This window comes from Marmota flaviventris, chromosome 19 (assembly GCF_047511675.1).
Source record: "Marmota flaviventris isolate mMarFla1 chromosome 19, mMarFla1.hap1, whole genome shotgun sequence".
NCBI lineage: Eukaryota > Metazoa > Chordata > Mammalia > Rodentia > Sciuridae > Marmota > Marmota flaviventris.
In genome coordinates, this window is record NC_092516.1 from 36,623,630 (window position 1) to 36,737,296 (window position 113,667).

Consider the following 113,667-nt stretch of genomic DNA (forward strand, 5'->3'; position numbering starts at 1 on the left):
TATATGCCACCTTCATAGATTATAGCATTAAATATATAAAACACAGGACCTTGATCTTCTACCTCAGGGCATATTTGAATTCAGTGCTTTAACATTTGGGGATGACTGAGGAAAGAAGAGAACCAGAAAGAACCCAGGTTTATCATCTTCTCCATGTGGATAGTGTATCTACTCCTGGCTCCCAGAATTACAATATGGTGTCTATGCATCTCCTTCTAAAAGAGTTGGGGTTCTTCTGGATTATTTGTACAAAAGGCTTCTCTCTTCCTTCCTCATTGTTAGAGTCTGTAAACAAGTCAGGATGGTGCCTGGCAAATGTTAGAGTCTATAAACAAGTCTGGATGGCGCCTGGCATTTTGCCAGAGGGAGTGGTTTGTGAAGTAACTCCAGCAAGCCATTAAGTGTGGAGATTCCTTATTGGTTGACTGCTGTATCTAGTTTATGTTAATGCCATTAAGTGTGGAGATTCCTTATTGGTTGACTGCTGTATCTAGTTTATGTTAATGCCATTAAGTGTGGAGATTCCTTATTGGTTGACTGCTGTATCTAGTTTATGTTAATTAGATAAGCTGTGTGGAATGTATAAATACCGCTCCTGTCCTACTCCTGCTGTATCAACGTACACAAGTTGTTCATCACCCCCCGGTTATTCTACTGCAGCCAGACTTCGGCACTCGTGATTCTCTGGGTCCCCATAGACATCTTGCTGAAAATGTCTCTCCCCGTTACCCAGTGCTCTGGAAGGAAGAAGAAAGATGGTAGACTTCATGGACACAGTTCTGTAGATGTGAAGATGAGTTACACCCTGAGTCATCCTAACTAGAGCTTAGACCAACTTACAGTCCCAACTTTATCTGACCCTTTATTCCTTTTATTTTTATTTGTTCTTTTTAATTATACTCTCCATATAGTCTATTTTGATGTATTTATACAAACATGGAGTATATCTTATTCTAATTAGAACCCCAGTTTTGTGAATGGTCACAATGTTGAGATTCACTGTGGTGTATTCATATATGTATGTAAGAAGTTATGTCAGAATCATTTCATTGTCTTTCCTATTCCCCAACCTAAAGCGCAAGAAGTAAAATCAAGACTCAATAAATGGGATGGTATCAAACTAAAAACTTCTTCACAGAAAAGGAAACAATCAAGAGCGTGAAGAGAGAGCCTACAGAATGGGAGAAAATCTTTGCCACCTGCACCTCAGATAAGGCATTGATTTCCAGGATATACAAAGAACTCAAAAAGCTTCACACACACACACACACGCACACACACACAAATTAAGTTGTGAACATTGAGCTGCTGTTCTTCAACTTACCTTGACATGCATACTTTACTAACCCTGACTTCAAAAATAATTTCACAAGCCTATGGTCAGGCCCAGAGTTCGGGTTTAAAGCAAGAACTTGAGGTGATACTGCTAGTAGAGCGTATGGAGAATGGGACCTTGGACTTAATACGCACTATAGTCCTTGTCATTTACTTCACATCTGAACTAATGTGACAAACATCACTACCATATCACCATAATGAACCAGGAGACAAGATGCCTGATACTTACCCTGTCCCCTCATATTTCCCATAATGCCTGCTCCTAACTTGGCTGCTTCCCCAAGGTTTAAACCAAATCTTGGCTTCATCCTCTGCCCAAGTCCATAAGTCTAACGTGAGCCTTGTAAGAAGCTGCCATGAAGCTAGTATTTCTTAACCTCCTATGGTTCTGACAAATCTCTTTGACCATGAACCTGAGGGGGAAAGTGTCATTGTACAAGAAGAGAGCTTCATTCACCAGCAGGGAGTCAGTGGACAGAGGACACGCAGGAGTGAGTTCTGGTTGTGAACCATTTGTTTGAGAGCAAACTGGGAGGAAAATACAGTTAAGGATAATCATCTTTGTTGTTAAATATGTGAATCATTGCACGGGATATTCTACTGTACCTTCACTCTGTTATAAACAAATCTCCATACTTGGTATCCTTAAGGGATGAATGGCCCAAAATGAATTAAAAGGAGAGGATAAAAAGACAGTGTACAGGGGGAGACATATTCATAACTAAAGGATGTTCCCTTTGGACAGAGATCAACTTTTCTTCCCTGCTGATATTGGGCCTTGTTGCTTTGGGTTAAGCCTTTCTAGCACATCTGTACCTCTGTGACAGCTGTTTTTCCTGAGGTCTGGCTGAGTGACTTCGTGGCACTCAGCACATCTCTGGGAAGTCTTGTCTGTGGTTATGGTTTTGAGGCTGTGAAGCTCACTGGGAGAGTTCAGCAGTGTGTGCGTGGCTGTGCTCTTTCGTGGTGTGCGAAGGCAGGCTGTGGGTGGGAGATGGATGGGGATGGTTCAAGCAGTTGGGCCCCAAATCATCCTGCCTGCAGGTCAGAGATGCAGAATTTCATACCCTACCTCGAGCCGATGATCTCAGGCCTCCATGATCCCCAGGACTTCTAGGGAATGGGGGTGCAATCTCGGCCCCCCACCCACAGCTCCAGATTGTAAGCTTGAGTAAGGAAAGAAAAGGAGTCCCTTCAAAAGCTGAAGGCTACCCAGGAAGACTCTCCCCACCTGTGCAACCTCCAGAGCTTTCTCATTCTCCTCCCTACATCCCATCTACAACCACCCACCTTCCTATTCAGCCCATCCCCCTCTTTCTCCAAGCCCCCTCCTCAGGCTCCTCCTGGAAATCCCAGTGTTCCAGCCCATTGAGCAGATGTATTAGTAGCGCAGTTTGTGGAACAAGAGATGCTGGGCATAGCTCTTGCCAAAGAGGAAAATAAAGATGTCTTGTTTAGGAGCTTGGGTGTCCTCTTCCATGTTATTGGCCAGGTAGCTGGGGAAAGAAATCAGGTTGCTCCTCAGGGACACTACCAAGAAGGCTCTCCCGCTAGGGTCAGATTCCCAAGAAGGAGGTTAGATGGACCATCTTCAGAGAGGACTGAACCACCCTATCCAAAGTTGCAGAGGACCAGCCCTTGGTCTGGAGGCTTCTGCTGGAGAGACACCCTGATGCTGAAGAAAAATCCCTCTGGAATGCCACCCTTACCCTGTGCAGTTGACATAACTGTTTCCCATCTCCGTTCTTACCCCTTTCTTCTCAACTTCTTCTGTGTGCTCACACCTATGTCCCCCACCACATGGTCAATATCCAGAGGGTAGGGCCTGACCCTGACCTGAGAAAGGCAGAGAGAAGGGCATTTTGGAGGAGTGGTGGAGAAAGGACAAAATGGTAGAATATAAAGGAGTTTAGCGGTGGGCAGATGGTAGGAGGGCTGAATTTCACCTGAAAACTTCAGCCATGGTCTAGAAAGCAATGAACAACACAGTTGCTGAGGAGGCCTGAGGGGTGTTGTATGGGTTTGGGAGGATTTTCAGAGAACACATAGAAAGACACGGGCTTGGGGAGACACCTATAAGAAAGACCAGCAGGGAGCATTTTACAGCAGACCTGTGCCATGTAGGGAGCACCTGATTGAGCATCTGTCTTGGAAATCCAGTGACAGAAGGCAAAATGAGGTTTGTATAGATCAGAAAGAAAGAGACTGAGCAGATCAGTGCAGCTGCACCTCCAGTCTCTACCAGAGATAAGATGTGCCCCTGCTTTCCCTCTCTCCTTTCAAATGGGATTTCTGTTTCCATTTGTTGTCTCTATTTAAAGAAACAAAACTGGCCTTAAAGAATCTTGTGTGTGTGTTTTTACTAGGAGATATGTGAAAAAAACTACACTGTAATTCTATGGTTTCTTCTGCCCAGAGTAATCAAGACAAAGAAGTTAAAAGGCAGAGGTCAGCCAGGCGCAGTGGTACATGCCTGTAATCCCAGCAACTGGGGAGGCTGAGGCAGGAGGATCTCATGTTCAAAGTCAGCCTCAGCAAAAGTGAGGTGCTAAGCACTTCAGTGAGACCCTGTCTCTAAATAAAATACAAAATAGGGCTGGGGATGTGGTTCAGTATTTGAGTGACCCTGAGTTCAATCCCCAGTACCTCCTCCCAAAAAATAAAAGGTAAAGGACAGATTAGAGCCGCATGGGTCCATTCAGACCCTTCCAGGATGAAGCCAAATTCTCACAGAGCCAGAAAAAAAGTGGATCTGTTCGTACTGAGAAGACAGCCTGGCTAAAATAAGCTATGACCATAGACAGGAGGTACTGATGCTGAGAGAAGAAAAAGTACCCAGAGAGGTCAGACCCAGGAAAGAGCAGACAGAGGAACGGGAGGCTGGGCCTGAGAGTGAAACTTAGGCAGCCATGCAGATCTAATTATTTGGGGAAGGACAGGGCAATCTGAGGTCAATAGTCCAGGAGAGGGGTGGCCTAGATGTGCACAGGATGACCAGCTCTGTGGGGCTGTTTTGAGGAGGACATTTAGGTCAGCTGGGTGAGGAGAATCTTTGGTAAGCTGGAGAAAGGGAGGTCCCAAGAGAGGGTTAAGAGGGGAGGGTCCAGCACTCTCAAATAGCAACAGGCAAAGAGGGGACAGCCATGCAAGCCTCTGGCCTCGGGCTCGGAACACACAGCACCCTAGGCAGAGTCAAGGTCCACCTGTCCTCTCTCCGAGAAGCTGCTAGGCCCTAAGGGAGATGGTGACAGTCACCAAGGGGCCAGGACCTGGGGATCAGCACATTGGAGTAGGTGGAAGTACAGAGAAGGACTGTGGGGGTGAGCAAGCCCCTCCTTCCCCACTCCATCCTGCTGGAACAGTGCCCAGTGGAGAACAACCTCGCTTTGTCAGACCCCCTCAGATGCTTGTCCCAGGCCAGGGGTCTTTTGAACAGAGCACAGGCATTATGTTGGAACCATCCCAGGCTTTGATGGGACCAAGGTAGCAGGGTGGAAAACCATGGCCTCTCTTGGAGAAGATTCAGGGTTGGAGCCCAGGGTTAGGTGGATGGGAAGATGACAGGAACATTCACTAGACAAGGGACAGTGACTTTGAGCTGAGACTCCACAGAGAAGCGACAGAGGGAGGGGTTGGGAAAATAATCAAATCTCTCTCTCTCTCTCTGGTGCCAGGGATCGAACCCAAGGCCTTGTGTATGCAAGACAAGCACTCTACCAACCAAGCTATATCCCCAGCCCTAAATATCTCTCTTTTTAAGAACTTTGAATAACCCACGAGAGCCCAGCATTATTCATGAATGCACCAACTCAGAATCAAGAGAGTTACTCAGGTCATTTTCTCATTTGATAGTCACACTGGAGTGTAAACTGGGCTCCATTACCCATCCCTCTGGGAGGAGGACATTTGGAGCCAGTGTCTTCAAAAGCTTAGTTTTCAAGGGAATGGTTAGAACCAAGCTTGGGTGATCTCAAGTTGGGATTTTGTTCAAGTATAGCATAAGTCTCTATCATCTAAGAATCTCTGCGGGGAGATGGGTCCTGAGTCCTCCAGAAACAGGGAGCTTCAGGCTAGAAGGGGCATCTTTTCTATTGGAAAGGTGCGGTGACTAGGAGTTTCTTCTCTGGGTAAGTAATGTGACCGGAGGGCACTAACTGGGGTGTCTCCCTACTGAGCAGCCTGGCAAAGACCTCACTGTGCACTGTTGCCCAGGTACACACACTGTCTCTTCTGTTTCATCTCGAGCCCACACCGTGTCTCCACATCTCACAGGTGCTTAGGCTCAGGGTCTAGATCCTTCAGCTCCTCTTCAGAGTCAAATGAGCCTTCCCTCTTCTTCTGACTGGAGCATTGAGATGGGAGGATGGATTCTACCCACATGGTTGAGTAAAGAAACTGGAGTAATGCTTCTATTTTGGGGATTCAGCCTTTCAATATCTAAGCCCCATCACTTCCCACACCCCAAACCTTCAACCATTGCCTTCTTCTGAGCTAGTGTTTCATCTCTCCCATTCACAGATATCCGTCTGCCCCTGACTCTCTTTAACATTGTCCCATCTTCCTGTTCCCCCCAAACCCTTCCTCATTATGGACACTTTCTCCCGTGAGGGGAGTGACCCTCCTGGTATCCCTTCCACCCCTCTCCTCTGTTTGGATTACATTTTCTAACCTAATTCCTTTCTCTGAAGGTTTTTCTATCCACGTGGACTTCCTTGTCCCATGTCCTTTTCTCTCCTTCTCCAAGATCAGTTTCCTGAGTTCATCTTTCCTGACTTTCCTACTTCTTCCTCCTCCTTACCAATCACTGTCTCAAATCACTTCTCACTCCAGAGCTCCCTCCCCTGATGGTCCTAGAACTTCATCATCCGCCTCCACCTCCAGGCAGCACTCTGACATGCTAAGGGGAGAATTCTGGTCCTCAGACTGGGAGAATGATTGACAAACGGGCATAGTTCTGCCGATCTCTGTAGGCGACAGGAATCCTAAAGAAATTGAAGTCACAGGTAAATGGATGGAGTTAGAGAAGATAATGCTAAGTGAAGTTAGCCAATCCCCAAAAAACAAAAGCTGAATGTTTTCTCTGATATAAGGAGGCTGAAGAACATGATGGCATCAGTCATTCCAACCTGGCAACCAGTTTGAAGGAAAACACCTGTAACTGCCAGGCTGTTTTATGTACATATTGCATTCTCCTCCCTCTGAACATTCCCATTTCAGAGCTCAGTGTGGTGGGAGAGGAAGGAGAATGGCAAGAAAGAGTAGGGAGGGCAGAAATGACAAGACCTCCAAGAGAGAACTAAGGACGTACCAAAGATCTCATGTACACTGAAAAATACATGATGGCATTGTCTAGTGACATAGGTGACGTCATATCTACTGTAAGTACATCCTATGACTTCTTACAACGACAGATTTCCTAATGGCACTTTTTTTCAGAGCTCATCATTGTCATTAAGGGCTGCATGATTATGTGAGAGATCATTATTTTGTCCCAACTAAAATTTTTCTGCTGGACCATGAAAATTATTTTGGCTTGAATTCAGGTCTAGTTTGCATATTCCTGTCTCTTGGTAGACTGTCTCTAGTGCCACCTGCTCAAGACAGGCTACAATTACACAGTGCCTTAAGATCTGTGGGTACCTTGCCCAAAAATGGAGTAACAAGCCCAGGGTTTTGTGCTATGTACTTCACCTCTCCACTTCTCTTTTCCCCCTATGGATGCAGTCGGATGCAATAATGATGAGAGTCATACCGGAGTGATATCAGCATGGAACAGAAATGTTTTCCAAATACCAGCCTTTCAGCATAAGGTCACATGGAGGAACACTACAGAACAGGTTCTTGGGTCTAGCCTTATCAATTCTGTTTAAATGGGAATGAGAACATTTTCACTTTTGTATTTTCAGATTGGATATTTCTGTTTGGAGAAGGCGACCGGAATCCTAAAGAAATTGAAGTCGCAGGTAAATGAATAGGCTATGAATCAGCCTCCTTATATCAGAGAAAACATTCAGCGTTTATTTTGGGGGGGATTAGCTAACTTCACTTAGCATTATCTTCTCCAACTCCATCCATTTACCTGCGACTTCAATTTCTTTAGGATTCCTGTCTCCTACAGTGGGGTAGAAAGGGGGAGCAGGGGGGAACAGATGAACTCTAGATAGGGCAGAGGGGTGGGAGGGGAAGAGAGGGGACAGGGGGTTAGAAATGATGGTGGAATGTGATGAACATCATTATTCAAAGTACATGTATGAAGACACGAATTGGTGTGAATATACTTTATATACAACCAGAGATATAAAAAATTGTGCTCTATATGTATAATATAAATTGTAATGCATTTCACTGTTATATATTAAAAAATCAATAAAAAGAAAAAAGACATTGAAGTCACCTTGGGAGGAAATAAAGAGGAAACATTTTGGTAGGAGGCAAGGTATGATTAGGGCTTGACAGGGCAGCATTGTCACATGCCATGAGTTCTCCATTGAGTGGGACCCTCTGAACCAGGCTTTAGTCCTCCTGGAAGGTGACAGACCCTCATTCAGCCCTGGGATCCATGTGAATAGGAGCCTTTACAGGAAGTTCTGCCTGCCTCCTTCCCAGCAGATTCTCCACACCTTCCTGAGCAGATTCTCCACACCTTCCCTTTTCCTCTGATAAGTCAGTGTCTCTGGACCTTGAAGAGAACTACCCCTTCTATGACCCATAGAACCAGTAATCCTGGAGGAAACAGAGAATGAGTGCCAAAGGTAGACTTTTGTCACTTATGCTCAACATGGATGCACAAAGTCCAGATTCACTGTCCCAGATGAAACAAGTTTAAAAAGAGGACAAAATATTTGACACATCCGTCTTTAGATATTTAGATCATTGAGAAAGAGGCCAGCCCAGCTCATTTCCCAGATGGGGAGTTTCCAATCTACAGAGCTGGGGACATGGGGGATCCAGCATTGTCCCAGTGTAGACAGGACAGAGTCAGATATATAAGGAGACATGGCAGCTTGAGGTCATCGTGCAGAGAACTAGAGAGTGGCAATGTGCAGAGCCCCCCCCCCCCCCGTCTTGGGCTGAGAAGGGTGGGTGCACAGTAGGAAGTGAGAACTGGGGTTCAGGCAAATTCTGACTCTGCCCCTCTTCATCACATGGCTTCCTAGACATCCAAGAATGCTTCTATCATCCACCTGATGCAGAGAAACACATAGAGAAATGTTTCCTGGAGGTTGGACGTGTGGTCTCTCAGTCACCAATTGTCACTTTCACTCCCTCAACAAGGATTCAGATCATTCAGATGGTGATGGCACACAGTGTCAGAGTGCACAGCTGAATTATCCGTGTGGTTGTCTACAAAGGGCAGCTGTTAAATCCAAGGCTTTGGTACTGGATTTTTAAAATATATATATTTATTTATTTGTAGATGGACACAATCCCTTTATTTTATTTATTTATTTTTATGTGGTGCCGAGGATCGAGCCCAGTACCTCATACATGCTAGGGAAGCGCTCTACCACTGAGCCACAACCGCAGCCCCTGATTTTTAGTATAGGGAGGAGTTCGTGGGAGAATTCAAGGACTGACATAACAGCATATATAAAGACATGGGGTGGTATATGGAAGAAAATACTTAAATTCTCCACCCAAGCATGCTCTATGCCTCTGCTAAAACAGTGTATATTTTCCAGCTGTAGATATGAATACATTGATAGCCAATATCACCTTCATGAACTTTAACACAGAATAATCCATTTCCAGTGTGAGATGTGGAGAAAGCCCTCTTCTCTCTCTGGTGCAACAACCACCTAGGTTGGAGATGGTGGCCATTTCATTAGCCCGTGTTTCTCAAGGACCCAATGACAAACTGTCTGCACGTCTACTGAGGACATAGGGTACACACAGTATACTTTTCTTGTTTGAAGGCATTAAGATTTCTGAGATGTTGTCATTGCACAATCTAGTGCATTGTTACATGTGACAAAATACCTGAAATAATCCACTTTAAAAAAGGAAAAGTTTATTTTGATTCACGGTCTTGGAGGTTTCAATCCACCCTTGCTCAGTCCTGTTGCTTAGGGCATCATGGCTGCAGCATGTGGCATAGAGGTTCTATTTACCTCATGGCAGCCAGGGAGGAAAGAGAGAGAAACAGGAAGGGACCAGTGTCCCAATATGCCCTCAACAGCATGCTAACTCTTAAATAAATTAGGCCCCATGTCCTACAGTTCCCACCACCTCCTACTAGCATGACAAGTTGGAGACCAAGCCTTCAATGATGGGCCTTTTAGGGACACTGCAGATCCAAACCACTATACCTAGTGCATCATGATTTTAGATCTCTATCAGAAATTCAAAAGGTTTTTATATGCAAAATTTCTGGGTTTTAATTTAAAGTGTTGACTGTCATTCAGCACAAATTAATTTTCTGAGATTGGCTAGAACATATCTGTTCTTGAGGAGGGATTCATGAAAAACAATACTGTACTATGCAGATGGCCAAAATGAGCCATGTTAGAAATGGTTCTGTTTTCACCTTGTATTCTTAGTGGGGTGAGTTGCTAGGACCTCGTGTCTACGACCGTGCCTGTGTGTTGTCTCTCTCATTCAGGATGAGTTTTTCCAGGTGTGGAAATATTTTGTTTAGTCTAACAAGTGACTTGTCACTTCTCTTGAGTCCAGCTTTTTAAAAAGCTTATAGATGGAGTGGTAGAATTATATTTTCGGTTCCTCTTTGGAAAGTGGTGAGAGAGCTATGGTTAGGAAAAGCAGATGACTTCAGGAAAATAAATTCTGCAGAGGTAATAGATTATAACCCATCCAATTCCCCCTTGTTTGATCTTTACTTAAACCTCAATAAATATTGTCTTTTCCCCCCATGAGGCAATTCCAATCAAGTTTTGAATTCAGGTTTAAGAGTCTGAATAACAGAAACTTGGATACATTTCACAAATTCATGTGAAGTCATTTGGATAAATACTAGTTTTGATCAAGAGGTACAGACTTACGATACACCATTATGATCTTATTAGTGGTTTCCTTTGAAGGGAATTTGGCAAAGTATGAAAGATTATCTGAAATATAAATACTAACAGTATTTATCTTTAAATGTGGAGGCATATCAAAGATGGATGCTGACAGATATTAGGTGATAGAAATAAATTTTAAAAAGCTATGAATAACCATAAATAAAGGTGCTAGTCCATTAATCTCTCACCAACAGAACTGTGCATGTTTATGTCACAAGATAGAGTTCAAGCCTGTGAACTGAAAGAGACTATTTACCAACTTGCTTGGAAAAATAGATTTTATGTTAGAAAAAATTAAAATTAATAAAAGTTAGTGTAAAAACAATAGGGAATTGATTCAGTATCTCAGAGTGGACAACTTCTTTGCGAGGAAGGGACAAAATCAATGCAGGATACAAACTAAAAGCACCATGAGAAGCCATATCACACATACAAGATGGCTAAAACAAAAGAAATGATATCAAATGCTGACAAGGATGTGAAGAAACTGGAACTCCCTTAACACTGTGGTGAGAATGTAAAATAGTATATAGTATAATAGGAAATAGTTTCCTGGCTCCTGGACACAACTCTCCCTGTGATCCAGCAATTCCACTCCTGCATACATACCCCAGGGTACTCCAACAAGGATCTGTACACACACGGTCATAGCTGCATGATTCACCACAGCCAAAGAGGGGAGACTACACCAATTTCCATCAGTGGGTGAATGTGTAAACAAAATATGTTTTATTCACATGAAGGAATATTTTTGGTCTAAAGAAGAAATGAAGTTCTGGATGTGCTGATGCATAGATATACATTCCTTATGCTTTTATTGCCTCTCACTTGCCAATTCACTCTCTTTGCTTGCTCTGTGAGAGTTGGTGCTTATAAGTTTTCTCTGCTTTGTCAATCCTAGCTCTGTTAAATCTTGGGTTGAAGGGATACTGGGAGAGATATGGAGTTTGATTTCAAACTTAGTTCCCCTCTTTTTAGACAAGGGAACTGGGCTCAGAATGTTGCCCAAGTCACACACACACAGCAATAAGTCACGGCTGGAGCTGAAGCTTGGGTCTGCTGCTGGGGTCCCCAAATTCATCTGCTAAGCAGCTCCCTTCCATGTGGCCCCTCCCCACTTCCTCTTAGGTGAGAGCACACATCTGGAAACCATCATTCCAGAGCTTGGTTTTCTTTTCTGGTTCCTCACCCTGATCTCTCACTCCATCTTGGTTCCCAACTGGCTTATCCCATCCAGGTCCTTTTTCCAGCTCCTGGCAAGGATTTTTGTTTCCATGGCATCTGACACACCTGCATTGGTGTGCAGAGGGCAGGTGAGCTCTCTTGGCTCAAGCAGGCACTGGAGTGGGGTCAGAGGTTTGACCCACCCATCCAGCTACTGAGCCTGGAGAGGTTGACACCAGTCATAACCTACCAACAACCTACAACTGTGAGTCTCTAATGTCAAACAAGGAAAGTAAATCACAGAAAAAAGCCTCCCTGGTTTGCCCAACACCATACAGACAAAAAACTTGCTGGTCTTGGGGTGGGGGGGTATTTTTTGTCCTATCTTAAGAGCATGTCCCTTTCAGTGTGCTTGCTAATATTATTTCACATTTTAATTTTCTTCTAAAACCCCTTTGGAGCAGAAGTGATTATCATATAAATTCTTCTCTTCTCTAGGTTTTTCATGAGAATGTATTTTTATATTAAAATACAGTGTGACATTATCCTGTGTGCGTTATTGTTGGTTAGTTCAGTTACTTGACCATTTTCTTGGATATTGTTAATTTCTTATTTATATATTTTTTAGATATAGATTAACACAATACCTTTATTTTATTTTACTTATTTTTAAGTGGTGCTGAGGATCGAACCCAGTGCCTCACACATGCGAGGCAAGTGCTCTACCACTGAGCTACAGCCCCAGCCCAGATATTGTTAATTTCATTGAATTAAAAAAAAATGATTGGGCTGGGGGCGTGTGCTCACTGGTGGAGTGCTGGTCCAGCTGGGTTTCATCTGAAGCACTAAAAATCAGGAAATTATTTACTAAATAATGAATGAAAGATTAAATATAGCATGTTGCCAATAGGTAGAGACCTTTTCTTCTCTCCATTTTTTTACAGCATTTCCTTGAGAAAACCAGTGATTGAAATATTTCTTTGTCCCTGAAAAGCGAAATAAGCTTCTTGCCTGCATTCCAGCTGGTAATGTGCTTCTGAAAGCCCTGAGGGTCATCTCTCTGAAATGGGTTGTCTCCCTCAAAGTCCTCCCTGTTTCTGCTTCTAGTTTCTAGTTTAGGGTTTGCCACCTTATCTGTTGTTTTCCTGTATGAAAAGCAACTGAGGATTCATTTTCAGAGTTAAGAAATTTGGTTAATTAACAAGAACCCCGTTAATCAACAGTGTCATTTGACAGCAAAGAAGCAGTCCAGACTGACATGATCACATGCATCACGAAGGTGAGAAGGTGTTTATCTTATGTTAAGTTTCCCCAAGAACGTGCTGTGCTGTGCTCTTCAAAATCATGAAGCACATGTGTTCTCCTAAAATACACACCCTCTTTAAAATGAAGGACAAGTGTGTCAAGGCATGTTGAAAAAGGACAGTTCATTGTTCACAACTAAATAATGAAGACTAAACATCAAATGAAACTTTATATGTACAGCAATTCCGGGTACTACAACTGAACTAAAATATAATAGATATATAAATGAAAAAGATAACAAGAGGAAAATCTCTATTAAAAAGTGAAAATACTTGGGTACATATAACAGATAAAACACCCATCATATAACTGATTAGGAACAATATGTTTTCAAAGCAATAACTATCTTAAAATTATTTAAAATCAATAGAGTAATAATTCAGTAGCCAACGTATTCAAAATAAACCAATAAAATGCGAAATATGTAGCAAAAGTATAACAATACTATGGTTCTAATTTCTTGTTTAAAAGTAATTCCCTCTCCACCAGAACCCCTGCATGCCATCTTCAAATGGTCCTAGACTGTAGTAACTGTATATAAAAAGTAGGACTCTGACATTTTACCTCAAGGATGATTTGTATTCAACACTCTAAAATGTAGGGAGTGATTCAGGAAACCATGGAACCAGAAGAAACCAGTTTCTCATCATTCCCAGGGGAAGTATCCCCCCTACCCCCAGCTCCCAGGATTACAATTCTAGCAAACATGCAGCTGTTCTAGAAGAGTCTTGGTTCTTCTGGACTATCTATACAGAGGTTCTTCTCTTCCTTTCTCATGACTCCCTGTGTCCCCATAGACATTCTGCTGAAAATGTGTCTCCCCCAGTGATCTGGAAGGAAGAAGGAGTTGTTAGACTTCATGGACCCAGTTCTCTAGACGTGAAGGTGAGTTACACACTGAGCCAGCCCTAACTAGAGCTTAGACCAACTTACAAACCTTTATCTCTGATCCTCCATTCTTGACACCAGCTCTGAACCATCTTTTTAATTTTGGTTCTCATACTTTACTGACCCCAACTCTAAAAGGTGTTTCATATGGTCAGGCCCAGAGTTCTGCTTCATTGCAAAGACTTGAGTTGATTCTGCTGGTGGATTAGAGCACACTAACGGAGACTTGGCCATAAGTCACATCCTGGTCCTTGCCAATGACTTCACATCTGAACTGAAAATCAATAACATATCAACATCGAGGACCAGGGTACCAGTTGACTGATCCCTATCTAATCCCTAACAATTCCAGATAATGTCTGCTCCTAACTTGACTGCTTGCACATGATTTAAACCAAATCTTTGCTTTATGCTTTACCCAAATTTGTAACTCTGATGTATTGCTTGTAAGAAGATGCCCTGATATTTCTTAACCTGATGTGGTTCTGACAAACTTCCTTGACCATGAACTTGAGGGGGAATGATATCTTTGTGGGAGAGGAGAGTTTCATCCCCCAAGCAGTGAATCAGTGGACAGAATACCTTCAGGAGTTAGTTCTGTCTGTAAGCCATTTGTTTGAAAGCAAACTGGGATGAAAATAGAGTTAATGAAAATTATCTTCATTGTTGAATATGTGAATAGTTGCATGGAATATCCTAACGGGGCACATTCACATTGTTCTAAATTAATCTTCATACTTGGGGGCTGGGGTTGTGGCTCAGCGGTAGAGCACTCGCCTCGCACGTGCGGGATCCTGGTTCGATCCTATGCACCACATAAAAATAAATAAATAAAGTAAAGATATTGTGTCTAACTAGAACTAAAAAAAAAACTCCATACTTGGTATCCTTAAGGGATGAATGGTCCAAAATGAATTAAAAAGAGAGGGTAAAAAGGCAATTAATTTAGGGCTAGGAATATAATATAGATAGCTCAATTGGTAGAGTGCTTGCCTTGCATGCACAAGGCCCTGGGTTTGATCCCCAGCACACACATACACACAAAAAGGCAATTAATTTATAGGGGGAGAGGGGAACTCGTGGCTATTTCATGGGATATTATTCACGTTAGACAGAGACATTTCATCAAAGCTGGCATTTGGGCCCAACTGGTTTGGGTTAAGGATTGTTAGCACATGTGTGCCTCTGTAACAATTGTTTTTTCCTGAGGTCTGGCTGAGCAGCCTTATAGCACCCACTAGTACATCTGTAGTTTGTGGCTTTGAGGCTGTGAAGCTGACCGGGAGATTCAGATTGTGTGTGCATGTTTGTGCTGTTGCATGGTGTGTAGAGGGTGGCTGTGGGTGGGAGGTGACAGGAGTAGGTCAGCAGTTGGGTTCCTTGGATCTTACTCTTTTTTTTTAATACTTTTTTTTTAAGAGAGAGAGAGAGAGAGAGAGAGAGAGAGAGAGAGAATTTTAATATTTATTTTTTAGTTTTCGGCGGACACAACATCTTTGTTTGTATGTGGTGCTGAGGATCGAACCCGGGCGGCACACATGCCAGGCTAGCACGCTACCGCTTGAGCCACATCCCCAGCCCATTGGATCTTACTCTTATCATAGACAATAAATGTCCCTGTCATCGGGCCATGGAAACAGAATTTCATACCTCCTCTCAGGCCAATGACCTCAGGCCTCCATGGACCTATGACTTCTAGGGATTGAGGGTACGATCTCGGCCCCACACCCAGAGTTCCGGATTGTAAGTTTGAATCTGGAAAGAAAAAGAACCCCAACAAAAACTGAAGGCTGCCCACTCCTTCCCTGTGCAGCCTGCAGAGTTTTCTCTGCAGATCCCACCTGCAAACCCCACCTTTCCGTGTCTCTCCTATCAGCCCATCCCTCTCCCCCCACAAGCACACACAGCACCACCCACCTCCTCACACTCCTCCCTGGAAACCCAAGTGTTCCAGCCCATGGAACGGATGAACTGATAGCGTAGCTTGTGGAACAAGGGACGCTGGGCGTGGCTCTTCCCGTAGAGGAAATGAAAGATGCCTTGTTTAGGAGCCTGGTTGTCCTCTTCCATATCATTGGCCAGGTAGCTGGGGAAAAAAAATCAGGTTGCTCCTCAGGGATACAACCAGGAAGGACCTCCTCCTGAGGTCAGATTCCCCCAAACGAGGCCAGGCTGACCATCTTTAGACAAGACCGCACCATCCCTATCCAGTGTTATGGATGATCATCCCTTGGTCCAGAGGCCCCTGATAGAAGGGGGGGCCTCTCTCACACCCTGAGGCTGAAGATAAACCTGATGCTGGAGCACCTGAGGCTCCTTCCTGCCACCCACACCCAGTGCAGTTGACACCAGTTTGCACATCTCTATCTTCATCCCCCTCCCTTCAGTTTCTTCCATGTGCTCATATCTATGTCCCCTACCACAGCGGGGTGCCCCTCTGCTTTCCTCCCACCATCCCTGATAATGAATCCTGACTGGCTAAGAAGCTAGGAGTGTGAGTGAGCACACCATACCCAGGTAGTATCCAGGCTTGTTCCTGACTCTGGATAATTTCTCTAGTCATTCCTTTCCTACCAATTGGCTAGCAGAGGGTCTGGTTCATATGTTTTTTTAATTCAACAAGACATTATTATCTCTCTCTTCCCAAGGTCCCTCTTCCTGGCCACAGAGAATACACTTCATAATGTTCTGTTGAACAGACGAATGAATGAAATCTTTATCTATAATAAATGCCATAATGACCACTTCATAGACTCAATGCTATAAAATAAATTCTTGCAAGATCAAGATCAAGATAATTGAGCTGAGTGTCTTAACAATGTATGAATATTTTGATAGGACCCTGCCTTCCTAAGGTGTTCCATCCAATGGCATTAGGGCAAGGAACAGGGGAGATAAGAAAGTGTAAACTGAAATAAAATATTATGGCCTTAATCACTTCCAGGGTGCAGTAGCTTACTGATCAGGAAGCACAGCACAGACTGTGGTGTTTTCTTTTGTTTTTTTTCAGACAGAATCTCTCTCTCTGTTGTCAGGCTGCTGTCCTAGGCTCCAGTTTCCTCCCACCTGTGCTTTCTAAGAAGCTAGGAGTGTGAGTGAGCAAGACCATACCCAGGTAGGTTTCAGTGTTTTAGTTGATTTGAAGGATAGTTCATTTTCTTTAGGTACAAATGTGTGGAGTCAGCTCGACAGGAAACACAAGGTGATGGGAGAGAAGAGGGAATTTGGAAGGAACAGTGAAAGAAAGTCAGAAGGAATTTAATGGTAAAAGGATTTAATGATGGAGAGATTATAGAGAAGGCTAAATGCCACACGAGGACTCCAGTTTTGTTCTAGAAAGCCATGAGCAACACAGTTGCTGAGGAGGACTAAGAGGGGGTTGCACCCAGGTTTGGAAAGATTTTCAGGGAATACATAGAAAACTATGAGCTGAGGGATATCCACAGGGAGAATTTTACAGTGGACCAGTGCTGTGCAGACAAGACCTAAATTTGGCATCTTTCTTGGAAATTCAGAGGCAGAAGATAAATGTTGGTGTAGATGTAGGAAGAAAGACAGAGAGTAGTCAGATCACCATCCCTCCCGACTCTCTACAGGATGTGCTGTCCTTTTCACCTCCTCCCAGGTGAGCTTTATGTTTCCCTTGATTTCATTTACTCTTTTAAACCTGCCTTAAGGTGGTTTGAGTGTTTGTTTTTAGTTGGAGAATTGTAAGAAAACTATATTATTATAATGCTATTTTTTTTTACCCAGAGCAAAAACAATAGAGGTTAAAAGGTTCAGGTCAGGTTAGTGCCCCTCTGCTTTCCTGCCCCTCTGCTTTCCTCCCACCATCCCTGAAAATGAATCCTGACTGACAGGATGAGGCCAAATACTCACAGAGCCAGAAAGAAGTGGATTCGTTGGTACTGCCAGGAGAAGAGGCCAGCCCGGCTAAAATAAGCTATGACCATAGACAGGAGGTACTGATGCAGAGAGAGAAAAAAAAACATATGTAGAGATCACACCCTGTAAGGGAAGGAATGTGGGGACAGAGGAATGGGAGGCTGGGGAAGACAGTGCCACTATTCAGAGAATGGTGCCTTGTAGGGTGACCAGCTTATCCAGGGAATGGTACGGGGAGACAATGTCAGTCGATGGCAAGTCAGAGAAGTCAGGAGGAGGGGTGGCCTAGATGTGCACTGGATGGCCATCTCTGAGGGGCCCTTCTGAGGTAGGACATTTAGGTCAGCTGTGTCAGGGGGGTCTTTGGTAAGCTGGAGAAAAGAGGGTCCCAGAGAGAGCTGAGAGGAGAGGATCCAGGAACCTCAGGTTGCAAGCAAAGAAGGGTCAGCCATGCAAGACTCTGGCCTCAGGCTCAGAACACAAAGCACCCAAGCAGAGGCAAGGTCCACCTGTCCTCTCTTCAAGAAGCTTCTAGGCTTTGAAGGGAGATGTTGATAAGTCACAAAGGGGCCAGGACCTGGGAGCATAGGAACTACGAGAAAGCATAGAGGACCAAGGGGTTAGAAAGCCCTCCCCATCCAGGCTGTGCTGGAGCAGGATCACTGCCCAGTGGAGAACAACCTCACCTTGTCAGACACCCTCAGCTTCTTGTCCCAGGCCAGGAATCTTTTGACAGCAGGATCCTCTGTGAACAGAGCTCATGTGTTAGTCTGGAAACCAGAATGGGCTTGAGTGGGAGTGAGATAGAGGGGAGGGAATCAGGCCTTCTTGGAGAATATATATTTAGGGTTGGGGCCCATGTTTAAGGTGGATGAGAAGAGGGCAGGAACATTCACCTGCAAGGGACCGTGGCTTAGACCTGAGACTCCACAGAGAAGCAACTTAGTGAGGGTTTGGGTAACAGCCAGGTATCAATATGATTAAGAACTTAAACCTTGAGGGCCCAGGATTACCTCTGACTGCACCACCTCCGAATTAGAGACTTATTCAGGTCATTTTCTCATTTGATAGTCACATCAGAGTGGGAACTTGGCTTCATTTCCCACCTCTCAGGGATGAGGATATTTGGGGCCAGAATGTCAGCAAAAGTTCACTTTCAGGGGGACAATTGGAATCAAACTCTGTGATTCCAAGCAGGGACCTTTTTCAAAGATAGAATAACCTCTGTCATCTAAGGATCTCTGAGGGAAGATGGGTCCTGAGTCCTCCAGGCATGGGGAGTTCAGGGCTAGCATGACATCTTTTCCACTGGAATAGTGCAGTGACTATGTGTCATCTTGGCAACTCAGGAGGCTGAGGCAGGAGGATCACAAGTTCAAAGCCAGCCTCAGAAATGCAATGAGGCCCAAAGCAGAGACTCTCTCTCAAAATAAAAAATAAAAAGGGCTGGGGATGTGACTTAGTGGTTACATGCCCCTGAGTTCAATATTTAGTACAAAAAAAAAGTACAGTGAGTGGAAATTTCCTTCTTGTGTAAAGAACTGGACCGGAGGGCGCTAATTGGGGTATCTCCCTACCTAGCAGCCTGGCAAAGACTTCATGGTGCTCTGGTTGCACCAGGTACACACGCTGTCTCTTTAACGTCATCTCGAGCCCACACAGTGTCTCCACATCCCAGGGGTGCTTAGGCTCAGGATCCAGATCCTCTAGTTCCTCCTGTGAATCAGATGAGCACTCCCTCTTCCTCTTTTGGCCAGAGAACCCACTCTGGAGGCCAGGTTCTACCCTGGGGTTTGAGTCCAAAAAGCCAGGCAGATCCTCCTCCAGCTCTTCCCCAGAATCTGATGACCATTCTGTCTTCCTCTTCTGGCTGGAGGACTGAGGTAGGAGGCTGGGTTCTACTGTTGGGGCTGAGCAAAGAAAGCCAAGTAAAGCTTCTGTTTTGGGAATTCAGCCTTTTATCATGTACATCCAATCCACCTCCCATCAGAAACCCTAACCTCTTCAACTATTGTTTTCTCCTTTGCTCATGACCATCTGTCCCTGATTCTCCTTGCCATCATCCCATCTCCCTGTTCCTCAAAAACTCTTGCTCATTATGGACACTTTCTCCCATAAAGAGGAGTGATCCTTCCTATGTTCCCTCCACCAGCTTCCTCTGCTTGAATCTCATCTCCTAACCCAGGTTGGATTTTCCTCCCCTTTGAGAGTTCCTTTTCAGAGCTCAGTCTGGCAGGAAAGGAAGAAGAATATCAAGGAAATTTGGGGAGAGAAGAAATTATAAGACCTCCCAAGAGGGAGCTAAATAGGTACAAAAGATCACAGGTACACTGAAGAGTGGGCTGGATATGAAGACTAGGTCAGGCAAAGTTCTTCTGCTGAATGTTTATTGGCCTTCACTGTGTTCAGTAATCTGTGCTGGGAGCACATCCTGTACCCTTAGGCATCCTTGATACCTGGAGACATGTTGAGGATCTAAAATCATAGAATATTCTATACCTGCTCACCCTCTCTTCAAATAGTATTTACAATGTCATGGTGCCTGTGGATTACCTGTAGTCTGCTTCTCAATTCCAATTATTCTCTAGTCTACCTTGCTAATTTTGGTATACCAGTATTGCTCTTGACCTAGAAATTTTACTACCACTTATTTGCCCTAAAGAACACATCACATGTATAAAGAGACTAATGGAAAAATCTCCCATGAAAGACAGTATTTTTTTCCTGAAAAGCCAGGGAGAGTGCATGGGATGTGACACAGCACCCAATGGGACTGGGGAACTCTTTCTGAACTTCCTACTCAGTCTTCTGCTTTCCTGCTGGATAGTCGAATCATGCTTTATGCTTCTGACCAAAACAGTGTAGTTAAATATATACAAAATGTACTATTTTAACCACTGTAAAGTGTAGAGTTCAGTGGCATTAGGTATAGCCATGTATTGCTCAATGATTGGGGTATGTTCTGAGAAATGTGCTGTTAGTTGATTTCATAGTTGTGCAAACATGATAGAATACTCAACTGAGATGGCTGTGACATCACTGTGGGATATCATGTAATGGAACCAATTTGTGTAACTCCCCACTTCTGCTCCCACAGCTCCTGCTGACCACCATTCAACTTTCTGTCTCTGTAAATTTGACAACTCTCTGTACCACATCTGTCTTGCATACTGTGGACTCATACAGTATTTGCCCTGTGTAATTATCCCCTGATTATTTAACTTTGTGCACTATTCTAAGACCCTACGTTGCTGGAGGGTGGGTCAGAATTCTTTCTTAAGGTTGAATAATAGTCCCACGCATGCTAGACTACATCTTTTGTACATCTATTTATCCCTCAGTGGACGTCGGGTTGTTTCCACATTTGGATTCTAAGTCTTTCTTTTGCCAGTGTTGGACCATATTGACAAGAAGTACATCTGTTATTCGTGCTGTGCTGGAAGTTTCATTTTGTATTTTAATGTCTTGCATGATGCTAATGAACCCAGGCCAAACAGGAGTAAAGTCAAGTTAGTTCATGGAACATGCTGGGAATGAGCATCCACCTTGTTTGGCTGTCATGGATGTTTGGCGTTGGATGAGGTCCCAGAGATCTTCCACATGACATGCAAGTTCCCTGGCAGCTCCCTCACAGGCCTGTGCTGCCCACTGAATTTCTCCCTGATGGGAAAAATACTGTGCGTCAGGAAGCAGGTCCTTCTACTGTAGAAGACAAATTGTCTGGCTGCTCTGTTTATACAATTTCCATTAATGATGCCTTCAACCCTCAGAACTGATTGGGTCCTCCCATAGCAAATTAGAAGTTCACACACTCCTTTTTTACTAGAAAGTTTTCAAGTACAGTCATGTGCCACGTGACAATGTTTTGGTCAATGATGGACCACATATATAATGATGGTCCCACAATATAAGATATTGCCTAGCAACTTAGGAGACATCATAGCCTCTGTAAGTACATTCTGTGACTTCCCACGTGATATATGGACTCATGGCACATTTTCACTCTTTATCCTCCTCGTTAAGTGATGAATGACTATTGGATCAATATTCTGTTATCACTAAAATTTCTTTTCTGGACCATGAAGATCCTGATTATTTTTTACCAGGATTCCAGTTGTAGTTTGCATATTCCTGTCTCTGCTGGCCACCTGGTCTAGACATGCTACAATTAAGCAGTTCCCATTCTTAAAAAATGTGGGTACTTTGGCCAAAAATTAAGTAAACTGCCCAGATACTGTTGGATATGGACCATTGCCGCTCCACTTCTGTTTTCCTCCTATGGATGCAGTCTGATACAACAATGACTATCATTGCACTGGAGAGATAAGAGCATAAGGTAACAGGGAGGAATACTACACTACAGAGGCTGCTGGCACCTAGCCTTAAATATTCTTATTGATGGACTGAGACACCACCCAACTTAACATTTTCACTGTTATAATTTCAGATTTCAAATCTCTGGTTTGAGAAGGCCACAGAACTCCTCTAAAGAAATCAAAATCAATACAGAAGGAAATGACCAGGAAACATTTTTGTGGATAGGTGAGGTATGAACAGGGCTCTTCAGGGTAAGACTCTGACAGGCCTTGGATCCTCCCCTGATTGGACCCTCTGAACCAGCCTGCAGTCTTCTTATTGGGTGACAGCCCCCTTGCTTGACCCTGGAGTCCATGTGAATAGGAAAATTTCAGGGAAACTTTGCCCACCTCCTCCCCAGCAGGTTCTCCAAGCCTTGCTGAGTCTGCTCCTCTCACCTTCCCTTAATCTTTGGTGACTCAAGGTCTCTGGACTTTGAGGAGAACTACCCCTTCTGTCCTAAAACTAGTGAAATCCTTGGGAAAAAAGAGAATGAATGCCAAAGGCAGACTTTTGCTTCTTCTGCTCAACATGGATTCGCAGGATCCCAGCTAAAACACATTTTAAAAGAGGGAAAATATATGGAATAGCAGTCTTTAGGAAGTTAGATCCCTGAGAGGTAATTCCATCTCATTATTTAGATAAACAGTTTCCAATCCACAGAGCAGGAGGGGCTGTGGGGGAGCCAGCATTTTCCCCGAGCAGAAAGGACAATGGGTAGAGTTGGGTATCTAGGGAGACATGGCACCTGGAGGTCACAGTGCAGAGAATCAGAGAAGTATGGTTCAGAGGCTCCCATGCTTGATATTTGTGAAGTGGGTACACAGTTTGAGGTAAGAACTGAGGCCTTGGCTGATTCCAGTTCCAGTTCTCTTCCCCATGTGGTTTCCTAGATGTAAAAGTGTGGCTTCCATTCTCTACATGATGCCAAGAAGCACCCAGAGAAATGTCCCCTGGAAGTTGGACTTACAGTCTCTGTGTCAGCATTGTCAACTTCATTCCTTAGTTAGGACTTAGACCCAGGTCATGCTCAGCAGCAGCAAAGGCTGGCCAAGAGGCTCCCAGCACCCCCAATCCCTTCTAGACTGCAGAACTGGACAAGCTCACATTTGTGCAGGGTGAGTTGAATGCTATAGAAGAGCTGCGGGCACGAAGATATCAAGATGGGTTATGTGCCCACTCATTTGGATGAGCCAGTACTTACTATTGAGGTAGTAGGATTTAGATGGCATGACACACAATGGCAGACTGCACAGCCTAATGATCGATGTGGTTACCTGCAAAGGGATGGCTATTTAATACAAGGTTTTGTCACTAAAGCATAGGAAAGTCATGGGGAATTCAATGACTGACATGATAACACTCTATAAAGGCATGGGATAGCATATGGAGGAAAATGCCCAAATTCTTAACCTGAGCATGCTCTATGACTTTGTGTGCTGCTATAATAATATATAGTTTCCTGCTGTGGATATGGACGAGTTGAGAGCAAATGTCAAGTTGTATAAAGCATAAACTTGATGAGGATTTTTATACACTTTGGACCATTGATTATTAATAGAATAATCTTAATAATCAGAAGGGGATACATGGAGTAGTCACAGGAACTTTTATAACAAGCAAACATTAAGTTTATTGGCCATTCCATACCAGATACACCAGCCTCTGGTCTGTTTTCTCCTTGGGCTGAAATGGTCCTGCTGACAGTTTTTATAAGGTCCTGAGGCTCACCTCCCGTGAACTGTCTCTATCCTCCACTCTTTAGCATAAGTAGTAATCCATCAGATCCCAGCATGGAGGTGGGAAAGGAGGATGGAGAATTAAATTTTTCAGCTAATAATCTTTTTTTAGAGAGAGAGAGAGAGAGAGAGAGAGAGAGAGAGAGAATTTTAATATTTATTTTTTAGTTTTCGGTGGACACAACATCTTTGTTTGTATGTGGTGCTGAGGATCGAACCCGGGCCGCACGCACGCCAGGCGAGCGGGCTACCGCTTGAGCCACATCCCCAGCCCAATTTTTCAGCTAATCTTGAATGAGAATATTTATACATGGAAGGACCTAGGGACCTTTATTGATTAAGTTTGTATCTGGAAGATCATCTGAAGACTCACGTGTTAAAGCCTTGTTCCCCACCATGGTACTTGTATGAAGTCATGGGACCTCTATAAGGTAGAGCCTAGTGGAAGGAAATAAGTCACTGGGCTGAGCTGAGCCCTAGCATGGGATTGCTGGATCCCAACTCTTTCTTTTCTTTGCTCTTCTACACAATGCCCACCATGCTGTGCTCCTCACAGCCCCAAAAGCAATGAGTCAACCTATCCTTTTTTAAAGTCGATTATTTGAGGTATTTTGTACCATGAACAGAAAGATGACTAAATAATTAAAAATTATTTTTTCAGGGAACCTGTACAGAGACAGAATTCACAGATATTTGACCAAGAAGAGAAGGACTCAATTGTGTGTGTGTGTGTGTGTGTAGTGCTGGTGATTGAACCCGTGCTATATCCCGAGCCCCAGAGAAGAACTCAATTTTAAGGAAGACTCCATTATAAATGTTGGATGTTTAACTCAGATTCTGAATGAAAATTGCTATTTCCTTCATGAGAGTGATTCTCACCATATTTGATTGATTGTGTCAAAGCTAGAGCAGAGAAAGGAAGGATTAAATTAATTGAACTGCCAAAATGTGACTTGGCAAATACCAAGTTTTTGAAAGACTCCCTGTTCAGAATTTTGCATGTCCATGGTCAGAGCTTTGATTTTTTTTTCAGACCTTGATTTTTTCCATCTTTAAAATAGGGACCACAACAGTATCTACCCCAAGGACTTCTGTGAGGAGCCAGTGGGTTACAACATTTAAGGCATAAGAAGACCACCTAGAGACTATGTGGTTCCTATTGGGGATTTTCTATTTGTGGTGGGGGTATTGCCAAAATTTTTAATTCACTTCCTTTCTAATTTTAGGGTAGAGCTTCACTTCATGGATCCCTTGTACTTGGGTGAAACTAAGTGACTAATTCCTGCCAGAGAGTTGAGAATTCAAATCATGAGCTTAGCTTTCAGGGGAGAGTAATCCATTTCTGGTACTACAGGTGGAAAAAGCCCTGTTCTCTCTCTCTGGCACACCAGGATTTGAGATGGTGGCCATTTCATCAGGCTGTGTCCCTCAAGCATCCAAAGATTGACTGCCTGAACATCCACTATTGACACACAGCGTGCCCAAGGACTACACATTTGTTGTTAGAAGCCACACATTTATTCAAACACATGAACATGCTCACATGCATACACCAAATCACTTACATACAAACATGAACACATTCCCATATAAACACAACCTGCTCCTAAGCTCACAAGCATACTCAAATTAACATACTCACACATGAATACATCATTCATACTTAACATTATTTTCATAACCTAGTGTGGTTAGTCCATTTTTGCTACATATGACAAAATACCTGAGATAATTATCTTAAAAGAAGGAAAGGGTTTTTTGTTGTTTGTTTGGTTCATGGTCTAAGAGGTTTCAGTCCATGTCACTTGATCCTGTTGCTTTGGGCCTGTGGGTGTCCAGTATATATATTATGGCAGGTGGCATAGGAAGTCTGTTTACCTCTTGGCAACCAGGAAGCAAAGAAACAGGAAGGGGCCAGGGTCCAAATATCCCTTCAAAGGCATCCATAAACTTAAGTATCTCCAAAAGCAAGGCCTTATCTCCTAATATAGCTACTACATCCCAATAGCACCTCAGGTTGGGGAGGAAGGTCCTGCAGGGGCTCAGACCCTAGGACACAGATTCAGGATCCTGGCAGTGGAAGAAGATGTGAGATGCAGTTGGGACAGTAGACATGTTTTATCCAGAGATGGAAGCATCCTCGCCCCAAGTCTTTCCATAGACCTTTTTTATATGCAGGCCAAAGAAGGCGCAGTGCCAACAGGTTACATAGGTGAATGCATACAGCAGATATTTATGACCTTGAGTCCATATGCTGAATCAGGGTCATAAAAGATACTCATGACCTTGACTACATACTAAAACAGCTGGCTGAAAGTCTCAGTGAGGGAGCCTAATTATAGCCACCTTGGGTCTTCCATACACAAGCCTTCAATACGTGGGCCGTTGAGGAACACTCCAGACAGAAACCATTGCACTTTGTCCATTCTGATTTTAAATCATTACAGAAACTCAAAGTTTTTCAAATTGAGAACTGCTGGATTTTTCAGGTGATATCTGTCAATCAGCCCAAGTTACCTTATGGAGATTGGCTAGAAGACATCTGCTCTAAAAGGGGATTACAGGGAAAACAGTATTGTATGACACAAGTGCCATCAATAGTAAAGTTCCACTGGCTCTTAGCAAGGTGAGCCTCTGGAGCCGCAAGTCTGCGACTGTGCGTGTATGGTGTCTCTCTCATTCAGCATGAGTTTTTCCATGTGTGGAAATGTTTTTCAGCCTAAAAAATCAAATGTCGTTTCTCTTGATTCCTCCTTTACCAAGAATATAGATGGAGTGTTGGACTTCTGTTTGCTGTTTCTCTTTGGAAAGTGTTGAGAGTGTTGTGGTTAAGAGAAGCAGATGAGTAAAGAGAAATAAAACAAAATTCAGAAGTAATAGATTATAATCAGTCTCATTTTCAATTGTTTGATCTTTACTTAAACCTAACTACATCTCATCTTTTTTCTCCACAAAGCAAATCTAGTCAGGTTTTGAATCCAGGTTTGGGAGGTTTGATAGCAGAAGCTCAGAAACTTGGATCCATTTCACAAATCTCTGTGAAATCAGGTGAACAAAGACAATCATTGTTCAACAGATACAGAATGCAGCATTACGATCTTATCAGTGGAATCGTTTGGAGGGAATTTGGCAAAAAATATGAAATATTATCTGAAATATAAAAACTAACAGTGAAAAAGGAGAAATTATCAGAGACTTATGCTGACATATTATTTGGGTGACATATAAAACTAAGAATTATGAACAAACATAAACATAAGTGGCAGTGAATTAATAGAACAAGCGCAACAAACAAAGAGATGTATGTTATGTCATAAGATAAAGTTCAAGAATGTGAGTAAAAGAAACTTTACCAACTTGTTTGGGAAATGGGTTATGTTAGAAAGTATGAAAAGTTAATAATAGTTAATATAAAAATAATAATGATTGATTTGTATCCCAGAGTGGATCCAAACAGGGATCCAAACCAAAACCACCATAAGAAATCATTTCACTGAGGATGGCTATGTTAACATTACTCAAAATGGAAAACAACACATTTTGGAAATGATGCGGAGAAACTGAAACTCCCTTAACATTGCTGGTGGAAATTCGAATGGAACAGCTTGGTGGTTATTCAACAAGAACCACCATGTGATCCAGAAATTCCACTCCTGTGTATATACCCCAAAGAATTGAAAACAGGTACTTAAAACAAAGATCTGTACACATATGTTCACAGCAGCATGATTCACCATAGCTAAAGAGAGGAAACTAAACAAATATCCATCAGCAGATGAATGCAGAAACAAAACGAGTGTTATCTACATGACAGAATATTGTCAGCCTCAAGATGCTGGTATGCACTGATGTACAGAAATAGAAATAAAGATAGATATTGTATGTATTTATTGTCTCTCAGCTACAAATTCACCTTCTTTGCTTGCTCTGTGATCATGGAGTTGGTCCTTGTAAATCTCTCTCCTTTTACAACAACAATGCTAAACCTTGTCTGGAGGGAATGCTGGGGGAAATAAGGAATCTGATTCATTATCAGAAATTATTTCCTTTTGTTAGGCAAGGAAACTGCACTCAGAAAGTTGTGTGAGTCCCACAGCAATAAGTGACAACTGGAGCTGAATTGTGTGTCTATTGCTGGGGTTTCCCTCTTCACCTGCTCTGCATCTTCCTTCCAAGGTGGCCCCTCTCTACTCTCTCCCAGATGAGAGCACACATCTGGAAATCCTCATTTCAGAGCCTGGTTTTCTTTCCCATTCCTCACCCTGACCTGTTGCCCCATCTTGGTTCCCTGCTGGCTCATCCCAAGTGGATCTCTATTCCAGCTCCTGAACAAGGACTTATGTTTCTATAGCATCTGACACACCTGCATTGGCGTGCTGAGTGTAGGTGTGCTCTCTTGGCTCAAGAAGGCACTGGAGTGGGGTCAAAGGTTTAACCCACTTATCCAGATGGCCAGTGGCAACTCTGAGTATGGAGAATGTGACACCAATCATCGCCTACTTAATAACCTACAACTGTAAGTTTCTAAGGTAAAAAAGGAAAGCAAATCACAGAAAGGTTCCTGACTTACCCAACACCATAAAGACATTCTCTAATAAAAACCTAGTGGGGTATGTGGGATTTGATTTTTTTGCCCCATCTAAAGAGCATGTAATATTACTTTATGTTGTAATATTTTTTAAAACCTCTTCTGGAGTAGTTTGTAATTATGACATAAATGGATTTATTATTTAGATATTCTTGTGAAAGTGCATCTTTATATTAAAATATATTGTGTTGGTTATCCTGAGTATGTTATTATTTTTATTAACACCTTTAATTTTACCATATTCTTGGACATTGTTATTAGCATCTTATGGGTTTTTTTTGGGTTTTTTTTTAAGATGGGACTGGGGGCGTGGCTCAGTGGTAGAGTGCTGGCTGAGCTGGGTTCCATCCTCAGCATTGTAAATAAAGAACTTAATAAATAAGAAATAAAAGATTACATTGTGCTTGTTGACAAAAAGTAGAGATTGTCTCTCTCCTCCCTTTGCAGAGGTTCTCCTTTAGAGAACTAGTCCTAGAAATATTTCCTGTCTCCCTTTGATTCACATCTAAATCTTTAAAAAAGTGGTATAAGCTGCTTGCCAGCATTCCAGCCAGGAATGCATTTCTAAGCCTGAGTCATCTCTCTAAGATGTAAACCTTGAGGAAGACAGCGTCTCTATGTCCCTGTCACCTTGGGAGTTTGGTGCAGGCACCCTACTCTGAGCTATATCTACCTGCTTGTCATAGAGATGTGAGAAGTTTTGCTTTTCGTTGGGATAAAGGCAAGAGCTCGGACGACCACCTCGATTACCAGATGAACTCAGGATGAGTCCTGTGAGAATGGCGAGCCCACGGTGCGTCAAGTGCTTTCACCCAGGACCAGCTGCAGTTTATCCTGAGCCCGGGTGCGCGGGCTGGAGGGTCCCTGCTTGGTATTAGAAAGGCGAGGCGTCCTCCTGCAGTCTCCTTAGTGGTTCGCCTAGGATGCGCATCACAGTCTGGCTCAATGCTTCCTCGGGATAAAAACGGTTGTCTTCACTTTCTGCATTTGTGCAGAGGAGTTTCTGGGTTGGCAGATTTTGTTTTTACTATTTCCCCCACCAGCTTTTAAGAACCAATTAGGCCAGAGAACTGTTGCATTATTTCAGCCCAAAATAGTGAGAACCCATTGTGCTTATGGTCTCCTTTTCGAGGATGGACATTTGTCCCTAACTCTAAACGTGATCTTCTCGGACAGGCACAGTCACAGGTGGTTCCTTTCAGTTGGTGTGCGCTGTCTTTTTGCAGTTTGGGCACATTACTTGTGCGATCTGGAAAAGCTACGGTTTCTGTCTTCTTTCCCTTCCTTGGAGAGCATCGCTGGACAACTGCTGTAGCCTAGCCTTTGAGAAACTTCTGCAGGACACACCCTTCTTCGGTTTGTCAGAACATTGGTCCCAACCGAAGGCTCTGAGGAAGAGAGAACCTGGGCTCCCGGGACCAACCACACAACCGGCTGCTAGAAGCCGAAAGGGACCGGAGAAAAATGCGAAACCGAGCGCGGGGTTTGCAGCGGCCAGGGCTCTTAGCACAGCACCTCTTAACAGCAGGACGAGGCAGAGACCTTTGCATCATTCCCTAAGTCCGGCGGCGCGCAGACTTTTGGGAAATAGAGTCCGAGCAGGGATTCCGCAGGCTTCCGGCAGCGTCCTGCGCATGTGCAGTTCTCCCTGCGTGCGTGTTCACGCATGCGCCTCGCCGCGGCATCGCCCTGGCTTCCTGTCCGTCCAGGTGACCGCCGCCCTGGTTTTCTGTCTGGGGCCTCTGGTGACCAGGACCGCGGAGTCTGTGGGGTGATCGCCGAAGGGCGCAGGCTGTGTGTCCCGGAGTCCCCCCTGGCTTGACCGCTACCTCGAGGACCGAGCTCGCGGCGGAGGGCCCGAGGATCAAGCAGCAGCAGTGGCGGCAGAGGGGCTGCGCGACCCGGGCCGGCGCTCCGCGGCACGGTGAGTCCTAAGGGGCGGATCTGGGTCCAGGAGGGAGGCGCGGCCCGAGGTTGTGCGTTAGGTCCAGCCCCGACTCCTTAGTAGCAGAAAGGCCTGGCGAGGGCGAGGGCGGACATCCCGGAGCTGCAGAGACCCACGGGAACCGCCCGCGCCTGGGGTCGATGCTGTGCAGCTCTAGGAGGGACAAGACGCTCGGTGGGTGGGTCTTTGAGGACAGTGTACCTGAGGAGGAGTGGACACCGGCCTCATCTGGGATTTCTGGCTGCAGTCCTTTCTCCACCCCGACTCCCTTTCCTCCTCCTCCTCGTAGTGCTCCAGATGTCTCTAAAGGTCCATCAGCAACGCTGTTCCTTACCGTTTGCCTCTTAGTTCTGCCTTTGTCGAGTCATGCAGTGTGGATCCAGGAAAGCCTTTTACTGCCTCGTTTGATAGAGGAGGACATGGTGGATGATTTGACAAAGGTTACCCAGGTGTTTTTAGGCACTTCTAGGCCTGGTTCCTTCTACTGTATTACATATAAGTTACTACATTTCTTAATAGGATATCTTTTTGAGCAGGCCACTCACATTTGTATGATTAAAGTCCCAACCATGGTGACTGTAAGTCAGAGAATTTCATGAATTTTCTGATCTTCAGTAGTTTGAAAAGTAAGAAAGTAAATGAGTTTTCTGTAGCAGAATTCCTTTTTTTTTTAGCTTACATTTAAGGATAACACATTATTTCAATTAAATTTGACGTTAATTCACACTTATTCACCTCTAATTATGTGTGGGTTGCGAACATATAGGTAGGCACCATCCTGAGTATTTTCCAATTTTCCAATCCCTTCTGAAAAGGCCTAATGAGACAGTCTTCCATATTGTGTCCTCAGAACTTTCTGGGTAGGTTTTTATGCAGGAGATTCCTGCTGTGACAGGTCAGATAACTTATAATGACGCTGCTTGCATTTTTCTTTCCCAGATCCGCCTCTGCTTTCACAATTCTCCATATTTTTCCGAGAGCAGCAGAACATGAGTAAATCCCTGGTGAGTTTTTCTGTTCATGTGTTTATTCTGTCCTGAGGCAATAAGAGTTCCAACTTCAAAACATGAAAATAGAAAGAGTCAAGATATAATCAAAATGGTAGCAATCAGCACTCAGCAGATTTTCTATATTCATATGTATAAATAGCATGATCCCTAAAGAGTTCTTAAAACCATAGTACATGTATGTCTCCTATTTTTGGCAAAAAAGTATAAATATCGTACATTCCTTGACTTACATTGACCATAAATGATATGTTTCCTTTCTCGTGGATTTTAAACATTTCTTTGATGTAATTGTGAATAGCCTTCCCAAATAATAACCTGTAAGCTGCTGCCACTGATACCTTACTTTTCTGTCATGTGAGCAGACAGCATAGTGCCCAGGAAGGACTCAGCACACACGATCTTTCTGGTGACTAAAACTTTGCCATATGGACATTTTGCTCCATGCAGGGATAAAGCCTGGATTAGCTGGAGGAATGGCTTCACCCTTAAGTGAGTCTAAGCAGTTCTTTCTGCAGGTTGGTCTGGGTTGCACAGCAGACAATGCAGTAGAAATCCCTGGCAGAGGTGTCCTCATTTCCCATTCCCATTTTATCCTGCCTCCCACGGTCTCCATTCTGTGCCTGACACTTCCCTCATCCTGTTCTGGTGAAGGTTGCCAGTGACCTAATGTACACTGGGTATTTCTAACATGCACACCCAGGGCTAATAGCCCATCGTTGTCTTAGACACTCTGCAGTCTCCCCTGTTATTTTTTATTCCATTTCTTTTGTTGCCCTCTTTTTGAATCTGAGGAGTTCTCCTGCTCTCTTCACATATTTTTCTTTTGCCTATAGCTCATGACTCTCCTTACTCCTGTCTAATCTCACCGTCCAGTGCTTTAACCTTGAGTCCATGTTGCTTCCCCAAGGGGATCAGATGCCTCTGTCCAGTTGCCTTTAGAGAATCTCCAAGGGGTGTGTCCAGAGGGTACCTCAAGCTTATAGATGCAGTGGATCCCCAAATCATCAATTTTGCCCCCTGCCCACCTATGTCTCCTATTCTTGCCCCTACTTATTCATTGAGGCATTGTCCAATCTGTGACCCTGTCCAGAAAAAAATGGGATCCTTTAAATTTCTCCATCTCTGTTGCCATGTGCAGTTGTTCCAGCATGTTAATTTCATATTCTAAGATTTTTATCCTTTCCCCTTACTCTCTCCCTGCCACCGTTGTTATCACATTTTGCGGGAGGATGTTTTTGTACTCTTGGAGAAACTCCCTTTCTCTGCTTCTACTTCTTTCCTTCACTAGCTCAAATGCACTTTCTGCCTTGAGAATTTCTCCTGAAACTTTAATTTGATCAGGCTGTGTGCATGTGGAAAGCTCTTCAGAGGCTCCCTGAGTGACTAGGAAAACAAGGTTTCTGTTAAATTGGAAATGGAGAGATGGTGGGAAAATCAGGTTTGAGAAAATTAGGTTTTAGCCATTTTTAATTGGTTCTGTTAACATGAGGTAAAGTGGTGATAGCAAGAGTGCAGGACATGTGTTGGGACTTTAGGAGACAGACTGGACTGGGAATCAGCATGGAAAACTGTGTTGGGAGGTAGACAAGGGGGTGAGTCCAGGACTCTCCCACATGCAAAGTCTGCTACCGAAGGAGGGACTGGGTGGGGCAAGAGTGAGAACTGGGAGCACGAGGTTTCAGAAACCAAGGAAATGAAAGGTTTGAGTGTGGAGGAGCAACTATGTCAAATGCTATTCATAGTTAAGCCTAAAGACAGAACTGGCCATGGGATTCAATTCTGGGGAGATCCTCTGACTCCTTGAGGATTTGTTTAGCTAGATCTGATTTGATTTAAGAGAGAGTGGTAGATTTGGTATATTCCTGGTTTTTGTTTGTTTGTTTGTTTTTTGTTTTGTTTTGTTTTTTGAGTGGGGAATTTGGACCCAAAATTTTGGGGGGAAAAGAGAAATTGGCCAGTAACTAGAGTAGGAGTTGAGGTCAAAATAGGATTTTTGTTTTGTTTTGATGGGAGGAATAAAAAAGGGTATGATCCACTAAAAAAGGAAAACCTTTGATGCATGTAGGAGAGGGGTGCACGGCTGGATGGTGGGGGGTCCTTGAGTCAGTGAGAGGGGACACGTTGCAGGCTTGGGCTGCAGATGTTCTGGGTGTTGTTCAGTGGTGGGGGTAGGATGTGACATTCCTGTGTGCTTCTTTCTGTCTTCTAGGAATTAGCTCATGAGGCTAAGGTTTAGGGGGAGAGCAGTCCCAGACTGAGGGAGCACACAGGGTCAGCCATCTGACTTCCTGGTATCTTCCTTCCTTTGCCGGAAAAGTCATTTCATTTCTTACAGTGTGGATGTAGTGTGGTCTTTGGGTGCTCCTGTCATTGCCTGATGCTTCTCAGCTGGATGCTGTGGAGACCAGTCCTGCCCCCACAGACACTTTTCTCTCCTCTGTTTCCTGAAGGATTTCCAAAGGCAGCTTCCTGCTTACTTAGGCTTGCTTTTCTGGCCCTTTTCCTCATCTAGTATTTTGTCTCTTGACTTCAGCTTTGGGGATGGGGTTATAAGAGGCACTTCTTAGCCTTGAGGAGCCCAGATGCTCCTTTGAGGAACAATCCATAGAGTAACTGGTAGCAGTAAAAGGGGTCTGTACTCAATGCCTGGGAAACTGAAGTGATGGCAAAGCAGAAGTCATGTTTATTGTGTTGTCAAGGTGCCATTTCTGTTATTCACTGAGGGGAAAGGCTCAGGGGATGAGGAGGAATTTCTGTGGTGGTAGTGTGATCGGCTTGAGGAGTCATAGAGGTCAGTCAAGGGGTTTAGGAGACTGCATGGGTGCCCTGAGCAAGGCTTCCAGAGGACCAGTAACAAGTTTCACTTCCAGAGCCAAGAATGAAGGTAAATACTGAGACTGACGAAAGATCTAACAGTGCTGTACCAGGTTTGGGTTTCATCCTTCATAGAATTTGAAACCTTTTAATTGGGAAAGTGAGTCGTCTGATAAAAGGATGTAACAAATAGGCTGAAATGTGTAAAGGATGCCATGAGGGGGTTCTGGGGGCGCTGCACAAGGGGGCTCGGGTTTCCAACTAAAGTGCCAGATGGGGAATGTGACGGTGTTTCCATGACCCGGACCCAGGTATGTCAGTCTGCTGATGTTTTTCTTAATCATGAATGGGGTTATACATTTGTTATAGCTGATGATTTAGTATCAATACTTTATTATTTCCTAAAATGAGCCAGGTGCAGTGCTGTGGTGCAGGCCTGTAGTCCCAGTTATCCCAGAGGCTTCTGGTTCAGATTTTGACAAAATGTATAATGTGGTATCCACTGACTACCGTCAGGTTCATGCAGAGCAGTTACAGTGTCCTAAAATCCTATGCCCCATGTTGTCTCTTGCTTAGTCCTACCGTCAACTCCTGTTAACCACTTATCTTTTTACTGTTTCTATGTTGTTGTCCCTTCTGGACTGTCAAATCATGGAACTGTACAGGAGCCTTTTCAGACTTGCCCATTTATGTAAAATGCCTACTCATAACATCCATGCAGATCTTTCTATTATGAAATTACTTTATTTTGCTTTTTTCTTGTTTACTGAGTACTCTTGAGCATTTTTAAATTTTTCTAGTTTGGTCATGTTGGTAAACATTTTCTTCCAAGTTGATCGTCTTTATATTTCATTTTCCAGCATTACCATATATTCTGAAATATTTTCATTTTGAGAAATGGAGTATTTCACCTTTTTTAACATTTCTCAGAATGAGAAAGCTTGCATGGATGGGCTTCCCAGATCCAGAGCATCCTATCCTTCAGTGTTCCAGTGCAGGATCTTAAACAGGTGACATTAGTGGTGGGAGTGGGAGGGGTTTGTCCTCTGGTTCTCATTTCTGGGAATCTTGACCTTCCCTCCCTTTCAGTGCTGCATGTGACATGTTCCTTGGTTGGGGTGTAGGTGCATACTGATGGACTCACTCTTGAGTCTGTAAAACTGAGAATGTTTGGCATGATGTACAAGAGCACTCTTGTTGGTTGGGCAGACCCCAGTTTGCAGTCCTTTGGCCTTGGGAGGGTTTAGCTGTTCTCTCCTCATCTGGTTCCCAGTGATGCACATGAGATCACTGACCTTTAGAGGCAACCAAGCTAACAGGCCATTTGTTGAATTCCTCTTGGTCTTTTTCATTTTATGGTCTTGAGGAATATGCATTTTCTCTCATTGTTTACTTAATGGAGTTCCAGTGCTTTACCTTGAACTCCTATCCTCCCCAGCCACTCCCAGAAAGAGTCTCAGAGAGGTAAGGAGAAGGCTCCTTCCCTGCAGCAGTGGAGGACAGCATTGCCTGCACCGAAATCCAACTCTGAGGAAGTTGTCCATTGAGAAGTTCACAAAATTATCCTCACCCTCAGGCCCATTGCTTTGGCTTTGGTGAAAACATAATTCGGTCCTGAGTTTTATTATTACAAAACTATTTCTGGAATAATATATCTAATAAGCACTTTTTCTTTGAGATGGGGTCTCATGGTCTTTCCTAGGCTGATGAAGAGTTCCTAGACTCAAGGGAGCCTCCTGCTCAGCCTCCCAAGTGGCTGGACAACAGGCATTCCTACCTGGCTAAGCAGACATTACATTGTACCCTTGTCCTATAAAACTGACCTAAAGCCCTTAAATGCTACAGTTCTGATTGTTTCTAACAATAGTTTATCTAGGTTTATTGAAACCCATTTATCAAAGTTATTCATTGTAAAACTTTTTGTTTTATGCCAGAGTAGGAACAGTGAAATTTTTTCTTTTGTGGATAAAATTTCTCCTTTTGTGGATAAAAGTGAACTCAGGCAAATGATTGAAAGCCATCATCAAATAAAAAACTCAGTTTGGAACATTCATGAGAATGCTGTTTTCCAGCAGCATGTTGTGGGCATTAAAAACAACTCTAATTTTTTCATCATATACTGTTTATTTCCCTCATAAGGCAAAGTTATAAGCAATTTTTTAAAAAAGCAAATTGAGAGTTAAAATAAGGTGCATTAACATTTGACTGTTTCTTCATGCCCTGTTCCCTCAGTCTCTTGCATTTGGTGATGACTTTTAATATACAAGGCCCATTTAACTTTTTTGACCCCAGAATAGCCTTCCTTACCTCAGTTAGTATTCCTTATTAATTAAGTAATCACTAATTTATTCATTCATAAATGTAAGTACTCTCCTAAATACTGGGCTTCTGAAAATAATGAAATATTCCTTCTTAAACTCACTTTAAGACTCCCTTAGTGGGAAAGACTCAAATAAGCTCTATAGAGGAGACGTGTAAATGAAATGGTGTGTTTGTTTATTTACTGGGGATTGACCCTAGTGGTGCTTTACCATTGAGCTATATCCCAGTCCTTTTTAGTTTTTATTTTGAGATGGAGTCTTATTAAGTTGCTAAGGCTGGCCTCGGACTTGAGATCCTCTTGCTGCAATCTCCCTAGTTGCTAGCGTTACAGGCATTACCACCACATCCAGTTTAGTATGTTTATTTTAAGTGTGTTTTTGATAAAGTGCATGTCCCTAGGACATTTTTACCACAAGCACTGTTCTGGTTTAGAAAAGAGATTCTATGAGTTCACTTCGTTATAGTCATAGGTATGTATGGTCTTATTACATGTACTTTGTATTTATAAGACTCTTTCCTTACCTGAATTTTCCTGAATTGATGACTTCTCCACATTGCCCCCTCTTCTCCTTAAGAGTGATTTGAAGGCATTGTGCTGGTGATATGCCTATTGTTATCCAATCCACATGACTGTATTGGTAAATATCAGGTGGATAATTAAACATGGACCCATCGCCAGAGTAAATGAAACCAGTCTTATTTTTCTAAAAAATAAGTAAGTTATTATTGCTAGGTCCACTTAGTGAGGCAAAGTGATGCAGTGTACAAACTATGGGCCCTGTGGGTCCTCACCATGGTAGCCCCAAGTCAAGTCTTCAGATGCCTGCATGGAGTATGGGCAGAGCTTCTGGAAGCCATGCTCTACTTTCTATCACCTGCTGGGCAGGCATGTTATAGGTCATTCTGGCTGAGGGAGGTCCATTTCTGTCTCCATGTGTCCCATCTGCAGTTGGGCTTTCTCTGCCCTGACCACCTTTAGCCCTTCCAGACCCCTGAGCCTGGTCCCTGGACACCTAGCAAATAGAACTGAAAGACAACACAGTATCTCCTACCAGCAGGACCCTTCCTGTCCTTGTGGATGGTTTCACATGGAGAAGCCAAAACATTCAGAAATATCAGAAATTTATCAGTGTCCCACATGGCCCCTGAACATGATGGAGTCTTTCTTTTCCCATTTAGATGAAATCAACTGGAACTATTGTTTTTACCTGTTTCATAATCCTTTCTTGGCAAGTGTATAAAACTTAATAGCCACCTAAAAGTGGTAAGATAGGCAGTAGACATCATTGCTAGGTCCACATCATGTCCACAAAGCTGCATCAAGTATATTCTATGGAGTTCCTGTTTCCTGCTGATGTTTCAGTATGTGATCGGGACCATGTTATATTATCTTATCGCAGAGGTGATGATTCTAAAGGAAACCGTTTTAGTGCTGGTGTGTTTTTGTGAGTGGGACAGTTTTTTCAAAGGATGCACATTTAAATTTCTTGGTAGGCTGTTTGTCCATTCTCAGAAATGTGCTTCTCCTCTCCTAGAATGTGTAAATAGAAAGAAAGGAAATTCTCGGTTCCCAGCTGGGAATTAGAGAAACCAAGTCATGCTATTACTGATACTTCTGTAGCAGGCTGTGGACTTTCCTATAGTGAAAGAGAAAACTAGAACATAAGCCAGAGTATTTGGTGATTGTGGCAAATACTGGCTTGCTTATTGCTTTGGTGATTGTGGCAAATACTGCAGAGTGGTTCAGAAGGTTAGAGAAGGTACAGGCTTGATCAGGAATAGCAATTGAATTTCAGGTGTGGTGAGTATGTATTTCAGGTATGGGACATATGTATCTGTGTGGAGTTTAGAATAGAGGCCTGAACTGGTCATGTAAGTTTGAGAAGTGTCATTGTATAGATGGCAATTAAATTAGCCAAGAAGCTAGGCAGACTCACCATCAAAGCAGCAAGCACAGATAAAAAGAGTAAAAGACCAAAGACTGAGCCCTGGGGCCCTCCAACTTTATGATTACTTGAAGGAGAGAGGAACCAGCAGAAGAGATTGAAAAGGAAAATGGCCAGAAAGGTTAAGGGAGAACTAACGTTTTGTTCTGGAGGCAAAATGAAGAGTATTCAATTCACTCACCCGCCCGTGGACACTTGAGGTGTGTCCACCTTTGGCTGTTGTGACTAGTATGGCTGTGAACATGGGTATGCAAACATCTGTTCAAGTTCCTCCTTTCATTTCAATCTTGGGGTTGGTACCTCGGAGCGCAGTTGCTGGGTTGTGTGGTGATCCTGTGTTTGAAGGTGAGGAAGCACAAGTGAGCTCCACAGTGGCTGCGGCATTTTACATTTTCTCTGCATCCTTGTCAGCACTTATTATTTGCAGGCTTTGATGATAGCTGTCCTGGGGGGTGTGAAGCGGCATCTCACTGTAGTTTTGGTTGGCATTTCCCTGATGACTCATGATGTTTGCAGAGCAGTTTGTTAACATTTAGGGAAAGTTGGGATGACTTACTTCCAAAGGTCAGAGGAAGGCAAGGACTTGACTTGCTTTTATATCCTTGGTATGAACAGGTGCTACTTCTGTAGTCATCACTTTAAAATCGACGAGTATGAGTGTGAGTGTGGGCTGTGCACTGAACCCGGGCCTCAAGCGGGCTGGGCAAGCACTCTGCCCCGGGCCTCAAGCGGGCTGGGCAAGCACTCTGCCCCGGAGCGACACTCCCAGTGGGAATTTTTTCTTTAACCTTTAGCTGTCCTTTTGTACATCAATTCACAAAAGACTGCAGTTTAACTGTTATTGTGTGTGTAAAGAACTTTGAACACCTCAGGGAGCCCAGGAGGCCTTCAGAACTCATGGGCTCTTTTCAGAGAAAGGCTTTCTGTGACCCCAAGCAGAGGCCTCTGCCTCACACCAGTTGCCATCTCCAGTATAGTTCGTATTCCGGCTGGGGCGCCGCTGCCCCAGGCCTACTCTCTGCTTTTGGCCCTGCCGCTGTCCTCAGTGGTCAGAGCCCAGCCCCGTGCCTCTGGGAGCCATCTCGGCATTCCCTTGTTACCACGTGCCAGGGATGCTCACCCGCAGCCACCGTGGGCCACGGTCTCTTTGGCTCTGTGTGCAGAACTGGCCAAGGGTAGGAACCTGATAAACAGTGCCTAGAGGGAACCATGTGGCAGTCTGGAGTTGGGGTCAGGAAACCCTGTCTGAAAGGGCACAGAGTGTCAGAGCTTCCAATTGATCTATCCTGTGTGGTGTTCTGCTTGCAGAATTAGCACATTACGCAATCGTATTTGCAGCTGTTGTAGAGATGATCACAATCAGTCTCCCATCTTATAACAGATCCCCTTCCCTCCTCCTCATAGACTGTGAGCCACACAAGGACAGGGCAAGGCCCTCTTGTCTGGGGCCTGGCAGAGAAACTGTCCACAAGTGGACTGGCCAGCGGGGTTGTCTCCTCTGTTGGGACTGCATAATTCAAGGAGCCTCTGATGTAAAATAGCTAAATAGCTGTATTTGTTAGAAAGTTTTAAAATTTATTCTTTGAAGTTAAGCCCAAACCTGAACTTCCTAGAACTCACTTTTGACGAACTTTTTTTTTTTTGGCCTTTGTGGAGCCAGGGAATACTCAGTGTCATTGGTTAAGGACTGTATTGTAGCTAGACATGACACACCTGTGATCCCAGTGACTCAGAAGGCTGAGACCCAGTCTCAGCCTGCCTCAGCAGCTTAGCAAGACCCTATCTCAAAATAAAAAATAAAAAGGACTGGGGATGTGGCTCAGTGGTTAAGCATCCCTGGGTTCAATCCCCAGTACCAAAAATAAAACTAAAAAATAACTGTATTGTAAGCTTTAACATTGTTCAGAAGTGGTCAGTCATTTATGATCAAAATCTGACCGACCACAGGAACTTGGCTGAAGTAAACTGCAGCAGATCCGCACAGCAAAGCACCAGGCAGCCACAGTGGAAGCTGCAGAAGTATATGTGCAGGCGTGGGAGGGTGCTCCTGGGTGCTGGTTTCTGTTCTCGTGACTAGAAGGCTCAGGGGTCACTCCAGTTGGACTGGGCTAACTGGGCTGCGCAAAATAACCACACAAGAGACACAAATACCTTTTTCTTTGGGGTCGCTGTGATGGCTCCTCTGATCTTAAAGGTCCGCAGAAAGAGAGAGAGAGCAAGAGCACTCGCTGAGGAGAAGCTATTCAAATGAGGCAAGGGGTCAGGTTTCAGGGGGCTGAGTCTATCTTCATGATGTCCACTGTCAGCAGGTTGACTGACATCTGGGTAGGCCATACCCAAAGGTACAATAAGAGAAGGGGACACACACACAAGGCACTTCCATGGAAGATTCTATCCTAAACAGGGCAAGGGGTCGGGGCTGGGGATGTGGCTCAAGCAGTAGTGCGCTCGCCTGGCATGCGTGCAGCCCGGGTTCGATCCTCAATACCACATACAAACAAAGATGTTGTGTCCGCCGAAAACTAAAAAATAAATATTAAAAAAATTCTCTCTCTCTCTCTCTCTCTAAAAAAAAAAAAAAAAAAAACACAGGGCAAGGGGTTGTATTACAAAGGAACAGGTGAGCGTAGCTTCACTCATGGGGCTGTAGCAAGACACACCCAGGCACAAGACACCGACCCTCAGACCCAAGAAGGGTGGGGAAAGCTCTGCCACATTTCTGTGACTGAGCACCTCAGCACCCAGCCGGGGAGTGTGACTCAGTCACGTGTAAGGTTGGCCTCCCACACCTGGGGCGTCCTGATTATTTTTTTAATTCATTTTATAATAGACTATGTGTGTAGTGAGTACCTGTTTCATGCCAGGGTCTGGCCCAGGTGCCAGGAAGGCAGCAGAGAACAGTAGGGCCCCTGACCACTGGGTCGGGTCCCGTTGGGGAGGTCATTAGGGAGTCAGCAGTGAGTGCACACTGTGGGGTCCTGTGTGTGAGCCGTGCTGACCTGCTTGTCTGTTTCAGGGCATTGCTCAGGCTGCCAGATACATTTACCGACGACTCATCAATGATGGGATTCTGAGCCAAGCATTCAGCATCGCTCCCGTGAGATCCTGTTTCGTTCTTTCCTTCCCCTGTCATTAGCCGTGTGTTGTTGTTCGCAGTTACTCACTCTGCTCTTCGTCCTCCAGGAATACCGGCTGGTTGTGGTGGGGCACAGCCTGGGCGCAGGAGCAGCTGCCCTGTTGGCCATCATGCTCCGGAGCTCCTACCCCCAAGTCCGGGCCTATGCCTTCTCCCCGCCCCGAGGGCTGTTAAGGTAATGCCATGCTGTCCAGCGCTTAACAGGGGCTGCCCACAAGCTGTCTGGTCCACTTATCTTTTTGGGGAACCAGGGATTGAACCCAGAGGTGCTTAACCACTGAGTCACATCCCCAGCCCTTTTTTGAGACAGGGTCTTACTACGTTGCTTAGGGCCTCACTAAATTGCTGAGGCTAACTTTGAACTTGATCCTCCCGCTTTAGCCTCCTGAGCTGAAATGATGTAAATCCAAGATTCATTTTATAATAGACTATTTTTTAGAGCAGATTTGGGTTCACAGCTGAATTGAGCAAAGGTACAGAAAGTCCCTGTCTCCCCCACACTTGCAAGCCTCCCCCATTGTCAGCACCCCCAGCTGTCACCTGTCACCTCTGATAAACCTACATTGTCACATCTCTGTCACCTAGTATCCGTAGTTTGTGTTAGGGAGTCTCTAGGACGTGTACATTCTATGGATCTGGATAAATAATGACATTCTTATGAATTTGCAAAGTATTTTTCTTTGCTGATTCATTATTCTGATTGGACTGTCCTCTGTAACCTTTCACCCTGATTATTTTTTTTAATTGTACCACAGTTAAAAAAAAAAAAGACAAATTAAGAATAAAAAATAAGAGAATAAAAAAGGGCCTTGTGCCTAATTATAGAAAATTGGGAAAATATAGAAAAGTGAAGAGATAAAAGATCCTTTATTTTCCCCCCCTCCCAGTGCTAGGGATGGAACCCAGGGCCTAGATGTAGTAGGCAAGTGCTCTACCACTGAGCTACACTCCAGCCCCTACAATTTTTTAAATAAAATTAAAAACTCAGAGTAGGGAGCATAGCTGGTGCAGTGGTATGTGCCTGTTGTCCCAGCTACCACGAGGCTGAGGCAAGTGGGAGTTTAAGGTGGGCCTGAAACCTCATCCCAAAAATTGATGTAGAGAGAGTTCATTGTGTGAGCTTCTATTTAATTAGCTTCAGTACAATAATCTATCAACATATGGCTCATCTTTTTATGTACCTTCACCCTACTTCCCACGTCCCCCACAGCTGAGTTAACTTGGAAGCAAATCTGAGAGAGCATATCATTTTATCTGTAAATAACCCTAATATAAGTAAAAGATAAAGGGGTTAGGGGCTGAGAAAAGGGGGATCACAAACTGAAACTGATTTCCATGTAACTGTAAAACTCTAAAAAAGAAAAGAAAAGAAAGAAGAAAAGATAAAGGGCTTGGTAATTTTGTTTTGTTTTGGGGGGTGAACTGGGGATTGAACCAGGGGCACTCTACTACTGAGCTACATCCCCAGCCCTTTTTATTTTTTGAGATGGGGTCTCACCAAGTTGACCAGGCTGGTCTCAGACTTGTGATCCTACAAGTAAAATAAAGGCATTCTGTCCATCTACAACTACAATAAATAAATACATACATACATACACTTTGCAGAATACATTGTGTTATTCATCAGCCAAAACCTTTAGGACACTTTGTGCAGCCCCATGCAGATTGAGATGAACGGGGCTGGGCTTTGCACTGCTCTGGTTTCCACATGTTGGAAGGGAAACCCAACCCTTGAACCACAGGAGCAAAGGCCTCTGTGTGAACCTCCACTTGCTTTGAATTTCCCCTCACCTGTGAGCCCCCAGTTCTGCTCTGACAGTTTCCATCTCCATTAGGGAAGAGTCCACATGGCTGGGCCTCAGATGCTGAATGTTGGTAAAGTTTGGCATTTCGAGGCCGCTCCCCCACCCAGATTTTCTCTTTGAGAAACTGCCTTCTCTTCCCTGGTGTGTGACATCTAATCACTTCTCCATCAGCTACCTGAAGTCCCTGAAGTCCCCTTTGTGACCCAGAGCCTGGTAGGGGATTGGGGGTACCCAATGCTGAATACAAGAGAGTCTCTGCTGGCCTGCAGGGAACATCTCACCCACTGACTCATCACTGCCAGGAAACACCTTTCACTGGTCCCCTGCTCTAGACTCTCCCACTGCCTGTGTGCTCTGGTTGGAAGTCAACAGCACACAGTCGCCCCAGCCTAAGACACTGTGCTGGGGAGTTCTGCTGTGCCCCTTCCCTTCTAAAACTCGCCTCTCTCTAGTTCTCTCTAGTTCTCTGCACTAGAGACCTCTAATTGCCTTAGATATTCTGTCCTTTCTGCTCAGGGACACTGCTGACCCCATGTCCCCTCCTTCTCTGTGGATTGAACACTCCCTATCTGGCCAGGGAGCTGGGCTGTCTCTGGGCTGGCCTCTCAGGAATCTAAATTCCTAAACATGAACTTTCCATATATATTTCCTGCCTTTTAAATTCATTTCAGCTGGGACAGCAAACTGGACCCTTAAATCCATGTTGGGCAGAAGCCACCAAAGTCCACCATTGACGCTCATTCTGTTTTTCCCAAGGATGTCACTGGATCTGTGGTCACAGAGGGGAAACACTCTTGGAGGTGCAGAGACCTTGACTCACCAGAGGACGGAGGATGTTGAGAAGAGAGGACAAGGTGTGGAGAACCTGCTGGGGAGGAGGTGAGTGGAGTTTGCTTAGAAGCTTCCTATTCACGGGGACCCCCAAGTTAGGACACTAATTGGAACCAGCCCCCAAAGAGACACATGACATGAGGTGTGGGAGGGGCCCTAGTGAAAGCATTTGTGTCCTCAGGACATTGATGTGCTCAGTGCTTCACCAACCAGGGAAGCTCACCTTGGTTTCAGTGGCCTGAGTTTTTACTGGAATTCATTAGGGAGGCATGATAGTTTCAGTTGTCTTGCAGTAGAACCCAATCTCTAGCCTTCCTCTGCTTCCTGGAGCACTGGCTGACATGTAGCCCAAAGTTTCACACCCTCCCCTCATCATGTGGTGACATTTCTAGTGTGGCTGGCTCTCCCCAATTGGAATTGGCTTGTTATCATAAGTTCAGTGTTGGTCCCAGTGCCCCACTCTAAATTATAGCCCCTCCCTGTTACCCATAAAACTTCAAATACTGGGTAATGCAGATAGCAAATCCATCCAAGCCAAGGAGTCACAGGAAATGGAACAGTCAGAGGAAGACAGCTTACTGAAACTAGATATGTGCCTCCCAGTGGTTCAAATGCCTGAAGCTTGTTCCCCAGTGTGGCAGTATTGAGGTGGTGGAACCTTTTATATGTGGTGCCAAATTGAAGGTAATTAGATCATGGGGACACTCACCTCAGAAGGCATTAATGCAGGTTTCACATACTGAGTTATGAGAACAGGTTGTTATTTAGGGAGTCTACACCATGCATATGACTCCTTTTGCACTTGGCCTGCTCCCTTTCTACTTCTGCACCACATTGTGATGTCTGGGGAGCTGGAGGAATTGCTAGTATTCCAGAACCATGCTCTTGGACTTACAGAACTGTGAGCTCAATTTTCTTCATGGAGACTAGGGGTATAACTCAGTAGTACATGAATTGCTAGCATGCATGTAGCCCTGGTTTCCATCCCTGGCAGTTAAAAAATAAGTAAATAAATGGCTATTCTAAATAAGATATAAAGCCTCATGCCCATTTAATTATCACCAAAATAATGATAGAGATGTTTCTGTGACTTTTTCCAGAAGGACCAACCCAGCCCTTCCCTCTAGGAATCTGCCAGGCTGCTATAGATAAGAGCAGTCTTTCCCAAAGATCCATAAAATGAGAGTTAAACAGTGCTCTCCAAGCTCTGTAATTTTTAGTCAAGATAAATGCTTGTTTAGAATTTTTTGCTTTTTTATATCAAAATACAGTTTCAAGGAACCTTGTAATGACAGAATACACAGGTTCAATGTACCATTCATGCATTATACCCCAATGCATGTGCATGAGAAGACTGTACATTAGGAAATTGTCATCTATGCAAGAAGTCTGTAGGTATTTTACCATTTTACCACATGTATAGATGTGTGTAACCTAAACTGAATCAAGACTCAATCAGGAAAAACACCACACCAAGAAAATGCATTCTAGACATTCCCTTGATCTAAGGAGAAACCAGGGAAGAAATGCGGGAGGCCTGTAGGGAGCCAGTGCTCACAGCATATCTCCTCTGAACTGTTATACGAAGCAGGCATGTTCCAGATAGTCCCTAAGTGGGAGTGACCAGGTGCATAGCCTCTTGGGAAGTAAAATCAAGTACTTGCCTTCAGACCTGCTGTGAGCCCAGGAACATGGATTTCTGGTGAGCTGTGCAAGTGGACTTCTGGTGTGGCCAGGAACTCAGTCTTGCAGTGGGAATAGGAAGGCCAAATCGGTGGGGTCAGAAAGGAAGCCTTCCGGTGGGCCCCAAAGTCAGAGTTTAGTGCTTGCCCGCCCAGCATTACCCAAGACAGGCCTTTCCTCAAGAAGGCTTTGCTGGTCAGGGTCTTCTGAAGGGCACTTCGCACATGGGGATCAGGGAAAAAAAAAACAAAACAGTCTGGAGACCCTAATGCTGCCTGATGCCACACTCCCGCTACATAGTTTACATTGTGATTCCCCCATCTCTATCCATACCACCTGGACACTAACCTGTCTCCCACACTCTATGGTAAGTACCCAGAGAGCAGCACTTGAACCTAGTTTATTGCTCTGCTCATCCAACTCATGCCAAATGCTTAGTTAAATTCCTGTAAAAACTCAGCTGAAACCAAGGTCAGCTTCCCTGGTAGGTCATATACATCCATGTCCTCTGAAGATGTTGCATCCAGAGGACATGACAGCCTTCATTCAGACGCTCCTAGACCTCAAGCCATGTGCCTCTTATGTTAGCTGGTCCCAATTTGTGTCCTATTTTACATGACAAATCAGTAATTATAGGATTGTGCTCTTCTAACCTCAGTGAGATATTATAGAGAATTATACAGTAGGATATTATAGAGAATTATACAGTAGTATATATTTGGGAATCCCCAAATATATACCAGTGGTGAGAAGTGTGAATGGCCTGGGAAACCTGGAGCTTACAGCTGGTTTCTGAAGACAGGGCAGTGTAGAGGGGGCTTGCAGCCTCAATCTGTAGCAAGTGACCTCCATGCAATTGATCAGCATCAGAATTGCATTACACAGTGCCAGTCTTTAGTGACTTCTTCCTTCAAGGAACTTATACCTCTTCACTTGCTCAACTCACCCAACCACCATCCCTCTTTTAACACATTCAACCAACCTTAAACTTGTTCCATGTTGGTCCTTTCTAACCTCTTCACATCATCTCCACTTGCCTCTTTAACCCCACATCACATCTCATCACTGGCTCTGTTGCCACCTCTCTTTAACTTTGTTTTAACTTCTTGCTGATACTTTTCTTCACCTGCTACTTTCCACAGCTGCTTCTATATTCTCTCCCATCTCCCAAGATGCTTGTGTGCAGTCATTCAGTGCCCACACTCTTAGTTCTTTCCTCTCTGTGCCTATCTATTTAGCAACCTTAGCACTTCCTATCATCTCATTCTTCTCCCAACCTGCTCTAGTACCTTATTTTCCTTCATGAGTTTCTATTTCAACAATACCCTTTGGATTTCCTTCACTTATGTAAAACTAGAAACATACATAGGTTGCGGAAAAGACTCCCATTGTGACTCAAGTAGCAAAGTCTTCCATTCCCTGGGTGTCCCTGTCTTTGGACTTTTACCAGGAAGTTTTACTTTTACCTTGGCTTTGGAATTCCTCCAGAATTTTCTTTTATTCTTCCTGTGTTCTCTCTCGCAACGTCCTCCCTGTGTTTCCTGTTTCCAGTCTCTAGTTTAAGTTCTACAACCTTCTCTGTTGTTCTGCTACATGAAAAATAATTGAGGTGGTTTTCTCCCCCACAGGTTACAAATTTGGTCAATTAAAAACAACACTTTAAACAGCAGTATCATTTGACAGCAAACAACCAATCTGGAATGACATGATCATATGTATCATTAAGGTAAGGAGATTTTCAACTTTATTCAGTTTTTCACAAATGCACTGTGCTGTGCTCTTCACAAGCACATAACACATGTGCTCTCGAATGATACATATTTTAAAATGACAGAAAACATATCAAGGCAAATTAAATACTGGCAGCTCAGTAGTCACAATAATGGTGATTGAACATCAAATAAAAACTATATTTATAAGACTATGGGATAATACTACTGAGGTATAAAAGTAATAGATAAAAAGATTAAAATCTTGAGAGAAATAATTATGTACACAAACGTGTTATAACATTAATCACAAAACCAATAAAAAACAACAATTTTCTGAACAACATCTATCTCAAAACTATTTAAAATAAACATAGTTCAAAATAAACAACATTTATCATATGTACTAAAACTGTGAAAATCCTGTAAATAAATCATCTCCATGCTTGGTATCCTTAAAGGATAAGTGACCCAAGATGAATTAAGGAGAGGTAAAAAGAAATTTTCAGGAGGAGAGAGATATTCATGGCTAAAGGATATTCACTTTAGACCAAGATCAACCATTCATCGGAGCTGACATGTGGGCCCAATTGCTGTGGGTTAAGGATTTCTAGCACATTCTGAATGATAAACGGTTCTCTCTCAGGTCTGGCTGAGTAGCCTCAGAGCACCCAGCACACCTCTAGGAAGTCATCTGTGTGGTTGGTGTTTGAGACCATGAAGCTGACTTGGAGATTCAGGCTATTTCACCATCTTCAGAGGGTGGCTGTGGGTGGAGGTGGACAGGACTGGATCAAGAAGTTAGATCCTCGAGCATCCTGAATAGACAATCACTGACTCTGTCATCAAGCCAGGGATACAGAGTTTTGTCCCTCCCCTCAGGTCTCCATAGTTCCAGGACTTCTAGGCAATGAGGGTGCGATCTCGGCCCCACACCCAGAGCTCCGGATCATAAGCTTGAATCTGGAAAGGAAAAGAGCCCCCACCAAAGCTGATGACTTTACCGGATATTGAGGGGTTTGAAGTTATGGTTAATTTATTTTCCCATTCCTTAAAATTACTTCACCTTGATTTGGACTTTCTAGTCACTGTGATTCAACAGTGTACAAATATCTAAAACTACAATGTTGAGAGGCTTGATTCTATTAACTAAGTTCTGTCAGCTACAAAGGAGGTGACATAGCAAGGTGTAATTATTAGATTTATTTAGCCTGGTGACAAATGAAGTAGCTATATACGGATATCACAACATTATTTCAGCTATTACTCACATGGACGACACTTATCAGGATCATGTTATATAAAATGTGGGACACATTTTTTCAGATTTCTTTTCAATAAAAATCGAGTATATTTTCCTATATCAGATAAATAAATTAAGCATTTGTAAAGATGCTTTGACAGATAGAATCCTTTTGGTGTCCCTTCCCATCAAATTTGAAAAGTTGATTTTATCAAGAGACAAGCTTTATCATTGTCCCTGATTTGAGTAGAATAGTGGTTGAACATTAGTAATATTTCTGCTTGGATCCATCAAGAATACTTAGTAACATGGTTAAATGCAAAACTGAGGACTGCCCAGGAAGTCCTTCCCTCCCTCCTGAGCTTTCTCCTCCCCAGAGCCCACCTGCAGCCACCCACCTTCCTGTGTCGCTCCAGTCAGCCCATCCCTCTCCCCCCACAAGCACACACAGCACCACCCACCTCCTCACACTCCTCCTTGGAAACCCGAGTGTTCCAGTCCATGGAGCAGATGAACTGATATCGCAGTTTGTGGAACAGGGGACGCTGGGCGTAGCTCTTCCCATAGAGGAAACGAAAGATTTCTTGTTTAGGAGCCTGGTTGTCCTCCTCCATGTCATTGGCCAGGTAGCTGGGGAAAGAAACCAGGTTGCTCTTTAGAGGCACAACCAAGAAGGACCTCCCCTTGGAGTCAGCTTCCCAAAACGGACTCCCAGAGGACCATCTTCAGACAGGACTGCACCAGCCCTATTAAGTGTTATAGAGGACCATGCCTTGGTCCAGAGGACTCTGCCAGACACACACCTTCTGAAGAACTCCAGCTCTTTTCTAGAAAGCATTGAGCAACACAGTTGTGGGGCAGTCCTAAGGGGTGGTTGGACCCATCTTGGAAGAATTTTTAGGGTGTGTGTAGAAAGCCACAAATGTGAGAAGACTCCTGTATGAAGAACCAGAGGGGACCACCCTACACTGGACCTGTGCCAGGCTGGGAATTGGGCATCTGTCTTGGAAATCCAGAGGCAGAAAACAGAGCAATGTTGGTATAGATACAGGAAGGAAGAGCAGTCAGATGTGGCTGCACCTCCAGTCTCTCTGCCAGGGACAGGAGGTGCCCATGCTCTCCTCCACTCCTCTCAGGTGGGCTTTAGGTTTCCTTGACTCTTTAACAACTGGCCTTTAGGGAGCTTGTGTGTTGCTTTGACTAGGGAAGTGTGGAAAAGAAAAACAAACTATACTACAGTGCTGTGATCTCGTGAACACGGAGCAAACAGGACAAAGAGGCTAAAAGTAAAAGAAAGGTTAGTGCCCCTCTGCTCCCCTCCTACCCTCCCAGGTAGTGAGTCCTGATTGATGAAGGAGACCCAATACTCACAGGGCCAGAAAGAAGTGGATTCGTTGGTACTGCCAGGAGAAGAGGCCAGCCCGGCTAAAATAAGCTATGACCATAGACAGGAGGTACTGATGGAGAGAGAAGAAAAACATAGAGAGAGGTCACATCCTGGAAGAGGAGGAAAGAGGGGACAGGAATGGGAGTCTGGGGTGAAGAGTGCCCCTGAGAGAAGTTCACCACGTAAGGAGACCTGCTGGTTTGGGGAAGGACCTGAGACAGTCAGAGCAGTTGGGGGAAGAAGAGACTTAGGGTGTTCTGTAGGATCAGCTCTGAGGGGACCTTTTGAGGAAAGGCATGTAGGTCAGCTGGGTGAGGAGGGTCTTGGGTAAGCTGGAGAACAGGGGGTCCCAAGAAGTGCAAAGAGGAGAGGAGCCCCAGCAATAGGGATATAGCTCACTCTGTAGAGTGGTTGCTAGCCTCGCATGCACAAGGCCCTGGGTTCAATCCCTAGCATCACAGAAAAAAGGCTGTTGAGCACTGGGGTTTTGGCTCAGTGGTAGAGAGCTTGCCTAGCACATGTGAGGCATCGGATTCGATCCTCAGCACCACATAAAGATAAAAAATAAAGGTATTCTGTATATCTACAACTAAAACATATTTAAAAAAATAAAAGAGGAGAGGCGCCCAAAATCTCAGGTAACAATAGCCGAGAGAGGAGGATAGGAATGCAACACCCCAAGCAGAAGCAAGGTCCACCTGTCCTCACTGCATGGAACTGCTAGGCCCTGAAGAGAGATGTTGACAAGTCACAAAGGGTCAGGACTTGGCACATCTTGTTGGTTCTACATGGAGACAGAAGGACCGTGGGCTAGAAATCCCTCCTCATCCAGGCTGTGCTGGAGCAGGATCACTGCCCAGTAGAGAACAACCTCACCTTGTCAGACACTCTCAGATTCTTGTCCCAGGCCAGGAATCTTTTGACAACAGGATCTTCTGTGAACAGAACACTGGTGTTAGTTGGGAACCAGAAGGGGCTTCATGGGTGATAGACAACAGAGAGAAGAATAGGACCTCCACTGAAGAAGGTGTGGGATTGGAGTGCAATAGAGCCCAAAAGAGCCCGATATCCCAGTTGGATAGGAAAAGGACAGGAACATTCCTGGGAAAGCTGCTTTGCCCTGAAACCCCCCAGGGAAACAACTGAGTGAGGGTTGGGGTAAGAGATAGACGTCTGTATGACTAAGAACTTGGAGTAAACCGCGAGGGCCCATCATCCCCCAAGAATGCACCACCTCAGAATTAGAGTTTCTATGTTATTTTCTAGTTTGATAGGCACCGCTCAGGGAGGAGGAAATCTATTAGAACCACAGTGTCTGCAATCAGTGAGGTTAATTGGAATCAAGCTCTGTGATCCCAAGCAGGGTCATTTTTCAGGTGTAATGTAATCATCCATCATCTAAGAGTTTCACAGGGTACATGGGTCCTGAGTCCTCCAGGAATGGGGATCTCAGGGATAGCAGGGCTCTTTGGAAAAGTGCAGTGGCTGTAAGTTCCTTGTTTGTGTAAAGAGCAGGATTGGAGGGCGCTACCTGGGTGTCTCCCTACCTAGAAGCCTCTTGAAAACCTCATGGTGTTCTGGTTGCACCGAGTTCACGCGCCGTTTTTTGAGTTTCATTTTGAGGCCACACAGTGACTCCACATCCCAGGGGTGATATAGCTCACTTTCCAGATCCTCCAGCTCATCCTCAGATTCAGTGGAGGACTCTCTCTTTCTCTTTAGGCCAGTGGTCTCAGGCAGGAGGCCAGATTCTACCCAAGGTACTGAATCAAAAATCCCCGGGGGATCATCATCCGAGTCTCCCTCAGATTCTGAGGTCCACTCTCTCTTCCTCGAGGACCGACATGGGAGGCAGGGTTTTACCCACAGACCTGAGTAAAGGAAGCAGAGTCAGGCTCCTGTATTTGGAACTCATCCTTTCATCCTCTGATACCAGTTCACCTCCGACACCCCAGACCTTCAACTGTTGCCTTCTTAGCTTGGCTGGTAGCTGTCTTCTCCTTACCATTGTCCCATCTCCCTGTTCCTCAAAACTCTTTCTCATTATGGACACTTTCTCTCATGGGTGGAGTGACCCTTTTTACATCCCCTGTACCCATTTCCTGAACTTAGATCTCATCTTCTAGCCCAATTCCTTTCTCTGCAGATTTTCCATCCATGTGGACTTCCTTGTCCCGTGGCCTATTCTGAACTTCAAAAGTGGGCTTCTCACCTTTCTGGCTGCTCTATCCCTTCCTCCTTACCAGTCATCATGTCAAATCAGTTCTCACTCTAGCTCCCTCACCTGATGGACCTGCCACCTCATCATCTACCACCACCTCCAGGTGGGATTCTGAGGTGCTTGGCAGGGAAGGCGATTGCCCAGACTGGGAGATTTGTTGATCCTCCATAAGTTCTCCAATACTCTGTCTTCCTTCTACAAAACCTAGGTTCTTATTAAGATAAATCTTTCTTCCAGAATTTGGTTGAATAGGAGTCTGTTCGCTCTTCTCCAAACAGGAGAAACCAGGTGAAGAACAGTACTGAGAACAAACTGTTGCCCACTGCACTGCCAGTGGTCAACAGAGTCTGTCCCTTCCAATCAGGAAGGTTGGAAGCCTCTGATGTCATCACTCATTCCAACCTGGCAACCAGTTTGAAGGAAAACACCTGCAACTGTCAGACTGGTATGTGCACCTGTCCTAGAGTTCTAGAGGAGATAGTCTCTGCTGTGACTGATGCAAACTCTGTCCACTTTGTCTCTGACCCCTTTTTCACTCTGTCTAGACACGAATTCTTCTCTCCATTCTCAACACAACACATGTTAGATACCCAACCTCTGGGCATTTCCATTTCAGAGTTCAGTGCAGTGGGAGATTAAGGAGTATGGCAAGGAAGAAGGAGGAGGGCAGAAATGACATGACCTCCCAAGAAGGAGCTCAGTATGTACAAAAGAACCCACATACACTGAATTATCACTTGAAAACCCTAAAAGGAAACACTCAGTTTAGCAAATCTAATCTGCTAAGTGCCACTGGTCTTCACTGTTTTCAGAAATCTGTTAAGGGGACACACACTCTGCACTTAGGCATGTTTGACACAAGGATTCCTTTTGAGGTCATAAAATCATAGGAAATTGTACCCATGCTCATGGTTTTCCCAGAGTGTCTACACTTTCTGGGAGTCTATGGATCACCTCAGGTTAGCCTCTCAGTTCCAATCAATCTCTCTCAGTTACATAGCATATTTGGGAGCACAGACATTGCTCTTGACCTGCATATTTCATTATCACCCATGCACCCTATGGAAAGTCTCACATGTAGAAAGAAGAAACAAATGGGAGATTTTCCCATTGAAGACAGAGAATAATATTTGCTGAGAAGATGGGAAGTGCATGGGATGTGACCCAGCACCCAGTGGAACTGGGAAGCTGCTTCCAAACGTCCTAACTCAGCCTTTTGCTTTCCAGCTGGGCATTCAATCCATGTTGTATCTTTCTGTCCACAAAATGTGTTTAAATGTGTAGAAAACTTGCCATGTTACCCATTGTGGTGTGTAGAGGGTGAGTGGTGTCAATTACATGCATGTCTCACTTAATAATGGAGATATATTCCTAAAAATGTGTTATAGGGTGATTCATCATTGTATAAACATCCTAGAGTGCTCTTACACCAACTGAGATGGCTACAATTTCACTGTGCTGTCATACTGTGGGACAAATTCATGTATGTGGTTCCATCGTTGGCCATAACGTCATCGTGTAGGGCATGAGTTTAAATTTCTGTTGTGCAACCACCTGCATCACTCATCTGGAGAGCTTTTCCATCACCATAAACAGACACTCTTTACCAATGAAGCATTAATTCCTACTTCTCCTTCTACAGCTCCTACTGACCACCATTCTACTTTCTGTCTCTATGAAATTGAAAACCCTCGGTACCTCATCTGTGTTGAAGACTGTGAACTCATACAGTATGTGTCCCACTGTGTCTGGGTCATTTCACTTTGTGTACTGTCCTCAAGATCCTACATTGCTGGAGAAGGGGTCAGAATTTCCCTCTTTCTTAAGGCTGAATAGCAGAAGAGAAGATAACATCTTTTGTCCATCTGTTTATCCCTCAGTGGGCATTGGGTTGATTCCATATTTAAGCTGCAAGACTTTCTTTTGCCACTGTTGGACCTTATCAACAAGATCATGTTTGTTATTCATGCTGTGCTTGAAGTTTTATTTTGCATTTTAATGTCTTACATGATTCTGATGACCCCATTCCAAGCAGGAGTAAATGCAGGTTGATTTGTGTTGTCAGCTGAGAGTGAGTGTCCACCTAGTTTTGCAGCCCTGGATGTTCAGAGTTGAATGAGCACCCAGCAGCCTTCCAAGTGACCATGAGTTCCTTGGCAGCTCTCTCTCAGGTCCTGGCTGTCAGGAAGCAGGTCATGTTGCTGTGGAAAACCAATTGCATAGATGCTCCGCTTATTCGATTTCCCCATGATGTCTTTAAGCATCAGAGCTGCTTGGGTTCTCTCATAGCAAATCAGAAGTTCACACTCTCCCTTGTAGTGGACAGCCTTCAAGTACACCCACATGCCACATGATAATGTTTTGGTCAGTGATGGTCCACCTATATGATATTGATCTCACACGATAGTATCGCCTGTTGATATAGGAGCCAACTTAGCCTCTGTAAGTATACTCTGTGACGCCCCCCAAAGTCAGATTTCCTATGGGCACATTTTTCAGTCCTTATCCTGAGCGTTAAATGATGCATGACTGTGTGAGAAGATTCTGTTCAAATTAAAAGTCCCCATAATTTTGGCCCAAATTCAACTCATAATTTGCATTTCCTATCTCTGCTGGCCACCTGGTCTAGACATGCTGCATGCAGTTAGGCAGATTTCATCCTCTTTTTTTTTTTTTTACATTTTTTATACTAATTAGTTACACGTGATAGTAGAATACATTTTACATAAATGGAGTATAAGTTCTCTTTCTTCTGGTTGTACATGAGGTAGAGTTACACTGGTCATATAATCATATCTGCATATAGGGTAATAATGTCCCATTCATTCTACTGTCAATCCTACCCTCATGACCCTTCCCCTTCCTTCACTCCTCTCTGTCTAGTCCAAAATACCTCTATTCTCCACACACCCCCTTATTGGGAATTAGCATCTGCATATCAGAGAAAATATTTGACCTTTGGTTCTTTGGGATTGGCTTATTTCACTTAGCATAATATTCTTCAGCTCCATCCATTTACCAGCAAATGCCATAATTTCATTCTTTTTAAGGCTGAGTGATATTCCATGTATATATACCGTGGTTTCTTTATCCATTCATCTGTTGAAGAGCAACTATGTTGGTTCCATAGTTTAGCTATTGTGAGTTGAGCTGCTATAAACATTAATGTGTCTGCGTCACTGTAGTATGCTGATTTTCCTTTGGCTATAAACCTAGGAGTGGGATGACTGGGTCAAATGGTGGTTCCATTCCAAGTTTTCCGAGGTATCTCCTGACTGCTTTCTAGAGTGGTTCCACCAATTTTCAGTCCCACCAGCAATGTATGAGTTTCCCCATATCCTTGCCAACCTTTATTGTTGCTTGTGTTCTTTGATAGCAGGCACAGTCCATATTAATATATGTGATTACCTTGTTTTAAAATGGAGTAATACGTGCAGATTTTGTTTGAAATGTACCTTCACCTCTACAACTTTTTTCCTTCTATGGATATAGTCTGATGCAACAATAATGATAGTTATACTGGGGAGATAACAGAGTGAATCATTGTGCTTTGCAAATACCACTTTTAGCATAAGGTGACATGTAGGATCACTACAGTACAGTTTGTTGGGCAGTCCTCACAGATTCTAATTAAATGGGTGTCGTATTTCTCAGTACTGAAACACTCAGGGTCACTCCTGAGTTTACTGGGCTGCAGGAAATAACCACACAAGCGACAGAGATACCGGGCATTGAGTCTAGCTTGTGGTGTCTGCTGTCAGCAGATTGACTGATATCTACGAAGGCCACACCCAGAGGCAGAGCAAGAGAAGGGGACACACAGAGGGCATTTTCGTTGACCATTCTATTCCAAACAGGGCAAAGGTGTAGTATAACAAAGGAATAGCTGAGTATAGCTCCTGAAGACATTCCTTCTACTTCTTGGGCTGGGGCAATGCCCAAGTCACCAAGTGATTGTTCAGAGCCTCTTGGTTCAGGATGGAAGGCATGGGTCATTCAGAGTAGCTCCCCACAAATTGGAATGACAGTGTTTTCACTAGAGTCTTTAAAATTTCAAAATATCTGTTTGGAGAAAGTAGCAAGGATCCTAAAGAATTAGAAATCGGGCAGTGGAAAACAATGCCCTTCTGGACATTCTTGAGCCAGAGGTGGCAAATTTCTCAAGAAGTGGAAAGGCTCCACATTTATGTGTTGTTCCAGAGGGTGGAACCAGTGGGGAGCAGCATTGGTGCATGAAGTCCACTCACAAAGGGTGTGGGCAAGGAATGGTTCTGAAAAAGTAGATTCTGAAGGGGAAAGAAATTTGAAAACAAGGACTTTCATGAGCTGCCTTCCAAGCACTTCCTAGTGTTCAGAGTCAGGTTTTTCAGAGATTGGTTCCCAGGGTTGTTTTTTTTTTTTTTTTTTTGCAGACTTGATACCACAAAACTGATGAAAATTACACTAGTACTCTGCCACTGAGCTAAATTCCCCTTCCCCTAGTTCCACTTCTTTTTTAAAATATTTATTTATTTATTTATTTAATTTTATTTTTTTATGTGGTGCTGAGGATCGAACCCAGGGCCTTGCACATGCTAGGCGAGCGCTCTACCACTGAGCCACAACCCACGCCCTAGTTTTACTTCTTAAAGGTTCTGGACCTGACTCTCTTATTTATTTATTTATTTAAGTTGTTGATAGACCTTTATTTTATTTATTTATGTGGAGTGCTGAGAATCGAACCCAGTGCCTCACACATGCCAGACAAGTGCGCTACTGCTGAGCCCCAGCCCCAGCCCCCTGGACCTGAATCTTTAATAGGACAGTCTTGCCAAGTGATGTGCTATGTTTTGCTAAAATAGGGATGTAGGGATGGACCAGAGTCATTATTGTCAGGTTGGTGGCAGTGAAGCAGCCTGCCCTTGGGAAAAAAACATCAATCAGGTGCCGACAGAATCGCCTGTCAGTCAGCAGAATCCCCTGGCCAATCCTGGGGTTCAACCAGCTTCCTGCAACCAACTCCAGAGGGACAAGGGACTCTAAAAACACCTTTTCCTGTCCCAAGCCCTTCCCTTCCTGCCTAAGCCCCATAAAATCCCAGTCCGGTGGAGCTCCCATGCGGTTTCTCCTCACACCCTTCTTCTGTCCACTCTGTGGGTCTGATGAATTGCCGCCCAGGAGTGAATCTCAAATAAAGCCTTGTTCAGCAGCCTTTTTAAATCTGCCTCCTTTGGTCGCTGCCCACCTTGTCTTATTCTTACAATTATGACTTTGTGTTTTTTGTTGCTGACTTTCATTGTTCTGCAGTGAGTTACAAAGTCATAGTTATAGGCCACAGGACTTCTCCTTTTGAGTTTTATCAGTGCTCACCATGAGCATGTTTGCATCTCTGTTCAAGTGCCTTCCCTCTTTGTTCAGATTTAATGTGTATTATCTTGTTAATCCACAGATGTACAAATTCTCTTGTTAGTAATTTAGCAAACATGTAGTTGTTGGTTTACTGGTTGCATATTTCTGAGTCATAGTGGTTTGCATTATACTTGCTTGTTTATGGTTTTAAACGCATTTAAATGGAATATAGCAAGCGTAGACTAAGAACAATGATATAAATATAGCAAGTGAAAAAAAAAGAAAGCCATAATATTTAGTTGACATAGTAGATATTTTATTGATGAAAATTATATTCCACTGTCAGCCTTACTTGTTTTGGAAAATATTGCCTCCCTTTATTTCTTTGAATCATGTTTAACAAAGCCATGCCTTGGATTCTGTTTCTGACCCTCCCTGTTTCTGGACAGGTGAATTGGCATTCTGACTTCATATGTCATGCTGCAAGGGAGATTTGATGTACCTTTTGAATTCTGCTCAGCAGTTATTTGATCTTCCTCAGGGTCCTCCTGGCAGTTGTTATAAGTGCTATCTGGGCCATTGTGTGTGTCAGTGTGAAAGGTTAAAGAGTAGCTTTTTCTATTGGACACCTATTCCTTTTTATTTAATAGCTTATTGAGATGTAATTTGCATACGCTGTGATGCACCTATTTAAAGTGTACAACTCAGGGGTTTATAGTACACATCAGAGTTGGGCAACTATCACCACAATCAACTTCAGAATATTTCATCACCTCCAAAAGAAATCCTGTCAGTACCCATTAGCTGTCATTCACCATTTCCCCCCGGTTCACCCAGCCCTAGGCGTCCTCTCATCTCCATTCTGTCTCCATAGATTTGCCTATTCTGGACATAACAGAAGTGGAATTATCCACTATGTGACCTTTTGACTGGCTTCTTAGTGTAAAATCTTCAGGGTTCATCCATGTTATTTTACATGCTCAGACCTTCATTCTTTCTTATGGCTGAATAAGGTTATATTGAAGGAATTGACTCATTTTACTCATCAGTTGGTGAATATTTGACTATTTCCCTTTTTGAACTATTACTAATAATGCTGCTATGAATATTTGCACACAAGTTTTTGTACAGACATGTGTTTTCATTTCTCCCAGGTATGTACCTGGGTCTGCCACACGACCAGCACTGGCTTCATTAAAGAAGGTTCGATTCATGAGTAAAAGCTAGGGAGTTTTAAATTAAAGAGATAAGATTCTAATTACCTTTAAAACCAGCTCCAGGACGGCTTCTCCTAGCTCCCGCCTCCAGCCACCTAATGAGGTAGCGAGGTTTATTAAAGAGGCTACCGAGAGAGAGAGAGAGAGAAAGAAAAAAAAATTGCAGGGAAAATCCCATCTAATGAAGTGTTAAGGGGGGCAGCATCCCAAGGTCAGGGGCCAGATACGCCTCTGCACGGACAAGCCCTCGGACCTGGAAAAGGGTGGGGAAAGCTCTGACACAGCTGTGTCTAAGCGCCTCTCACCCAGCCAGGGAGGTAACTCAAATCACGTGTGAGGATAGCTTCCCACACCTGGGAGTAGAGTTGCTGGGTCATTTGGTAACTCTACCTTTAACCTTTTAAGGAACTGCCAAACTTCTAAGGAACTGCACCTTTTACTTTCCCAAAAGATCATAAACATCAAACTAAAAATTTTCCCGACAGCAAAGGAAACAACCTAGAATCTGAAGAGAGAGCCTACAGAATTGGGAGAAAAGCTTTGCCACCTTCACCTCCAATACAGCATTAATCTTCCTATATATGAAGAACTGAAAAAACTGAACACCAATAAAATAACCCAATCAATAAATAGGCAGAGGATCTTCTGCGACCATAGAAGTGTCTATGGTCAGTCAACAGATGAAAAAAGTCAACATCTCTAGTAATTAGAGAAAAACAAATTAAATGGCAATTATTAAGAGTTCAAGTAACAATAAATGTTGGTGAGGATGTGGAGAAAAAGGTACACGCTTACGTTGTTGGTGGGACTGCAAATTGGTGCAACCACTCTGGAAAGCATAATGGAGATTCCTCAGAACACTTGGAATGGAACCACCATTTGATAACCACCAGTTATCCCATGTACCCGAAGTACTTAAAATAACATACTGTAGTGATGCAACCACACAGTGTTTATAGCAGCTCAATTGACAATAGCTAAGCTATGGAACCAATCTAGATGCCCACCAACAGATGAATGGAGAAAGAAAATGTGGTATACATACAAAATGAAATATTACTCAGCCTTAAAGAAGAATGAAATTATGTCATTTGCCAGTAAATGGATGAACTGGATACTATCATGCTAAGTGAAATAAGCCAATCCCAAAAAACCAAAGGCTGAATGTTCTCTCATATGTGGATGCTAACATATAAGGTGGTGGGGAGAGAAGTTCATTGGATTAGACAAAGGGGAATGAAAGGAAGGGAGGGAGTAGTGGGGGTGAGAGAATAGGGAAAACAGAATGTATCAAACATAACTTTACTGTGTTCATATAAGAATACATGATCACTTTAACTTCTCACCTTCTACACCACAAGAATGGGAAGTTAGAGTCCATGTATATATAATATGTCAAAATGCATTCTACTGTCATGTATATCTAAAACAAGAACAACAAATACTGTGGAAAAGGTAAGAAGCAAACAAAAAATCCAGGTAGGAAAAAGTATTTGTAACACTTTAAATAAGGAAGCAGTGTCCTTAGCATATAATGTCTTCTGCAGTGACTACGAAGAGAACCCACAGGCAGTAGAAAGACAGGCAGACAACACGAGCAGTAGAGAAAACAAATGACTTTCAAATGTATAAAATGTTTAGCTTCAATTACAAAATAAAATCTGTTAGTACATTGCTCTGGTGAGGCTGGGTAGAAATAGGCAGCTCTTTTTTTTTCCCCCCAATGCCAGGGGTGGAACCCGGGCAATTGCATGCCAGGCAAGTCCTCTGCCATGAGCTAGGTCCCTAGCCCTCAGGCAGCTCATTTTGTTGGTGAGAAAGTAAATTAATTGAATCCCTTGGGATTGTATACACCCATTTTTCCTATATATTTGACGTGTGCAAAGGAGCTCTTGTAGGGATCTTCATCATGGTGCTGTTCCTAGAAATAAAACATCAGAAAACACTATGTGTGTCCAAAGTTCATTGATTAGGTGAACCTACTTCATCCATTTCATGGTCTGCTGTGCACCTTTACGTGAGAAAGTGATTCCTGGATATGGATTTGTGGCAGGCCCCTCCCCTGTGCCTCTGATAGTGTCCAGCCGAGGGCCCACTAGCCCAGAAGCTCTGCCTGACCTCTGCCTTTAGGCTGCTGGCACTGAAACAGGTTGCACAGTGGTGGGGGGAAAAAGAAAGAGAAAATAAGTTGTGAACAGTAAAGGGTGATTTCGTGTGGGCTAAGGTACAAGACATCATATGTCATTTGCTGGTCTTCTAAACAGAATATAATATGTAATGTTATGTACTTTCCATGGAAGGAGACACAGCTACTTGTTATTTCTAGAAAAAGTAACTGAGGACTAGGGTTCAGGGAAAGGAGGAGGTTCTAAAACTTAATTTATTATTATCATTATCATCATCATTGTTGTGTGGTACTTTGGATGGAACCCAGACGTTTTGCGTGCTAGGCAAGTGTCCTACCACTCAGTCCTAAAATGGAGTTTTTATCAACTTGACCCATTTGCAGTTTTTAACTGTTACTTGTGTTACCTTCACTGAATCAGTGAGGTTTTTTTCCCTATAAATTTTACTTTCAAGTCTGCTCTTTTTTAAAATAATTAACACATTGGTAATTCTTGGTACGTGTATAATTTCCATTGTGCCTTTGTTTTATTAGTCACCTCTCAATAATTAATTCATCATTTGAGCATAAAGACAATGTATTTAGCTTTGGGTTGATATTTCTCTATAAAAGAAATATCACAAGTTGTAGAGGGAGCATTTGGAACAAATATAATTCTATTATCTGTGTTCAAAAGGTTGATCCTCTTTTTCTATAAATATATATGAGCAAGTATTTGATGGGAATACTCTTGATATTATCGTAGTCATTTCTTTTTCTATTATTTTGTGTGCTTCTGTGTGTGCATGTGTGCGTGGCTCTCAGGATTGAACCCAGAGATGCTCTACCACTGAGTCATATCCCCAAGCCTTTTTATTTTTATTTTGAGATAGGGTCTAAGATGCTGAGACTGACCTTGAACCTGGAATCCTCCTGCCTCAGCCTCACAAGTCGCTGGGTTTATAGGCATGTGCCACTCTGCCTGGCTCTTTTTTGATTTGAGATGAGGTGCTGTAGTTGGCCCTGTGTGAGAGGTTTAACTAGAAACAGTTCATTCTCGTTGCTATCATGTGCTCATAGAGAAGGCCCTTGACAGATGAGGGCTGCTATTTACCATGTTTGGCTTAATGAAGAGACGTCTCTTTCTTCTCCTCTGCCTTTGAGCCTCAGGAGCTCTTGCTCATTTCTAGCCATAGAAAATGGCGGCAGGAACCAGAAACATCCACAATTTTGTGATCTTTGTTGCTCTGCTGTCAGTGGCTGTACCTGATGTAGGACTATGGGTCACTTGAGGAAGACTGGTGAGGACATTGCAACACAGCTGTGCTCCTTGGTAGGGGGTCATCACCTGGCACCTACTACAGGCCCCAGGTCCACTTCTGCTTCTTTATCTCAAGTGGAAAGTGAATGTGCAAATGCAGATGCCTTCCAAGGCTTGCATAGCTTTGTGTCTTCTTCAGTGCCTCATGTCTTCCTGGAACCTTGATCTGAAGCACTCCACTTTTACTTTTTGTCTGTGTGCGTTCTGCATTAATGCAGCATTTGTAGGCATTGTCACTAGGTGTTTCAAGCCCAGGGACTTTGGATAGTGTTAGGATGGACAGTGTTAGGACATATTCTTATTGAGGGTCCCAGCTCTCCAGGAGGCAGTGTGGGGGTATTGTTTTCTGTTTTGCTTGGAGGGCCAGCTATGTGGGACTGTTTTTACAGATCTGCGCCATTTATCTCCAAAAGAGAACTATTACAATTAATTACTTTATAAAACCTGCCTTTGAGCCAAAAATGAGGACATAGATTGCCTACTATTTTAAAATGAGACTCTTAACAGGATAATTCTTGGAATTTAAAGGCTATTTTTTTACTATCTCATTCTTTAGATCTTAGATATTTTTCTCTGTTTTTTTAAATTTTGTATTAATTGTATGGCATTTTATTTTACTTACAATAGTTAAGTAAAAAAAAAAAAAAAAAAAGTTTTCCAAAAGGAGAGAGTTGATATTATCCATCATATATAAGTACCCAGTCTTCTACTGTCTCACTTGCCCTGGGAAGAACCTGGGAAGGTCAATCTGCAGGTCTCATGGGGGTACAGGTAGGACAGCATGAGACCCACACATACAGTGTGCCACCCAGCTTTTTCTTCAAGAAGTAAAGGATGCCATCGGGGGAGATAGGGCTGCAAGTCAGGAGGTAGCTGGGACCTATCCCCTGCCCCAGCTCAGGGCAGGCAAGCCCTGTCCTCTCCTGTCTGTGACCAGCCCTTCCCAAGCCATATGTGAGCTAGCAACATCTGCTGTGAAGATGAAAGCTCAAAGCAGCCACATGCTATGGTCTGAGGGCTGTGGCTGAGCCTGTGAGTCAGGTAGTATGCACCTCTGGGCCAGTAACTTCTCAGGTTGCTGTTTCTTCCAGGGTCATGGGAGCTGATCTGATTGGCAGAACTGAGATCTGTCAGTAGCCAAGCAGGGACACTGACAAGGCTGTTGGGCTAATAAAATGGGTTTCAGGATGTGCCACAATAGCCTCAGGAAGGGATAGGCAGCTGAAAGCCTGCAATGTTCCAGGGTCCTGTGAACATAGCACCTCATATGGCAAAAGAGATTCTGCATGTGCAGTTGCAGATGTTGAGATGGGGAGATTATTCTGCATTATCCAGAGGTCAGAGTGAAAGACATGAGCTGATTGCTGTCTTGGAGAATAGAGGAAGGGTCCACAAGCCAATGAATGCAGTTTCCCCCAGAAGCTTTAGATGGCAGGAGGGAAATTCTTCACAGAGCCTGTAGAAGGAATGCAGCCTACCCACACCTCAACCTCAGCCCAGGGAGAATCCTGACCTGTAGGACCAGGTGTATGTTCAGCCATTACAGCCACGATAAAGACTCACTTCCCAGGAGTGTGGGCATGGACAGAACTGAGGAAGTCAGGACACCACCAATGCAGAGCCCAAGGGAGGGAGAGTGGCCAGGAAAGCCCGGAGGGGTCTCACTGTGACTGATGAATGGGATGGTGCTCAGAGTGACCAAATAGGAAGGAGCATACCACCAGGGGATTGGACCCTGCTCCCTGACCTAGGGAGGTAAGCCACCTTCCCTATGCCGTGCTGCTGCTCCTGTCCCAGGCACCACCGAGCAGGGAGACCAAGGAGATGGTGTCCTCCAGAGATGCATGTCCCTGCCACCTCCCTGGGGCTGAGGGCCTCTGACAGCTTGTTCCAGCCTGAGCCGACAGCAGACAGGAGCAGCTTCTGTCAGCCCTGGGAGAGCGGATGTCACCTGTGATTAATCCTGAAAGCCCAAAACCAAGCAAGTTCCTGATTAAACAGAAGCACCCCAGGGTCCCAAGTAGAGAGCCCTGGGAGCAGCTGCCAGGTCAGGTGCAGGACTCTCATCCCCTTCCCAGGGTTGAACGCCACCTTCCCTCTCCCAGGCCCGGGAGGAGAATTGTTCCTTCCCCCAAAAGCTCACAACCACAGCTGGGCTCCTGGAGCCGTGTGGCTGGGTGTTAGGAATGGCCTTGTCAGGGTCCATGAGGAATGCCACCTTTGGGAAATTACCGAGTGTATGCAGTCATGGCGTGTTTCTGCCCAGACCCATGGCAAGATAGAGGCAGAGGATGTGATTCACAGTGAAGGGAACTCTTTTGGGTCAGGACGTGGTTTGCTGCCTTAGAATTCATAACTGACTTAGAACATCTCCATCCTGAAGAGGTTCTGGTCAGAGCACTGTGAGGACACCCCCCCACACACACTGCCCTGAGTTACCCAGGGCTACCACCTGCCCTTGTGCTCCATCCTGGAGGTCTTGGAAACTGTGGTCAGTGGCCTCTCCACTGAACAGAACAGAAGCCCTTCTGCCCCACTGATGGGCCACTGGTCACTGTCACCTGGAGAGACATGCACCTCAAGATTCACATCCTTGGCTTTTTGTGCAGAACATATCTTCAGCCTTTAGATGCTTTCCTTCCTCTCTACCTCCGCTTCCTGCTCCAAGTACGGTTATCGTTCCCTTTTCAGATCCCAGCTATCTCAACTCCAGATCCATCGAGAGACTGGCTTGAGGGAAGACAAGATCCAGCCAGAAAGTATAAACAGCAGACTTTAATAGTAGCTTAGCAGCTCCTGTTTATTGAACACCTACTGCATGCCAGGTATTCAATGTATATTATCTCTTTTATATTGAAAAAACAGAAAGTGGGGAGGGGTACCTGGGACTTGGTGAGGGTTGGGAAGGAAGGGAGCAGGTTCTGACATAAGCCCATTTGATGGACAATCAGACAAAAGCCCACTCAGCCTGGGATACAGCTGCGGTAAGACTGTGGCAGCCAGCAAAACGTAAATCATGCAGGGCCTTGGAGGTCAAGATCAAGATTTTGAAATTTATTGTAACAGCAAGAGAAAGCCACGTGATAAATGTCCTGGATGAACAAAGGGCTCTCACAGGAGTTTGGGCACAGGTAATGCATCCACCTGGTCGTGACTTCCCAGGGACAGGTGAGCTGAGTGGCCCTTCCCGTGGAGACTTGCTCAGGTCCCTTGGGTTTGTTTTTCGGTTGTTTGTAGAGAAACCAGTGTGATCTGACTCAGCCTGGAAGCCAGGCCCTGCTGAGTGCTGGGTCAAGGCTGTCAGAAGCCCTGGCTGAGACTGAGGTCAGAGATGGACCGTCCGCCCGGCAGGCAGTTCAGATTCAGAGCCTCCATATCTACGTGTGCATTTCTGGGCAAATGATTTTCAAAGACATTGCCCAGAGCTTGACCCTCACCACTGAGCTGGTCCCAGTGACAAGTCTGAGTCAGGCCGAGTTGCAATGCTGTGTGTGGAAGAGAAAACACGTTTGAAACCCAGAGATGTTTTGTTCTATTTTGAGCTTCACTACACTACCCGTCGTCTTTGTCCATGAAATATTTCACACACTTAAAAATACGTGTGTAATGTGAATCCATGAGACAAAGAACAATACCACACTCATGTCCCCAGCCAGAGCAGTATTATTACGTCCCTTGGGTGCCTTTCCAGGTCACAGCCAGCCATCTGACTGTCCTCTTCAGGGGGCCATTCTGACTTTTACCAGTCCCTTGCTTCTCAGTGAAGAGTCCCCATATATCCTTAGCTGTAATGTTTCATTACCTATGTTTTTTTTTGGGGGGGGGGGAGGGGTGTGTTGGTCCTGGGGATTGAACCCAGGGATGCATAACCACTGAACCACATCCCCAGCCCTTTTGATTTTTTTTTTAATCTTGAGACAGGGCCTCACTAAGTTGCTTAAGGACTTGCTAAGTTGCTGGGGCTGGCCTCCAAGTTGCGATCCTCCTGCCCCAGCCTCCCCACCATGCCCATGCCCTGTTTATTGCCTTTGCTTCGATGCCTCCTGTCCTGCCCTTCTGAGACTGTCATGTGGCTCAGCATTATGTTCCTGAGGTTCATCTGTGATGATGCATACAGCTGTAGCTTTTTAAATTGTCACTGCTGTAGAGTAGGCCACTGTGGAACATACGGGTTATTTATCCCACCACTGTGTTAGGGTGTTGGTTTCTGGAGTGTGTGAGGCTGCAGTCAAGAGGCGTGCCCGGGCCTCCTGAAGCACGTGGGGCTGGTCCCTCGGAAGGAAACCTGGGTTGTGTGGTGTGTGTGTTCTACCCTCCAAGGCACAGCGGACTCGTTTTTTCAATCCTCAAGCTTTGTCCAACCAGTAGCAAAGGTCTGTGGGCGAGCCCCGCAGGACAAAGAGGCGCTGTGCCTGCAGGTGGGAGCAGATGGGTCCACTCACCCTTCCTCTCTGCTCCGAGGCTCAGCTGCATTCTTTTCCCTCTTCCTCTGCCCAGCACACTGGCTCAAAATGCTTCCTGCTTTCCAAGGAGAGAGGAACCTTGGAGCACCATAGGGAGGGGAGGCCTGGACTGGAATCCCAGGTCACACTTGCTCTGTGGCCTTGAGTATGACCTTGACTTGGCTCACTGTCTGGGTTTCCCTGTCTACAAAACAGGGTTGATCACATCCTCCTCTCAGAGCCACTGTGATAATTAAGTGAAATGATTTTGGGGCTGTGGGGAGGGGCAGGGTAGCAGGGATTGAACTCAGGGGCCCTTGACCACTGAGCCACATCCCCAGCCCTATTTTGTATTTTATTTAGAGCCAGGGTCTCACAGAGTTGCTTAGGGCCTTGCTGTTGCTGAGGCTGGCTTTAAACTCAGGATCCTCCTACTCAGCCTCTGGGAGCCGCTGGGATTACAAGTGTGCACCCGGCAAATAAAGGGTCGAGGGTTGGACGCAGTGCCTGGCACACAGTGGCACCCAAGGCAGGCACATCCAGTTCCGCCAGCGGGTTTGTTGCATGTCTCTCTTGGCCACGGGTGCCACTCTCACTCTGCACACTAACAGTTTGTGTAGGTGGCTGACCCTTGCAGCTGAACTCTGAGCATCTCAGGCAGCAGGGACCATGTGGGTCCCATCTCTGCACCCTCTGTGCCCTGCATGGTGCTTGCGATGCTCCTGAGTGGTCCACTTTCCCCTCTGTGGCTGTGCAGCTCTGCACACAGGGTGCTCTCAATGCAAGTTTCACCCCCATCATCTGCTGTCTTGCTGATGGCTGCCTGGGTGGCCTCACTGCCACCCCGAGACTGCAGGAGCATCTCTGTGGCACCAAGCGCTCCTGCACTCATGGCTGGGAAGCAGTGCTTCCTAGGCTTGTGCTTTCTGAGCCCCCACGAGGCGTAGCTTTCAGCACCATTCAGTTCTCTGCAGCGAGCACAGCGCCCAGCAAGTCTTTGCACAAAGTAGATGCATCTACCACAGGAGGCTTTGGGCTGCCGACGGGGGTAGGCCCAGCTCCACCTGGCTGCAGGCAAGTCCCACCATATGCATGACAGAGCTTGGGGGCGCTGGAGGTCCTGGGTTGATGAGGTCAGTAGCTTGGGGAGAAGGACATCCATCTCTCCTCTCAACTCCGTGCTCCTGAGGGTATTCGCCGTGCCCTCTGGTGAGTCCTCATGTCACAGCAGCAACACTGAGCATCATACTGACATCTGCAAGCTCAGTGACAGGGTGCCTTTTCCTTGTGTCAAAGATCAAGGAAAACTACCCCAATTGCCCCGAGCAGACTTTCATACAGGCTGCACGGGCCATGACATGCTTCCCGTGCTGATTCCCAAAACACTGGTAGAGATCAAACAAGATCCACTCTTTCAGCTCAGAAGATGCCCGGCCTCCCTGAAGCATGAGGTGCCCGATTCCTGGAAAAAAAACTGGGATTCTGTTAGCAGGAAGAGCAGGGGCATGGTGCCGATGAGTGACAGTGGTGTCTGCCACACGCTTGGGAAAGAACTGTTGAATCGCATTCATAGGATGTCAACTCTTTGAAGAGAATAAAGGTCAGTACGTTTTCCTCTGTGTCCTGATGCATTTTCAAAGTGAGCTGCTGCAGTGGGGAGTTATGGGAGACGGAGGCAGACTCTCAGGTGACCCAGGTGGTGCCAGGTGTTAACAAAAGGACTCATAAAGAATGGACGGTCATCACATTAAGGAAAATAAGCCAGGCACAGAAAGACAAGCCCACGTGGCCTCACTCATACGTGGAATCCAAAAACATTGATCTCATCTAGGTTGAGAGTAGACTGTGGTCACCAGAGGCTGGGCAGAGCACAGGGGAGGGAGGCTGAAGAAGGGCTGATCGACAGATACTAAGTTAGGGTTAGGTGGCAGCAGAAGGTTCTGGGTGACTCTAGATAATCATTATGGATGGCACATTTCAGAAAAGCTAGGAAAAAGGGATTTGGAATGTTTTCACCATAAAGGAATCTGTCAAAAATAAAAATAAAGCCAGGGGCCATTAGCACAAGCCTGTAATCCCAGGGGCTCTGGAGGCTGAGGCAGGAGGATTGCAAGTTCAAAGCCAGCCTCAGCAACTTAGCCAAGGCCCTCAGCAACTCTGAGAAACCCCATCTCTAAATAAAATACAAAAAAGAGCTGGGGATGTGGCTCTGTGGTTAAGTGCCCTTGACTTTAATTCCTGGTACAAAATTAAAAACCAAATAAAAATAAGAAAGGGCTCGTAGAGGTTAGGATTGAAGTCTATGGAGCAAAGTTGAATGGAGACAGAATCCTCGTTTCCATCACTGTCGATGTGGTTGTTGCTCATACAGCTCACAGGTATCCTGTGGTTCTCTGGTTGCATAGAACAAAGTCCCATAAAATAGCTCAATTAAAGGGAAGTTTATTAAGGCCTGGAACAAATACCAGATACCACAAGCCAGGAGCCAAGATCAAGGCTCATGGGGATGGGAACTGAGTTACACCCCTGGGATGGCAACTTCTGTCCCCACTTCATGGGACCACATGTCTCACTGCAGCCTCACTCAGTTGAACGGCTTCCTGTGCACACTCACCCCTTCTCTACCCCATAGCTTCAACCTCCCTACTTCCCCAGGACCCAGCTCAGCCTCCGTAGTACCCTCCCCCCGGCCACTGTGTCACCTCCCAGCCCAGTCCCCCATAGCACATGCACCCACCCCTCCAACTCTCTTTGGCCCCATATGACAGGCCTGGGTCTGGGTATCCAGCCTTTGCTTTCTCAGCCTGTGGATTGGTCCTCCTTGGTCCCAAGGGTGCCAGGGGATTTATTTGGCTCCAACAAGATATCAGGGCTGTGGCCTTTGGAGAGACAATTGTAGGAAGGCTAATACTGGACCCGGGCAGATCAGCTGCCCCAGACATGGCTTTTGCCCTTGATGACTTTTTTCCCCAACTACACTAAATACGTGCTCTTTTGTAAAACATTGGAGGAGTGTTGACCACTAACCTCTAAACTTATTCCTCTTCCCAGATCCTTTCAAATTTTCTCTCTCACTCTCTCTTCTCCTCTCACTTTCTTTTCTGTTTCCCCCCCCCCTCTTTTTTATACACAAACAACCACATAATTATAATTATAATCTTGCTTTGTTTGGGATTACGTAATTGATTTTATATTGTATATATTCTGAAATTTAATTATTTTTTTTTAACAACGTGCCTTGAGGGTGTCTTCGCATCACTACCTCCTTTTAAAAGGTGGTCTAGTACAGTATAAAAGGATCAGTAATGTCTCCTGCTGAATAATTAGGTTGTTTGCGATTTTTCCCATTTCAAATAGTGCTAAATGTTCAGGTGAAAAACTGGGGGAAATTAAATATCCAGCAATAGGGGAATGGATAAATAGTGTTTTCTTATAATGGAATAATGTATAACAATAAAAAAAAGAGAATGAACCAATCAAAAGTCAGAGATAGTCAAGTAGGATTTAAAAAGTCGTTTTTAAAAAGGTCATCTATATACTGTCTATAGTAGACACACTAGACTCAAAGATGTAAAAAGATTGAAAGTAAAAAGACAGAAAGATATATATCATTCTAGCAACAACCATAAGAACTAAAATGGCTCTACCAATATCAGACGAAATAGACTTTAAAACAAAAATATTACTAGAGATAGAGAAGAACATTTCATAATGATAAAATGGTCAATACACCAGGGAGATATAACAGTTATAAGCTTATATACGCTTAACAGTGCCCCAAACACATGAGACAAAGACTGAGAGAATTGGAGAGAGAAATACACAATTCAGCCATCATAGTTGGACAGTTTATTACCCTACTTTCAATAAAGGGTTGAATGACTAGGCAGGAAAAAAAAAAAAGAAACAGGAGAGTTGAATAACACTATAAACAAATTAGACCTAGTGGATATCTATAACACATTCCATCTAACAGCAGCAAAACAATTCATATTTTCAAGCACATACATAAAACACTCTCCAGGATATCTGCTGGGCCAAAAAAACAAGACACAGGCTATTTATGAAGTAAAGAGAGAGAAGTTTTGTTATGTCATGCAGTTCTTAAGGTTCAAGTCCAAGATTGGTGGCCCCATTGGTTTGGGCCTCCCATGAGGACAACACATCTTGTTGGAAGTGCATGTCCCAATGAGTAGCAATTTCTTGATTCAGGAAGCAGAGAGGGGAACAGAGGATGGACAGGCTCCCAAAATCTCTTTTGGGGACATGTCCCCAGTGACCTAAGAACCTCCTAAAGGCCCACAGCACCTTCCAGTAATGCTACCCAGGGGACCAAGCCTTTATATAAAGACTTTTGGGCAACACTCAACATCCAAACTATAGCACACACTGAAAACTATGAAACATTACTGAAAAAAAAAAATAAAGAAGATTTAAATGCATGGAAAGATATCCCATGTTCATGGACAGAAGACTTAATATTGTTAGATAGCAGTACACCCCAAACCAATCTACATACATATGCAGTGAATTCACTATCAAAATACCAGCTGCCTTGTCTTGCAGAAATTGACAGTCATCCTAAAACTTACATGGAACTGTAAAGGGGCACCTAATAGCTAAAACAATCTTGAAAAAGAAGAAGGTTGGTGCATGTGTATTTCCCAATTTCAAAACATACTACAAATCTGCAGTAATCAAGACAACATGTTACTAGCATATATATATATATAAATCATTAGAATAGAATTGAGAGTCCAGAAACAAACCTTTACATTTATGGTCCATTGACTTTTAAACATAGGTGCCAAGATCGTTAACTGGGGAAAGAATATCACTGGAATGACTCAGTGTCCACATGAACTTGGACCCCTATTTCACATACACACACACACACTAACTCAAAATGGATCATAGGTTTGACTATAAGAGCTCTATAAAACTCTAAGAAATAATAGGAGTACATCTTCATCACTTTTTCCCCACTGTGAGTCAGTCAGTGATTTTTTTTGATGCATGCCAAAAACAAATGCAAAAAGAAAAAAAATTGAACTACACAAAATTTCAAACTTCTGCATTACAAAAATTGTCTTCAAGAAAGTGAAGAGGCAAGTAACAAAAATGAGAAATATCTGCAAGTCCTATATCTGATATAGGACTTGCATTCAGAATATATAAAGAATTCCTACAACTCAAGAATGAAAACAGAAGTGAACAGTTTTGAAATGGGCCAAGGATTTGAATAGATATTTCCCTTTGCAAATGGCCAATATGCACATAAAAAGATGCATATCATAGGTCATTAGGAAATGCAAATCAAAACCACAGTGAGATACCACTTCACATCCAATAGGATGGTGACAATGGAAAAGACAGACCATAACCCGTGTTAACAAGAAGCAGGAGAAACTGGAACCCTCAGACATTACTGGTGTGCATGTAAAATGGTGCAGCTTTGGAAAGCAGTTTAACAGTTCCTCAGTGTAAACATAGAGTCACCAGATGGCTTAGGAATTGCACTCCTATCTGTCTATTCAGGGGTAATAAAAACATACCCACATGAAAACTTGGACATGAACATTCATAGCAGTTGTTTAGTCAACTTTTTCACTGCTGTGACTATAAGACCCGACCAGCACACCTGTCGAGGAGGAAAAATTTATTCGGGGGCTCATGGTTTCAAAGCTGTCAGTCCAAGGACAGCAGGCTCCATTCGTTGGGGCTCAAGGTGAGGCAGAACAGCATGGCAGCAGGGTATGGCAGAGGGAAGCAGCTCACATGAAGATCAGAAAGTAGGAGAGGGGTCTCCACTTGCCAGATACAAATATATATCCCTAAGTCACACCCAGGTCCCACCTCCTCCAGCCACACCCCACCACTTCAGTTACCACTCAGTTAATCAGGAGATTAATCACAGATTGGGTCCTCTGAACCTTCTTGAATTGTCTCACATATGAGCTTTGGGGGACACCTCACATCCAAACCATAACGGCAGTATTGTTCATAAGAGACAAAAAGAACCCAAATGGCCACCAACCAATGAAAGGATAAACAAAAATGTGTCATATTCACAGAAGGAAAAATCATTTGGCAATTTTTTTTAAAAAATGAAATACAGACTCACGCTACAAAATGAACCAACCTTGAGAACATTATGCAAAGTGAGAGAAGCCAGTCACACCAAAAAAAAAAAAGACAACTCTACTAATTGTGTGATTTCTTTGGTATGGAACATCAAGGAAAGACAAATCCATAGAGACAGAAATTGGATTAGTGGTTGCCGGGGACTAGGGTACTGGAGGGAAATGAAGAATGGCTGATAAAGTTATGAGGTTTCTCCTTGAAATGATGAAAATGTTTTTAAATTGCTTGTGGAGACATTCGCACAATTCTGTGAACCATTTAAAAGGTGAATTGTAAGCCATGTGAATTATGTCACAATGAAGCTGTTTTTTAAAAATGTGAAAGAAAGTGGATAAAACTTGAAAATATTATGCTAAAAGACACTGGTCACAAAGATCACATATTATATGAGTGTGTGTGTGTGTGTGTGTGTATATATATATGTATGTATGTGTATGTATATATATATAATGTCCAGAATAGGCAAATCCATAAAGAAAAAGTAAATTGATTAGTGGTTGCCAGTGAGAGAGAGGATGGGAAGAAATCAGAAGCCACTGCTAATAGATCTGTGGTTTCTTTTACAGAGGAAAAAAAATATGCTAAAATATTAGGCTGCGGTGATTACTGCACAACCCATGAGTGCATTAAAAAAATGTGTGCTTTAAATTGGCAATTGTGTATGGTATGTGAATTATATCTCATTAAAACTGTTTTTTTAAAGTGAATGGATTGGATCAGTATGTATCCACCTAGATAAATCTCAAGGCAACATGGGGTGGGGGCGGGGAGAAGGCAAGAGGAGAAAGAAAGCAAACACTATACCACTATCCTATCATTTATGTGAAATTTTAAAAAAATAAATAGTATTATGTCTTTTTGAGAAAAATATATTCTTAGTAAGATAAAAGCTTAGAAAAGGTGTAACTCCAGTGGCAGCATTTTCACTCTCCCTATAAACAACCTTTTAAAATTTTTATGGCTTATCCTTCCATTGTTTATGTTTAGTATATAAGGAATTAACATTAATATACTTAATTAATAATTAATATTATATTAATAATTTAATTAATATATTAATATTCATATCTGTTCTCAGATAAAAGGTAATATGCCATATATACTTGACTGGTTTTTTTTTTTAAACTTAATATATTCCAGAGACCACTGCAGAAGCACGTGGAGAGCGGTCCTGGGAGGCTCTTTGATTGACCTCGCTGGGGTTTATGTTGGCGAGGAGGCTGGCCGGGGATGGATGACGACATGGAGACCCTCAAGGACGAGGAGGACGCCCTGTGGGAGAACGTGGAGTGCAACCGGCACATGCTGAGTCGCTACATCAACCCGGCCAAGCTCACCCCCTACCTGCGCCAGTGCAAGGTCATCGATGAGCAAGACGAAGATGAAGTGCTTAACGCTCCCATGTTGCCGTCCAAGATCAACCGGGCCGGTAAGGCAGGAGGAGGCTGGTAGGGAGGAGGCCGGGCCATCCCGCCAGGCTGCCCCAGGACTTACCCTCCACTTAACTGGGCCAAAGTGGGGTTCGAAAATCCTGACATCCAGAGGCCGCTGCCCACTCCTGTCCCCTCCCGAACCTGTCTGTGTATAAAACTCCGAGGATCCATGAACTTGGGGAAGGGATGGAATTACATCTTGATTTTATAAACTTCAACTGAAATTTAGCCTTGCCTTCAATTACGAATGACAGCAGGTGACCGCAGCAGCCATAGGTAACCTCTGACTCTGTCAAGAGTAAAAATTACAGGTATCTCTATGTCACATTACAGCTTTGCAGATGTTTTAAAATACCATTTGCACTCCTCTCTTGTTGAAATTACAGTAGTTATGAGACCTGCCAAGAGATCTTGTTATTTAATGCATTAACAAAGAAATACATCTATTACTAAATCACACATGTGTTTAATATTTGATACCTGGATTTTATTACAATTGGTTTCCTTAATATTTGATACCTGGATTTTATTACAATTGGTTTCCTTTGTAACCCAAGGTATTTAATTTGCTTAAAACTATTATTCTGGAAAGGGATCCTCAGCCTTTTCTAAAGTGCCTGGCAGGGGGAAGGGGCACGGGACTTGACCATACTCGGTAAAGGTGGTGTGTTTCTGGAACTTGTTTTAGTTGTTTGTATGTACACATATGCTTCTGTACTCATCCTTGTGTGTGGGCCCTGCCAGGTCGTGGTGTAAAATGTATTTCTTTCTGTGGATCACAGTTGAAGAAGCTTGGAAATCCCTGTCCCACAGCATGGCTGATAAGTGGCTCATATGCTGTGACTCTCCTCTGCATTCACAGCAGACATCCTTAATTAATCACAGCGTGCTTTCCCACTGAGCTTGGATATAACTTTGGAATCCTTCTCAACACAGTGCTCCAGGCAGCTTCCTCAAACCATCAGGATTCACACAAGATGAAATGTATTTATCATATCTGTCCTAGGGAAAAGATGGAGTTTTAGGGCCTAAATGGAAGAAATATCTGAAAATAAAACATTTAAGGAAGGAACAGGAAGTATAAACAATAAGTGGAATGACTGCTGTCTTAAGCCTTTTTTTTTTCATCACTACAACAAAATAACTGACATAGGACAACTTTATAAAGAAAAGAGGTTTATTTAGCTTGCAGTTTTAGAAGTCTGAGGGCAGAGCACTAGCATCAACTCAGCTCTGGGGAGGACCCTCTTGGCTACATTCCATAACAGCAGGAGTAAATAAGGAAGAGATCACAATGCCCAGCAGGAAATCAGAGAAAGACTGAGATCTCACAATCCTTTCCAAGAGCACACCCCCAAATGACCTAAGGACTGACCTCTGGGCCCTATTTCTTAAAGGTCTCCACCACCTAGTATCTCCACACCAAGGACCAAGCTCTCAGCACATGACCCTTTAGGGACAAACAACATCCAAACCACAGAAATTAGATGGAAACTGGAAGTTGCTAGCAGATTCCATCTAGGATAAAGATGTTTCCAGACTGTGTGATAATCCCAAAGAAGAACAGGGAGCAGTGCCTCTTTCCTATGACTTCTCCAAAAGCTTCCCACCCACCAAGTTGTTTTCCTGCTCTGAATCCCAGAGAAGCCTGCATGATTCCCTATACTTCTACCCTCCTTCAACCAGAAAGGCTGGTACCCATATGGTTCATTTTAACGCTGGTCCATTGGGGAGTTCTGCGGGTTTCATGTGGCTGCAATTCCCTTCATCCCAGTTCTAGCAATTTTTAGAGAAAGGAAAGGGGGGCACTCACTCTATCCCTGCTGAGGGTCTGGCCCTTTATAGACATTATATGGATTCCATGATACAACCCAGGAGTGACCAAACCTGGTGAGCATCTTCTTAGAGCTTACTGAGGAACATAAGTCCAGGATAAGACTGGCCATGGAGACTTGTGTCCAGTCAGACATGTATTCTTCTTCTCATGGGATGATCTGGACTTTCCTCTAGGCCGACTGTTGGACATTCTACACACCAAAGGGCAAAGAGGCTATGTGGTCTTCTTGGAGAGCCTGGAGTTTTACTACCCAGAACTGTACAAGCTGGTGACGGGGAAGGAGCCCACCCGGAGGTTCTCCACCATTGTGGGTAAGCAACTTGGCCATCGAGGATACCTGGACTCTAAGAAAGGGTGTGTGTTTGTGTGTGTATGTGTGTGTCCCACAGCAGGACAGTTTTAAAGCTGCAAGTCTGTGATATATGGGATTTGGGGCTATCCATCACACAATCTGCCTGGGAATGAAAGGTAGATGACAGGGACAGACTGAAGCAGGGGCCAAGAGAAGTGAGCATTGGTGGAGCCTCCCCATGCATGGTATGGGAGCAGGTCAGAAGTCCACTCTGCCCTCGAGATCTTTTCCTTGTCTTCTCTGCTCCCTTTCCAATGTCCCAAGGTCCTTGGGCATCTCATCTTCTTCATCTTCCTTCCTAAGCATTTAAAAAAAATTTTTTTTTTTTAGTTGTAGTTGGACACAATACCTTTATTTTATTTTATTTTTGTATGTGGTGCTGAGGATCAAACCCAGTGCCTTGCACGTGCTAGGCTAGTGCTCTACCTCTGAGCCACAACCTCAGCCCCCCTGCCTAAACATTTTTTAAATCAGTCTTCTCCCTGTCTCAGACCCTCCAGCCCCATCAACCCCCTTCATCCATTCTCAGTCTGCTCCAATGTTCTCTCCAGTCTCATGCCACCCTCCCCTGCCTAAAATTCTCCAGTGGTTTTCCATTGTTTCTCTGTAAAGACTCAGGTCTTTAATGGGACCCACAAGGACCCTAACTAACACTCTAGCCCTGCTGAGACTCCCAGGCTCATTTTTCTGCCCCTCCCTCCCTCTCCTCTCTCCTTTCTTCTCTTTCCTCCTCTTCCTCTTCCTCCCCTCGCCTGCCCTCTTCTCCCCTCTCTTTGGGCTCTCCACTTTTTTTTATGGACTGGGGATTGAACTCAGAGTCACTCAACCACCAAGCCACATCCTCAGCCTTATTTTGTATTTTATTTAGAGACAGGGTCTCACTGAATGACTTAGTGCCTCACTTTTGCTGAGGCTGGCTTTGAACTCGAAATCCTCCTGCCTCAGCCTCCCCATCCGCTGGGGTTACAGGTGTGCGCCACCAAGCCCGGCTGGGCTCAGCCACTTTGGTCTTCCTTTAGCTCCTGAAACATGCCAAGACCTTCTCTCCTCCCCATGTGGCCTTGGCAATGTTGTTCCACCTTCCTAGAATACCTTTCCCTCCTGAATTGAACATTTCGGCTTGGCCAACAGGGACCTTCCACCCCCTCTAGCTTCCAGCCTGGATCTGGTCGGTCATTATAAATTCTCAGGGCTGCCTGTGTCTTGACTCTAGTGACACCTGTGTGTGATCATTCGACTGTTTTGCTCACCCTGAGTCCCCAGTGCCTAATGGGTAGTAAGAGCCAGCAAGATGTTGGTGAGTGAATGAGTGAGCGAATGTCACCTGCCCCGTCGGGAACCTCTTCCGTGCCCTGCCGGGTCCTCGGGCCTGACTGGGTGCCCCTCTGCGCAGTGGAGGAGGGCCACGAGGGCCTCACGCACTTCTTGATGAACGAGGTCATCAAGCTGCAGCAGCAGATGAAGGCCAAGGACCTCCAGCGCTGCGAGCTGCTGGCCAAGGCGCGGCAGCTGGAGGACGAGAAGAAGCAGCTGACGCTGACCCGGGTGGAGCTGCTGACCTTCCAGGAGCGGTACTACAAGATGAAGGAAGAGCGGGACGGCTACAACGAGGAGCTGGTCAAGGTCAAGGACGACAACTACACCTTGGCCATGCGCTACGCCCAGCTCAGCGAAGAGAAAAACATGGCGGTGATGCAAAGCCGGGACCTCCAACTCGAGGTAGGGGCTCGGAGGGCTCCTCCCAGGCTGAGCCAAGGGGAAGCTGGGCCTCAGGACCCCAGCGGGCACGTTCCGACACGCATGCACGTGCACACATACCCACAACGCCCTCAGAGCTTCATGCCCAGGTGGGAGACAGGGAACCAAGGGGCCAGTGGCTCCAGGTTCCCAGATCCACCATGTGCATGCGTGCTCGCACCCACTGATGCCTCGGGCTCAGCCAACTAAATCCTCTGTGTGTATATTCAGACTTGCGCATAATGACGCAGTAGAGCTTAGTACAACCTTGACCTTCACTGTGCATGCTCTGCACATGTGCAGAAATGTGCACACAGGCTCCACGCCCCCAAGGTAAAAAGAAAAAAAGAAAGAAAAGAAATGGGAAACTAGGGTTTCAGTGGCAAGAGGAGAAATACGAGACCCAGGCCCCAGATTATGATGCTTAGAGAAATTAGTAACGAAATGAGCGTAGCCCCTGCTCCTAGGGAATGAACTTCTCAAGGCTAGGACTCTTTGTCCATCATGCTTGTATCCACAAAGTTCAGCGTGGTTCCTGGCATAGTGGGAAAATCAGTGCATGTACCAGTGAACGACCCACCAGCCACATGATTGACGTGATTAATGAAGTTTGTCTCCTAAATGCAGAAAGAGAAAGGAAATTTGCTTCATTCATTTCTTCTATTTATTGAGCGCCGCTGTGCATCTGCTCTATTCCAGAAATATAAATCTCAAGACTAAGGTCCTCCTGTCATGGAACGTACATTATAATCAGAAAACAAATACATAAATAGTTTGAGTGCTATGGAGAAGACAGAATGAGGATAGAGAATGGTGGAGCTGTTTTATCTAGGGTGGTCAGGAAAGGTCTCTGAGCAGGGGACACCTAAGAAAGGGAGGAACCTGGAAAGTCAGAGGAAATGCAAATGCAAAGGTCCCAATTTGAAGTAGAGAAGAAGCTTGGCAGTTTTTTTTGTTGGTGATGGTGGTGGTGGTGTTGTTATTTGTTTGTTTTGAGTGACATCAGGGAGCCAGCAGGGCAGGGCAGCCAGATGAGCAAATGGTATAATAAAAAGAAGCTGGGAGAGGTGGCCAGGGTCCAGATCATAGGAGCATAGTAAGAAATTTGGAATTTATTCCATCTCTGATAGGAAGCCACTGAAGGATTGAGAGCTGAGGAGTAACAGCTGATTTATATCTTAGAAGGATCGCTCGGGCTTCTGGGTGGAAAATAGACTCAGAATATTTATTAAGCACCTGCCATGTGTAAGGCACTGTGCTAAGCACAGTGGGGGACATGGGTATAAATAACTTGAGCTCTGCCCCGGTCACTTACAATTTAGTGAGGCAGACAGATCACTAAACAATCCTCAAGAATTCAGGGGAGTTGAGTCCATAGCGATAGGGCATTTCAGTTAAGAACGTGAACTGTGAAGTCCTATGGGTTTGAGTTCAAATTCTGGCTTCTGGCTCCCCCACTTCCTTGGCTATTGGCCTCAGTTTTTATTTGTAAGTAGTGATAAAGAAGATAAAGCCTGGCCTGGGGTTGTGGCTCAGTGGTAGAGCGCTTGCCTAGCATGTGTGAGGCACTGGATTCGATTCTCAGCACCGCATATAAATCAGTAAGATAAAGATCCAGTGACAACTAAAAAATATTTAAAAAGAAGAAGAAGATAAAACCTGTGCCCTGGGATTGTTGAGGTGTTGCACCCTATGTTTTTGGCAGAGTAAGCCCTGTACTTGTGAGACTGGGGATCTGCCCCAGCCTAGGATGCTTCAGTTGATCTTCAAAGGGGAATTTTGTTGCATGACCAGGAGGAGAGCTTTCTGTGCTGTTTTACGCAGGGCCAGGGGGAAGTTAACCTGCAGCAAGTGAACTTAGAAAGTTTCTCTCTTAGAACTTCCTGCTGTATAATGTTTCCTTGAAGACATATTAATAATGAGAAAGTGTGTGTAGCATTGAAAGAACACCCAGTGAGCTGAGTCCCTAGGTCGTTTCTCTGCCACAGGCTGCTTCCCTGTGTGCCCCTTTCTCCTATGTCTCAGGCCACACTGTGCAGTAGCACCCTTTCCTTGCTACCTGACAGATTTCTTGAGGCTGTTCTCCCTACAAGCCTAGATTTGAAAAATGACACCTGCTCCTCTGGCGTCTCCCTTCCTTGCAGCCCTTGAGTGCAGCGCAAGGTCGGTTAGCTTGAGGAAGCAGAGAAGCTTAGCCACAAAGGCTCAAGATACCTGCTGAGCCCAGTTCCTGATGTTAAACTCTTGAGGGTGACGCTCGGCATGGCTGCAGTCATGCTTTTCAGACGCAGCGGCTGCCTTCTTCTGGAGGCCACTCTTCCTGATACTAAATCCAGACAGGTCCTTCAGGCCAGAGGTCCCGAAGACTTAGACTCCCCTGAGTTTCAAGCTGCTTTTTGTTTCGTTGTCTTTAGCAGTAGTGCAGTGTGTTCAAATAAAATCTGGTGTGGATTCCAAGAGGACAGACTCATCCAAGAGCAGAGCTGCTCTGAGGACTGAAGTCAGGATGGTGGCCAGATCCCTGGCTTCTCGGCCATCTTTTGCCTCCCATCCATCACCCTGGGGTTCTCCAAGGGAAGCCCTGAGTTCCAAGGACCCGTTTGAAACCCATCATAAAAGGCCACTGAAATCAGTAGCAGATGCTAGGGCGACACCCGCTTGGGTAACCTAATCTGGAACCTGTTCTATCGTACAAATTTCTCGGAGAGAATTTTCTAAGGGACGATAGCTCTTTAGAAGTATTCTAATGTGGCATCTATACACAATGGAATTTTACTCAGCAATAAAAGAGAGTAAAATCATGGCCATTTGCAGGTAAATGGATGGTGTTGGAGAAGATAATGCTAAGTGAAGTTAGCCAATTCCAAAAAAACAAATGCTGAATGTTTTCTCTGATATAAGGAGGCTGACTCATAGTGGGGTAGGGAGGGGGAGCGTGGGAGGAACAGACGAACTCTAGATAGCGCAGAGGGGTGGGAGGGAAAGAGAGGGGGCAGGGGATTAGCAAGGATGGTGGGATGTGATAGACATCATTATCCAAAGTACATGTATGAAGACAAGAATTAGTGTCAACATACTTTATATACAACCAGAGACATGAAAAATTGTGCTGTAATAAGAATTATAATGCATTCCACTGTCATTTGTTTTTTAAAAAAATCAATTTAAAAAATTCCAGATTAAAAAAAAAATTAACTCATCAGGAACTCTCCATCACAAAGGAGATGATGATATGGTTTCCTGCAGAAAGTTTCTGTGAGCCTTTCCCCACCTCCAGCTGGAAGGAGGAGGAGGGGGCAGAACCTAGCTGGTGCTGGAAGCCCAGTGGGATCTGGAAAAGCGTTGCCTCTTCTGTTTCTTGCCAACGGCCTTCTCCCCTCACCCTCTTGGGCGTTTCAGATCGATCAACTCAAGCACCGATTGAACAAGATGGAGGAGGAATGTAAGCTGGAGAGAAATCAGTCGCTGAAACTGAAGAATGACATCGAGAATCGGCCCAAGAAGGAGCAGGTCCTGGAATTGGAGCGGGAGAATGAGATGCTCAAGACCAAGATCCAGGAGCTGCAGTCCATCATCCAGGTGAGGGCGTGCCTACCTGGGTGTGTGTCCAGAGCCTCGGCTTGCTGACGGCACATGACCTGTGCCATCCCCAGGCACCACCCTCTCCTCCTCTGTGGGGTGGGAGTGACGAAGCCACTCCCCGTCAGAGATGTCCTGTTATGGGAGATCATACTTACAAACACATTTCCTTCCTGGAAGCACTCTGTGAAAGCCACATGGAAATCAGTGTCCTGATGCTGAGGGAAGAGCATATCAAAAAACCTCCCTGCTCTTAAAGATTCCAAAAACCTCAACCATGCGCTCTGTGCATGCACCTCCTGTCTTGGTCATCCCAGAATCCTGTCTGGACAGAGGAGGGGCATCACTGAGGAATCATATTCCAAAGTGCATCTGCAGAGAAGGAAAAAAAAACAATGCATCCCCCCTGCTCTCTCTAGGGTGATCCCCCAGGACTACCACCCAGGGCTTGGGGCTCTGTTTCCGAGCAGAGGCTGAGCCCAGTTTATCAGAGCAGAGTTGATAATTCCAGGGTGGTGTCTGGAAGGCAGAGTGGCCTCCCTTTGTTGTCAGCTCTGAAGTGTTCTGAGGAGCAGCCAGTGTCGGCTTGGCTCTGATAAGAGCTGGGAGAACAATAGGCTCAGGGTATTCCTGAGAAAAAGTGGGTCTTACGCTTCTTTCCAGGTGATAAACTTCTTTAAGTGATAAGCTGCTTAAAGACCCCAAGAGAAATCTCTGCCTGCCTCTGCTTTCCTGCAGAAACAGAACCTTCTGTTCTCTCAGTATCTGTGGCTGAGTCTGTCGTCCCCGCCTTCCGTGTCCACCTTGTTCCCCGCCCCTAACCTTGACACCATCAAACCCCTGCTACCTGTCCGCTCAGGCCGGCAAACGCAGCCTGCCAGACTCAGACAAGGCCATCCTGGACATCCTGGAGCATGACCGGAAAGAGGCACTGGAGGACCGGCAGGAGCTCGTCAATAAAATCTACAACTTGCAGGAGGAGGTCCGCCAGGCAGAGGAGCTGCGGGACAAGGTGGGAGCCAAGGCCATGGCAGCGTCCCCTCCTTACCAGGGTGCACCAATGAGTGCTACCTGGAGCCCCACGTTTCTTTCCAGGGACTGGATCTGCCCCTGGTATAAAGTTCCTCTGCTCCCTTGGAGTCCTTTATGAGTTTTAAGTATGAGCTTAGCCTAGCATCTGTCTTCCCCTTCCTGAGCGAGGAAGCCACAGGAAGGCAGGCACCGTGTCCACAATGTCCTCCCCCATAATACCTGGTACATAGTAGGTCCTCAGCAGTCCACAGTTGATTGACTGGCCTAGCTTGGTGCCTTTCAGTCAGATCGCTAGACCCCAGAAAGACAGGTTGAGCACACCAGCTCAGAGAGGTGCAGCCAGGAAACAGCTGTTGGCCCTGACCTATTGATTGCTCGATATGTGTATTGATTTCTCCACGTTGCTTACAGTACTTGGAGGAAAAGGAAGACCTGGAGCTCAGGTGCTCGACCCTGGGGAAAGACTGTGAAATGTACAAGCACCGTATGAACACGGTCATGCTGCAGCTAGAAGAGGTGGAGCGGGAGCGAGACCAGGTATGAGTGCCACCCAGAGAGTGGGGGACCACAGGCTGCACTATAGGCCCCCGGCCCAGCCACTGGGGTCCATCAGAGAGTTTTGACCAGTGTAATGTCACTGACTACATGGGGAGTTACTCATGACTCTGTCTTTCCTACTTCTGTTCCAAACATGAATTCTATCCCAAGAGGCTTTGAGATCCATGGCATTTGGTGACCAGGGTGCAGGGGGTAGGGAAGAGAGCCAGGTCCAGTGGGCCCCATAATACGGTGCTCAAATGCCTGGACTCTTTAGTGAGGAGAGGTTCAGAGGCAAGCCATCGTTCATAAGATGTGTGGCCACAGGCAAGCTGCCCCGCTGAAGCCTCCATCCTTGTCTGTAAAAGGGGAATTGTTAACACAGCACCGCCCCATAGAGCCGGCACGTAGCATAGGCAGGACAGACGGCCCTGGGATGGCACTAATGAAGAGGGCAGAGACGACACCCAAGAGTCAGGGCCAGGAAAGAAGTGACGGACATTACAGCCCACTTTGATTGGGTCAGGATGAGGCACCCAAGTGGCCCCTGTCTCGCCTCCCCCCACAGGCCTTCCATTCCCGAGACGAAGCGCAGACTCAGTACTCGCAGTGCTTGATCGAGAAAGACAAGTACCGGAAACAGATCCGGGAGCTGGAGGAGAAGAACGACGAGATGAGGATCGAGATGGTGCGTCGGGAAGCCTGCATCGTCAATCTGGAGAGCAAGCTCCGGCGCCTCTCCAAGGACAACGGCAGCCTCGACCAGGTGGGTCAGGCGGGCTGCGGCTCCAACCTGCCGCCAGCTGCCCTCCTGACACCAGGGATGGCTGGCCAGGGAACCACCACTGTGAAGGGGCTTTTTGTCCATTTGAAGGCAGAAGTACACGGTTCCCTCCCACATCGAATAACCTATGTCCTTGAACCTTCCATGTGTGTCTCTGTAGTGTTGAGCAGAAGCCACTCGCCTCATCTTGAAGGTAGAGGGTAGAATCCTGGCTCAGACAGGCAGCTCCACCATTAGGAGCTTTGGCACCTCTCAGTTGACCACAGTCCACTTCCCCTGGGCTCCCTCTGCCAACTGCACAGTCCTCAGTTTTAAAATGCCCTGCTCTTGTTAAAGCTGCCGGTGCCCCTGAGTAAACCCACTGATGGGCAGGTGAGTGGCAGAGTGCATTTCCCAGCAGGCCCCAGGCACCCAGAAATGAGTGAATGCTGCACCAGGCCAGATGAGATCATGCTCACTGTAGTGAGAACCTGCTGGGCACAGTCCTGGGCAGGTGCAATGCAGGTCCCTCGCAGCCCACAGAACTGTCCTTCAGGGAAGCTGTACTTATTTACAATGGAAGGGACCAAGATGCAAGGGCTGAGTCATTGTGACTCACCAGAGCCCTGGGGAGACTGATCGGAATCCCTTCTCCCCCTGAGCAGACAGAATCCCAGTGGAGGCAAATACAGGGACGTGGTTTCTCAGCACAGAACTTGTGAATTCCAAGTTCAAGGTTGCCATGGGAGCCCAGGGAGGAGTCCCTTCTAGGTTATAGGAAGACCCCTGCAGAAGGATCCCGGCACAGCCTCAGGCCCCCTCCCGGTGTTGCTGAGTGCCCCTCTCAGGGGGACCAGGATCCTGTGATGAGCTCTCATGTGGCCTTTGAGTGACGCCCTCTCTGTTCCCATCACCAACCTAGTGCCCTGGTGAGTGCCTGCCCAAGGCATGATGCTGGGCAGGACCAGCATGTTGAGCCACTGGGACAGCATGAGCAGAGCCCCAGACATGAGGCCTTGCAGGCAAGTGGCCATCTGTGGACAGAAGAGAGCACAGTCAAGTCAGGGTTCCCTGAGTGTCCTGAGGGGTTTGCTGCTGTTCTGGGACCTTGAGGGGTCTTGTGCGGTACTCCCATGATTTTAGCTGAGGCGTGGGGCTAGATGTTGGAAGGCAAGGGAGGCCGGGGTGAAGGGGCAGAGGTGACCCCTTCACCACTGCATAAGAAGGTGGGGGCCCGGCCCAGGCCCTGGTAAGGTCAGAGGAGTGTGGAGCTAGGATATCGCCCATGGCATTCAGGGAGACGCCAGGTCAGGAAAGAGGAGGAGCCGTTGGGTGTCAAGCTTGGATGCCAGAGGGGACAATGGTGCCATTGGTCACTATTCTGCTGACGGCCAGCTGCTCGTCACACCTGTCTCCATCACTGGCTTCTCTGTCTCCAGAGTCTGCCCAGGAACCTGCCAGCCACCATCATCTCACAGAACTTTGGGGACGCGAGCCCCAGGGTTAACGGTCAAGAGGCTGACGATTCTTCCACCTCGGAGGAGTCACCTGAAGACAGCAAGTACTTCCTGCCCTACCACCCGCCCCGGCGCAGGATGAACCTGAAGGGCATCCAGGTACCTGGGCGCAGGGGCCCACAGCAGAGCAGGCACCAAGTCAGACCCCCCCAAGGGGGGAGGTGCCAGGGCTGGACTCCCCCCCACCAGGCTGTGCCTGGTTCTGCTTAGGTCTTGGGCATCCAGGTGTCACTTGACGAGTTTCAACCCTGGAAACAGAAATGATGCCAAGTTAGGGTTTTTATTTATTTATTTTTGTTTTGTTTTTGTTTACACGGATCCCATTTCTCCTATAAAAGAAAGGAAAAGAAAGTCAAGTAAGCATTAGTTTCAAGTTCATTTGCTTATTTACCAAATAAGCATTGAGTGCCTGTCACAGTCTGATCCCAACTGTATTGCTCAGTGCCCAGCGCAGTCCCCCTCAAATGGCTGACTCGATGAAGAGTGAATGAGCCAGAAAGTGCATGAACAAATGGGACCATGTCATCAGGCCTGACCTGCCTTGGCCTCTCTCACCATGACCCCCTGGGCGGCAACACCTGGGGCCAAGGGTGGTGGGCAGCCTCATCCTTTTCTAAAACCCCCTGCCCTGTGCACCCAGCTGTGCCCCATCCTAGCTCCTCTGCCACGCTGAGAGCTATGGGGCAGGCCTTGGGGAACTTGGGCCAACACCTGCCTGGTCAAAGCCCAGGGGAGCTCCCTCAGTGTCCCATCCCAGCGGCAGGAGACCCACGACCTGAGTAACCACGCCAACCGTGCTCTGAGAGGCAGGATAGTCTTGCCTGGTTTTTATTTTTTCTTAGTGCCAATGACATGTGTCTAGGGCCCTGTTTGATTTGTGTCCTCTGTCTTGTTTCTTCCCCTCCCCTCTCTTTCAGCTGCAGAGAGCCAAATCTCCCATCAGCCTGAAGCGAGCGTCAGATTTTCAAGGTTAGTGAGAGACACCCAGATCCCTCTCTCCCTGCCTCATCTGTCGCACTGCCTCTCCTGGTCCATCTGTTTCTCCCACTGCAGCCATCAACCCTGCAGGGCCGACCTGGGTGGGACCTTGGGGGTCTCAGGGTGGTGAGAGCCCATTAGGTAGTGATTAATGTTCATCATTATCCAAAGTGCACAGGGGCCCTGCCCGCCACCTCGCCCTGGGTTTCCCTCCCCCACCCAGTGCATCTGTGCTCAGGGCCTGCCAGCCGGGGACTTCCTGGCCTTCCTCCACACCCTGGCTGGGCAGAGCCCAGGCTGGGGAGGCTGCCGGTTCCTCCCGGAGCCCCTGGGTCTCCCAGACATACTGACTGGAGATCCTTCTTTTGTCCTCGCCACACATCAGGGTGATGATCAGCTGCGGATGGTTTGTTAGGCAAATGCATACCCACCATGTACAGGAAGGTTCAGGAAGATGTCCTGGGATGTTCCCCACAGCTCATCCACATTCAGGAGGAAGCGTCACAGGCCACCCGGGGGACAGTTAAGGGCATGGGACATTTCAACTGGGCCTTGAAAAGGGAGGATTTGGGTGGATGGTCCCAGTGTCTGGAAGGACCACTCTGCAGAGGGGCAGCAGAGAGAAAGGGGAGGAGCCCAGGTGGGGTGCCGTGTGGGAGGTGCTCTGCCATCCCAGAGGATAGAGAGGAACCCCCAGGGGGCCCACAGGCTATACCAAGGGCTTCACCCTGCCCTGGTGACGACCTCCAGGTAGCTTTGAGGGAACAGTTCAGACCTGGGCTTTGGGCAGGTCTCTTGGGGCATGGAGGGAGGAGGGGGAGGCCTGATCTAGGTCCCTCGTGACTACATCCGGTATCTCAGTAGCCTTCTTTATCTAAAGGGACATGCACTGGGCCTGGAGCCCGCAGCAAGCAGAGAGTATTGTCCCCCAAAGGAAGAGAAAGGGCGCTGCAAGGTCATGGGGCTTCTTTGTCCCTCACCAGACCTGATGAGGGCCTAGTGCACGGTTCCTCCCCTGGAGGTGGCCACAGACCGGCTGCGTGTCTGTGTATCTGTGTGCACGCTCGGTGAGGTAGAGGTGGAGAGATGGGGTAGCAGAGCTGTCAGACAAGGGCTGCCAGGGGCGGCACAGACTTGTCCCATTGTCCTTGGTCCACATCAGTAGGATATGGTGATCCGTCAGGACGAAGGACTAATTGGGCTCCCCCGAAGCTTTTGCTCCTTAAGGGGGGCCCTGTCTACAGAGAGCTCCCACTAGGGACCCCGTGTGGGGAATGCCATGAAAGTCTTCAAGGACAAGTGACACTGTTCAGCCTTATCTGGGTCGGGCCTGGATGGGGGCAGGGTCTGTTGGTGACGGGTCCCAACTGCAGCAGCCTGTAACTGGGAGGGGAAATGAGAATACTGGGGGCACTGCTCCTCCAGGTACCAGAAAAGGGAGGGCAGGTCCCCAAGGGGAAGGAGGCAAGAGGTTTGGGGCACCCGCCGGAGCCTCTGACTTCCCTTGTCTTCCCTTTTCTCTCCTCTCTTGTTTCTACTTCCAACCCTTTCACCCCTCCCTGGTGCCCCTCTGATGAGGACAGGCAAGGGACATGAAGACAGGGATGCCAGCCCCAGCTCCTCCCACTCCCTGCCCATCACCAGCTCCTTCTCCAAGATGGTAAGTGCGGGCTGCTCCACTTGGTCAGCCCCCACCCCTCCAGAAGGCTGTCCCCCGGGCTGCCAGCTTATGCACCTGAAGGCCCCAACCCGCCTCTCTGTCCTTCCCAAGCCCAGGCCTGGTAGCTAAGTCCCTGTCCACCCTGGTCTGCAGCCCAGGTCTTCCTTGCGTTTATTTAAAGATGTTTCTACAGCCTCACAATGGATTTGCACTCTCTTGCACCTCCTTCCCCAATTTAACACTTGGCAGGGGGAGGAGCTGGGCCTTGGGCTGTAGCACAGCGAGGGCTGAGAACGCCGCACCGCACCGCAACCTTGCAGCGGGGTGAGCTGTGTAGCCTGGAAGGGTGAGCAGGACAGGAACTGCTTATGCTCGCACCCCTCCCCTGACCAACACCTCCACTCCTTGGCTGTAGACCCCCTGGGCAGAGCCGCCAGGGTCCCAGCCACTAGATCCAATGTCACTCACCCCCAGCCAGGCAGCAGAAGGCGCAGGATTAGAAATTCTAACCCCGAGGGAAGCCCCAGGAAGCTTGTCAGCGCAGCTTCCCAAATCAGGCCCTGGGGGAGGCAGAGATGCTGTAATGAATGAGTCCTGTCTGGTGGCAGCTCTTGGGGACAGAATCCAAGGCTCATATTTGAGGCAGCCTTTGCCAGAAGCCTGCCGGCTTGGTTTCCCAGGTCACCCCCAAGCTGTCCCCACCCTCCTCAGCCCACAATCATCATCATGTCCAGAGCAGGCACAATCCGGGGACACGGAGCTCAGTCTATGCAGGGTCGTGAGGCCCCGCCCTGGCCTCCCGGCCTCTGTGGTTCCCGCCAGCATCCTCCCGTGAGCAGATGTGAAAGCAGATGTGCTTCAAGCTCAGCAGGCGCCGCGGGCTGAGCACAGGCCTCCTCTGGCCAAGGTCGCCGCTAAGGACCAGCTTGCTGTGCCTGTGCTGCCTGAGCTGGGGACGAGAACAAATCCGAGTTAGATTCCGTCCCTGTGTATACAACATTGATGCCGGCGGAGGCATCAGCACACAGCTCCCCACCTCCCATGACACCTCTGCTCCGTGTGTTTGAAGCAGCCCCATCGGAGCCGCAGCAGTATCATGTCCATCACTGCCGAGCCCCCCGGAAACGACTCCATCGTCAGGCGCTGTAAGGAGGATGCCCCGCTCCGCAGGTGAGTGGCAGTTTGAGGAGGGGCCGCGGCCAGCTCCTCAGTCGTCTCCAGGCCACTGTGTACTCGCTAACTTAGCAGTCCTTGCAGCCAACTCGAAAGGTGGGCAGGAGGGACCCTCTGTACAGATGAGGAAGCCACAGTTCAGAGAAGGGAAGCAGCCTTCTTCCCAAGGCTACCTGCTAACTGTCAGATGGCAAAGCCTGAGTCCCTTGTCCCCATGCTGCCCGAAATCAGGTTCCTAGGTCCTATGACCCCAGAGCTTGGGCTCTTTCTGCCAAAGAGCAAAAGACCCCCAAAATGGCTTCCACACTTCCTGTCCCCATCTTCTTTATCTTCCAAAACTCACCAGAGCGCTTGACCAGGAAAACCACAGTAGAGGTGCACTCACAGACGGGGGTCACTAGTCCGGCCGAGGCCAGCACACAGCACACTCACGTGTCAGGGCCAAGAGGAAGACATGGCCCCAGGAGCTGGATTCACAGCCCAGTTCTGTGGGGCCAGGTTTGGACCTCGCCAGCCACCTGTGCTGGCAGCTCCAGAGACCACCTGGGTCCCTCCCCAGCCTTGTCCACCCAGCTGTGGGATCACCTGTCTCCACAGTGGTACTCAACTCCATCTAGGAGAGGTGTTTGAGGGACTTGGGGAAGCCATGTGGGGCGGCTGTGAGGGAGCCACCTGTACCTGTCATCTACTCCAAGAGCTGGGGGCAGTTGAGGTTTGCCCACCCACTCTCATCTGGAGGGCGCTCGGCTCTCTCAAGAGTCATCCAAGCACAAAGGGATGTCAGGTGCTCACCATGTCCAAAGCTGAGAGGGAAATGCACGGCAGGAGGGGCCCCTGGGCTCTGCTCACCTGCTGGAGATACTGGGCCACCCACCCTCCCAGCCCAGTTCCTGGCCCATCTCTTCTACCTGCCTGCTGATCTTCCTCTCCCTCCTATACTGCCCTCTTGGAAAGCCAGAACATTCCAGAAGCCTCCCCCTCCCTGGCCCTCCTGCACACACATTCACGACTACCCTCCCCAACCCTCCCCGTGTCTCGCAGCACAGTCGAAGAAGACAACGACAGTGGCGGGTTCGACGCCTTGGACCTAGACGGTAGGTACCAGTCGGATCTGAGCCGTTTCACAGGTGCAGCAACCTGGTCCCCTGCAAGGTCTGCCTGGCACACAGTAGGGCCTCAGGAAATGTGTGGAGTGCTTTCAGAGAGTAGGCTTGGCGTGGAGATCAGGTGAGCTCACCTGTGGCAAGGAAATGCCCAGGTCTAGTGCTTACCTTGTAGGTATTCAGGGGCCCCCCAGGTGTAAAGCAAGGGTTGGAATTAGATCTGGGTTTTTAAAGAATAGTTCTCATGAATCGTAGCCACGCCCTGCGCACCCGGCCAGTTCGATCTCATCTCTGCTGCTGTCCTCAGAAATACAGTTGTGATCGTCTTGTGCAGTAGGTGGAGCCGGGCTGGAGACATGTATCATGCTGTTCCCACCTTACACAGAATGCATAAAGGGGGGCTAGAACGGTGAGGGTGAGCATCCAGGTGCAGGTACAGGCAGGCAGACATGGGGTACCCAGGCTGTGAGATGGTCCTGAAGTACCCCTGTGGGCAGAGCCAGTATTAGGAAGATGTTGCAGACCTAGGTTCTCCCAGAAGCCACCCTCTCCCAGCCAGGAAGTCTGGTTCAGCCCAGCACACCTCACCAGGCTGTGCTTGGTGCCCAGGACACAGACTCCAGTCCCCAAGGCCTTGCCTGGCAAGACTGTGTGGTCCCAGCTCTGCAGCAGCTGGGTGGATGGACGCAGACCCACAAACTCGAGTCTGAAACATCAGGGAAAGGGGAGCAAGAGGCATTGAGATGGCCTCGCAGGGGACAGCGCCAAGGCCCAGAAATGTGACGGCATCCCCAGGCCCCTGCACAGCTGGCAGCCTGGGAGACCATGGCTCAGAATCCTCCGGGTGTGCCCTGCCAGCCCCCTTTGTTCCAGGGCTCCCCAACCCTGCCTCCGAGCCTTGCCAGGAGAGGCTGCCAGCAGATAAAACGGAAAGATCAGTGGTCCCTCTTAATTGGGACCATCAGAAGCTATCAAGTGTTAAAGAGAGGTTAGCACCTAATCGAGGCTGGATAATGAGAAGAATTGAAAGAGTTTTGGAAAGGGGACGCTGGGAAGAGAATCCTGGGCATCTGTCCAAAGTATTTTGCAGTGTCGGGAAAAATTCCCTATGCAGAGAGCCTTTGTTATCAGCCCAGAGCAGGATCTAGGCATCCCTCCACCCAGTGACCTGGTGCTGTGTGGAGTGGGCGTCTTCCCGGGCTCTTCAGGGTCCTGCTGAGGTGGGGAGACAGGGAGGAGCCCAGTCCCACAGTCTGTGATACTGGTGGGTGATAGGGAGACCTCAGCAGGGGTGGAGGGCCCCAAAATGAAAACCCAGGGAGCCAATTTCAAAGTAAAACTACCAACCGGATGGCACACTGCCCTTGCAGACATAAGACAGGATTCCTAATGATAGTTGGTGAGGCTTCACAATAAGAGAGGATTCCTGGAGGCAGGGGACTGTCTACATTAGAGAGGATGCAAGAACTCAACCATTTAGCCTGAGGCATAAGCAGGGCTGTGGGGCTCTGAGTGCCCCAGAGCCTGGACCTGCCCCTGCTCAGCCCTCCCAGGGGGCCGGGGCAGCCCTCCAGGCTCCTCTTGGCTGCTCCCACTCCTGATGAGCCCTGGCTCCTTTGCAGACGACAGTCATGAGCGCAGCTCCTTTGGTCCACCGTCCATCCACTCCTCCTCCTCGTCCCACCAGTCTGAAGGCCTGGATGCCTATGACCTGGAGCAGGTCAACCTCATGTTTAGGAAATTCTCACTTGAAAGGTACAGACAGTTGCAGCAAAGGGGAAGCCAGGGGTGTGCGGGTGGGCATGGGATAAAGATCTGTCCCCCCTCACCACCTGCATTACCCCCTGTCCTGGGATCTAGTCCTAGAATCACAGCATTCCCAAGTCAGAAATCACCCCCTGTGACCCCCTGACTGTCCAGGGAGGGAAACCAAGCCCACAGAGGAAGGGCTTGCCTGGAGCCCAGGGTGACCTGCTGGAGCCCAGAGAGCAGGGCTCAAAGGGCTCTTCCTGTGGTGGTGAGGAGTGGGCAGGGCAGGGTGGCCACCATAGGCCCTGGACAATGTCTCACCAGAGACACCCTCTCTGTGTTCCACAGAGGGCAACTCAGCTCTGCATCTCTTTCTTTGGTACCAGGGATTGAACCCAGGGGTGCTTAACCACTGAGCCACATCCCCAGCCCTTTTTTTGTATGTCGTTTAGAGACAGGGTCTCACTGAGTTGCTTAGGGCCTCACTAAGTTGCTGAGGCTGGCTTGGAACTCATGATCCTCCTGCCTAAAAGCCTCCCGAGATGCTGGGATTACAGGCGTGCACCACCGTCTCCAGCAGGGCCAGTGGTGAGCCCTCACTTGACATGGCCAGCAAGGTGGCTTCAGTGGCGACTCTCTTGGAGCCACAACATGCAACACCCAGTATGTGACAGACACCAGCAGCTATGCCACCAGGGTCCCCCTCCTCCAACCCTAACCCCCACTTCATTTCCTAACCCCAGACCCTTCCGGCCCTCGGTCACATCCGTGGGGCACGTGCGGGGCCCTGGACCCTCAGTGCAGCACACAACGCTGAACGGAGACACCCTCATCACCCAGCTCACCCTGCTGGGGGGCAACGCCCGCGGCAGCTTCATCCACTCGGTCAAGCCGGGCTCCCTGGCCGAGAAGGCAGGACTCCGCGAGGGCCACCAGCTGCTGCTGGTGAGGGGCTGGGTGCTCAGGGCTGTGTGGACAGGGGACAGGGGTGCCTCGGGCCTGGGTGGAGCTGGGAACAGGGAGCTGGAGGGAAGGAGGCCATGCTGTCAGGATCTCGAGCCCTTTCCTCCCCACTCTTCACTGGTCACCTGTGCACACTGGCTCGCTGTGCTCCCAGGAGCTAACAGAGGCTCCTGCACCCCTCGTGCTTTCTCCCCCTCACTGGCCCTGAGCTGGGGAGGGTGCTCCGGTGTCCTGTGTAGAGCAGTCTCAGCCCCGTGACTCCACTCATGTGTCTTTGCCACCTAGCTGGAAGGCTGCATCAAAGGCGAGAGGCAGAGTGTCCCCTTGGACGCGTGCACGAAGGAGGAGGCCCACTGGACCATCCAGAGATGCAGTGGCCCGGTCACCCTGCACTACAAGGTCAACCAAGAAGGTGAGGTCTGGGCTGGACCAGCTCCACTCAAAGGCCTCTGACCTTGGGCAAGTGACCTCATCCCCCAGCATTCTACTTGCTCTTTGGTGCATTGGGAAGAAGGAGCCCCTCCTAGCACCATCAGAGGGTCTGATGGGCAGGCCTTAGAGAGGAGGCAGGGACGGCAGATGACCTGCCTGGGGTACCTCCAGATGCCTGCCCATCAGGGTGGACACGGCAGCCCCAGCCTGGTCCAGTTAGCCCCTCCCTTCTGGGTGGAAGTTTCATCTCTTGGGCTTCCCGCTGTGCCACAGGTAGCAGCCCTGGGGTGGCTCTGCTGGGCCAGGCAGGGCCCTGGAGCACATCACAGCCCCCCGGCCCTGTGCCCGTGGTCCCCCAGCCTCAGGGCAGGCGGGCTTCGACCTCCCTTCTGGTGTGGCCCCAGTGGTTTAAACCACGGCACCTCTTGGCCATGCTCCTGGGCAGGGTAAGCTCAGCTTTGTCTTTCCCAGAGTCTGAATTCTTCTCTCACCTCCAGGTTTCCTGCATGATTATCTCTGCAGCTGGGTCTTATTTTTAACTGCAGGCTCATGAATGTTTCAGCAGAGCATAAACAGCCAGCTTCTCCAGCCGCTGTCACGTCCCTTCCCAGAGTGCCCTGCCAGTTCGGGAGTCGATGATGCTGTCCCCAAACAGAGGGCCAAGTAGCCCCACATGTGGGACAGGCTCCTTTCCGGTCCTGTGGCCTGGCCAGCCCCACAGAAAGTCTGTGCCTTGTGCACTGGCCAGCAGCCCCACAGAGTGCGCTGGGAGCCACGCCCCTAAAAGTTGTGCACAGGGGTGTCCTGCAGCCTGGGACTCCAGGCAGAGCTGGCTCACTGCAGCAGGCTCTAAGATGCACTGCATGAGACCAGGCCCCACCGTGCCCACTCAGCAGGATGCTGACCCAGCTAGCTGAGATGTCCCTGGAATTTGTGATGCAGATACCTGATGAGTTCCCCGGGGCCTGGCTGTTAGAACTGTTAGAACGGCTTTAGCTTCCGCCGTGTTATTCGTCATCTGCCTGTGGAGCCGATTTAGAGATTTACATCATGGACTTACATTATGGATATTCACTTAGCGCTTACTGCACTGGCAAAAATTTACTCAGAAGGACAGTGACATTTAAATAAGGTCGAAATGGCATGCAGTATGGTCTTACCAATTTAGAAAACCTATTGGCAGTATCTACCAAAGCAAAATATATAGATACAAAATATGTAGCTACCTGATAACTCCACTTTCAAGTAGATTTCCAAGAGAAGAGAGTACATATGTCCACCAAAAGCAATGTATAAGAGTAACTCATAGCAGTTACTCATAATAGCCCAAACTGCACACAAGAGAATGGAGAAAAGAGGAAGTGTGGAATAGTATACAGCCAGTACACTGCTGCTATGTTGTGACGTTACAGATGAATCTCACAGACATAACATTGAGCATAGTGGCTAAACCAGAAGAACTTATACTATTAATCTCTGTTGATATGAAATGAGGTACATCTTAGCAATGGTGTTAGCATTCAAGATAAAGATAAACCTTAGGAAAAGTATTGACAGAGAGGGTTGTACATTTGTGAAAATGTACTGAATTAAAGATACATGTGGTTTACTGTATATAAGTTATGCATCATTTAAAAATAAAGAATAAAACCAGGCATCATGGTGCACACATGTATAATCCCAACAATTGAGGAGGCTGAGGCAAGATGGCAAGTTTGGCAAAACCCTGACTCAAAAAAAAAAAAAAAGGATTGGGAATGTAGCTCAGTGGTAAAGCACCCCTGGGTTCAATCCCCAGTACCAAAAGGATTAAAAAAAAAAAGAACCATATAAGGGTGGGGAAGGCATGGAGATTGTAGCAGAAAGCTACTATGGATAATTGTTGCAACTTGGCACACATTGTAGCTCTGAGCTCCCTAGCAGCCAAGACAATAAAGGAAACCCATAAATGCCAAGGCTGCTCAATGCCCAGGGAGTAGGGCTCTTCCCAGCCAGGAGCTCTTGAGAGGAGGGTGCCACACAGGCACATTGTCTGAGGGGGTGGCAGGAAGTAAATCTGCTGCATTTGGGATGTCTGCTTCTTAGGGTACCGGAAGCTACTGAGAGACATGGAGGAGGGTCTGATCACCTCGGGGGACTCGTTCTACATCCGGCTGAACCTGAACATCTGCAGCCAGCTGGACGCCTGCTCCATGTCCCTGAGGTGTGACGACGTCGTGCACGTCAGGGACACCATGTACCAGGACAGGCACGAGTGGCTGTGTGCCCGGGTCGACCCTTTCACGGACCATGACCTGGACACGGGCACCATACCCAGCTACAGCCGGTGAGTCCTGAGCCTGGCGGGGCCTCTGCTCCCAGCCCAGGGGGAGGCGTGGACAGGGCTGGCACTGCCATGATCATCTGCAAGGGGCTTGGGCCTCCAGATGAGAAGACCCCCCCTTTGCCTGCTGAACCGTGGGGCCCCTCTGTGCTCTGGCCCTCCACGGAGCCTCACAGCGCCCTCTTTCAGTCTGTGATGACCACACTCTGCCCTTTCCTGTAATCACTCCTCATTGCTGTCCCACGGGCCACAACCTGACAGCCATCCTCTCCTTAGCAGTGTGATCTGCCCTCTTAGGCCTCAGCACTGCAGTCCCCTCCTGTGACTCCTGAGGCTCTAGCACAGCTTCTGAGGCCAGCCCGGCAAGGTGGCCATCAGCAGACCAGACGAGACAGGAGCCCTGGGCCTGTAGGCACGGTCCACACACAGCACCAGCCCCATGCTCTCCCAGGGGTCCCTCGGGCTCAGCCCCTGTGGTCCACACAGGGCTAGGCACACCCTACTCCAGAGCCAGAGCTGGCCCTCACTCTGTCTTAGCCCCTGAGGCTCCTCCTGTCTGGCCTCCCCAGGGCCCAGCAGCTGCTCCTGGTCAAGCTGCAGCGACTGATGCACCGGGGCAGCCGAGATGAGCCGGACACCACCCACCACACCCTGAGGGCGCTCCGGGTAGGTGTGGCGCAGCCCTGCAGGGTGGCAGGAATGGCCACCTGTTCTAATAGCGTCCCCTGACATTACTGATGAATCCAGGGACTGGGTTCCTCAGGGAGGGACACACACCATCACCCCCAGCCAAGGAGCCCCACCTCCTGTGCCCGCCTTGAGTTCCCACGTTCAAGGGGAGGAGGGTGGCTGCTGGAATGTGCCCTTGCTCTGCGCCTCTGGTCTCTGTGGGAGCAGGTCACCTTCCCTGAGCCTCCCCATCTGCTCCCCGACACCCGACAGGGATGGGGCTCGGGGACAGGTTTCTGCCTCTCTGCAGTGACATTACACTTGCGCATACTGCCAAGCCCGGCTGGGTCTGACTGATGGATAAACTCATTTCAGAACACCCTGCAGCCCGAGGAGCCACTGGCCACCAGCGACCCCCGGGTCAGCCCCCGCCTCTCCAGAGCCAGTTTCCTCTTTGGTCAGCTGCTTCAGGTGAGGGTCACCAGGTGCCTCCCGACTCTCCGGTCATTGCTGTGGCTCTGCCTCCCCCCTAGGAAGAAAGGCCTGTCCCCAAATAGCTGTGCTTCGTGGTTTTACATCACGTGCGATTTTTCACGGTGCCTTACGTCTCCCATCCCAGCTCGCCCTCTTGGGGACAGGTCAGTAAACAGTCTCTGCTTCTTTTAGAAGCAATTCCCATTTTTATTAAAAAAAAAAAAAGGTTTCAGGAAACTTATGGCCGAAAGGAGCTTAAGCAACTTGGCTGTCGAAACCTGAATAGAAAACTCAGAAGTAATGTATCAGGAAAAGAAAATCATTCCAAATATTTCAGCCAGTTCAGGTCCTCAAATTGAGCATTAAATTTATCTGAGCATCCTGGCAGCCAAGGAATAAAGAGAACCCCAGTAGGTTCTTAAACCTTATCCATTTGTGGAAACATTTCAGGTCTTCAGGACCAGAAAAGATTTGTCCCTGTACATCTCAAATAATAATAATAATAATAATAATAATAATAATAATAATAATAATAAAAATAAAATTCTCACCTAGATCATTATGTGAGGAATCCTGACCAACACACTGAGTGATATCTTCAGAGGTGACTTCACATAAATACAGAAGCACACCTCGTGACTATTTCTTCTGTCACCAGTTGACAGAAGCAAAGAGAATGATAGTAGAGTGTAGCACCAGACACACTCCTGTGGAGGTGCTGCCTGATTAGACCCCAGGGGACGGATGGTGGGGCCCACAGCTCCATCCTGATGTTGGAACAGAGAAGACTCAGAAATGGTTAGCAGAGAGATAGCTAGGTGGGAGGAGGCCCAATCTGAGTGGTCCCAAGGACAAGACCCTGTGAGATGGCACACCATTGTGTCCACACATCTGCAAGGACCTGAAATTAGCTGCCAGCCCCCCTGGATTTGTGTCCCTGCAGAGGGAAGGGCGGGAAAGACCCTAAGGAGTCCTGGGAGTACGGTGTGAGCTTGCCTCTGTGCTCACCTCGGGGCGTCTGGGAATTGTGGACCAAGCAGCGCTCCCCAGAAGGCTTGAGGGTTGTTGGGAGCACAGTGTCAGGGGAGAGGGAGGGTCCAGGGCTCCTTGGCAGCTGGAGCAGGCCAGCCTGAGTGCCAGCAGGGGCTGCCTGCCGATTCCGCGGGGGAAAGTGGGATGGGTCCCCAGATGGTGGGGAGAACTTGGCATCTGCCCACTGCCTAAGGGCACGTACCCAAAAGCTGAAGGATCCTGCCACCTGCTGGGGTGTGTCCTATTTCTAAAGGGGAAGGACGCTTGGGCCCCTGGCGAGCCGGGGTTTGCACACCTGTCTGCCTGTCCGTCTGGCCAGAAGCACAAGCCAAGGGATGGTTCTCCCCACCCTCCCTCTGTCCCTGCAGTTCGTCAGCAGGTCAGAAAACAAGTACAAGCGGATGAACAGCAACGAGCGCGTCCGCATCATCTCGGGGAGCCCTATGGGGAGCCTGGCCCGGTCCTCGCTGGATGCCTCGAAGCTGCTGACCGAAAAGCACGAGGGTGCGTGGAGACCGCCAGGCCCCACCCTGCTGCCTGGCCAGCCCTGGGTCTGCACCGTGCAGGCGCACTGCCACCCCCACAGGGCGACGGCGGGTACCTAGCGGCCTTCTGGGGAGGATGCCTCCAAGCCCAGCTGTGGCTGACCCTCCTCACGGTCACGTCCACCCAGATGCCCATGTTAATCGGAGCTGTTTGCTGGGATGTGTTGATCAATTCCTCTCCCCACTGGATGCTTTTCGCCATTCGTCAGGCCCGTGAGGGGCCACCAGGACCCCGTGCCCATCCCCAGCTCCTCACTGCCTCCCCCGCTAGGCCAGCCTCACTTAAGAAGGGAGGCCAACGCTACCATGCATGTTATCAGGGAAAGGCCAGGGCTCCTCCCCAGGCTGGCCAGGCCAGGCCAGGCCAGGGGACAAAGGAAAGGGACAGGTGTTTGGTTTCAAGAAGTGGGTCCTCAGACTGCTTGGAGCTGGCTTTACAACAGCCGCCCCTGGGGCTCTGCTCTGCTCCCATACCTTGGCTAGAGAGGACTGGAGAAGGCAGATTTGAGGTCGTGTGGTCACTCTGCCTGCAGGCTAAGGCTCCCCAAGTTCTCAGAGACCCCCAAGGTCTTGCTCAGTGACCCTGCCCTCCTGCCATCTGGTGGTCTCCCTTTCTCCCATGCATTCACCCTCCCTCTGCCCAGGCCACCATGCCCTGGCTCTTCTCCTGGTCCCAGTCCATGCCCCTCCTCCAAAATGCCATCATGGACCATCTGCTAAAGCAATCCCTTCCTCCAGAACCAGGCCATGTCATAAACCACCAGGGCTCGTGCGTATGTCCCACACCCCTCTACCTCCCGCAGGGGCACAGTTTCCTGGGAGAGGTTCCTGGGTTCCTGGAGCATCCTGTTGCCCGTGCAAACAGCCCCAGGTGTCCTGACATCCCCAGGAGGCCCCTAGGCTCTGTGGGGCCAGCAGGGGTGCTAGGGCCTCCCTTACACTTCCCCTGGTGGGCAGGGTGGGGCTCTGATGCCAGCCCCTCCTGTCCCCTGCCAGAGATGGACCCCGAGAGCGAGCTCAGCAAGGGCCTCAGCCTCATCCCCTACAGCCTGGTGCGTGCCTTCTACTGCGAGCGCCGCAGGCCCGTCCTCTTCACGCCCACCATACTGGCCAAGTCGCTGGTGCAGAAGCTGCTCAACTCCGGGGGCGCCATGGAGTTCACGATATGCAAGTCAGGTGAGCCCTAACGGCATCTGCCGCTGCAGTCACCTGTATTTAAAGCACAGATGTCCAGGCCTGCCCAGGACCAGTTAATGTCAGATGTCCAGGGCTTCCTTAAATTAACGTCACAGACCTCACCGTCTTAGCTGTCTCCCAGCACACAGTTCAGAGGCGTTGCTAGCACATCCACACTGTGCAGCCATCTCCACATCCAGAGCTCTTCATCTTGCAGACAGAAACTGGCAGGAGGGCAGGGTCACCTTAAGGAGAGCCCCAGTCCCCATCCCAGCCCCAGTGCCTCCCTTTCATCTCTTGTCTGTGATCCAGGATAAGGTACCAAACTCTGTTGCTACATCTGTAAAACCAGGACAATGGCAGCTGCTCCTCCCAGAGGACAGAGGCTCATGGATGGACAGAGCTGGCCCTCAAGCAGCTCCCAGCATAGGTTCCAGGTGGAGCATTAAGGGTCCACTCAGCTTTGAGCACTGGCCATGCACCTCCTCGCCCAGCAAGGCCCCTGTGCCTCCCTTCAAAGCCCAGCAGTTGGGCCTTGCAGCCTTTTGAGGGTGTGCACCTGACCCCTGGGACAGGCCCCTCCAAGGACAGGCTTGAGGAGAAGGACAGCCCTCCCCAAGCACTTATCAGCTGACCTCCAGCCACTGGGAGGCTCTGTGTCCTATTTGAAGATCCCACTGAGCCCTGACCTCTGCAGACATGTCCCATCTTTCCCCTGGTGTCTTCATTGGGCAGGAGGCCAGGCCTCTCCCACTCAACTTCCTGTACCAAGTTTACAGCCTGACCCTGGGGGCTGGTGTGGGATGCCCTAGACCTGGACTTGACTTAATGCTCCTCCTTCCACAAACAGAGAACCTGAGACCCAGAGAAGTTAGACATGTTTAGAGCCAGGCACCTTGGCACAGGCCTGTCATTCCAGCGACTCAGGAGGCTGAGGCAGGAGCATCTCAAGTTCAAGGCCAATCTCAGCAACTTAACTTGACCGTGTCTCAAAACAAAAAATAAAATAAAATAAAAATAGGACTCCAGATGTAGCCCGGGGGTAGAACACTTGCCTAGCATGTAGGAGGCCCTGGGTTCAACATCCAGCACTGCCAAAAATAAAAAAATAAATAAAAGACACGTTCAGGGTCACCCAACAAGTAGGTGAAGCCTATCTTCTTCCAGGAAGCCTGTCTATACCCCTTCCCCATACCCCTTAATGGTGTCAGGTGATGGGTGGATGGATGGATGGTAGGTGGGTAGATGAATAAGGTGGATGGATGGACAGCCAAATGGGTGGATAGATAGATGGATGAATGGATGGATGATAGATGGGTGTCTGGTAGGTGGGTGAATGCATAGGTGATGGGTAGATGAATCAATGTGCAAGATTCTTCATGATTGGCACCTGCTGGGCAGAATTGCACCCAGCACCTGAGCTCTTTTGTGCAGTGGAGTTTATTGTCGAGGAGCCAAACACCCGCTCTGTCTTCAAGACGCTTCACAGTCTAGTGAAGGAGACAAGAGTCATTTAACTGTGTGGCTGGAGAGGGACCAGACACCAAGTTCTGTAGAGTCCAGGAGGCGACAGCAAGGCCTGAAGAGACTGATCCACTCAAGACCACCATGTGCCACCCTCAAGATTGGCCCCTCTCTCTGCAGATATTGTCACAAGAGATGAGTTCCTCAAAAAGCAGAAGACAGAAACCATCATCTACTCCCGGGAGAAGAACCCCAACACCTTTGAATGTATCGTTCCCGCCAACATCGAAGCCGTGGCAGCCAAGGTGAGGGGCTGGGTTGCTACACGGGCCTGGGGCACCCTGGTCATCTCTGGGCGGCCCCAGACCGTGGGTGCAGGTCACTGTCACCTCCCCACGTCCCTCGCTCTGCCCCTCCCTCTTTCCTCCATCCCTGTTTTGTATTTTGGACTCGGCTTCTGTCTTCGGTGGTGTCCTGGTGCGAGTGAGCTGATCTGCATTGTTTGGGGACATGTGTGTCTGGTCATTGTAACAAGGGCCAGGGATAGAGAGCAAGCATGTCAAGGTGTGAGACAGGGCAAGCAACAGGTGACAGCTGTCACATCACCTGACGGGGAGAAAATGGGCCACCAGCAGAGTCACTGGCTACAGGGTAGCAAAGGTGGCCGTGTGGCCCTGGGAGCCAGGTGCCCTTCATTCGTTGGCCTGAGCACTGAGTCTTTTCCCCTCCCAGTGCTTGATGGAAGGAAAGCGCTCAGCCTGCAGCAGCGAGGGCCAGGCTCAGCCCTGGTGGATGGGCCCACGGGGTCCAGGACAGGAGCCCAGCCAGTATCTCAGCGCCACCACCCAGCTGGCTGCTACTCCCGCGCCCACCCCACGGGAAGGCAGAGGCTGAGTTTTGGGGCAGCCTGGGGGATTTGCTGTGTTTTTTAAAGTCTGGGCCAAGCAGCTTTGGAAGTTCTGACAGCAGAGCACAGAGAAAGCAGGCAGGCAGCTGAGCCCACCACGTCCTCTGGCAATCCCATTCCCAAGGACTCAGTGCTGGGGACAGGGGCACATGAGTAGTGGCCAGGAGGGAGCATGGGGCTGCGGGTGCCTCTGGGCCTGGGTGCCTGTCCCTGCATGCTAGACGTTCGAGGTTGTGAAACTGCACACTTAGGGCAGTTATATTCCAGCCAGATGTGAATTTAGTGTTTGTTCTGAGGTGATTGATGCCTTCAGCAAGCCCTGGATTGTCCTTTGGCATGGGCCCTTCAGAGGCTCCTACCCACCAGCCTGGACTTTTTTTTTTTTTTTTTTGGTACCAAGGATTGAACCCAGGGGTGATTAACCACTGAGCCACATCCCAGCCCTTTTCATGAATTTTTTTAAATTTTGAGACAGGTTCTCGCTAAGTTGCTTAGGGCCTCGTTAAGTTGCTGAGGCTGGCCTTGAACTTGTGATCCTCCTGCCTCCACCTCCTGAGCCACTGGGATTACAGGTGTGCACCACCACACCACCCCCGGCTCCTACCTTGCCTTTCCGGTGTCCCCCAGCCTGGAAGACCGGCTGGCATGGCTGGTGTTTTGTTGAAACCATCCTGGGTCCTGGTCCCTGCCAGTGCATCACCCTGTAACCTTGGTTACTCCCTGGTTCAGCCGGTGGCGCTCAGCACTGTCATGGCCCTGGCATCTGTCCAGTGAAGCCTGGCCCTGCTCCTGGGCCCTGCTCCTGGCACCATAGAGGCTTGGGCGGGCGGGAAGGGGCACTGCTGATTGGCGGCTTGCTGCATTCACAGAATAAGCACTGCTTGCTGGAGGCGGGCATCAGCTGCGTGCGAGACCTGATCAAGTGCAAGATCTACCCCATCGTGCTCTTCATCCGGGTGTCCGAGAAGAACACCAAGAGGTTCAGGTAGGCTCCGAGACCTGCCCCTCTCCCTCACAGCCTGCCCCACCTCCTTGTCTCCCCGGCATGCCCTGTCCCTCCATACATCCCTTCAGTAAGTCCTCATCCAGGACAAGACCCCAATCCATGGCAAAGGACACAGCTGGTAAGGACAGGTACTAGGAGGACCCCCAAGGGAGACCTTGCAGGTGAGCCATCCAGACCCTATGCAGCTGCAGGGACAGTTAGCGAGTGGGCAGTGGTCGGAGAAGGTCCAGACCACATGGAGCTTATCGGCCACAAGAAGGAAGGATGTGGCCTCTAATTCCGAGGGAGACAGGAAGCCACTGAGGTTCTGGGCAGAGCCCGACAGTCTAATTCAGGATGTAAACGGCTCCTCTCCGTGCCTCTGTTGAAACACACAGTAGGATAACCCAGGCCAGGAGGATAGTGGGGGCCGAGACTCTGGGCAGGAGGGGACGAGAAAGTGGCTGTGGCCAAGCACTGTGGCGCACGCCTGTAATCCCAACAGCTTGGGAGGCTGAGGCAGGAGAATCACTAGTTCAAAGCCAGCCTCAGCAACTTAGGGAGAGCCTGTCTCATAATAAAATATAAAAAGGGCTGGGGACATGGCTCTGTGGTTAAGTACCCCTGAGTTTGATCCTTGGTGCCAAAAAAAAAAAAAAAAAAGAAAGAACAACAACAAAGAAAGTGATTCTGGATCCTGCCCAGCATTGAGCCTGGAGAATTTGCCACAGGGTCAGCTGTGAGGTTGGACAGGAAGCCAGGGTGGTGCTGGCATCATCTAGGGTCCCCGCCTGCCTCCAGGCAGCTGCAGAACAAGCCTAGTGACCATAGTAACAGGCCCTGGAGGATCCATCAGTGAATGGCTGAGACAGGAATCACTCACTGTTGGGAAAGTGGAACTCGCACACCTCTCTGCTTCTGGAGGCTCTCTCGGGGATGGGCAGACAGTTGTGCAAACCCCTGGGCTGGCCTTTGTCCCCTACCATGGGGATCCAGCCCCACAGCCTCCCCCACAGCCCCTGTGGGTCTCCCCTACCAGGAAGCTGCTGCCCTGGCCGGAGACGGAGGAGGAATTCCTGCGCGTGTGCCGGCTGAAGGAGAAGGAGCTGGAGGCCCTGCCCTGCCTCTACGCCACGGTGGAGGCTGAGATGTGGGGCAACCTGGAGGAGCTGCTGCGCGTCATCAAGGACAAGATTGGCGAGGAGCAGCGCAAGACCATCTGGGTGGACGAGGACCAGCTGTGAGGCCCAGCGCCCCGAGTCTGAGCAGTGCCGCAGGAGACGAGGGGGCATCCCGCTGCCCCAGCCTGGGGCCGTGTGCTGGTGTCCCTCCAGGGAGCCCTGGGTGCAGACGCAGCCAAGGACAGACACAGCTGGGGAGGTGCAGGGCATAGCCGTTCCATCCGAGGCCGTCCTGCCCAGTGGTCAGGCCCTGCTGACATTAGCAGAGGGACTGCCCGAGGCCAGCAGGCCCCTCAGAAACCAGAGCAGCAGGTGAATGTAATACGTAACGCATGGGACAGGTGCGCTACCCTAGGGCAGAGCCCGGCAAACAGGGCGGCTGCCAGCCCTGGGCACAAGCATCCTCCTGGGCAGGACAGGTCTGGGGGAGCCAACATGTGCCACGTGGTTATTTTTCTTGCATTAACATTTCTAGTCCTTTTATTCATTAAAAAAAAAAAAAATTAAATGTTTCAGAGGTTAGTCCCTCACGGTTTTCCTCAGTGGAACACCACTCCCAGCAAGCTCAGCATAGGCACAGAAATGGCTCAGGCCCTGCGTTCAGGTACTGGGTGCAGGACGGTGGCCTTGTCCCCTGGACACTCCTGATTCACAGCCAGGTTTGGGTGTCCTCACTTAGAGCACCTGCCTGGACTCAGGGCATCCTGGTCTGGAGAGTGCAGGGTCCTCTCTGGGAAGGACCCAGCTTCCCACAGGTGGCCCAGAAGGACTGAGGCCATGCTCCTCCTCAGAGAGTCACCACCAGCATCTTTGTCCTCTGCATTTGCTGTTCCTGCATCCTGGGGTTCAGGAGGGGTCTGGGGGTGAGGCCCTCCAGTGGGCTTGCTCCCCCCGGGCCCAGGAGCTGGAGGTGCAAGAGGGCAGCTCTTCCCATCACTGTCAGCAGCTAATGCCCTGCAGTTCTGAACCTGACTGGGCACAACCACAACGGGCCAGGTGGTGTCCTCGGCTGAGCAGGGAGTGGGCAGGAACTAGGGGAGCAACTGCGAGTAGACAACCCAGCATCCCCATTGCCTCCCTAACAGAATCCTGATTTTATTCTGAGAATCTGTGTGCACAGCTAAATATCCATACGTCCCAGCTGTCCTTGTAGCTAAGGTTCATCAAGGAAACAAGGAAAGATTTGGGGGAAAAACAAGACAAAGAGTTCCTCCCTCCAGTTTTCTGCCCGCAATGCAGACATGATGACTGGAGCCCCAGCAGTCATCTTGGAATTTTGAGGTGACCACGTAAATGGGTGGAACCGAAAGATAGAAGGAGACAGAGTCACTGGTGACACCAGAGAGCCCAGGACCCAGCGCTGCCCAGGTTTCTTTTACATGGGACAGAAATCAATTTTTATCTTGTGTTAAGTGGCTATTTCAGTTCTCCATTACCCGTAGCCTAGAGCAATTCCGAACAGACACAGGAAACCCCCTTTTCTTTATGATTGCAAATGCCATGGGTTGATCTTCTGCTAGGTTTTTGCCACATAATCAAGATGGGATTTGTTCATAGAAGAACTGTATTAATAAATATCTCCTCCTAAAAAACAGTCCTGCGCAGCCTACAGCAATTTCTGGCATTTTGGCTCTCAGAAGACGAATTAGCCCTGCAAAGGCTGGGAGATGGGAATGGATGGGTGGGGCGGGTCGCAGGAGGGTGCCTGGGTCTCTCTTCCCTCCTTGGGTTTCCATCCCTCCACCCCTGAGTCTGGGACCTTTAAAACCAAAACCAACCCCCCTGACCCCCACAGCCAGCCAGAGCTTCATTTTCCAAAACAGCCCCTGCACTCAAGCTGGGTGCTCTGGGTCTGCACAGGCGGGGACCCCGAGGTCCAGCTGCAGTTACTTAAGGCGCTAGATACCGCCAGGCACCTTGTCAAAGCCTGAAGTTAAACAGTAAATTTCCCCCAAGCCGAGGCCATCGCATTTCCACTTAGAAGCTGTGCCGGGGGGGACAGACGTGACTGGAAAAAGAGACCCGGATAAAAGGCCTGCTGATTTATTTCTATTTATTTATTTAACTTCAGGGTCCTCAGGCTTGCGGTGCAGAATTGCTAAACTGGCTTGCATAGCGTTTGGGAGGCCCAGGGTGAAGGGGGGCTGCGCTGGGGAAAGATCTGGAAAGACGACAGAGGGGTTTGCCTTCCAGCTCCAGAGGGCAGGGCATGGGCCAGATACACCCTAGCAAGGGGAGAGGGCGGCAGGGTCTGCAGATGTCAGGCGCTGCCCCCACTGAAGCTGAACCTGGGCTCTGATTCCACCTCAAACCCCAGGAACCAAAACTGAGCAACAGGAAGTGCCCCCGCCCCACCCCCCATCCTGGCTGTGGTCACCCACCCAGCAGCAGGTCAGCAGGTTGCTGGGGAAAGCAGAAGAGAGGCCCTGAGAGGGATTCTGACCACATGGGGCTGTCATGAGATTAGAGGAAGCCACAAGTAGACACCTGCCCCAGCCCAGCCCCAGTGGCTGTGGGACATGGGGACATCGAGCCTGTCATCTCTCAAGCCAGCAATGGAACACACACCCTTCCATCATAGAAGTCACAAAGCCCAAACTGCAGGGATGGGGGACCTCTGAGAGGAGGGTGGGGTGGCAAGATTTTGTTCTTGTTTGAAAATGCATAGATAGCCAGGTGCGGTGGCACAGGACTGTGATCCCAGTGGCTCCAGAGGCTGAGGCAGGAGGATCACGAATTCAAAGCCAGCCTCAGCAACAGTGAGGCATTAAGCCACTCAGTGAGACCCTGCTTCTAAATAAAATACGAAATAGGGCTGGGGATGTGGTTTAGTGGCCGAGTGCCCCTGAGTTCAATCCCCGGTACCAAAGAGAGAGAGAGAGAAATTCTGTAAAATGGGCCCACGGTGCTGACCCCCACATGCTTTCTTTTCCAAGAAGAAATTTACCTGCAGCCCTGCCTGGCCTCAGTGGACAGGATATGTCACATTTCTCAGCAAACTACCTGTTCACTGTAGGAGAAATGCAGGCCCAAATTAACGTTGATAAGAGGAACCCAAGTTACCCTGAAGGGGGAGACTTTGGTGACCAGATCCTGAAACTCTGGGAGATAAGGGTAGTTCCTTTTAACCTTAAAATCTGTAAGAATGTGTGGTTAAGAATCCTGTTAGAACCAGTCAGTGTGGACCAAGGTGATGTAGAGTTGCCATGACAGTGGGGACTTGAAAGTCTGATGTCACCCTGCTGTCAGTCAAAAGTCAAGAGGTGGACCTGGGAGGGACTCTCTGGAAACTTCTCTGGGATCCTCAATAAAATGGGAGTGCAAGGGACGCATGCTGTCCCTCTCCTCTCTGAGAAGACCCACTCTCCCCCTTGAGAATGTCCCCTTTCCCCTTTCCTAGCCCTTCAATAAACCCCTGCCTGTTGCTCTGAGTGACACATCTGAAATCTTTCTGACTTAATCACAGGAATCTGGGTTTGAGGAGGGGGGTCTTCATGGTGCCTCAGTTTCTCAGAGGGCCCCAGCTCTGTGAAAAGTTGAGGCTGGGACCTCCACCTCTCCTAGACACAGACTGAGCCCTCCTCCTCCTCCCCTGCACTGAGGGACACCAGTCCACCCACTAACACCCAGCTCAGCCCTCAGTGGCTCCCCAGGCCAGAACCAGGCTCCCCTCCTTCTGTCTCCTTCCCTCGGTGCTCCCTCCAGGCCTCACCCTGTCACCCTCTGTCACCCACCCTATTGATTGATCTCTTAACTCTCTGCCCCATCCCTTCTCTTCCCCAACCCCAGCCACCCCTGGGACCACAAAGACACCCTTCATGCCACCCACCACTCCCCGCCACCATCTTGCTCTCCTCTGGCTTCTGGGTACACACACGCTGTCCCTCTTCTCAGCACCTGGGGTGGCCTGCCCCCACCTGGGCTGAGACACACCCTGGGCCACAACCCCTACTGAACGGCCTTCTTGCTGTCTCCTCTGGACCATGAGTGTCACGGGGTGTGGGGCTCGTGGGCCTGCTCACCCCTCACGCCAGTGCCTTGGTTAGGGACGCCCACCTCTGCCACTCAGAAGGTCAGGCATGCAGGCAGGCACAGCACGGCTGGGCGACCCCAGTTCTCAAGATGACTGCAAAGGTCACTGGTGGCTCTGGACAAAGTCACCAGGGGGACACAGGGAACCTGGAAGGCCACCCACAAACAAGCCACGGGGCCAGCCAGATTCTAGCGAGAGGGCAGCACACCCACGTGGGGTGGTTCCGGGGTCTGCAACCTGTCCAACCTGCCTCACCCCAGGTCCCTCCTGCAGGAAGAAGCAGAGTTGGTGACCTCAGCCAACACAGAGCTGCAGCTGCTCCCCACAGACCCCCTCCTGGCCCACGGCACCTGCTCTAAGGCCCACCTGCCGACCGGTGACCCCAGGGTGCAGATGCAGGCTCAGGGCTGCCGGGCCTTGGGACGGGCAGTGGGGAAGGAGAGAAGGCCCCGCCCAGGGAGCACTGAACGGCCCATGGCTGCTGGCTTTGCCAGCAGGTGCAGAACCCTGCTCTGCAAGCTGCAGAGACACCGGTGATGCTGCCACAGTGTCCACCGTAGGGGCCACAAGCCACACACGGCTACTTCAATTAAACTGATTAAAAGTAAGTAGAATTGAAAACCCAGTTCCCCAGTCACTCTTGAAAGTCTGATGTCACCCTCTCAAAGTTTAGCAGCTTACGGGTCTCATTCAGCTCCACTGAGCAGAGGAGACGAAACAGTTCCATGTGGCAGAAAGTCCCAGGGGACAGTGCTGCACGAGATGGATGCTGAGACCTTGCCATGAGCCCAGCACAGGCCCAGCTCCTGGAACCCAGAGATTTATCACCACAGTCCCTATTCTCAGGGTGCTGGCTTCTTGCTGGCCATGTTAGGTAAGTCAGTGCTTTGCCATCAGAGTTGTTCCTGGACCAGCAGGAAGGTCAACAACCGAAGTGGACCAGGCTAAGGCAATAAGGACAGTTGGGGACCATGGCAAATGGGCAAGCAAACAATCCATCTACAAGGGGCAGCTGGTAGTTAAGCCCCAAATGCTTAGTGCCCTGCAGGATGAAGGCCTTGTCTTGCCAGACTGATTGTTGGAGAAAATTGTTGGTTTTCTATGTCAGCCTGGTTGCCTTATCAGTACAAGATGGCTGCCACAGATCCAGGCATCACATCGTCACATAATTGTACGTCAAGCAGGAAGAGAGAAATAGAGGGTCACCTCCACTTTTAGTGCTTCTTTGTCAGGGAAGACTAAACTTCTCAGTTGCCCTCATCATCCTTCCCCACATCTCATTGGTCAGAACTGAGTCACATGTCCACCTTGGACCAACCACTGATAAGAGGAATGAGATGGCCATGATTGGCTTTAACCAAATGCAATCCCACCCCATGCACCTGGCTGGGTTGATGGGGTCGGCGCCCCAGGTGCTCCCGGGAGCTCTCTAGGGCTCTGTTCTTGGGATCCGGGCTTGCTCAGGGCCTGTCTCGTTCTCCCAGGCCTTGGCTGACCAACACACTGAGGAGGAGAGAAGAAAAAAGCCCAAGCAAATCACAGAGGACCTGAAAGCACACATCAGCTGCCCAGAGCCAGCCTGTGCGGGGAGCGCCCCACCCACGGCCCTCCCTTGACTCCCACCTCACTTTTCTCCTGATTTAAGTGTTTCATCAAATTTTTATTCATTAAAACAAAAACTTAGAAAGCAGAGGTCACTCTGCCCCCAGCATCTCACAGCACCTCTGGGGAGCTGGACCTGAATGGCCTCCCCCAAGAGGTCGATACCGCCCGACTGCACCTGCCCTGGCACCTTGCCTGACCTCTCCTCAGAGCCTGCTTCTGTGACTCTGGCGGGGCTGGGGACCTGCACCCAGCCCTGCTGCAACCCCATTGATTTCCCCTCACATCCCATTACCGTGATTTATGCATGTGGCCTCTGAGCACCGGCTTCAGGTGAGGGATGGGGATTGACCCTCCCTGGGCTTGGGCCTCAAAGACTACCCCCCCAGTCCAGCTGAAAGTCATCTCCCCACCTCTCCATGCTGGGCTCACGGTGGTGTTTCCAAACCCGGCACCTCTCTGTTCCCATGGTAACTGCCACCCTTATTTTGTAGATGGGGAAGTTGAGGCTGGGGAGAGGGTCTCACAGCTGGGAAGAGTCAGCTGAGTTTGAAGAAGGGGACCTGGGGGAACACCTCCCCCAGCTGTCCCCCCCCGGGGGCTTCCCTGGTGCAGGTCCGGCAGGGGCAGGGTTAGCCCCTCTCCAGGTGGAGGTGGAGCTCAGACAAGACCCAGGAGGACAGGAGTGGCCAGGAAGGAGAAGGGCGGCCACCAACGCAGAGGGGCCACAAGTACCGGACACAGGTAGGAACTGAGCTCTGCCCTGGGTCACTTCCACTGCCTCTTCTCTGGGCTGACCCCAGCACCCAGCAGTCAGCCCCACTGAGGGTCCCCAGCAACCCTCACTATGTGTATTCCCCCTGCTGCCAAAAACCCCAGTGTCCCCAGGCTCCTGGGTGTCACAAGATGACCCCATTGCAAGGCTGTCAGTTCCCACAGCAGGAAGCCTGGGCTCTTGGGCATGCACAGGGGTGGCAGCTGCAGGGGTGAGGGTGGGGGCGTGGGGAGAGGAGCGCCCGGCTCTCTGGTTGGTTTGGACACTGAATCAGGTGTTAGTGAATAAGGGGGTCCAGGGCTCGTGCCCACCCCCCTCACTTGGCTTTGAAACCTTGGGTGCCTGGCCAAACATTGTACTGAGAGTTTCCACCCAGACTGGGGTGACTGGAAATGAATCCAATACAGGGATTTTTTCTTATTTCATGCCATGTTTGGTTCTGAACCTGGGGTGACTCCCAGCTTGTCTGATGGACTGGGACGTGAAGGTGGGCACCGGGCTCTTTATCTCTATATCTGAGAGAGGAAGGAAGAAGGAGAGAGGAAAGGGGAGGAGAGAACCAGGAAGGGGAAGAGGGAGAGAGACCGAGAGAGACCCTATTCCTGAGCATAGGATTGGTTCCATCTGCCTCGTCCCCAGCTCAAGGACAGCACAGGGTGGACATTAAGCATCCTGGTGACAGCAGAGCCAACCTTGGCTGTGCGTGGCCTTGCCATAGGAAGTCTTCAGGCATCTGTAGGGCGGTGGAGCTGGGAAATGCTTGAGATGTGAGACCATGGGGATTCCAGGGATGGAAAAAGGGACATCTGAATTCCAAGACCTGTTTCTGCAACCCCCTGTCCCTCACCTGTCAAGTCGGGGTGACATGCCGCATGGGGTTGCTGCAAGGACCCAGTGAGTTCATGCAGGTGGATCCCCAGATTGGCATCTCCCACTTGGAAACTGCCAGTCTAGCAAAACCAGGACCCCTTGGCCTCTGCTTGAATTTCCCCCAAATTAGATGTCCAAAACCAAGTAAGCTTCATGCCCAGCAGCCAGCCCTCTGCTCTACCTGACATGGACCCCCCCCCCCCACCAGCCACTCAAGCAAGGAGCCTCCAGCTCAGCCTCAGGTCCTCTCTCCAGCCTCTCCACTGCCCAACCGCGTGGCCCTGGCTGGTCTTCTGCACCCGCTCCGGCTAGTGCCAAATCAGCCAGCATCAATGCAAACCTATTTTTAAAATGTGAACCTCTGGCATCTGAAATCCCCAATCCCCCCCCTGACTCTCAAAAGAACATTTTATAGGTGCATTAAAATTACCCAGTATAGTGGGGTTCGTTGGTACATATCTGTATGTGCACATCATGTGACAATATAACTCGGTCACTTTCATTCCCCGGCCCCTCCCCCTCTCCTCCCTCCCCCCTTGCACATGTCTCCTTCTCTTCTACTGGCCTCCCCTCTATCAAAATAACACCCTTCAATGCATAAAGAGGAACACATAGGATTGCAAAGGAAATCAACTCTGTTGAAATACAGTTATCAAAATATTTGAAGAGCATATTTGTAATCTGGTAATTTAGTGGCTCTTCTGCTCATTGAATAACAAGATTCGATAACAAGCGCCAGTGACGGGCCAGCAGCTGTCATTTTTTCAATGTCGTGATGAGAAGAAGCGGTATTTGAGTTACCTGCGACAGCTGCAGGGGGTGTGTGACGCTACCCCGCATCTCCAGTGGCGAGCAAGTCCCAGGTGCCACTCCATACCCCGGGTGTTTCCTGCCTCTGTTCGAAATGAAAGGAACGCTAACTTTCAATAAAGATGTCATTTTTTTTCCAATCAGAATTCACAGGCTCCCTGAATTCTTTATTCAAGATTCGAGTTAAGAATCCTCAGGCTAGGGATGCAGCTTTACGGCAGAAAACTTGCTTAGCATGTGGGGGGCCCAGGGTTCCATCCCCAGCACCAAAAAAAAAAAAAAAAAAGACTAAAGAACACCTTATGGAGGGATCTTTCTGGAGCACAAATTAGAATGTTATTTGGGCTTTAGATTTCCCCATTGGAGGCCGTTGGAATTGAAAGAGAACAACTCACCCTGCTGATGAGGCCCTGCACCCCTTTCCTTGCCTCTAGCATCCAACCACAGTGGCCCCCCAGTGGTTCCCAAAACCTTCTGTCTGAGGCCTCCTGTTCCTCTACAGCTCAGCCCTGAGTGCTTTCTTCTTGGCTGTGGATTTTCTCCTGTTCATTGTCCATCACCCTGAAGCCAATGAGAACCTGCTCCAGTCCTAACCAGTGCCTGCAGATGTGGCCTTATCTGGAAAGAGGGTTTTTGCAGATGTAATTACTTGAGACACTGGTCTGACATAGGCCCTAATGCAATGACAGTGTCCATGTAAGAAAAGTGACAGGGAGATTTGGATTCAGATCACAGAGGAGGCCAGGTGTGTAGACAAGCAGAGTTGGAGTGATGCAGCCTCAAGCCAAAGAACTTCAGGAGCCACTAGAAGCTAGCAGTGCAGGAAAGACTCTCCCCTAGACCTTCAGAGAGAGCAAGGCCCTGTCCACACCTTGATCTCAGATTTCTGGTCTCCGGAACTGTGAGAGAAGAAAGTCCCATTGTTTTAAGCCACCTGGTTTTTGGTGATTTGTTACAGCAGCCAGAGGAAACTCATACTTACTAACCAAAGCCAAAATTTAAAGTCCAGGGAATCAGGGACTCTGCCTTCTTAGTCACCCATGCTTGGTACCCTGTAGGTGCTCAATACATATTTGTTAAAAGAA

General features: G+C 47.6%; 2 protein-coding genes across 13 annotated transcripts; one reads left to right on the top strand and one right to left on the bottom strand.

Moving 5' to 3' along the window:
* Positions 1–13,310: 13,310 nt before the first annotated feature.
* On the bottom strand, positions 13,311–29,832 carry LOC139702947 (speedy protein E4A-like). 8 transcript variants are annotated; one of them, XM_071605692.1, is made up of 9 exons: positions 29,034–29,832; positions 23,161–23,233; positions 21,146–21,260; positions 19,178–19,510; positions 18,287–18,345; positions 17,595–17,680; positions 15,633–15,801; positions 15,366–15,470; positions 13,311–13,657 (listed from the first exon to the last, which is right to left on the bottom strand). In XM_071605692.1, the coding sequence occupies exons 3-8, from the start codon at positions 21,159–21,161 to the stop codon at positions 15,411–15,413; spliced, it is 723 nt and encodes a 240-aa protein (XP_071461793.1). In that variant the 5' UTR covers positions 21,162–21,260; positions 23,161–23,233; positions 29,034–29,832; the 3' UTR covers positions 13,311–13,657; positions 15,366–15,410. The 8 variants fall into 8 exon arrangements, with proteins under 8 accessions (XP_071461793.1, XP_071461792.1, XP_071461791.1 ...); XM_071605691.1 differs by having other exon boundaries at positions 23,161–23,797; positions 29,025–29,832; XM_071605690.1 differs by lacking the exon at positions 21,146–21,260.
* Positions 29,833–29,950: 118 nt separating this feature from the next.
* LOC139702945 (caspase recruitment domain-containing protein 11-like) lies at positions 29,951–106,086 on the top strand. 5 transcript variants are annotated; one of them, XM_071605675.1, is made up of 30 exons: positions 29,954–30,207; positions 31,168–31,232; positions 41,337–41,417; positions 41,504–41,631; positions 47,404–47,501; positions 64,997–65,130; positions 68,166–68,347; positions 74,032–74,320; positions 76,335–76,472; positions 77,907–78,232; positions 81,650–81,829; positions 82,689–82,841; positions 83,273–83,398; positions 83,967–84,164; positions 85,601–85,777; positions 86,596–86,647; positions 88,240–88,316; positions 89,386–89,486; positions 90,531–90,583; positions 92,215–92,347; positions 93,085–93,286; positions 93,590–93,716; positions 95,822–96,062; positions 96,629–96,725; positions 97,104–97,199; positions 98,603–98,738; positions 99,776–99,955; positions 101,600–101,724; positions 103,196–103,311; positions 104,351–106,086. In XM_071605675.1, exons 8-30 carry the CDS (start codon positions 74,122–74,124, stop codon positions 104,553–104,555), a joined length of 3,438 nt encoding a protein of 1,145 aa, XP_071461776.1. In that variant the 5' UTR covers positions 29,954–30,207; positions 31,168–31,232; positions 41,337–41,417; positions 41,504–41,631; positions 47,404–47,501; positions 64,997–65,130; positions 68,166–68,347; positions 74,032–74,121; the 3' UTR covers positions 104,556–106,086. The 5 variants fall into 5 exon arrangements, with proteins under 5 accessions (XP_071461780.1, XP_071461776.1, XP_071461779.1 ...); XM_071605678.1 differs by having other exon boundaries at positions 89,389–89,486; XM_071605676.1 differs by lacking the exon at positions 64,997–65,130.
* The last annotated feature ends 7,581 nt before the right edge of the window (positions 106,087–113,667 follow it).

Coding starts and splice junctions, on each gene's coding strand:
- LOC139702947 (XM_071605690.1), bottom strand. CDS start 23,188: ATGCCATCTAAATCCTACTACCTCAATA. Junction 18,346..19,177: donor AGTCTTTGCCAGGCTGCTAG/GTAGGGAGATAC, acceptor CTCTGTTCACAG/AGGATCCTGCTGTCAAAAGA. Junction 15,471..15,632: donor CCAGGGAGGAGTGTGAGGAG/GTGGGTGGTGCT, acceptor TTTTCTTTCCAG/ATTCAAACTTACAATCCGGA.
- LOC139702945 (XM_071605675.1), top strand. CDS start 74,122: ATGGATGACGACATGGAGACCCTCAAGGACGAGGAGGACGCCCTGTGG. Junction 97,200..98,602: donor TCTTTGGTCAGCTGCTTCAG/GTGAGGGTCACC, acceptor CTGTCCCTGCAG/TTCGTCAGCAGGTCAGAAAA. Junction 101,725..103,195: donor TCGAAGCCGTGGCAGCCAAG/GTGAGGGGCTGG, acceptor CTGCATTCACAG/AATAAGCACTGCTTGCTGGA.